Here is a 144,179-nt window from a genome sequence, read left to right on the forward strand (position 1 = left end):
TTGATAATCTCTGAGGTGCAAGGTTCATGCTCTCCTTTATTTGCTCCTTACTATATCTTCCAGTAGGAAGAGCTCTGAGCCATAATCCCATGTGTCATCTCCAAGGGTGGACTCTTCTTAAAGGTCCCTCTGTATGAAACGAAGCTAATCCTCACTAATTGAGAAAAATCTTCATTTTTCCTCTAGGGGCCCACTTTACTAACTTTATCTCCAATTTCCAATGTAGTACTCAACATTTCTTCATGTATATGTATTGCAATTCAGACCAATAGTATAAAAATTACCATAAATTATAACCATAGACAACAGTAAGCTGTTTAGTCTCTTATCTTTTTATGCGAGTAAAAAAGTATTTAATATAGGTTGAATGAAAAAACTTCTGTAATTTTATCCTTTGTGCTTCTCTTCTTCTAGGAACTGTGCCGCAATCCGGCAGCAGCAAAATAACGGGGGTGGCGGGGGTGGCGGGGGTGGGGTGGGGGTGGTGACGAGCAACTTGTGTAGATTGATACAGCAGGAGTGGGAGCCGTTTATTATAGGACAACAGAGGTATTTATACGTTCCACACAGCTTATCTTAAATTAACATAAACTAGATACAGCAGTCAACCAATAAGAAATCTCCACACTTAATGGCTCGCTGGTGCCACCTCACAAACCACTCCCACTGGCAAAATGCCAGGCGCCATCCAGACGTGTTTATAGACTCTAACAGAATTGTCTACATTTAAAATTCCCTTGACCAAAAGGGGTTGGTGTAGAAGGTGTCAGGGGAGAAGAGGAGAGAGAGAGGCCGTCCATTAAGTTCTGAAACTAAACTTGATTTTGTGTCCTAGCCATGTCCCTTACAAGTTTTGTGTCCTATTAAAGCTTTTGTAACCTATAACCTTTCTAAGCCTATTGTTTTTGATTTACAAACTGAGAGTGGTCACCTCTTCATTCATGAAAAATGCTTAGCACAAGGCTGGATATAGCTACCAGCTGAATACATGGTAGCTATCACCATTGTCTAAAACTGCGTTGAATGTATTGTATTTATTAATAAAAAAGAAATAAAATGTTTTGAAGAAACAGAAATTGATAAGTAGTAGCACACCAATAAATTTAATTCGGTATTATTTTCTGTAAAGTGAATTTTAACGATTTTGAGCTCTAGTTTGTAATATTGCAGTTATGATTTTGGTAAGAGAATTGTTTTTTACATTTCGTCAATGTATAGGGGCTCTGGTAAGTGTATTAACATTTACTTTATAAAAAAATAAGTGTGGTAAAGAAACCTAAGTGTTTCTAATCTTAAATTTTGAGACTGAAAAAAAATTTTTTGAGTAAATTTTTTTTATGTTACCATAAAAATCACCAACGTGACTTATCAAATAAAAAAGAAAAACAAACAAATCTTACTGTCATTAACAGATTGTCTTTATTATTTTCTATAGTTTCTAAAAAGTAGAATATATTGTAATATTTTGTTAAAAATAAACCTTTACACAGTTTTTAGAAGGTTAGTGGCAAACACAATTTACAAGTAAAAGTAATAATTTTCAGACTTAAATCGGTTTTTTTGTCTTTGTAGAATTTATAGAAGCAAGTTATATTACAATGTCAATCTCTGAGCAGTTTCCATACTAAAGCATCTCAAGAAATGGAAAGCAAGAAGCCTTGGTAAAGCACCAGCTATCACCATGTTGTAAGTCAACACTGATTGCTCTCTGGTCCCCTTCTCATGATGGAGAGCAAGGGGAGAAAGGGAAGGAATATGTATAGAAAAAAATTGAACCCTGAAATTACATTTACTTAGGGGTCCCTCAAAGGCATCTTGGTAAGGTTATTAAATTTTTGAGGAGCAGAAATATAATTGTTAAGGCTCAAGATCATGCATTTATAATAAAAATACAATTACCAATATGTAAATAATAGGCAATGTCATACTACCTTTTTAAAGCTTGTTATTTAAGTCAACAGTATGCAGGTTTTTCTTTTGAATCCTTTAGGACTTTGTAGGCACATTGAAATTAGTTTTCATACAAATGGAGTAAGTACCAGATTCTTGAACTACATGGATATAAATAACTACTTTTTTATGAATAACTCCCAAAACAAATCTTTCTAACTTTAAGAATAATTTCAATGGTGAAAACTAACATTTCAAATTTTAAAGTTTCTGAAATATAAACAATTTATAGATTACTTTTGTAGATGATGAAATTAAAACGCTTAGAAAGAAATAAGTAAGTGAAACTTAATCTGCATATACTAATGCTATAAAAGGATGACTTCCATTCTCATCTCCCAATTCACAGCCCCCAGAGTTCGAATGCTCATTTCCTTTCTTTAAGCTATGAGGACCTGTGTAAAGTGAAAAGCACTTTGGAATGGCTAGTTTTCCAAGGAAGATCAAGACATTGTGAAAATCACTACACATACTGGTAGGTTTCAGCTCTTCTAATCGATATTATAACATGCATTTGCCAAGTCATACATACTTAATGTTACACTAAGGATAAATGGGAAAAAATTAGATTTATAATAAGATAGAGTTGGGGCCACTAATGTGTTATTTATGGTATCATTTTAGTAAATGTATACTCTAAAAAAAGTGAGAGGAAAATGTAGGCCATAATGGCAGTTTCATGGATGGATGTTTTTCTGTTTATGAATTCATCCTGCTGAAGAGCTGGAGCTTAGATAGAACTAGAGGAAAAGATAAGAAACCAGGAACCAAGAACAATAATTCCCATTAATCAATTCCCATTACCAGTGGGGTGGGGGGAAGAGGTGGGAAGAAATAAAGAAAAGAAAAAAAAAAAAGAACAAACAAAAAACAGAAGGTAGGGCTTCAACCAATCTTTCACAAAAATGGTTCTAATCAGCTTGAGAGTCTCTGGGATTGATCTCAAAGGCACTTCCTAATAAACAACTGCACCCCTTTGACCCAACTGGCATTGGTTTAAGCAAGTTGATGATACAATGCTCTGTAGGATTTCACTAGTTTTGTGTAAGGTTATTTTTTGTGATACCATAAAAATTGCCAATCTAACTTATCAAATAAAAAAGAAAGCTTATATTAAGAGAGCCCTTCTTTACCTGTAATTAAGTCATAGTAGTGGCAACTAGAAGCCTATTAAAGCAGATGTAAAATACATAAGGACACCTATTTGGCTGGTAATCTTTACCACCACCTGCGTCCGTCCTCTAGCGTGGGCACTACATCTAATGAGCCATGCAGGCAAAACACTGGATTGTCAAAAGGTCACTTACTTTAACTGCAGCAATATTTAAGGACTGTCTTTCTTGATAGATTGGTTAGACTGAACAGAGGTGAAAAGTGAGTTTGGCATGAAGGCTTGTGAACTGAAGCTTAACACATACCAGGTGTAAACAATTAATAGCTTCACTCTCTCTGATCATTGTTTTAATTTCTTAAGCTTTTAGCATTTGGGGGATATATGAAGAAAGTAAAGAGGTGATAAGTAGGGATTAGATCTGGCTTTGAATAGTTGATTTTTCCTTAGCTTTGTCAAAATAGACACCTTCTTTTGTAGCTTGAACATCTCTGTCACCATCTATTATATGAATATCTGAAGTATTTTTGTCATTTTGCCTCAAGCGGTAACTTTTATAAGCACGCTGAATAATGGTGGCTGAAACTGCCTCTTGTTTTCGTTTTAGAGTAGTTGTAATTGGTTCATATGTGATTTTAAAAGGGTTGGCTAATACAAACCCCGATTCTACCTCGGAGAGGAGTTCTTCCACCCTTGCATCTTTTCCCATAACTCTTTTAGTAAAAGCAAGTAAGATGTCAAGGCAGTGGATTCTGTCTCCAACAGCCATGGGAAGATCCATAGCAATGAGCTGGCCCTTGTTTGGTTTTGCCATGAAAAGAGGAGGATCAAGAGCAGCTGCAAAGTCTGAAAGTTGACTAGAGTCTATGTACTGTGTCCTATCAGGGTCAAAACTTTTCCATACCTGAAAGAATTTCCTAAAATCATCTTCACTCAAGGTCCTGGATTTTTTCTTAGAAACAATACTTAAAAACTCCATAACCACAACAATATACATATTAACAATGACCAACCATGATATGAGGATATAACTGACAAAATAGAAAATCCCCACAGAAGGGTTACCACAATCTCCTCTAACCTGAGTCCCAGGGTTAATTTTATCAGGATCACAGTCAGACCATTTACTGTTGAAAATTGCATTGAGCATACCATCCCAACCAGCAAATATTGTAACTTGAAAAAGACAGAGCATACTGCTGCCAAAGGTTTCAAAGTTGGACACATCATTAATTCCAGCTTCTTTTTTCACATAAGCAAAATTGTACATTCCAAAGATGGCATAGATGAACATGACCAGGAAGACGAAAAGACCAATGTTCAACAATGCTGGGAGGGACAGCATCAAAGGAAGCATCAGATTATGGAACACCCTTGGTCCTTTCCCAAGACGCAGGACATGGATGATCCGAGAGAGAAGGATCAGTTGTACAAGTGAAGGAGGCACAAGGTAGTATCCTATTGTCATAGGCAGAAACAGCCCTAGGTGCGGGAAAAGAAAGAGGAAATAAAACTGTTCAAATACAATTGTATTTAGAGAAACTTAAATTATTTTACTCTTACTTGCTTTTTCCTGTATTTGGTTAATCCTTTCTTAGTCCTTCACATTTAACAGTATATTAAAAGTTTGGATCAGTCAAATACTAATGGTGCTAATGATAAGGGTACCTAGGAAAATTTGGAAGAGAATTCTTGTGGACTATCATCTTAAGAATTTTATGGATCAAGTCTTTTTTAAAAAATTATTTATTTGTTTTAATTTGTTATATATGACAGCAGAATGCATTTCAGTTCACAGGACAAATATGAAACGCAATTTTTCATTTCTCTGGTTGTACACGAAGTAGAATCACACCATTTGTGTATTTATACGTGTACCCAGGGTATTGATGTCCATTTCATTCCACCATCTTTCCTACCGCTATGGCCCCTCCTCTTTGCCCTAATCAAAGTTTCTCCATTTCTCCCGTGCATCCCCCCACCAGATCCAGTCTTTCTAGAATCACAGATTATTTGGATTCATAATAAAGAACATCAGCTGTATTTTTTTTCTGATAATTTCTGTATCAAGAAAGTTTGTTCAATCCAATCTGCACTGAATGCTAATAAAGGCATCATGCAGATATGCAAAGATGAAGGACATGATTTCTATTCTCGAACACTCTATAATCTGTTACCAGTTGTAGACATTTAAAATTATTACAATGCAAGTTAGAAAGACCTGGTTGATAAATATAATTACAGAAATGCCTGGAATTCAGTGATGTACAGATTGTAATTTGTTTTCTCCATAAAGAGTGTTTGAGTCCCAGGAGTTTACATGTGAACTGAATATGGAAAGCTTTCCCTGGCACTTAGGGATGGTTTGCTTTGTGTCAAGAAGGTGGTGGAGGGGAGAATCCTGTACAGTTTGTAAATGAGATATTATGCTTGCTGACAGGAAGAATCCTGCCTCATACTGCTGTTAAACTTGCTCATGGACTCAGGAGACATTCTTCCACCCATTCCCTCCTCTCTCTGCAGTGCTTTAGAGAATCTTCCACTATACCCAAGCTCTCATTTCTCCTCAATCTCCCAAACTCATGTAGGAAGTATCCTCATTTAATTTTAAACAAATTGTCTTCACATCCTGACTACTAAATTTTAAAACTTTTTCTTTTCTAAAATCTGAATTCACCCTGTTGACATTATTTCCAGGCACTAATTTCAAGTGCATGAAGCTCATCACCCTCCATCCCCAACTCCATGTTTCTCAGGGAAGAAAGATGGAATAGCATTTTTTTTTCTATCTTCTCAGTGAGATTTCCAGACACTTCTCTTTCCCACTATGTTTTTAATTAAAAAAATAGAATAAAGTTCTGAAACTCTGTGGATCCTACCACCATTCAACTATACCATTTCTATCATTCTTTGGCTCTGCAGTCTACTCATTGCACCACATTTATATTCATTAAAGACTTCAGGAATTGGGTCTCTTCTGTTTCACCCCAGAATCTTCTACTCACAGCCCATTCAAAGGCCTATCTCTAGGTTTCCAACCTTTCAAACTTTTATAGTTTTTTTAATCATTTAATTTCAATAGTCCATATGTATATCCCCATTCTTGACCCAAGATACCTGACAACCTTGAAATCTCAAATTCAGTTTTCTTTTGGCTATACTATTATAGCCCTCCCCAACCCTAGTTTTCTGATTAATAATTTCCACTTCAATCTCACAGAGTGCTTTAGTTCTGTAATTCACCTGTTTTCTTCCTGTTACCTCCCTCCTGCCTTTATGTACTCTTCTATCAAGTTTTTTTTATCCTTTTCTCTGAATAACTGGTTGCATTAATTCACTTATTGACAGAATTTCTGAAAATACAATTGGGCAAATTATTTATCTACATTTTCCAATAAGAACTACATAGAGCAGTGCTTGACACAATGAACCCTTCAATATTGTCTCCACTCTCATGGAGTTACATTCGGGTGAGTGTGTCATGGAGCAGTAGACAAAGAAACTTCTTTCTGCCTGAAGCACATCCATAGGTTTCTATTTGAATTTTATATTTTTCTCTGACCTTTACTTACTGGTTAGGTGCTTCTCCCTGTTATGCTGCTATAGCACCCTGCACCTCCTTTACCAACTTCAATAGCACAGCATTTAAATGCACTATTCAATTATTTGTAACCTTTAATAGACTATAAACTGTGTGCATGCAGAAATTATGTCTATCTCATTGATCACTGTACTCTTGCATGTAGCACGATGTCTATTCACAAAATAATAATTTTAAAAATGTTAAATAATTGAGATCTCCAAAGTAATAGAAAACCAGCAAACAATTAATTTAAACCTAAAATTCTCATATGTAAAAGTTGTAAATAGTTTTTTTTTTTTTGTTTGTTTGTTTTTTTCACTATTAGAGGAAACAGAATAACAGTGAGTTTGACAAATCATGGCATTCTAACACATAAAGATCCTTACAGTGTTATCTAGAAAATGAATGCATGTTTTATCTGAATGTATAAACCAGCATTTATCTAGTGGTTTGTGATATGACATCTATGCCATTGGTTCAAGAATTGTATTTTCAAATATTATCTGTGAGGCATGTGAGTATGTATGAATGCAAAAATTGCAAAATTTTATGTTGTGAGTAAAAAAGTTCCTACCTCTTTTGCTTCTTAAAATACTAGAGAAGTTTTTTATGAGAGTTTTCTTGAATTGACGTTACTACAAATGAAATTGTGACAACGCAAATCTTACCTGTAATGGAGAAGATTACCACCACAAAATCGAAAATGTTCCATATGATTGTGAAATAGTAACAATGGAAAGAGATGAGCTTCAGTATACATTCTAGAGTATACAATATAACAAAAATTGCATTGATCCAGTAGACAGCAATATCCATTTGTTGACTCTGTTCATCACTTTGGATCATAATGGTTACTGCTTGAACATGGATAAGAACCATGATGATGATATTAAAAACTTGATTTGTTACCAAATCAAAGACAAAGCCTTGGAACTTATTCTGTGAATAAAGAAAAAAAAACCTTAATAGTTTTATTAGTAGGATAAATATTCATGCACATAGTTTTTAGATTATACAGCTTTCCTCCTAAAATAATTAGGAAAATAAGTGAGTCTAAATTTTTGCCAAACTGCAACGACAGTGTATAGTCAAAACAATGCACATACAAAAAAAAAATGGTCCTTAAAAGTTTTGTCAAGGAACATATTTTACATTATTGTCAAAATAATTTGTTAAGAATTTTGGAAGCACACTTTTATTAAAATAAAGTCAATCTCTTTAAAGCTTCAAAAAAAGATCTAGACTTCTTCTTACTCTTGGGCGAGGTAGTGGTCTAAGGGAGTCTTCATACATCAGCCTCTTCAGTTTACGGTACTGTTTCCTCTGTTTTACTGTTATAAAGATATTTGAGCCTCCTTGGTAAAGAAACGAAAGAAAAAGATGTTAAAATGCCATATAATCCAAATTCTCCCTTATAGAAAATTTGAGAATTATTGATCTAACTTTCGCAAAAAGCTTAAATGTAAGAAACTAAATCATGTTTGAACATTTTCAACTTTGCATAAAAAAACATACAAAACCTGTAATACTGGCAATAAGTGATATTGAAAACCCTTTTTTTTTTTTATTTCCTGTGTGTAGCTAACCCTATTTTTCTCCTTCCAGTCTTTTGCAGCCCTTTCTCTTTTTAGAAGGTTTACTAAGGATGGCTGAACTCAGAAGATAAAAGTAAAGCTTATTGTGCCCTTTAATATGCAGGGATGAAGAGAATTGGTCAAATATATATTTTCATATATTCTATGTTGCTTTGCTTTATAGATACTATCAGAAAATATTTTTATTATTATTCCAAAAGTACCTTGTGCTGACTTCATAGCACCACCTACGGCTGAATTGCTTTTGTGTTTCTACTGCATATAATTTTATGATAATATAGGAATTAGGAATTGTTAATGCCCTAAAATAGAACCTGGTCACTTAACACTGACAGGAATCAACAACAGGTAGTACAGAAGCAAAGCATGGGAAGTTACCCACAGCTGGAAGTGGTCAGGAAGCTGAAGCACCCAATCAGAACTGTGTTTGATCACTGAACTCTCTATTACCATCTGATTAGCAGAGACTCAAAATGTTATACCAGATTTTGCACGTGATTTAGTTTGATGACACAGCTGAAGATGAAATTCCAAATTAAACCATTTTTTTTCTTTTGATGTTTTTGAAAGGCTTTTTGACAGTAGGGCCCCTAGTAGGGCATCTATATGGACTCACGTGTCTTTTGAGGTCTTTACTTTTGTGGCAGCCCTGAAGGGAGTCTTTGTGCACACAAGTGGTTGTTCAATTCTGTCTGAATTCTCTATTCCTGGGTTTGATTACTCCTACTTAGGAGGCATTGAGTATATTGGTGTATACTTCATATATTTGAGCAGATACACAATATTAATATCCATTTTCCAGCACATCATTATTTATAAAATATACATATAAAAATACAGGGAATTTTTAACTTAAATTTTTTTTGTAGTTGTAGTTGGACAGAATGGCTTTATTTGTTTATTTTTATGTGATTCTGAGGTTCAAACTCAGTGCCTCACACATGCTAGGCAAGTGCTCTACCACTCTATAGCTCTAGCCCTAGTTTTTAACTTTTAATCTGGCTGTGTATATATTAAATACTGAAAGCAATATAAGAAAGAACATTACAGCAATGTGCAACAATGTGCAAGAACAACAATCATTATTTTATTGCATTTGTACCAAATAAAAATGACATTGAGGACTGGGGTTATAGCTCAGTGGCAGAGTACTTTCCTAGCATGTGGGAGGCACTGGGTTCAATCCTTAGAACCACATAAATATAAAGAAAATAAATAAAGGTATTGTGTCCATCTACAACTAAAAATTTTTAAAAATTTAAAAAATGACATTGAGCTATGTGAATTGGCATTTTTATAAATGTGTTTGTTTTTTCAGTCATTGATGAACAAAAAAGGACTATTATACTTATCTTTATTTTATGCTTGTTGAAATTAGTAATAATAACACTGATCAGCATACTCAGAGGAAGAAATAATCCAAGGATAATGAAGCTGATAAAGTAATAATAGATGTAGAGGTTGTACTCAAAATCAGGCTGCATGTTAACCTAAAATTGAATTTTTAAAAATTAGTAAATTATTGGTGATAATTTATGTAAACCTAAGATTCATAAAACAATTTAGGATAAGAAAGTCTAACAATGTTATTCAAGGTAATGTTTTCTGTTTACTCTCTGGTAAAAAGAATGCTATTGCTTTGCTTATTTAAACTCTAAAGTTTATGTTTTTAATGTTTTCTAAAGAGAAAACATTACCTTGAATAACAATAATTTACTTAATTATTGTTACAAAATATGGTAATCCCTCAAGTGGGCCTGTTGGGACTCAATCATTACATATATTTCTAGAAGGATTTCATTGCCCATGAAATATCTAACCTGAAAATATTTAATTTTTATAAATGATCACCTGTCTCTTGTGCTTGAGTCACAAAAATGACTTTGCTTGAATCTTAATAATGCCTTTAAGATTATATGGTACTTACACCAACAGAATCAATTGCTGAATTCATAATAGTGATCCATCCATTAAATGTTGCCTATAAAAATAATATATATTTAGTTCTTAGGGAAATCTATGTTTCATGGCAAATAAAAAGTACAACTCAATTTGCTATTAAAACTTTAAAGCATTTGATACTAAAACTTGCCATACTTCAACATACTGGATAACTGAGGTATTTAGCTTTTTAATTAATATATTATTTGTCAGTTATTTTACTTAGTCTATTTATAATTAATAATACAATATTTTAAAATAGTTTATATTAAAAAAAAGAAAAATAGGGAAATGGATGGTAAAGAAGTGCATGCTGGCAAATGCCAGAATTACTGATAGCTGTTACAGATGTGATTTTCTGTGAGATAAATAAGAAAGGAATGTTTGCCATTTAATGTCTGCTAGATACTGGGTTTCCTTAGTAGCCATTTGTGAAAGCACCAAATAGAATAATACTAACGGCAACTCAAGTAGGACCAAGGAATTGTGGTTATGTGACCACACAGACAGTGATGGTGGAAGCAGGTTTGGCCAATACCTGCTATTTCTGTTCTCTCCACTTCTTCCTTCCAATAGGGCAGGCAATTGTCACCTCTGTAACTCCAAATTATAATATGTCTTACAAAACTTCTGCCTTAAATAGTAATTGATAAAATATCTTATAACCAAATGTATTAATAATTCATATCTTGTCTTTGACATTCAAATTACAATGTGGATGAATGCTGAGAGCCATAGCCAAGTAGGAATGACGCATGGCGTTTTGGGTTGAAAGGTGACCCTGCTCAGGGATTAGGGTGGCTGGGGGGGGGGGGTTTAGGGTGGATCCTGCTGGGAATAGGGCAGCTCCAGGATTAGGGCGGATCCTGCTGGCATTAGGGCATATCCTGCTGCCTCAGGCGCCCGCTCCTTTGGAGTTCCCATGAAGTTCTTGCCAGGTTCTGAGAGAATTGGCGCGCAGAGCCTGGTAGAGGCAGTGTGTTCCCGGGAAGTGTGGGTAGAGTGTCGTCGGTGAGAGTTCGGGAATAAAGAGTTGCTGTTTGAATCTACAAGGCTTTTGTGGTGGCTCAGCTATTTTATGCCCAGCCAGACTGCGGCAGATGAACATATAATTGATTAAAAAAAAAAAAAGAAAGTCCAAAAGGGTACTTACTACTTGAAGCAAAGAGAGGAAACCATTTCCAACATTATCAAAATTCAGTTTTGCATTCTCCCATGGCATAGATTCATTCAACACAAGGTTTTCACACTGATTCCGATTCACGACTTCAGATACAGGAAACCTTTCCTCACTTGTTGGGTCAATGCATTCATAGAATGTGCCAGAAAATAAGTGTACTCCCATGATACTAAATATCAGCCAGATCATAAGGCAGACCAGAAACACGTTCAGAGTGGGTAAAATTGTTTTTATCAAACCTCTCACAACCACCTAGCATATAAAAAAATGAACATGCAAACTTTAGATCAGAAATGTAAAATTTTTTTAAAATTCTAATTACATATGTAATCTACTATAATTACATAATTCAGCTAATTTTCCACAATTTGGTTTAGAATCACAGGTAAATATCACCATATTGCAAAGTTCCATGATGTGGTTAATAAAATTTGTTTTATAGTTATCAACTACAATTACTATTTTAGATTTTTGTGTTATAGTTATATAATATTTAGAATTTTTCTGTATTTGCTACATAAACTGTTTCTTCCCCAACTCCAATAAATAAAATACATTTGAGAAATAGATAGATCAAACCTAAGTCCTGTTATAATGAGTCAACCAAAGAGTCACATGAATTATAAAAATAATATCATATTAGCTGCAAATCAAAACCACCCTAAGATACCATCTCACTCCAGTAAGATTGGCAGCCATTAGGAAGTCAAACAACAAGTGCTGGTGAGGATGTGGGGAAAAGGGTACAATTGTTCATTGTTGGTGGGACTGAAAATTGGTGCAACCAATTTGGAAAGCAGTATGGAGATTTCTTGGAAAGCTGGGAATGGAACCACCATTTGACCCAGCTATTCCCCTTCTTGGTCTATTCCCTAAAGACCTAAAAAGAGCATGCTACAGGGACACTGCTATATCGATGTTCATAGCAGCACAATTCACAATAGCAAGACTGTGGAACCAACCTAGATGCCCTTCAATAGATGAATGGATAAAAAAAAATGTGGCATTTATACACAATGGAGTATTACTCTGCATTAAAAAATGACAAAATCATAGAATTTGGAGGGAAATGGATGGCATTAGAGCAGATTATGCTAAGTGAAGCCAGCCAATCCCTAAAAAACAAATGCCAAATGTCTTCTTTGATATAAGGAGAGTAACTAAGAACAGAGTAGGGACTAAGAGCATGAGAAGAAGATTAACATTAAACAGGGATGAGAGGTGGGAGTGGAAAGCAAGAGAGAAGGGAAATTGCATGGAAATGGAAGGAGACCCTGAGGGTTATACAAAATTACATACAAAAGGAAGTGAGGGGAAAAGGAAAAATAATACAAGGGGGAGAAATGAATTACAGTAGAGGGGGTAGAGAGAGAAGATGGGAAGGGAGGGGAGGGGAGGGGGGATAGTAGAGGATAGGAAAGGCAGCAGAATACAACAGACACTAGTATGGCAATATGTAAATCAATGGAAGTGTAACTGATGTGATTCTGCAATCTGTATACGGGGTAAAAATGGGAGTTCATAACCCACTTGAATCAAAATGTGAAATATGATATGTCAAGAACTATGTAATGTTTTGAACAACCAACAATAAAAAAAAAATAAAAGAAAAAAAGAAAAAAATATCATATTAGCATATATATTAAACTATAATTAATGTGGACTATGGGTGTAACTTAGTGGTAGGGCACTTCATTGCATGTGATAGGCTCCGAATTCAATCTCCAGAACCACCCAAAAATATACACAATGTATAATAAATGTGCTTGTGATTTATATATGTGTATGTATGTATATCCTATAAAAAGGTGTTAGTATTAAATTTTATGATGTTTTAAAATATATATTTTAAATAACATATATTTCTATTTGAATTTCTCACTTCTATTTTGATGTAAAAATGCTTTTTGATCAAGCAGAAAGATTTTAAGTGTTATGGTTTCTTAATCAATGATACTTAATATGTTAAGATAAAGTATATATATTACAAAGATAATGCAGCTTAAACACAAATAGGTTTTTTAATTCAGTCGTATCATAGAATTGAAGATGTAATATTGGGTATTTTTAATTAAATACTGAGACTAATGTTAAATAATCTACATAAATAAAAATGTAAAATGCACATATACGTGCATATGTAATAAAAGGTAAAATTGGACTTTTTCCTTTCATTTCTGCCCACAATTGACCACTGTTTATCTGCATTCCTATGATTACTGTTCATGGTGACCATAGACTCCATTGTTTCTTTTAGTTTTAATCATATGGGAATTCTATTACAGGTGCAAAAGATAAAACCCTGGACATTTTATATGAATGAATCTATTTGTTCTCTCCATATGGGTTAGAAAAGTCTTTAACATGGTAGTAGGGGAGGATGTAAGCAAAAATTAATAATTTGTGATGTCTGATTTTTAAAAAGTTAATTACTTTAGAATTCAAACTTTCCTCTCATTTAGTAAATAACAACTTTGTGTGTAAAATATTTTCACAATTAAAAATTTAGTTATCAAAATTTCATTTTCTGACAGTTACATCTTTAAAAATTGAGACAACTTCACTAACATGTATTTATTTGAGTTAGAAAGGTATTGTTTTTGAAACTATATTTTCCCTGTCGATTATAATGGTCTTTTGCTCAGCTTTATTAGTTTTCATATCTTATGAGCAATAAGGACCTAAAATCTCAATATATACATTCCCCTCTATTTTCATGCTATAGGCTATAAGTTTTTGTTATATTGAAATTGATGAAAAGACAACAAATCTTGTTTATTCACAGAAATTTAGTAATCTCAAATAAAAACCCATATATCAGTCTAGAAACTTTATATTTACCTTCATTCTTTCAAATTGAGATAGAACTCTGAGTGCCCGAAGGAACTTAATGGAAGTAAGTGGTTTTAAATCTTCCCGAGTTTTGCCTAATAAGCTAAGACAAAACACCTGTAATATTTTTAAAAAAGAGTTAATATGACTGTCTTAATTGAAATAACATATAAAATAAACTTCATATTTATTATGATAGTAAAAGCTGTCAATAAAACTTTGAAATATTTTCAGATGTTTCAAAATATTATTATTTATTGACTTAGAACAATTTATAAGACCATAATTGTTAAAATCACTTAAAAATATAAATTTTTTTTCTGTAATAAAGAGTATAACAACATTAATATAATATGTACTTATATTCTTTATGATGAAGAATTATATTTATAAAGACATTTTAAAATTAAAATTAAAGAATCAATTTTATAATTATTTGCAACACAGTATTTATATATGATATATGCATTATAACAAGATTTGGAATATATTCATATATTCACCCATGTGAAATTATGATTAATAAAATATGCCCAATAAGATTTCAGAAACCAGGCCTCAAGAAAGGTATGAATATTATTGTCAAAAGTACAAATTACAAAAAGTATAACTATGTACTGAAGTGATTTTAAAAGTAAATATGTGTAGATAAAAATGATTAATGTTTGAGAAATATTAATCAAAATTGAGCAAGGTGATAGAGCTATGATTACAATTTATTATATCTTCATGTTTTCTAAATTTTCAAGTCAATGAACCTTTTTTTCCTTATACTAAAGGGAGGATGATCTTGAGTTAGGCTTTGAAGCATGGGAGTCATTTATATAAGCAAAGAGTGGTGTGGACATGTAAGAACAATGACTAGAAAGTGGGAAGGTGATTTTGTTAAAGTGCAGTTTGACCGGAGTAGAAGATAAATTTGTAAAAATTAATTTAAAAGACAGAGGTCAGTTATTGCAAGCCATTAGTTGTAGGTTGAGAAGTTCCTTATTGAGGAGATCTCTCTCTATTGCTACAGAATGCGGAGTCATTTGTTCATTAAACACAAGTTTCGAATTTATTTAGTGGTCCTAATGAGAAATTCTTGTTGCTTGCTATAATACTTACTCAATTGTAGATATTATTTATTTATTTAAAAGTCAAGTCAGTAGAATTTAAAGACCTTAGGAAGCTGGTATTTTCAAGATATTGTGCAACAAACCTATTCTGTTAGCAGTGGGTTCACAGGTATTTCAATAGTCCAGGAGCCTAGTCCTGAACTTTAAAAATTTTAGAATGACAAGATGAGGATAGATGTTAAACACTGCAGATAAATAAAGATGACATGTGAGCCACTAAAAATGTACAGAGAAGGGAAACAGGAGCTATAATGACGCAAAAGAATTAGATATGAAAGAGTAAAAATAGGAGTAAATCAAATAGCCTTTAAATATTTTTTCTGTAAAATACATACAATGACAACCATGAAGTCCAGCTTGTACCAGCCATTGGAAAAATAGGCTTTGAAACCATATGCCATCCACTTTAGAAGCATTTCAAGAATGAAGATGTAAGTGAAGATCATGTCAGCATACTCCAATAAGATTTTAATAGTCTTTCGTTGATCTATATATATATCTTCAAAAGCCTGTGGGTAAAAAAATTAAGGATTTGCCTAATATAATTTCAACAAACTCTTTCACATGTAAAGGAATGAAATTCTATCTCAAATACAATAAAATGCATAACTAAAGAAGAAGGGCACTTCATAATGATCAAGGGATCGGTCTCATAAGAATAAATTTGTGTGCACAAAATAATAGTTAAGAAAATATATTTAAAATTGAAACCAAAAGATCTAGAAAAAGATGAGTCATAGTGGGAAAAAAATTACATTCTTTTTATAGTTAAAAGTACAACAGAAACAAAGTATTAACTACATTAGTTAGAATATAGCAGATGGAGAGTCAATAAAAATTACAAATGACATAATTGTATCCAATACATCCTATCACATAACATTTTCTTCAAAAGTACTGACTGTATTGATTCTGGTGTTGCTCACCGAGGGCCCCTTTATTGGGAAAATCTACTCATTCCATAGTGACTCTGAGTATTACTTGATAACACACAATTGGAACTCTCTGGAGAATTGCATCTACCATACAAGAAGGAGGCAGATTTCTCACCCAGGAGCAGATTTCCACTCCCAAACGGGATACACCTCAGACAATGGCTGATTGACACAGGGATGCTAAAGTCAGCAATCTTTTCAATGAAGGTGGAGTACTATTGTACCCTCTAACTGCAGATCTTCTCTGTAAAATCAAACTGAATCTAATATTGTTTGAGGAGCATGAAGAAACCTTAATGACAGAAATGCCTTTAAAAACCACTTTTTTAAAAAAAAGATCTACCTTCTCTTCCTGTTCAAGCCACCAGCAGAATACAAAAAAGTCAAATCTCTTCATAAAGTAGCTAGAGAAGCACTAATATTGCTAAGGACGGACAGGGATTGTATTCTAGAGGACTTGGTTCATAGGTAGGATGCAGTAATATATGCTGAAAGGAAGTGAGAGAGTCTGCCTGGGATCCTGAGGAGCTGGGTATTACATTCCAATGCTGCACAAAAGAGTAGCACAAAATGAGGGTACAATACAAATCTATGTTATAACAATGACTGAAGTCAGATCTGTGTCATTGGGCTAAAATCAAAGTGTTAGGGAGGATGATTTCTTTTTTTTTAATGTACATTTTTAGTTGCAGATGGAAACAATACATTTATTTATTTATTTATTGGTGCTGTGGATCAAACCCATGTCTCACGGTTACTAGGCAAGTTGCTCTACCACTGAGCTACACCCTCAGCCCTTTATGAGATTTTATGAGATTTCTTTATGAGGCTCTGAAGAGATAATCTATCTCCATTCTTTTTCAGCTTCTGAGGACTGCCTACATTACCTGGCTTGCATCGTCTCCCTTCCTCTTCAGAGTATCTGACGCCAGGGTAGGCAATTTCATCCTCATATCATCTTTTCTTCTGACTCTGACTCCTCTTACATTTTTTTTTGTAAGGACCTCTGTGATTACATCAGGTCCATATGGATTGTTGAGAGCCACAGCCAAAGGGGCCCCAGCAAACTTCCAGCTGTCAGCAAACTTCTAGCTGCCGGCTGATGATTGGTTCACAGCGGCCCCAGCAACATCTAGCTGATTGGCTACTCTGAGGTGATGTACATTGGGCTGTTTCCCTGCCCTTTCAGACCACAGAGCTGCTCATTGGGAGACTTCTTTGGCTCCGCCCACGCAACCCAGCCAATTGGCCTCAAGAGCAGGAGGATTGTGGGAGGTGGTGAGGCTTGTGTGGGTGAGAGGCTTGTGGAAGGCGGTGGTGGCAGTTGGGCTCTGAGGGTTTTTTCCTGAGGAGCTGTTTTGTTTGGTGTTTGTAGTTCTAAAAATAAAGTCCGTTTCTTTTGACAAGTGGCTCCTGAATTGTGCCCAGCCAGACTGCGGCAATGGATAATCCAGCGTGATATCCCCAGTCCAAGATTCTAAATTAATTATATCTGAGAAGAACCTTTTGCCATATATTAATATTCGCAAGGTCTGAGGATTATGACATGAGCATATTTAGAAACCATTCTTTAGTCTACTACAACCTTTATCAGAGAGGATAGAATATAAAGCTAGATAAAAAGGCAAATATGTCGCTTATGCAGTCACTCTCCAGTGACAGCAATTAACATCATATTCTTCATTGTATGATAACATCATATGAATTTCATCTTAGGAACAAGATAGTAAACTCTCTAGGTCTTTTGGAGAGACATACATCTTCTACCACTAAGAAAGACTGACAATACAGTGGGTCTTTTCAGGTTTGAAATCAAAAGTTCACATGAAAACTGTTACTTTTCAGTAGGACCTAGTGCAAGAAAGTGTTATAAAATAGATTTGTGACATTCTAAGTAACTGTTCCACTTGAGCCATGTAAAGATACCATGATGCTTGAAAAAATCTGTGATGGAAAAATATGTAGGGAAGAGTATCTAGCAAGTCAGCTTGGGGTATTTGTGCTTTTCCATTACCTTAACACTAGGAAAAGTGGAATCAGAGGTTTTTGATCCTACAATAGGGGATTAGATGACAGTCTGTCTTCACTAAAACTCGAACTAAGATGTCATATGGTAAATTTTGTAGAAAGATGAAAAGAAAGAAGTTACCAGACTAAAGGAATAATTGACTCCAATGATCACAAGAAAGTGGGATGCTCCAAGATGCAAAGAGGAAGAAATAAACAAGCACAGAACTGTTTGCACCTATTATTATAAAGTTCAAACATGGATAAAAGTAATCTATGGCATTTGACATCCACAAAATGACTACCACTTGGAGAGGGGAAGTAACTGCAAGGGGTGAGAGTACAGTTCTAGAGTTTCAGTGATGTTCTGTTTATCAATCCAAGTGACAATTACACAGGTGCATTCACTCTATGTAGATCATTGATGCTGGACACCTAAGACGTGAAGTACAGTCTTCAGAATGTGTGTTAAATGTCAATATAAAGCTTACTTTGAAAAGACATTCATTGCAAAGTCTGGTTCCCAACCATGACTTCAATGTCTTTGCCCTGTATCACACAACTAACTAGTTCTTGTATATTCAGTTTTGACCTATTTTAACCAAATGCAACCAAATTCACTACACATTCTAGTCGTCTTCTTTTCCTACATAAAATGCAGCATGACTACATATTATACTAGACCTTTCTTATTTTGCTTTACCATATCAAGGAGTATTGCAGTATCAGTATGCATTTGGCATCATTTTAAAAAAATAATTGCACAGTAATCCATGAGGTCATTGTAACATACTAGAAATTCTCACCTATTATAAACTTTTTCCCCACCCAAACTTTACTATTATTAAAAAAAGTCTTTCTGTGAATAACCTCTTTTATGCAGTTAGTACATATTCAGATATTTGTAGGATAATACTCCAGAATTACAATCTTTGGGTCAAAGGGTAAATATATTCACAGTTCAAAGGCCCTTAAAAATCATGTAATACTTCCTTTCTGGTGTGGAATAGGAACCATAGTACTATGACAACATAACAATTTTGAGTACCTAAATTATTAATTAAAACTTTATTAAAATCAGGAGAATCAGGTATTTTTTTAATTTACTTTCCTGCTATAACTCATATATTTTGAAATGACATTATTGATTAAATATTTACAATTAAATTTAATATTCATATTAAATAATACATTGATGAACTTTCCAAGAAAGTGTAACATAGAGTTTCTAAAATTAAAATCACAGAATATGAAAGTTGGTGCTATACTAAGTAATAAGTATTCTGGGAAAATAAATCTGGCAAGGTGACTTTCTGAAAGCAAGAATTATGAAACATTTGTCCCCATTAAACATCACTCAAACTGTGGGCTCACTTACCAGGGCACCTGTGCTGAGCAGAGTCACGAGGCCAATGAAACACCTAAACCAACTGTTTTCTACTATCTTGCAGCAGGTTTTCCTTATGTTCTGCCAAATTTTTGCTTTCTTGGATACTCTACTGATTTGACCAGGTGAAGATCTTTGTTCAAAACCTGTCAAGAATGAAACCATCCAGAACAAGCATGTAGCAAATGCATGGAAAGAAACATCTCAAACCTTCTGTTCTATGCCTTCATAATTATTTATTTATAGGTTCTAATACAGCTGGTTTCATATTTGTGAACATTTGATTGTTACCTTTACTATAGTGTGCATAATCACTAAGGAGAAAAAGAAAAGCTTAACTTGTTGGCTCATTAGTAGTAGGAGAAAAGGAGTTGGAAAAGGCAGGGTAACTTAGAACATCCCCTCACTATGCGGGACAATCTGAGAATAGAACTAATTCCTTGCTTTTACAATTATCTTCTGAACATTGCATTTTGATATCATGTGACATTCCTGTTTAGAAACACAAATTCTTTTAAGACGTTAAAGAAATATAATAAAGTATATTGTTTCAATTTTAGTTCTTGGTTGGCATGGGCATGCGATATTGGATTGTGACCGTTTAAGGAGGTAACAAGGATTATGGAGTACTTTGTGGGATGTGTGTATGCATTTGAAACAGAACTTTGCCTTCCAGTCAAGAGAGTTGCAGAAAGAAAATGTGAGGCTTAAAAGGGGAGTGATTAACAGGTGAGAAAATGAAGAAATGGATGTGGGTGGAATTTAAAGTAAAAACATTTCATTTTACAATTTTGCTCAGAGTCAAATTATACATCTCTAGTCAAAAAATATAGGACATGTTTCTTCCTTTGTCTTAGATGATAAGCATCCTAGAATTTAAGCTGCTGAGAACAGATTATTATTTTGAAGATAGAAATTTGAATACTTAGCAGTTCCATTTCGATGACTTTTCAGTGATGTCAAATGTTCAAACCTGTAATCATTCATTAATATTGCTAAGAAACCAATTTGAATTATAAGTAATTGAAAGGTTACTGCTATATACCTAGGGGGTCAGATTACTGACTGAAACCAAATAGTAGATAATTCTTAATATTCATATGAAGCATAGAAGTATGTCATCATCATGATTTGTTTTTCTATGAAAGGTATAGGATATCTTCATGAATATTTTAAATATTGACCCCAATCCATGAGGTATAAAAATTCTTCAACATGTAAATATGTCCACTTCTATACAAACATACACACACACACACACACACACACACACACACACATATTCACTTCAGTGAATATACATACACATATGTATTTTTCCAGTGCTCATTTAACTATGCTGATTTTTTTTAGTCCTAAATCATGCTCTATTTTAATATATGTAGGTATACAATTAATAGTGTAAAATTAAATATGGACATGATGAGTTTTACCTAATATTATTTAGAGCATGATCAATGAAATCAACATCATAAATAATCACTGCTATACCACTACTCATGGTTCTTTTCTACATTAACTATAAGACAATTCAGTGAATGCTGCTGCTGCTGCTGATGGTGTTATTTTTTTTTTAAAGAGAGAGAGAGAGAGAGAGAGAGAGAGAGAGAGAGAGAGAAAGAGAGAGAGAGAGAGAGAGAGAGAGAGAGAGAGAGAGAATTTTAATATTTATTATTTTTTAGTTTTCGGCGGACACAACATCTTTGTTTGTATGTGGTGCTGAGGATTGAACCCGGGCCACACGCATGCCAGGCGAGCACGCTACCACTTGAGCCACATCCCCAGCCCTGATGGTGTTATTTTACTGAGTGCTACTTCTTCCTTGGGTCAGGTTCTCTTTCTCTTCTGAGATTATATGTACATACACATGCACACATACATACTTATTTAATATTTTTAATAGCCCCAGGGGGCTTATCATTTTGAAGTTTAAGAAACAGAGAGAAGATAAGTCAATAGTACACATTTGTCTGATTCCAGAGTCAACCTTTGCAACCACTACATTAGGCTCTCTGGGAAATAGGCTCTATCCCTCTTTCTCCAATGTTGACTTTTTTCTTGAAATTTTTATAAGTGTCTACAAGGATTTGGGACAGCGTTCATGCATGTTAATATTTGTATCCCTTTGCAAAATAAATGAATAAATAAACTCTTTACATTAAAAGTCAATTCAATGGTATTATTTAGATTAAGGGACATTTAGACTAATTTCCATAACATTACCAAAGAAACATTTGTCTCACCATTTTTAAGATACTTTGTCTTTTCACATTCATATACCATTTCCTCTTCTTCAGAGATAGCAATATCAACGGTACTGCATTCAGATGAGCTAGATTGCTTTATTTTCTAAAATAAATAAAGACCCACCAAAAGAGTTGTGAGTTTAATTTGAGGTTCATTTCATTCATTTTCAAAAGTGAGAAAAAATATGTACAGAAAGAACATTTTTAGGTTTAAAAGACTTTAGGCCAATTTCATGATACTGAAATGTGCATTTATTGGTGTGAGTTGATGTTTTTAAACAAATAATGTGTGCTACAATAACTTTAGATTAAAATGAACATTAAGGTAATAACATTTTGTTCAAAAATGCATAAGCTATCACCCAATTTATGAAAGAATTTGGGATCCAAAGTTTTATTAAGGCTATTAACAAGGGTGGCTTATATGCTCTTTCATGTAGATGAGTAGCATCAAAGTAAATCATTCCTTGATGCTATGTAAATAGATAACCATGCATATAGCTTTTATTGTAAAATTAAGTCCAGACAGTCTTGTGTTTCTCATCAGTGGATGGGACGGATATGAGGCTACTGTTGAAATAAAATGAGGGAAAGACACAAGGAGTAGCACCTAGGACAGACATAGGAGAGTGGCACCAGTCCTATGGAAAGAGCCTTGTTGCAGAGATGAACCTCATTTCCCTCTCTACTCTTGACTAAAGTTCAAGTCTGGCTAAACCCAGGTGATCACTGCTTTGTACATATGATAATAATGCAAATGACATGCTTTATCTTTAATTAAGATTATTTTCACATAGTCTTTCATTTTTCCTTATTTAAGAATAAATATACAACATATCATCCAACAAATCACCATGATCCTAAAGTTAATGGCATATAAATTATATTCTCTAACATTTCCAAGAAAGCCAGTGTGACGTGGATAGAACTCAAACAAAAGAGGAAATTATAAATATTATAAATATTTTATCATGCCTTTTGGTTTTCAATAAGCATGAATAACAGAAAGTTTTGCTTTAATCCTTACAATGCCAGTTGTCAGCAAATGATTATGGTGCTCAACTAAACAAAATTAAGCATCTAGAGAAATGTTACCCAACAAAACTGAGTTTTAAAAAGTTATTTCAAGTCTCAATTCACTTTATGTCTTCTTTGTTGATTTCTAATGGGAAAAAAAAACTGTAGAAATGTATTTATCTAAGAATAGGAAATTAGTAAAGAACTATAAATTTTGGCATTCAATTGTTATAGTCATACACCTTATAATTATATTTTTGAGTTTTTAAAACCCTTGTTCACATACTTCTTGAAGTAAATTTTTCATAAAACACTGTTTTCTAAGTTTTAAAAATAAATCAATTAAGATCAAAATTGCAAATAATTTATTTTAGTAGATTATTTAATGGCATAAAAGTGACCATGATATACTGCTAGGTTATAGAAAAAGTTAAAAAATCAGATGTAAAGTGTATTATTTTTACAATAAATACATATTTTAATTAAAATACTGCAAGCACAAATATAAAAATAGTACTGTATGAATTATCAGATCACATGTGGTTTTTATGTTTTATTCTCTGATTTTCTTAGATCAACATATTAAATATTTACTGGATGCAGAATCTGAAATCTGATTAATGAAATCATATGCATAACTAAACATATAAGTAAATGAATACATCTCCTGTGAGTAGTTAACCAAGAAATAGGACTAAATAATCATGTAGCATACATGACAACTTCTGAAATTTGAACACTTACATTTATTTTTACATTAAGTCTTTCTTACGTATTTTCATACTCCAGACTTTCTAAAGATGCTGCAAGAAGTTTCCAGAAATCTGCCAATATGAATTTATCTAGAGATGAATGGTAGTCAAAGTCTTCAGAGATGGTAGAGTAGGGTTTTTGGCAGAAATTTCTCCTGTCTTTTTTTAATGGCATTAATTAAATGTAAATATACCTGAGACTATTGAGTAGGTTAAGGGGAGAAAATGTTTCTCTAACTAAAACAAAGTTGTCTTTGAAAGGTGCTAGAAAGATCCTTTTTAAGTGAAATTAAATTTTTCTAAAATACCAATTTGAGAAGTAATTATGGAGAGGATCTGTCAAGCCAGGAGAGTTCTGGGGGAGAAAATGGTGTACGGGGGACCCCTGCAAAAGCCATTCTCTGTTCCTTCTTGAGGATTTTGAGCAAACTGAAATGTTCCTCACATAGGTCCAAAGCAAAAAGCCCATAGTATATTATGTGATCCTGTAGGTTTTGCTTTCTATTAGATCATACTCTAGTTAAGTCATTATGCCGCTTGCAAATGGAGATTTATAAGACTCTTCCAGTAAGGGAGCAAATAGTAAGCCAACAACACCTGCTCTTTTTTTAAAAATGTAACCCCTTTCTTTTTTTTGAAGCCAGTGGTTTACAAAGCTACCCCCAAATCATAATTCAAACTCTCAGTTTTTCTTCTAATTCTTTTAGTCTAATTTAATTATTTATTTTATATGTTGCAGAAATAAAATGAGTAGAATCTTAGAATTTGAGAAAGCAAGAAAGAATATTTGCTCTCTTCTAATCCATTCTCATATCTTGAAGATGATAAAGCCCAGGGAAGTTGAATGACTTCTCCAATCACACCCATTGATTTTTACAAACTTCGTTTTTTAGTATTCTTTTCATCACTGCTTATTAATTTATAGAATTTCACAATTACGTTAATGTTTTCTAAGTGATTATGATATATAAGGTATGTTTGGTTGTGCTATTAGACTGTTTTTCTTGGTTCTATCTTGAGTCTTGTACTTCCTTAAGAAGTACAACTTTATCCTCATTTACAGATGAGGAAATTAAAGTTTAGAAGTGTAAGCAATTTAAGTAATATGATCACGAGCATAACAACAGGAGCTAGGAGTGGAGGAGATAGGGTTGAAAGGGTAATCTAACTCCAGAACTTCAGCATAAACTGACTTCCTTATCAACACCACCATACATAGTCAGCAATCAGGAAAATAAAACTTCTTACGTCTCTGCTGTCTCCATTGCCTGACTTGCTCTGAATCTCCTTGTTATCCAGATTTTCTACGTCAGATTCTCCCGAAGCAATTGGTACAGTTTCTGAGACACTGGGGCTGGGGATAAGTGACTGGCTTTCATTGTCAGTCATTGTGTTTTTCTCTGTGCCACTGCTCTTTTCTTTATCTTTGAGGAAAACTTGGGTGTTGCTGAATTCAGAAAGCGTATGGTCAGAAATGTTCTCTTTAACATATGTATCATTTACATGGTCCGTTGTTTCCTGTGGAACATTCTGCTTTTTGCACAATATTTTATGAAGCACATAGTTTACTCCTTTCTTAATCCTTGCCATTGCAAGCTGGATATTTTTTACTTCATTGTTCTCTTCACTTGTTGAGTCTTTGTATGAACTAAATGAACTCACCAGTGCCAGAAAGAGGTAAAGTACCTAAAAGGAAAAGTAAAGGACAGTGGAATGAATCAGACATTATTACCCTATGTGCATTTATGACTACCTGACCAATGTGATTCTACATTATGTACAACCAGAAAAAATGGGAAGTTATACTCCATTTATGTATGATGTGACAAAGTGCATTCTACTGTCATGTATAACCAATTAGAATAAATAAAAGAAAGAACAGTAAAGGAGCATAAGTGTAGCTCATGTTGTGTTTCTTTTAAAACAATAATAAGCAATCCTCTAAAAAGGCTGACCTAAGACTTGAGGACTGAGCATATGGTCTACAGGCTGTTCGGTTCTTATTCACTGTGGCAGATGTTGTGCTGAGTCTGTGTAACCAGGACTCTAGTTGTAAACTCACAACATTCTGAGCAACATGATTTGTTTCTCCTTTAGAGATGAAAAAAGGCAATGCTTACAGATATTATCAAAGGTCACATGGATTAGCCTCAAGACTGTCTTATTCCAAAGCTTATTTTATCAGTCAGATTGTCTTTCTCAAGGCAAAAAAAAAATGAGTTGCTGTTCTAGGTGGCTGTCTTCACTTTGAGATATAGACACATTGAGTGAGAATTAAGTGCCCATATCAAAATCAAATAATATGAAAAATAAATAGAATTAAAAATTTGGTGAAGTAACTATCTGTATGATTAAGAATCTAGAAATAAACATGCATCAAGGCTTCTAACATATATTGAATATATTTTTATTTTAATATTCTACTAATAGTTTAACAAAACATTTAATTTGGGAATATACACATATATATGGAATAGTGCATGATTAGAATTACACTGCACTCTATTTTGTATTGTTTTTAATTTATTTACATATTTCTATTATTTACAGTTTGGTTTATGCAACCACAATCTGTATATTTCACCTGGTGGCAACTATCTAAATCACAGGTAAAACACCTAGGAAAAAAAAAAACGGTCTATTAGGAATTTAAACTTCTAAATAATGTTAAATGATTAACAAAACCTATAGATCTGAAGTTGAAATTTTATAGAGAAATAAAACAAATATTCATAAACTGTTTATAGGATGCTAAATGATTTTATTTGTTTTATTTATGTTATGATAACATCATAAGCATTCGGGCTGGGGATGTGGCTCAAGCGGTAGCGCGCTCGCCTGGCATGCGTGCGGCCCGGGTTCGATCCTCAGCACCACATACCAACAAGGATGTTGTGTCCGCCAAGAATTAAAAAATAAAATAAATATTAAAAATTCTCTCTCTCTCTCTCACTCTCTCTTAAAAAAAAAAACATCATAAGCATTCATTATTTTTGTGTTCATTCTCCCATTAAATATAGTCAGGTTTAAAAAGGCTTTATAATATGCATAATAAGCACTAGTTAGTAAGTGACAGAACTAGAATTTAAACCTATGTTTGTTTGGGTTTGCATTCTACTTTTCTACAATTTAACATTTTTTGAAAACCACATTGAACTCTTGCCTTTGCATATGATGTTTAAAAGGTTTCTATGTAGCTCTGAATCAGTGTTGGAATTTTATTAGGAGAAAAAGACAAAACTAAATTGAAAACTGCAGGATAGTTTCAGTTTACACCATCTACATTGTAAGTGTGGAGGGTAAAAAAATCAACCAATTCTCCCCTTTCATTTGTTTTTCCTCTTGTATTTACTCTAGTGCTGTTATCATGGTGTCCCAGAGATGGATGACTGCTGAAAGAAATAAAGCTTAAAGGACTTATAGAAAGAAGAAATATGATGGTCAACAATTGGAAATGGAAGTTCATGACTTGAAGTTTCTGGTCAGTAGAAACAAGAAAAGAAGAGAGTGGAGTTCATATATTTGCATTTGCTTCAGCATTTCTGCTTCTTTGAGTTTGGACTACATGTTCGTGTGTGTGTGTGTGTGTGTGTGTGTGTGTGTGTGTGTTATTGTTGTTGTGGTTGTGGTTACTTTTCTCAACAGTCATGGCCCTTCCTTTCAGAGACAGAAATCTACATTTCACTTGGGATATTGCCCTTTTCTAATTAGTCCTTGGTTCGGACTGATGCTATCTCTACCTCCAAGGGAGGGAGGGCTCTGAGTAGTTTACTGTAATAAATGTATTCTACACCCTGGGTTATAGAGATTAGTTCAGAAAAGAGAATGTAACTCAGAGTTAGTAAAATAATAAAAGTTTACTATGGCTTTTAAGAAAGGAATTCTCTTCTCTATTGACTAGATATGTATCATGGTTTGGATGTAAGGTGTCCCCCAAAAGCTCACGTGTGAGACAATGCAAGAAGGTTCAGAGGAGAAATGATCAAGTTGTAAGAGTCTTAACTCAATCAGTGACTTAATCCCCTGATAGGAGTTAACTGAGTGGTAAGTGAAGTGGTAGAGTATGGTTGGAGGAGATGGGAATTAGTATGTGGCTTTGGTGTGTATATTTGTATCTGGAAAGTGGAGTCTCTGTTTCCAGATCACCATGATGGGAGCTGTTCACTGTCCCATGATGTTCAGCCTCACCTGGAACTCCAAAGAATGGAGCCGGCCTTCTGTGGATGAAGACCTCTATGAGCCCTCAAATAAACTTTTCCTCCTCTACAGTTGTTCTGTTCAGATCCTTTAGTTCCAACAGCAAAAAACAGTCTAAAACAATATGATATGAATATGTGAAGCTTTAGATTGCAGCAGCTGTCTTGGTAAGACACAGATCACCAAGGTTCAAGGAGGACAGGAATGGCAGAACACAGAGGTGCAGAGCATGCCTATAATGTCTCCATCTGAACCTCTGTGCCATACTACCATGGAAAAAAGATCTAGCAATGGTATTTTGAATTATATGTACTGATCTATCAATTTGGTTTTGTTTCATCCATTTAGAATAGTGTTCTATGACCCTGGGAGTTGGAAGTGTATTCATAGCAACAGAGGACAAAGGACAGAGAAAATTATTTTTTATGTTGGGCACTGTTCCAGGTTTTGTGACATAGAGAAGTGCCATGGCCCCTTCTTTCATGGAGTTAACAGTTCAATAAGGAAACAGACAATCTCATCAAGAAATACAATGCCAATGTGATAAATAAATAACAATGAGATAAACAAGATGAAGCTGAAACAATAAGGGAGGGCACAGATAAAATTCAATCTAACCTGTGATTTATTTTATTTTTCCTAGTCTTTTGGAAAATGTATTTGATCTTTATGACATATGGATAAAAAGCAACTGTTGAGTCTTTTTTCCTGTAAGAATCATTTTTATAAGATACACTTTTCTCTTAGAGGCAGAGAAAGCCACTTATTCAATTCACCCATTAAATTACTAGAATATTTTAAAGTGAAACCTTCTTCTTTTAGTTAATGCATAACGTTTTTATAGATTACCGCTTTACAGTCTTTGCTGCACTATTTAGTCAAATGAGATTTTTTTAGAAAATTTTGATGACCAAGCCACATTCACATATGAATAGCATCAGAATCTCTGGGAGTGGATCCAAGGCATCAGCCTATTATTATTAATACCCCAGGTAACTCCAATGTGCAGGCGAGTTTGAAAGACATTGTTATATTTATGTGCTTCTTATAATTTAATGTGCACACAAATCACCTGGGGTTAGTATCATAATATAGATTATCATTCCAGAGGTCTAGGATGGGGTTTGAGTTTTGCATTTCTAAGCATCTCCCACATGATACTGATGATCCTTTTAGTAGCAAGGTTATAAAGTATTTCTATCCAAAAGAAATATGATGCAAGTCCCATATGTAATTTTGAACAAAAAATATATAAGTGCAAAGAGAAACAGGTGAAATTAATTTTACTAATGTATTTTATTTAATTAAAAGTGTTTCAATAGAATCATCATTTTAAAATCCATTCAGTAAAAAATATTGCTAACATAATTTATATTATTTTTTGGGAAAACTTCAAATCCAGTGTGTCTTTTAAATTTCTTGCACATCTCACATGAAACTAGTCATATTTCAACTCTTAATAGCCACATGTGGCTAGTGGTCTCTATTTTGAACAATGCAGTTATGGACCACTGGGTCATTGAAAACACTAGGCTATATTACACCAATTTCTACAAGGAAAATGTAAAAGCATGGAATTCTTACCAGTAAGTTTCCAATTAAAATGACCATCATGTAAAAAGAGATGCACCAGGGTTGGCCTGCTACCTCCATGCAGTCCCACAAGGTTTCTATCCACTCTCCACAGAGAATTCGGAACACATTAAGGCAGGAATGAAAGAAGTCATGCATGTGCCAGCGTGGGAGTTGACAGTTTTCATCTATGCGGCAGACACATGCTTTGTAACTCCAACCAAACAACTTCATGCCAAACACAGCAGAAAAGAAGATGAACGTGAACAACAGCAGAATCAAGTCTTTCAGGGCCGACAGTGAGTTTCCAAGAGTCAGCATCAATATTTCAAATGTTGGCCAGTATTTCCCCAACTTGAAAATACGCAACTAATAGAGCAACGTAAACAACAACAATAAGAAGAAACAAACAAGAAAACCTGGTCGTTATTCATTGTGATGTACATTTAAAATTTTTATATGCATATACACATACACATTTATCACCTTTAAGGTAATATTTAGTATTAACTAGTATTAATATACATCATCAATATTCTGAATATTTTACATACAGTTCTTAATGCATCTTAACATATTCTGTAATTTTGTACACTGTTTATATATTTTTCTATTGATCTATTTGTCAACTCCAATTTTGTATTGTGCTCTTATAATCACTATAGATTTATGTTTTAATATCTGGTAGGACAAGTATCCATTCTTTTTTTTTTTTTTGCTTTTCACAGGCATTGGAAAATTTTCCACATTATACATACAGGTGACACTGGAAAGTTTCATCAGGATCCACTCAACTTTGACATTGAAGATCTTATTGTATATTTTTATTTTAAAAATCACATATCCAAGACCAAATGCAGCACTCCAGGTTTAGTCTAAATATCCTTCTATTTTATTAGATTTTTAAATTTGTTTTTATGCAGTATAAAATTAGCTTAATATTTTTGGGTACTACAACTAGAGTTAGCATAGTGTACTTAGAGTCATCTAAAACCTACATATAACATGAACTATATCTTCCGATCTTTTCTAGTATATAGTTAGTTTTCTGGACTCAAGAGTAAGGCTTTATATTAACCAATATAAAATTTAACCATGTTAGATTCAGTTCATTAGTAACTCTTAAAATATTTTGATACTATCTTTTATAACATCTTCTGCATTTGCCAGTCTTGTTTCACCCATAAATTTGATGACTACATCTTGTATATATTTTTATTATTACGCTAACATTGATGGTTGAGGATTTAAGGCAGGATTCTGAGGAAGCTACCCTCTAGGAAGTAATGATCTGGAGAAGCTCAACCTGCTTCATTGTTCCGATCCCTCCTATATGTTTTAACCTCTCTCCAGAGTAGGACAAAACTATTTATTGGGGGATTAACATTTCCATAAATGCTATTCTAATACAATTTATTTCTTTGACAAATTTTCTGATGCTCACCATCTCCCTACCTGTAGACCTAATAATCCACATACTAACAATCTACCATTTTAAAACAAGTTTAAGATAAATTCTGCTATCCTACGTTTAGAAACATTTGTCTGATTCTAGCTTCTTAGTCCCATGTGGAAATTTCACTTCCGGGACTTGTCATTGTTTTACCCAGACACCCTAGCACTGGTTCCTATCACTGTGTGTCAAAGCTCTGTGGCCTTAAATATTTTAATTCTATAATAATAGTGTTGGGAATTGCCTTTTTTTTCTCCATGAGGTCCTTTATACATTAATTCATTCATCTATTTAATTCGAACATCTTATATTTGAATCAACTCATGTAATGTCTGAGGAAGCTGAGATAAACGTTGATGAAACAAAAATCAGGCACCGGATTCTACTTACCATCCTGAATGATTGACAAAGGGCCAATCCTTCAATATTTGCTAGATAAAGTTCTGCTAAACCTTGTAACACAATTAAACTATCAAAAATGTTCCAGCCTACTTGGAAATACCAATATGGATTCATGGCAATTATTTTAAAAATCATTTCTGTTGTAAAAATTCCAAGGAAAACCTAAATAAAAACAAAACATGTGGGTGAGAATGATTCCAATACCTGCATCAGAAACTTCAGGCACAGAAGCTTTAAGATACAACATCTATGTTCACCCCATTTTTTACAGCTCCTCTCTCAAGAGCTGGTTAGTTTTAGAGTCTATAATAAGAGACACGTGCATTTTATTTAACAACTTAATGTAAGGTACCTATATATGGAATCTCTGATTATTTTAATAAAAACTCGTGTTGAAGAAATCAAAAGAATATTTGAGAATGGAACTTTCCATTCTTGAATAGTTTCTTTAAAAATCTGGAGTACATCTTAAGAAATTTAATTTTTCCATCTGTGAGAGAATTTTTTTTTAAAGTACATGTATGATCTAGGAAAAAACTATAAAGTAAACCTATGGCAACAGTATTTTAAACTGTACTTGCAAGGTGGCTTGGGAGACTGAGACAGGAGGATCATGAGTTCAAAACCAGCCTTGTCACTTTAAGCAAGACACTAAGAACTTAGTGAGAACCTGTCTCAAAATAAAAAAAAAGGGCTGGGGATGTGGCTCAGTGGTTAAGGGCCCCTGGGTTCAATCCCCAGGCTAAATAAATAAACAAAAATTGTACTGGCAGAAATAACCAAATTAAGGTTTTAATATTGAGTAAATGTATAATTTGAAACTGATAGTAGTAGTCTTGTCTGAACTGGAACCAAGTAGCTAGATGTTGACAATGAAAGCAAAGAAATTTAAACAGTATACATTTGTTTAAATGTTACCTGTTTTTAAACTCACAGAAACCCATTCTGTATTTTGCATTGTATGTGGGAAAAGGACAGGTGAATCTCAAAAATACCTTGCCAAAATTACGGGCTCCAATTTGAGACAAAGACAGGTAGTTAAGGAACAGGTGAGCCAGGAACTTTTAGAATCAGGATTCAGAATCCAGAATTCAGGTGTCAGTGCCTGTTACCCCACCTGTACCTACTCTGACCTATGGAACAGAGGTACCAAGTGAATGAATGTATATTTGGGAAGGCAGCGGCAATAGAAATTTCCAATTATGTTTACCATGAGCATCTGGGTAGGCATCTCTCTCTCTCTCTCTCTCTCTCTCTCTCTCTCTCTCTCTCTCTCTCCTTTTAAACCCAGGGGCACTTAACTATTGAGCCACATCCCCAGCCCTTCTTATTTATTTATTTTTTTTATTTTGAGGACACAGTCTCTCCCTAAGTTATCTAGTGCCTTTCTAAATTGCTGAGGCTGGTTTTGAACTTTTGATCCTCCTGTCTTAGCCTCCCAAGTTGCTAGGATCATAGGTGTTTGCTACTATGCCTGGCTATAGGAATCATTAATTTAAATGATGGGATTTCAAACTCCAGATGTAAATTTTTTCAATGATAAGAACATTCACAAGATGGGAAAATGGGGGTGTAGGGCAGAGCATGAATACAATACATCATCTAATAATAATGTAATGATGCATGCTACAAATACTTGAGATATAAAATAATGAGGATAATGAAGAATGAAGAAAAATAGAATTTGCAAATGAAAATAATGTACAATGAAGATCTTACCAAGTTGCCAATGCTTAGCAGATAGCTGTGGTCATCACTCATTGGATAGTGTTCCCAGGCCAAAAAATATATGTTTAATATTATGCATATAAGAAGAAAAAGATCAGTAAATGGGTCTGTTATGAGCCTATGGACAAATTCTTTCAATTTTAACCAACAGGGAGAACAATTCCAGATCAAGAAAATTTTGGAAAACCTATACCAACACAATGGGCACTTCTTCCTGGATTTTTTAAGTTCTGAAATGAAAGAATAGAAAGGTTAAACATTAGAAAATAGTTTAAATACTAATAGAAAATGATTGAATTTTGTCTGCAAAGAGAGGTTTAGAGCTAAACTTCTGATTTGGAGTTATTAATTAGAAATATTATATATGAAAATAAAACAGAGAAAAATAAATTTCCCCTATTTTATTTATGCCTGATGAGTTTAGCTGTGATAATGCTTTACTGGAGAAAGAAACTGAAATAAAAATGAGGCAAACTACATATGAGTAGAAAAACATGGAAGTATCTCCCAAGAAAACAAATATAAAATAACATAATTGAGAACATTATGATTTAAAATTTCTATACTTATACAATTTACAAATAATGTTGTTCTGTATTGCCCAAGATAAAGAATTGCCAGTTAAATGTAAAAACTAGAGATGAGTCTAGAAAGGACCCTGAGATATTAATGTTATACAGTTGAGCTTTGAACAATGTGGGGATTACGTACAAAGACACCTGTGCATTAAAAAATCCTGATGTGGGGAAAATTATATTCCATGCTGGTAAGATTATGTCAAAATAAACCCAAATATTATTATAACTGTAATGCACTGATAAAAAACTTTAAAAGCCCAGATTAAGTTGACTGGCTCCAAACCTAAGTACCAATAGCCTCATGTTGACCAGAAGCTTTACAGATAACATAAACATTCAGTGAAAAGTTTATATGTATATGTATTATATATGCTAGAACTATGAGAGATCACTTTTTTCCTGAAATTTTTATTGGTGCATTATACTTGTAATATAATGGTGGGATATTTTGTTACATATATGAACATGCGAAACATAAGAGTATAATTTGACCAATATCAAGAGTCACTTTTAGCTGTGATATACGCTTTACTGGAGAGAGGAACTGCTCATGTGGAGATGATTAACATCATATGACATTCTCAGCAGGTGTTACCAACTGAGCTCATGCAATAGCAACAGGACATGGTTACAGGATTATTACCATGGAACAATAGATACTACAGTTAATTTTATGCAGTTATAATTTAATATTGTATTTTTACATTGGTTTACATTTTCTCAACAGCAAATAGCATGTAAGATCATGTAAGATCTGTACGTGCATGTTTTGACAATTTTAACTTTCTATAATAGATTTGTGGATATTTTATGGTATTAAGCAATAAATAGACCATTATGTACACATTTCAGGCTTTCATCAAATACCTAACTTTTTCTTAATTTTTTCAATATTTTTAGCCTGAGTCACCTGTAAGGTTTTTAAAATTGTCACAAATCTTCCAATAATTCTACATGTAAGTGGACCCACAGTTCAAATATTTTATCAAGGGCAAGCTGCGTACGTACTCCAATTTCTAATTTTAGTCACATTTTAATAGTTCAACATATTAAGATTTAGAGAAAATTCCACATTATTCTTTGATGGTAAGTTCCAATGTTCAAGACACTTTGCTTTTGAAGTTTGTATGTATCATTCATTCTCATATTCTCACAGTTTTCTTAAATTTTGTTTATTGCCACCCAAGGTTTGGAAGCTATTGCTTCAGAAATTCTGGTAGCAGGATTTATTTACAAGAGACTCTTAGGAGTAGTACCTTCCACAGTGAGTATCTGACAATTTGATCACATTACCTTCTTTATGTCTGAGGGTATCTTCTTCCAATACATCCAAAGATGTGTTCATGGAAGCTGGTGATCTTTTCTTCATTTCTATTTGTGTGGTTTTACTCTGAAAAGAAAATTAGTTTAATACTGGCTTCTACCTTTTACAGGTCCAAGACTCTAACTATGAGAAGGTATCTCACCAATCTAATGATGATTCTTAACCTCCAGGAGACTTTCTGGGTTTTATTATTTGTAGTTCTTCATATTATTGGCAATATTAAAATGATTTAGGATTATTTGGGAAACAAATATTACAACTTGCATCCAATAAAATTTTGTACTATGAGCTAAACTATAAAAAGAGTAAATGTTAGTAGATTTTAGTGGTATTATTCATAACTGAGAAACAATTCAATAAGATTATAATAAAATATCTAGTTAGTAAATATGCTACTGATTAATAAGAATATTTTCATAATATGTTAATTTTTTGTTTAAAGACATGTTAACTTTATACCTTTGTAAATTATCTTGATAACATAATATGATTTGGCTTTTTAATGATGAAATAAGTCTCCAAGAATATCAGATAACTGAATGAATTTTAAAGAGTTGCCTGGGATAGGTATCATTTCTTTCTGTTTCTCATGTGTCTTGAGTAATGTTTTTTGTTTTGTTTTAAGTGATGCTCTGCTTTGCTCATCTTTTTAACAGGTTGAAATAATTCTTGCATGGGAAAGGTGCTCACAAGTCCTAGGATTTGATGCAGATATTACAATCTCTACACATTCCTATTAATCACAAGAATGGCCAAAGATATTTCTAGTGATGTACAAAATTGAACTCATCTGACAATGAGTAGATATTTCATGGTAGTGATTTCCAAGTGTTTTCACAATGGGAGCACAAAGAATGACAATATTTCTGTATTTGTTAATGTACTGTAGATAGATGAGACTGCCCTTTAATGGAGTCATGGGGGCTGCTGCTGCCCCAGCACTGAGGAAATTGGTTGAGGCTCACTGATAATGCATAGCCATCATATTCTTGTTGGCAAATTCTGCTGTGGCATATCTGAAGTGGCTAGTAGCTAGCAATGGAGTCATGATATTCAGTTCATTCAGTATCAGCCAAATATCCTTTAATTTCTTAAGTAGTAGAGTTAGAGGAGTTAAAAACCACTTATACTGCATACTGAGCTTCACCAGGAAAATGGCAGACATGGTGGGACTACAGAGCTTCATTTCCTCACTGAAAAAATAAATTGAATGGTAAGCTAAAAACTCAGGTTGTGAGATTAGTTTATTTACTAAAATTGTGTTTTCTTCAGAAAGTATATTTTAGCTGAATTACAAGGTTATACAAAATAGAAGTTATAATGTATAGAATTCTAATTTTCCATGAGATAAAAACCAACAAAAGGAAAAATTTGATCAGGGTTTTATATATTTTACTTTATGTTATTTTTATCATACATATGATATTTTGCAATATAGTGCAGAATATCCCAATTAATTCCTAAATTCACAGAAATTACTTCTTATGGAGCTATTGTTTAGAGAGCAACAATAATTGTTGGGATCACACTAATGAAAAATAAATTATCCAGCAAAGGTAACTAGTATGTGTGAAAGGGGTTGAAAGTGAGATCATCAAGAATGTTACTGCGAAGGGACACTCCACTAAGGTAACCAGCGGCCACCATCTTGGACAGCTGAAGTAACCACCGCCACTCGCCGACAGATTGCAACAACAAACAGGTGTGTGTCACCCAGCTCAGCCCCCATACATAGGGGGATTTCGCTTAAAATCTCTCCTAGACTTTCAGGGGGAGGGACTATCAGAGTGAGCCTGCATAAAGACTAAAGGAGAGCTAGAGGCACCTGACCCTCAACCCCCCCCCCTCCCATCAGCGGCCAAAACAAAACCTGTCTAGCCAGCGCTGGGGAGGGGCAAGCAGAAAAAATCAAAACCATAGAGTGCTGGGGATCCCAAAAGCCAACGGTGTGACCCCGGAGATCCAGGCTGTCTGATTCGCGCGGCCTGCCCCGAGGCTACAGAAGGCGTGGCGCCCCAGAGAAGGGGTTAACTAGTCAGCAGGGAATTAAGTGGCTGCGACATGGTGGTATCCCACCAGCCAAGCCCAAGCCCGCACGGAAGCGGTACAGCCCCACCCCCCACAAGGGACACTCCACTAAGGTAACCAGCGGCCACCATCTTCGACAGCTGAAGTATCCACCGCCACTGTCCGACAGATTGCAACAACAAAACAGGCACAGAGTACAGTTTGAACTGCCGAGAATCATCACTGAGGGGAAATCTGGTCTAGCAGGAGAAACCAAGGCTAGCAGGAGAAACCAGGAGCCTAGAGGCAAGGCCCTCGCGACTGGGCAGCTGTAAACTGCAGGCCCACCGGCGACAGTTCACCCACTGCCCGCGTAACTGGGCGGTAGGAGAACGCCCTCCCGTTGGTGACGGATCACCTGCCCGCGGCCTGTGATACTGGGCGGCTGGAGTCTACCCGCCTGCCACGACCGGGAGCTGAAACCACACAGAGACAGTCCAGTCACACCCCCCCATTAGGGCACCCCGGCAAGGAGACTGGGGCCCGTCATAGCAGAGTAGTGTCGTCACTGGAGCTCGAACGTCGGAATTCCTTCCCAGCGGAATCCACGTTAGCAGTCATACTTCAACAACACAAAGGAGAGACATCAGAGTAATACAGAAACAAAACAAATCTATAGAGGAGAGCAGAAACACGACAATCAAAAAGAGCTGGAAAGTAACGTGGACAACATGAGAAAACAAGGGAAAAAAGGATTACAAACAATGCAAGACTACTCAATTCTACAGGAGGACATAGAAACTTCAGAAACAGGTATAGGGAAAGAACTCAAGGCATACCTAACTCGAATGGAAAGGAATATTAGAGAAGACATGAGACAGCAAGTCCAAGAAATAAAAATATATTTTGAAAATGAATTAAACAAACAAATTCAAATGGCAAAGAACGAGCTCTACCAGGAGATAGAGATATTAAAAAAAATCAAACAATAATCCTAGAATTACAGGAAACTATAAACCAAATTAAAAACTCAAACGAGAATATTACAAATAGACTTGATCAAGTAGAAGTCAGAACATCAGATAATGAAGACAAGGTTTATCAACTTGAAAAGAATATAGTCAACACAGAAAAGATGCTTAATTCCCACGAGCAATCTATTCAAGAGATATGGGATGTCATAAAAAAACCAAATCTGAGAGTCATAGGGATAGAAGAAGGCACAGAGATTCAAACCAAAGGAATGGACAGCATATTAAATGAAATAATTCTAGAAAACTTCCCAGAGATGAAAGATGGAATGGATTGCCAAATCCTGGAAGCCTACAGGACCCCAAACATTCAAAACCATAATAGACCAACCCCAAGACATATAATTATGAAGATAGCCAACGTACAGAACAAGGAGAGAATATTAAAAGCTACGAGAGAAAAGAGGCAGATTACTTTCAGGGGTAAACCAATTAGGTTAACGACAGATTTCTTATCACAAACTTTGAAAGCGAGAAGATCCTGGAATAACGTATTTCAAACGCTGAAAAATAATGGATTCCAACCAAGAATACTATATCCAGCAAAATTGAGCTTCAAATTTGACAATGAAATTAAAATCTTTCACGATAAACAAAAGCTAAAAGAATTTGCAGCAAGAAAACCAGCTCTGCAAAGCATTTTGAACAAAACACTACAAGAAGAGGATGTGAAAAATAGTGCCCAAAACTAACAGCAGGAAGTATCTCAGTAAAGGGGGAGGAAAATAACCAAAAAGCAAAACTAACCAAACTAAAATAAATAAATAAAGAAGCATGACTGGAAATACAAATCATATCTCAATTGTAACCTTAAATGTTAATGGCCTAAACTCACCAATCAAGAGACATAGGCTAGTAAACTGGATCAAAAAAACTAATCCAACAATATGCTGCCTTCAGGAGACTCATATGATAGGAAAAGACATACACAGGCTGAAGGTAAAAGGTTGGGAAAAATCATTCCACTCACATGGCCCTCGGAAGCAAGCAGGAGTGGCCATACTCATATCGAATAAAATCAACTTCAAACCTAAGTTAATCAAGAAGGACAAAGAAGGTCACTATATACTGTTAAAAGGAACCATCCACCAACAAGACATAACAATCATCAATTTGTATGCACCCAACAATGGAGCTGCAACGTTCATAAAACAAACTCTCCTCAAGTTCAAGAGTCAAATAGACCACAACACAATAATTATGGGTGACTTCAACACACCGCTCTCGCCATTAGACAGATCCTCTAGACAAAAACTGAATAAAGAAACTATAAAACTCAACAGCACAATCAATAATCTAGACTTAACCGACATATATAGAATATATCAACCATCATCAAGTGGATACACGTTCTTCTCAGCAGCACATGGATCCTACTCAAAGATAGACCATATATTATGCCATAAGACAACTCTTAGTAAATATAAAGGCGTGGAGATAATACCATGCACCATATCTGACCATAATGGAATAAAATTGGAAATCAATGATAAAAGAAGGAAGGAAAAATCCTACATCACATGGAAAATGAACAATATGTTATTGAATGATCAGTGGGTTATAGAAGACATAAAGGAGGAGATGAAAAAATTCTTAGAGTCAAATGATAACACAGACACAACATACCGGAATTTATGGGACACAATGAAAGCAGTTTTAAGAGGGAAATTCATTTCTTGGAGTTCTTACCTCAAAAAAAGAAAAAACCAACAAATAAATGAACTCACACAACACCTCAAAAATCTAGAAAAGGAAGAGCAAAACAACAGCAAATGTAGTAGAAGACAAGAAATAATTAAAATTAGAGCAGAAATCAATGAAATTGAAACAAAAGAAACCATTGAAAAAATAGATAAAACTAAAAGTTGGTTCTTTGAAAAAATAAATAAGATAGACAAGCCCTTAGCCACGCTAACGAAAAGAAGAAGAGAGAGAACTCAAATTACTAACATACGGGATGAAAAAGGCAATATCACAACAGACACTACAGAAATACAGAAGATAATTAGAAAGTATTTTGAAACCCTATATTCCAATAAAATAGAAGATAACGAAGATATCGATAAATTTCTTAAGGCATATGAATTGCCCAGATTGAGACAGGAAGACACACACAATTTAAACAGACCAATAACAAAAGAAGAAATAGAAGAAGCCATCAAAAGACTACCAACTAAGAAAAGCCCTGGACCAGATGGGTATACAGCGGAGTTCTACAAAACCTTCAAAGAAGAATTAATACCAATACTTTTCAAGCTATTTCAAGAAATAGAAAAAGAAGGAGCTCTTCCAAATTCATTCTATGAGGCCAACATCACTTTGATCCCAAAACCAGACAAAGATACTTCAAAGAAAGAAAACTACAGACCAATATCTCTAATGAACTTGGATGCAAAAATTCTCAATAAAATTCTGGCGAATCGAATACAAAAACATATCAGAAAACTTGTGCACCATGATCAAGTAGGATTCATTCCTGGGATGCAAGGATGGTTCAATATACGGAAATCAATAAATGCTCTCCACCACATCAATAGACTTAAAGACAAGAACCACATGATCATCTCAATGGATGCAGAAAAAGCATTTGACAAAGTACAGCATCCCTTTATGTTCAAAACACTAGAAAAACTAGGGATAACAGGAACTTACCTCAACATTGTAAAAGCTATCTATGCTAAGCCTCAGGCTAGCATCATTCTGAATGGAGAAAAATTGAAGGCATTCCCTCTAAAATCTGGAACAAGACAGGGATGCCCTCTATCACCACTTCTATTCAATTTAGTTCTCGAAGTACTAGCCAGAGCAATTAGACAGACAAAAGAAATTAAAGGCATAAAAATAGGAAAAGAAGAAATTAAACTATCGCTATTTGCGGATGACATGATAATATACTTAACAGACCCAAAAGAGTCTACAAAGAAGCTGCTAGAGTTAATAAATGAATTCAGCAAAGTGGCAGGTTATAAAATCAACACGCATAAATCAAAGGCATTCCTATATATCAGCAACAAAACTTCTGAAATGGAAATAAAGAAAACCACTCCATTCACAATATCCTCAAAGAAAATAAGATACTTGGGTATCAACCTAACAAAAGAGGTGAAAGATTTATACAATGAAAACTACAGAACCCTAAAGAGAGAGATAGAAGAAGATCTCAGAAGATGGAAAAATGTACCCTGTTCATGGATAGGCAGAACTAACATCATCAAAATGGCGATATTACCCAAAGTTCTCTATAGGTTTAATGCGATGCCAATCAAAATACCAACGGCATTTCTTGTAGAAATAGACAAAGCAATCATGAAATTCATATGGAAAAACAAAAGACCCAGAATAGCAAAAGCAATTCTAAGCAGGAAGTGTGAATCTGGAGGTATAGCGATACCAGAGGTCAAACTGTACTACAAAGCAATAGTAACAAAAACAGCATGGTACTGGTACCAAAACAGGCGGGTGGACCAATGGTACAGAATAGAAGACACAGAGACTAATCCACAAAGTTACAACTATCTTATATTTGATAAAGGGGCTAAAAGCATGCAATGGAGGAAGGATAGCATCTTCAACAAATGGTGCTGGGAAAATTGGAAATCCATATGCAACAAAATGAAATTGAATCCCTTTCTCTCGCCATCCACAAAAATTAACTCAAAATGGATCAGGGAGCTAGATATCAAATCAGAGACACTGCGTCTGATAGAAGAAAAAGTTGGCTACGATCTACAAATTGTGGGGTCGGGCTCCAAATTCCTTAATAGGACACCCATAGCCCAAGAGTTAACAACCAGAATAAACAAATGGGACTTACTTAAACTAAAAAGTTTTTTCTCAGCAAGAGAAACAATAAAAGAGGTAAATAGAGAGCCTACATCCTGGGAACAAATCTTTACCCCCCACACCTCCGATAGAGCCCTAATATCCAGAATGTACAAAGAACTCAAAAAATTAAACAATAAGATAACAAATAACCCAATTAACAAATGGGCCAAGGACCTCAACAGACACTTCTCAGAGGAGGACATACAATCAATCAACAAGTTCATGAAAAAATGCTCACCATCTCTAGCAATCAGAGAAATGCAAATCAAAACCATCCTAAGATACCATCTCACTCCAGTAAGATTGGCAGCCATTATGAAGTCAAACAACAACAAGTGTTGGCGGGGATGTGGGGAAAAAGGTACACTTGTACACTGCTGGTGGGGCTGCAAAATGGTGAGGCCAATTTGGAAAGCAGTATGGAGATTCCTGGGAAAGCTGGGAATGGAACCACCATTTGACCCAGCTATTGCACTTCTCGGACTATTCCCTGAGGACCTTAAAAGAGCGCACTATAGGGATACGGCTGCATCAATGATTATAGCGGCACAATTCACAATAGCTAGACTGTGGAACCAACCTAGATGCCCTTCAATAGATGAATGGATAAAGAAAATGTGGCATCCATACACAATGGAATATTATGCAGCACTAAGAAATGACAAAATCATAGAATTTGCAGGGAAATGGATGGCATTAGAGCAGATTATGCTAAGTGAAGCTAGCCAAGCCCTAAAAAACAAATGCCAAATGTCTGCTTTGATATAAAGAGAACAACTAAGAACAGAACAGGAAGGAAGAGCATGTGGAAAAGACTGCAGTAAACAAAGACGAATGGGGGGAGAGAAACGGAGAGAGAAGGGAAAGCATATGGAAATGGTAGGAGACCTTCAAGGATACATAAAATTATAAGAGGCTATGAGGGGCAAGGGGGAGGGAAAAAAAAGGGAGAGAATTGAACAACAGCAGGGGAGATAGAGAGGGAAGATGGGAGGGGAGGGGAGGGGAGGGGGGATAGTAGGGGTTAGGAAAGGTAGCAGAATACAACAGACACTAATATGGCATTATGTAAAAATGTGAATATGTAACAGATGTGATTCTGCAATCTATATTTGGGGTGAAAATTGGAGTTCAAAACACAATTTGAGTCTAATGTATGAAAGATGATATATCATGAGCTATGTAATGCTTTAAATAATCAATAAAAAATTTAAAAAAAAATTAAAAAAAAAAAGAATTGAGCTAAAGCTTAAAAAAAAAAAGAATGTTACTGCTATATAGTCGAGGCTCAATTTTTTATTAATTTAGCCTGAACTATGAAGATATTTTAGAATATAAAAAGAATTAACCACATACAAGGTTAGTAATATGTTTACCTTGACTGAGCTTCTTACAAACATTGAATGAATGCCCACAATTTGGCTAACTAGTAAGGATATAGTTATTTACAATGCACTAGCTATTTTTTTTTTTAAATTTAAGAGTTGATTTCCTTATTACACAAAATCGAAGTTATCATTTGCCTGAACTTTAAACAGTCCTACATCATGATTAGACTGGGAAAAGGGGCAAGGATTCTTCTTTTCATAACTGGTTTAAATTTTCTTTGCTGGAGAATTATGAATAAGGAGGAACACTGGCCTACTTCCTGCACTTATCTCTGAATATCCGGCCTGCTCATCATGGACTTGCTCTCCTCATGAAGCCACAAAGGCCCTTCTAATCCTCTGATTCATCCTGCTCCCTCCTTCCCCTTACTGTGGATGCTCCCTTCCACCTCTCTGCTCAAGTGCCAGTTTCTTATAAAAACCTTTGCTGACTCAGACATCATTTATTAAAGGCTCTCAAAGCACCATGTCCCTCTGCTTTATTGGACTTGTCCCATTTGAATTAATATTTTTTAAAAACAGGGGATAATACAATGAATAGCAATGTATCCAGTATCCACCCCAACAATTTATTTCATTTATTTTCACTTTAGTTTTTTTTTCTGAAATATTTAAAATAAAATTCAGACATCACATAATTTTCAGAAAAACCTTTTAAAAAGACATATATCACAGTACCATTAAGAGGATCAGCAAATTGGTAATTCTCTAATATCTAACACCTAGATCATACTCAGTTTTCTTTCATTGCTCAAAAACATTCCACTGTAGTTGAATTGTTCAAATCAAATACAAGCAAGGTCAATATACTATATTTCTTTGGGAGATTTATTAACTATCTTTGATTTTTATGAACTATCTTGTGATTTTTATTTATTTTCTCTAATATGACTTATTTTTTAAAGATACGGGGTCACTTCTAGTATATAGAGTTATCCAATTCTTTATTAGACATACTGTATCCTTTCAGTACAATTTAATAGGTGCTTCTTTCTCCTGTCTTTCATTAATAAAGGCAAAAGAATATACCAAAAGGCTGACTAGATTTAACTAGGATCTCAGCAAGAGTATAATGTACATTGGGCATTGTGTTTCCTACTCGTCCTCATTTTGTGTTCCAGAGATACAATTTTATGTTTGTGTCAATTTTATAGTTTATTTTCCCACGAAGCACTAGCTTTATGAAGATAAACACTGTATTTGTATTTATTAAAAGTTTTTCATCTCCATTTCTTAGTTGAGTTGGAATAATGCTTTAAATTAATTACTTACTTGAGCTACATGATGTTGGCTTAGATGTGAAAATATTTTTTAAAATATTTAAAATACTATAGTTTTTTATTTTTTTATTTTTTGGGGGTACTAGGGATTGAACTCAGGGGCACTTGACCCCACTGAGCCCCATCTCCAACCCTATTTTGTGTTTTATTTAGAGACAGGGTCTCCCTGAGTTGTTTATCACCTTGATTTTGCTGAGGCTGGCTTTAAACTCTCCATCCTCCTTCCTCAAACTCTCTAGCTGCTGGGATTGCAGGCATATACCACTGCACCCGGTTTACTGCAGTTTTAAGTGTCTGACTTTCTTCCTGAGGTTTTGCCAGTAGCAAACAGTAGGAAAGTTTTACCTGCAGACTGTGTAACTGGAGGAATGACAGTGTCTGCATTGGCCCTCCAGAAAAGGCAGAGAAGTGGAGAATGATGGGTTCTCCTCAATTTAGAGAAACCTGATACCAGTGAGTATAGATCACACTAATAGTGGGAACAATAAGGATTAAACTTGAGAATTCCGGAGGACAGGTAATATATCTGTCACACAGGCTAATGATTAACTTTATTGGCTGTTAATATTATCACTGCTCATGTTGTTTTAATTATGCAAACATACAGTCAAAGACTTAAGAATTTTGTATTAATGAACATTTCTTCACTGGGACAATGGTGGCCATTGGCTCTTTATAATCTTTATTCCATATGAGTTAAAGTTGATAGTGTACAACTATAAGAATTTAAATATTGGGTTTATATTGTGGCTTGTTCTACATTTTCTTCTTTGGAGACTAAAACTCAATTTTCTCATATAAGATTTTATGATAATTTCTATGACTCAAAAGGTTGCCATGTGGGTAATGTTATCACGTATACAAATCATCTTCATAGAATTTGACACACAGTAAATGAACAATACCTGTCACATGATATGAATATTATATTGTTATAAAAATCTACATCTGAAATGTGAGGTTTACTCAAAGACAGATTTTTTTCTATAATGATCAAGTGTTTTAAGTGGATTGTTGTGTGTGATAGTATGGTTAAAAGCTATCTTTGATACTGACATGTTATTATAATTTTATTAATATTTCCTTATAAAATTTTTATGTTGCCTAATATCATCTAAACATGACAAATTTGGAATTCCCAACTACTAATAAGACAGATACTGTAATCATATATATTTGATATATAAAAAAAATTTAGCAAGGATAGTGGACTTCACAAATATCATACATCTATTAAGTGGCTGAAATGAATTGAAACCTATTATATAAATACATAAATCTACATATTTATCTGATAGCAATATGACCTGCATCTTTCCTATAATATGGTAATATGAAGAATCTAATCCATCTCCCTATAATTCCAGCATTGGAATTGGAATCTAACTGTTCTTTAATCACATTAGTCACCTAAAGAATCCTTGGTATATTACATTTTAGATTCTTCTCTCCCTGTGTTTTCTTTTATATAAAATAAAATAAGTCTTAAGAAAATGTTTTTTTGTTTTTTTTTTACTCTTACTTCCCAGAAAACCCTGCATGACCAAAAGTTCTAAGCATCTTCCAGGAAAAGAAGATCTTTAAAATTGAAAGATTTTAATTAAAACCAGGAAGGCTTTATATAATCCCAAGTAGCAAAGTGAGAGGAGATATTGGGAAATATTCAGTTCTTTCATAATCAGAGCTAATAGAGCATTTCATCTTGGGATAAGAGGACTATTGTTCTACTCTTGGATACATTTGTGGGTACCCACAAGTCCTTGAGATCCTGAAATGCCACTTCAGAACAAATTACATATTCAGCATACCATTCAGACACTAATCATTCAATCCGAAGGACCTGGGACTCATTTTTGGACAAAAACAGCTTCTGTAATTTGTTTTTCTGTGACTTACTCATGAGTGTTAATAGCCTGCTTTTTATACATGTTTTCTTCACAGAGTTCATAATTGCTTCATGTTCAAGGGTACATGCGTTACAGACACAACTATCTATCAAGCCATTGGATATGACCCCACATCCTGTCATTTAGGCTCCACCTTTGGGTATGGTGATTTTCTGGAGCTTCTACCACTAATGGTGGCTTAACAAAACATTTATATCTTTGGGAGAGATAACACTGCCCCCTTTTGGATTTAGAAGGGAACTTTGTTATTAATGAACCACACTACCAGCCCTACACATCCAGTTTGGTGTCAGAGTATATGTTGGCTCTTTCCTTTTCCCTGTGTCTTATCAGCTTAATATGGAAGAGTTTCCAGGTATGGCTCCTCTCTATGCTTCGTCCTCTGCTTTAGTCAAGACCCTTTTCTCATCTCCTAGAAAAGGGAAGAGCTGTGAGAGTTCCTGAAAAATAACAAAAAGTATTTCTGGTGGCTTTCTTCAGTTCTCTTTCTTTCTTTCTTTCTTTCTTTCTTTCTTTCTTTCTTTCTTTCTTTCTTTCTTTTCTTTTCTTTTCTTTTCTTTTCTTTTTTCTTTTCTTTTTATTTTTTTTTTAGTTATTGGTAGACCTTTTTTTATTTATTTATTTATATGTGGTGCTGAGAATCAAACCCAGTGCCTCACACATGCCACTGAGCCCCAGCCCGAGCCCCCTCAGTCCTTTTCTTTTTAGAACACTTTTAGCACTATTAAGATTTTAAAAATTGATTTCCCACAGCTTCATTAATGTTACTCCATCGGGACTTTCAAATTCACAGACTGAAATTTTTTGCTATGAGGCTAGTAACCTGGAAAAATATTCAAATGCAACATTAATTAAAAATTAGGGCAAAATATTTTTAGTTTTTACTACTGAACTATTTAATTATTCCATGGGTAAATTAATTCCCTATAATTATGAGGCACAGTTTATTTCCTCTTTGAAGGAGGTAGAAAGTCAAAAATTTTCTCTTTCTGTGATTTTGGTACTGTGTTCTTATCCATTCTTTTAGTGCTTCATACTTTCTAAGTTATGATAGACTATCACTTTTAAGTTGGACATAGGCATTTTCCAAAGTTAATTCTGATGTTCTCTGTGAACCAAGTTTAAATCAGTAAAGTGTAGCTGTATTGGGAGAATTACAGTTCTAAAGACATATAATCTCCATAGTTTATCATCAGCAGCAATGCAAATTTTGAAACAGAAAGTATACAAATTAAATATTAAAACATGTTGGTCATTCTGATTATAATGTATCAAGAAAGGAAATTCATATTTCAATTCCTGTTATGAAACCCATTTTGATTTTTTGATCATATTCACACAGAGATAAGGGCATCTATCAGAAAGCAATATATTCCAAGACCTTGAGAAAATACCTCCAGAACTGTGATTCTCAGAAGCATAAAAAAGTTATACCTCAGCTTCTTCGCTTCCTTCTTGAAGTTTGCTTATAGGCTGTTGAAATGTTGGTTCCTCCTTAGATTTTTCATCAGTTGCATGCTTTCCTTCTTCATAGGCCATGGCAAGTATGCCCAAGAACAAACTTGCCAAATAAAAGGCAAACCAAAAGCTGACCACAACAAAAAATATCATGTAGATCTTCCCAGAAGCATAAAGAATCTAAGAAGAAGTAGAATGCAGGAAAAAATGAGGACATGTTACTCATCTTTCTGTATTCTCCTATTTTAAAATGAGCAATGAAATTGTAATATGAAAATAATTTAGTAATAAGTACAGTATAATCACAAGACAGCTTAAGTACTGGCTCTACCTGAAGAAAGAAAAATTTTCATATATATATATATATATATATATATATATATATATATATGATATAAAATATATACTTCAAAACAAAAGGATGAATTAAATAATTTAATTAATTTAGGGAGAACAGAAAAGAACAAAATAGGGGCCACTATTATGGAATAGAGTTCTGTTTAACAGTATAGCTATCATTTATTGTGTACCTATCATCTGAGTTTGTAGCAAGAGACTGAAGGCAGATTATAGGAGACTAAAATTTAGGCACAGGGCACATCATTTATGGAAACAAGGAATTATGAGAAATATAATTAGGAGAAATAATTATATAAAAAGTATATATGTACATATATATACTCAAACAGAGTAGACAGTACATACTGATATATTGCCAAAAGATAAATCTGGACGAGTATGTAGAAACTAGATCTGAAGGGGCACTATGTGTCATGCACAGGGACTTCGAACTTCATTCCATGGACATTTAGAAACCACTAAAGGAATTTTAGAAGGAGGATAACATGCCAATTTTATTTTAGAAATAAAAAGTTCCTGGTATTATGGAAAAAGCATCAATACTTGTCAAAAATGTTAGGAGATAACAATAAAAATATTAAATTAGCAAAATTTGAAAAACAGTTTTTTTAAAGAAAAAGATATCATTTGTAATATTTTCCTGTATTTCTTTTTTTTTTTTTTTTAAAGAGAGAGTGGGGGGGGGAGAGAGAGAGAGAGAGAGAGAGAGAATTTTTTTAATATTTATTTTTTAGTTCTCGGCGGACACAACATCTTTGTTGGTATGTGGTGCTGAGGATCGAACCCGGGCCGCACGCATGCCAGGCAAGCGTGCTACCGCTTGAGCCACATCCCCAGCCCCTGTATTTCTTTTTTCACAAATGCAATTATATTACATGCATGTGTAGTCTATTTGATTTCCATTTGATAATATATTTTGAACCTTTATGCCTAAAATACATTATTATATTATTATTAATGACACATATATACGTACAATACTTCCCATAATTTATCTTGTCAATCAAACTAAGCATAGGATGTGTGTAAGTTTTGTTGTTGTTTGCAGTACTAGGGATTGAACCCAGGTGTGTTTTCCCAATAAGCTACATCCCCGGCCCTATTTATTTATTTATTTATTTATTTTTATATTCTTATTTTTTGATACTGGTAATCAAACCCAGGGATGTTCTACCACTGAAGTAAATCACCTGTCTTTTTTGTTGTTGTTATCAGGGATTGAACCCAGAGGTGCTTAGTCACTGAGTCATATCCCTAGCCCTTTTTTATTCTTTCTAAGTTGCTTAGAGCCTTGCTGAGTTGCTGAGGTTGGTTTTGAACTTGAGATCTTCCTGCCTCAGTTTCCTGAGCCTGTGGGATTATAAGCATGTGCCACCACACCAGGCTCCTTTGTTCTTCTTTACTTACTTATTTGGGAGATAAGATCTCACTATGATGCTGAGACTGGCCTTGAATTTGTGATCCTCCTGCCTTAGCCTTCTGAGATGCTGGGATTCCAAGCACCTGCCACCATGTGTTGCAGTCCTTATTTTTAATTTTGAGACAGGGTCTTTTTTATTTTGAGGCAGGCCTTAAATTTGTCATACTCCTGCCTTAGTCTCCAGAGTAGCTGGGATTGAAGATGTGCACTACCACACCTGGCATATGTGGATGTTTGAAAAAATAAAGGTCTCTATGACCAATAAATACCTTCAGAATTTAGAGTAATTTGTACTAGTTTACTATATTTGCTATTAACTATGTTGATTTGAAATTAATTTTCATTTTCTAATGTGATGGTACTTATCATTAAAGAAAAACCGATCCTCCATTTTAATGAATATTGTACATTTCTGAGAATCTGTGTCACATATATAATTAGGTCTGAAGATGAATTCTTAGAATTTGGAGTTTAAATCTCATAGGAGCAAGCCTTCTGTTATTGTAACTGGAGCAAGAATTAGTATCAAAGTGGAATGAGATGAAATAGAAGAATATTCTGCAATCTGCATTTGGGGTAAAAATTGGGAGTTCATAACCCACTTGAATCTAATGTATGAAATATGATATGTTAAGAGCTTTGTAATGTTGTGAACAACCAATAAAAAATAAATAAAATAAAATTTAAAAAAAAGAAATAGAAGAATAAAAAGAAACAGTACACTGTTTGCATTCAAAATATTTGTTTAATACATGGTAATTTCATAGGCTTAAAATATTTTGACTAGAGAATTATCTAGAAATGCTCTTAATTAATATCAAAGGGGTAAATATCACAGGCTTTGGAGCAGGAGAGCGAGCTCTAGCAGGGACATCTGATGTGGGAAGATTGCCTAGTCTATCTGAATCTCAGTGTCTCATAAAAAGCAGAGGTGCTACTCAACTTAAGATGAGATCACTTCGCAATTAACTCATCACACTTTGAAAGCATCACAAGTCCTAAATGTGACACTTAGTACACCCAACCTACTGAACTGCATAGCCTAACACCACAGTACAACCATACAGTATTGGTTGTATCCCCCTTGATGGCATGGCCCTCTGGGGAGCTGTATCTAGCTACCGCTGCCCAGCATGAAGTATTCAAACCACATATCACAAGCTGGGGAAAAGATCAAAATTCAAAATTTGAAGTGTGGTTTCTACTTAATTTGTATCATGTCAACACCATTGAAAGAATTTTAAATGAAGCCATCGTAGTTGGGAACAGATTGTTTTAAAGATTAAATAAGATATCACATACAAAAGCAGACCTGGCATGACAGCCAGTTTAGAATTTGACATTCACTAATTCTGGTTTTCTTTTCTTCTGTCTTTAAATTATTCTCTACATCAAAATATAATAAGGTTTTTTTTTTTTTTTTTACATTTGATCATTATTTTAGAAGAGAGGTCTTGGCCCAATTTTAAGGGTAATGAACATGTTCTCTGTTCTTACCTGGTGATAAAGTGCTTCAGGGTAATCCTGAGTCATTAATCGAAATAGGGCAAGTAAAGCCCACCCAAAGTTGTCAAAATTTGTGTAGCCAAGATCAGGATTTATGCCAGCTTTTACACACACATATCCTTCAGGACACTGACTAAAGGAGATGAAGAAAAGAAAAACTGCTTACTCTTAGTGACATTCAGACTATGGCCAAATCATAAATATAGAACATTTGTTCATGAATGGTAATGGGCTCCCCTTTCCACAAGAATTAGTCTTCTCTCCAAAAATGTATAGCCAAAACAATGCATATGATTTTAAGTTGATACACATGAACACTGTTAATCAAGCTAAAATAAAAAGGGGTTCAAAAAATGGATTTTTCAGACTGTATTTTTTGCATCAATTTATTTATTATAAACAGCAAATAAAAATTGTAATCATTTACAGGTACAACATGTTTAGAAATCTGTATACATTGTGAAATGGCTAAATCAAGCCAATTAACATATGTATTACCCACATACTTATTATTTTTTATGGTGAGAATACTTAAAAATCAAATGCCTTGGCAATTTTCAAGAATATAACAATATAGTGTTAACTCTATCTTTGCTATCCAAAATTAAGTGGGAAATATCCAAAAGTCAAAATGAAAGTACAGCTGTTAGAAAATGATACTGATAAAATAAATATGCCAAGATGGAGAGTTTAATTTTCAAATGCTCTCTCCTCAAACTCTTAGATCCTGCTATTTAAGGGTGAGAAAACATTTATCACATCAATAATTGATAAGCAGAACTTGCACTTGGGGAGAATAATCAGATTAAATATTAATTTTCTTTCCTTTTAGGGACTCCTCAAACTTTTATGTTGTGGTAGATTATTACAGTAGTGACCCAATAAGTCTTACTTTTCTCTAGCCAAGCTCTTGAATAGTTCCCTCCCACAATATTTTGAATTTAGTCGTGTCATATGTTTTAATATTCATTAATGGAACAAAGCAGTGTTGTTTAAAAAGCACTTGTGCTTTTTTTAAAAAGTCTTTTTAGTTATAGATGAACACAATATCTTTATTTATTTTTTTGTTTATTTTTATGTGGCGCTGAGGATCGAATCCAGTGCCTCACATGTGTGAGGCAAGCACTCTGCAAATGGGCCACAACTTTGAGGCTTTCTAAATTGCAGACCTGCAGAATATGAGCAAATCAGCTTTTTATTGCTATATTTAGTCACTAACTCATGAGGTAGTTTATCCACGCAGTCAAGTAAGATCAGTATAAGTGAAACATCCCATAACATTGTCTTCTTGTCTTGAAATATATCACTGTGTTCTATATATTAATCCCCAGGTACCTTCAAAATGCATTTCAGGTATTTGAGTTAGGGATGTACATAAGAAGAGCTAGTTGAAGTAGGATATACAGATACAAGATGGTTTCTTGGGCTCAATTTGAGAATAATATGGAAGCCCAGCAGTACTGGATGCAATGATTTGTGCTGAGTAGGTGACAAAATGTCTAAATCACCCGAACTTAACTAAGCTATAACACTTATGCTACTTCCCAGAAATTATGCCTTTTGTGGATATGGGCCCCAGATCCTAAGAAAGAGTTGAGCCTGTGGATAGAAGTCAAGTCATTCCAACTATGCAAAGTAACACAGGGAGATCACACAAGTTCAACAATGCTGAGAAGTGCCCTGTTTCTACTTTTTTATTTGCTCCATCTGAAATTATAGGAATATAAGACATGAAAACTTTGTTATCTCACTAATCAATTATTTATAAATAGTGTTTCAATAATAACAATTTTATTAAGGTAAGTTCTTTTTTTAATATTTATTTTTTAGCTATAGTTGGACACAGCACCTTTATTTCATTTATTTATTTTTATGTGGTGCTGAGGATTGAACCCAGGGTCTTGCATATGTGAGGCAAGTGCTCTACGGCTGAGCCACAGCCCCAACCCAATATTAAGGTAAATTCTAACCCTAAAAGTCATATAAGACATAAAAAGTGAAATGACAGTACATCTTTAATATGTCTGTTCTTTAAAAACTTCCAGCCAAAGAACAGATTTAGATTGTCTTTCTTGGTATTTTTTTTTTTTTTATCTCATTAAGGTAAGAGCACACTGGAAACAGAAGATCAGACCCTAGTTGAAGTTCTAGCTCTTCAATCTGTTAGCTTTTTGACCTTGAATGCAGCCTTTCTGTAAAACTGAATTATTACCACCATATGTATACTTTTGATATGATCAAAATCTGTATGCTAAAATTCTAACCCCCCAAGTGGTTGCATTAAGGGGTAAAGTTTATAGTAAATGTTCAGGTCAGCACAAAGCCTCATAAAAATGATTAATGTCTTATAGCAAAAAGACATATCTATAAGCCAATAAGTGGCCCCTTGCCAGATAACAAATTTGCTGGTGCTTTGATCAGAACTTTTCAGCCTCCTGGACTGTAAGAAGTAAATTTCCGTTGATTTTAAGCTGCATAGTCTGCAGTATTTCGTTATATACCTCCCAAAGGGAGTAAGAGAACTTCTTAGTTTGACTTTGATAATAAAATGAGATAATGTAATTAACTGGGAAGCAGTGATAAAAGAAATGATCACTCAATAAGTACTATTGATGGATATTCCTGACTTGATAGAAGAAAACATTAGCACCACTCACCCAGCATCTGTTGTGTTGCCACAAAGGAGAGCATATCGTTCCCCTTCCAAGTAGTAAAAGTTTTCTGTTTCTGTAAGATAAGAAAGACATCATGTTCTATATCTGATCTTGAGTTAGTAGCTACTTAGACCTCCATAGAAGATGAGCACCACTTTACAGCTGAAAAGGAAGCAGCAAGTATCCTGATGTTTTTTACCTACCATCTGATGCACATGTCAAAAGGCCTTTGAGGATGTGAAGTTTCACTGCCCTAGTAGTGATAAGCTCGGTACAAAAAGGGGAAAATGCCTTTCAAAATTAGAGTTCAGGAAAAATCAATAAAATTGCCAGGTCTAACCAGAGTTCTGAAGGAAGAAAAATTTCCAAGATTATTTTGTTTGAAAACTGAAGACCTTTTCCCCTAAGGTTTATTCCAGATGAGCTATGTGAGCAAGAAGTCCAGATTCCACTGTCCCTGGGTTTAATTTATGAGTTCTTCCTACCTTGAAGTTGATTCTACTACATTGGTCATACAGTGCCATCTACTAGTCATAATATCTCATAATTTCAACCACAATCCTTGCTAATATAAATTATGGTCCACAAAATACATCCAGATGTCTTAACATCTTCTGTTAATCAAATGTATCAAATGTAAATTGTGTATTTGTAGATAGTAGATACCATGTTGCATGGTGTGAACATGCTTTGGCTTTTAGTTTCTAGATTGAAATTACATGGACCAAGCCCATGGGATGAATGGATGGAAGGGTGGACAGACGTGTGTGTGTGTGTGTGTGTGTGTGTGTGTGTGTGTAAATTACCCTAATACAACTAATATGACTTTAATTTGTCACCTAAAATAATTTTAGAATAATTTTGAAGTTATGAATACCTAAGTAACATTGATTAGGTTTTTTGGCTGGCAGTCAAAAAAGCAAATGAAATTTGACATTAGTAGCACTGAATTGTATAAAGTATTCTACATGCAAGAACTATGATACGGCAATTGGGTTGAAAAGGTTTTATGAACATAATATTTTCTGCAATTCTTAACATGTCATTTGAGGAAATGAAATAAATACAGTTGGATAGATTTTAAAGTGATAATCCTTAAAATTATATTTAAAAATTATAATTTTTTAAAATATGTATTTTTAGCTGTAGGTGTTCATACTTTAAGACCTTTATTTTATTTTTATGTGGTGCTGAGGATTGAACCCAGTGGCTTATGAGTGTTAGGGGAGAGCTCTACCACTGAGACACAACTGCAACCCCATAATAGTGTTTTTTAACAAAGATAAAAAGAATCCGGGATCTGTTTTCTTAGCAGTGACCAGACAAGTAGCAAAATTGTTTATTGTCAGGTAATTAGCATATTTTTATTACAACATCAAAGAATGCAATGGGAATTTCAATTAGAATCTAAGATTTAAGCTTCATCTCTCCTTGTCTTCAATACTAGAATTAGGATGATGACATAGATACAAATATTCATACATTTCACAAACTCATATTCTAATAATTTTGTGTTACTTGCATCATAATCATATGAAAGTTGTTATGATTTGCTTTAGAACTTACTAAATTCAAAATATAAGTAAATTAATATAGCACAGGTACATGACATTTATTAATATATTATTCATAATGGTTGAAAACTAGGTTTTTATTATCATAAACAATGTCAGGAAGAACTTGATAATTTTAATATGAGAGAAAAATGCAGTAAAGAAGCATGACCTGGTGAAAATGGAACAGATTTTAAAGGCAGCTTGAGCTTGGACACAATCCTAGTTTTACTACCTTGTAGTTACAGTGCCCTAGAACACAGGCTTAATTTCTCTGCATTCTTATTTCATTTTTTTTTTGCAACAGGCAGTGGATATTGTATTATCTCAAAAATTATGATGAATATATGAGACTGGACATATGAATTACTTATGCATTAGAGCTAATCAATATTGTCCTGCATTACTATTTTATGACTAAAATATTTCCATTACTTAACAAAGTAGAACCAAAAGTATTTAATTTAAATGTGCAATAGTAATTGAAATCCAACATAGTAAGAATTCACAATATAAGAAAACTTTTTAATTTTAAGTCATCTCAAAATTTTTAATGATAAAATTTATATTTTAAAAAATTATTGAAAAATGTAAATACTATGAGGCTCATACCTTAATCTGTTTCTGATAAAATTGAAAATTAGACATATTATTTTAAATAATAATATTTGAAAATTTAGATTAACTCACTGAAGATTGAAACTTTGCTATCTTGATAAAATCAAAAACAAAAGCAAAGCAGACTCAAATTAATCTTTCACATAGCTACAGCATTTAAACAATTTGCCCTGAAGGTGAGAGTTCAAACTATTCTGTTTTCATTTATGATGTAGATGGCAGGTGATTCTTACCTCGAATGTAATATGGGTTTCCAGTTCGGTTGTGCAGGGTTTCATTTTCATTTTCTTGGGGCCATCGCAAGCATTTATGCTTTAAGTTGCCCATGAAGAGTCCCATTCCAATTAGAGAAAATACGCTCAGAAAAAACAGAGTTAAGATAATGGCACCAAAAAGTTTCTTCAAGCACTGGATCAGGGTCTCTACAAGGGACTTCAGTCCTGGATATAGAAAGGTGTGTTTGGGTAAAAACAGAAATCTCTTTTTTTATATATATTTTTTATTGATTAAAAAATAAATGACAGCGGAATGCATCACAATTCTTATTACACATATACAGCACAATTTTTCATATCTCTGGTTGTATATAAAGTATGTTGACTCCATTTCATGTCTTCATAGATAATGATGTGACAAATTTCTCCCACATCAATTGAAATCTAATTAACTAATCTAGCAAAGTGAGTAAACATCAAACTTTGAAGTTTCTGTATTATTGCTAGTTTATAACACCTGATGAGATAATTCAGACACGATGTGTAAAACTGGATTTTTTTGTTTGTTTCTCTTGACTAGACAACAAAACAGCTTTCTCTCCTTTACTGCTTGTCGTGCCAACTGTGATGATGAGTGTAAAAGCAAAGATGTAAAGTTATAAATCAAAATGCACTGAAGATATTAAAGCAAGAAATAGTTTAAAATAGCATCATTCTGCACTATTTTTTTTAGTTTTATAAGAATTCAATTTTGGAGCTAATAAAATAAAACTCATGACAATAATTTTCATGATTATGAATGAGAATTAGTAATGAGGTTAACTTTGTATAAGTTTCCTAAGTAAGAAGTCAAACTGAAAGCTGGATTTATTTAAGGACATATATTTATTTTTTGAATTATTAAGTAACTTACACTATATTCTGAAAACATAGGAAACTAGAAGAGAAAAGCAAAAATAATGTAATTAGTCCTCTTAGAGGAAACTGCTATTAACATTTTGGTGTGTAACTTCATTCCTCCCTTCCTCCTCTTTGCCTTTCTTTCTTTCTTCTTTCCTCAGCTGCTTTACCACCTGCTGCCACTGTTCTCTTCTTGTCTGTCTGTATGAGAACACTTACAGATGCTCAGCTCAACAATGCATGAGAGAATATAGTTCTCTGTGATAATTAGCAAGTTATCAAAATTTCTACGCCACAAATTTATTATCTTTAAAATGAGAACACTATTTCATTTATTGTGAGAACTGAAAATCTTTTTCTTTTTTCTTTTTCTTTCTTTCTTTCTTCCTTTCTTTCTTCCTTCCTTCCTTCCTCCCTCCCTCCTTCCCCGCCCCCTCTCTTTCTTTTTTTTGACAATCTCTTGCTATGTTGCCCAGGCTGGTCTTGAACTCCTGCACCTTAGTGATTCCCCTGCTTCAGCCTTCCAAGTAGCTGGGACTAGAGGCGTGTGCCACTACACTTGACAACTATTTGGTTTTTATATATCTGTATTTCCCTTTTGATTTACTGTGATTCCTGTTTTGAATAAGGGCTAATTTATTTCTCTAGTATTTTAGATAAGATATATCTGTTTTAGAACTTCTGTCAAATTTCAGTTGTAGTTTGGGCCAACATGTGAATCTCTACATAGAAAAAAATAATTCAGAGCTGGGAGGATTGTAATACAGTGGTGAAGTGCTTGCCCGGGAAGCCTCAGGTTCTGGGTTCTACCCTTAGCACTGGGGGGGGGGGGGGGGGATAGTATCTGCTCAATACATAAGAAAAGAAAATGACCGATTTTCCCCATTTCTCTATTCCCATCTCTTGAGTTTTTTAAAAATATAATTAGACCTAATTATTACATTATTATATATTTTCTTTATACATAGCTTTATATTTAATCTGTCATGATGTATTGGACAGGCAACATTCAAATCTTTATAAGAGTTTAAAAGGAAAGTTAAATTCATGCAAATAGGGTATTGAGAAGGCATGGCAGGAACTTAAAGGAGAAGCAGCTTAAAGGGGAAGCAGCTCTTTAACTACAACAGGGTGTTTCCCATTCACAAATGTGGGTGGATCCATGCTGAATATTCATCTGAGTTAATTTCGATTTCAATGAAAATTGTCAAGTTTTTTTAAATGCTGGTATTTATTTGAAAGTTTTCTAAAACACAAATTGTCATTAACACTGTGATTAAATTTAGAATATCTTATTCATTTTCATATATTTCCAGCAGTTATTCAGAATGCTTGTAAAAATTCAGAACACTTGCATGAATGAGAATATTTTTCTATTGACTTCACATGTAATAACAGACAGGTAGAGAATCCGGGTGTCACCACCTTCTGGCCACAGTCCTGCTCACTCTGAAACTGTAATCTGTTTCTCTACTTAATTGTTTGTAGGAGTCTTACAATACTATTATTCTTCAATGCTTTATTAAATTTCATAGTATAAGTGTATCCTCTATTTTTATTTGTCTAGTATCAGATGAACTCTTTCTATTTGTAATGTTTTCCTCCAGTTAAAAAATGAAAAATCTATTGTTCTCATATGTTTTTATTTATTTTTTTATTTTTTTTTATTATTTTATTGTTGGTTGTTCAAAACATTACATAGTTCTTAATATACCATATTTCACAGATTGATTCAAGTGGGTTATGAACTCCCATTTTTACCCCGTATACAGATTGCTGTGTCACATCAGTTACATTTCCATTGATTTACAAATTGCCTTTCTAGTGACTGATGTATTCTGCTGTCTATCCCACCCTGAACGCACCCAATCTCGTCTGATCTCATATGTTTTTAAACAATTTTGTTTTTATATTTATCCCTGGCCTCTTTTCAAGGATCAACAATTATCCATAAATAAAACTTAGTTTTCTCTCCTTCATTAATCTACCTCATTTTCAGATAATACACAACTTCTCTAGTGTTTCTTCACCTGGTGGTTTTGTTGATGCACTGGCAATGCTACATTTTACTATTCCTCTTATCACTGAGTATCCACCAAGAACATTACATTTTTATCATTTTTTGTTTTTATCTTCAAGCTATTTGTATTTGTCTGTTTTACTATCTTATTTTTATCTTCTGCCTGTAAAAGTCCAGGTTTTCTTCTATTATGAATACAAAATGGATAATTTCTTTTGTTCCTACCCTCATGAACATCAAAATACTTCTTTCTATATATTGCAAAATATTTTTATGCAGTCCATATTGCAGGTATATGCCTTGTGTATTCTTCTTTAAAAAAATACAGCAAGAGCTCCCTACCAGCCTGTGTGCCCAACTCAGGGGTTTGTGTTCTTGTTTTACCTTAAATTCAACTGATTTTTTTTTATAATCCTTACCTCTGACATATAGATGATGACAAAAGTGATGTGATTTTATGTTCTGGTCATTTCTAGGGAACAGACGAGAGCCTGAGCTGTGGGTATTCCCACATGGGTGACTCATTCACAGACCATTTTTGCTAAGCAACTATATTGAGTAAGGCAGAAAACCTAGAATTCATCTGTTTCATGTGTACAATTCAGTGTTTTAGAATATTCAAAGGTTACAAATATGCTATGATCTCCATACTGTCTTTTTGTTTTTGCTCATCCTGGACTCCAAAGTATTTATTCATTCAGAACAACAAATAAGAAGATGTTGGTGCACTCTTGCCAGGATATGGTCAGAATGGAAGCCATAAATTAGTCCTCTGTAGCTCCCAACAATATGATCATTTTACAAGGAGTTCCAACCTCCCTGCACTTTGTAGCACATGAATTGTATCCTGTCCAAGCACTTATAGCAAAGAGGAATTTATCTAATTTAATTTTGTTAATTCAACTGGTATCTTGATACAATAAAGAAAAGGAGGCATACTAAACATCTGTCTAGACTACCCCTCTCAGAATTCTAAGGATAATTTTATAAGTTCACATTTAATATGTAAAAATAAGTAATTAAAACAAAATAGAGCTGATTAATTTATATTCTGTTATCCTAAGTATTGATTTTATGTCACATGAATAACAGTCAAATGTATATTTTTTCCTTGCCTTTCCTGGAGTGACAAATGAATTAAAAGATAGATGAATCACTGGTTTCTAAGTGGAACATGACTCAATTTAACATTTTCTCTGAGCAGCAGTTAGAAAATTCAAACAAATACATGGACGTGTATAAAATACAATGAGTAAGAACAACCCAATTCCACTTCTTACCTTGGTTTAAAGGAATAATTTTCAAAATTCTCAAAGTTCTTACAGTTTTAAGACTTAGAACAAAGTTTAGAGGTGAATATCTTGTTACAATCCTGTGGAAGTAAACTAGAGTTATTTAGGAGTCATATTGAATCTATACGACTTATCATTGGCTTTTTGTGCTCTTTGAAAACTACTTAAAAATTATACACCCAAGTACTACCCTCACTTAGATTATTCCATTTTGCAAACTGTTTTATTATTACTTGGAAGACAAAAATTACTATAAAGAAATGTAGCCAGGTAATATTAATTTACAAACTTAAATTACTGGAGTTCAGTCCCCAAAAGTCAGAGGTTATATGTTTTCTTGGATCTGTGGAAGCTAATCCAAAATAAGCAGGTGGGGTGGGAATTAAAAAAAAAAATAGAAGACCAATGGAGTAGACAAAGGGTTAGATTAAGGAGGAGAGAAGAGGAACAGACTAAAAAAAAAAAAAAAAACTTAAATAAATAGATCAGTAGAAGGAAAGGAATAGTAAGAGAAAGGAAGGGAGAGAATGAGAAGTCCCAGGGACTGAATTAGAGTAAATTATATTCCATTGTTTTATAATTATGCCAAGATGAATCCTAATGTTGTATATAACTAAAAAGAACCAATAAAAATAGCATAATAAAAAATTACTGGAGTTTATAACAGTTTCACACTGAATAATTTAATGTCGAATATTCTATCTTATGTTCATAAAATTTTGTTATCTATTACTGAAAAGAGTTAAAATAAAAACAACAGCTGTTTTTTGAACAAATGAGGTCCATCTTCAATATTTAAACTTCTGACAAGTGAGGTGACGGCAGGAATGAGGATGAGGATACTGGGGACAGAGGAAGGCTGATGCGGGTTGTGACAGTAGTGAAGGATGGTGGTTGGAGAAGGCAGAATATATGTTGGTTAAGAGCCACAGCTTCTGGAGCCAGACTGTGTGTGGCAATGTAGGATCTACCATTTATTAGCTATGTGGCAGGCTAATACTTAATACTGCTGCAGTTTCCTTAATGGTAAAGTAGGGATATGATTTCTTGATGCGGAATCTTTTTGTGGGGAAAAAGATGGGATAATATATGGAAAGTACACAGATCAGCACTTTGCACATGTAAGAGCTCTCTTGTTAGCCAAGTTAGCTTAGTATTAGCTGGCAGCAACAGGAACAACAAAAATAATGGTAGTGGCAATAGAAGTAGTAAAGATAATAATTACAAATGATATTAACTATTTTTTAACTGCTTACAATATGGCAAGAACTGCTTATATTCTTTTATTTTTTGGGGGGGAGGGGAGGGTGTACTGGGAATTAAACCCAGAGCTTAATCACTAAGCCACATAACCCAGCACTTTTTATGTTTTCTGTTGAGATAGTTTCTCACTAAGTTGCAGAGGCTGGCCTTGAACCTACAATCCCACTGCCTCAGTCTCTTGAGTTGCTAGGATTACAGGCATGCACCACCACACCTGGTCTTTGGTTTATACTCTTTATAAAAGTTTTTTTTAATCTATTATTTTTGCTTGCTTACAATATGGCAGGCACTGCTTTAACTCTTTATAAAGGTAATTTTTTAATTGACCAAAAACTAAAATTAGAATATCATTTTAAATTATTTTAAAAGAAACTTGAAGGCAATAATATCATTTCTATATCTACTGAAAAAATACTAAATAGATGCATTGAAAAAAATAACAAGAAACAATTAGAATTATATATAACACTACAGAAAAATATGTGTGTGTGTTTAAAATATCTTATTCTGATATTTAGGATATTTACTGGTCCAAGCAATGTAGCCGAATGAAATGTTGACTAAGGAGTGAGAATCAAATATGCTAGGATCGCCTAAGTCTTCAGGGAATTCTCTACTCAGTGAAAAAAATCAGTTAAAATGTACAAATTCAATCTTTATCATTTTTGCTCAAGATAGAAAACATCTCATTTCTTTCATTCTCTTTGCATGTTCTGAGGACTCACTCAGAAAGAGTGCCCAAGACACTCACTACAAATATGACTTATGAAATATTCTTTATTTGCTGAAGTTTTGGAAGCAGAAGTTTTTGTAGAACTCAATTTTTAAGTGAAAAGCACTTGTTTAGCAAAAGACTCAGGTATTTGCAACTTGAAGAAATACTCACTCAAATAAGGTTACACCGAAATCAAGCCAGTTCCATGGATCCGCAAGGAAAGAAAAAGATCCTGCCCAGAAGCCTCTTGCAATGATTTTGACAAGTATTTCAAATGTGTAAATTCCAAGTAAAGTATTCCTGTAGAGAATTTTTCACATAAATTTTAAAAGTGAGAATAACATACTGTCGGTTCTGAAATACTGTATCTGTAAGTGACTATCTGGTATTTGAAAATAAGTCATCAGAAAGGTAAAAACATGTCTGGTAGGCAGGCCAAAACAACCTATCAGACAACAAACAAAACAGCAAGTGCCCTTGAACTTGAGTATCATTTTAGATAGATCTCCTAGGATGGCTACCTCTTGTGGCATTAGCCATGAGTTTGGCTACCGACTTCTTTTAGCTATTTCTATCTCAGAGATGATAGGCTTTTCATCTATGTAAATAATAAAAATATCAAATTTACTCAACTTTAGGATTGCACAATAGTTAATAATAATTAAGGAAATATGTAAGATTTACCTTTATTTTATACATATATAAACACAAAGATATCTTTGGTGAACCAGTATTAGAGTTACCTTCCAAAGTCAACCAGCTCTAGGAACTGATAAAGCTCAGGGGCATAACTTCAAGAAAGTCTCTACCTAGAAATTTCAAAGGGTCTTTCCATCATTGTGGTCTAATGCAAGTCATGTGGCAGAGGAAAGGGGAACAGAACAATAACAATTGCTTTCTTTTTTCTTATTTTTTAATGCTGGATATTGAACCCTGATATGCTAGGAAAGTGCTCTACTACTGAGCTACATCCCCAGCCCTAACAATTTCTTAATAAATGAAAAGGAGAAAAAAAAGTTATTTGAGTTAGAAACAAATCAGGTGTTGGGTTACAAGAGTAAAGACCCAAGGCACTAAAATATATTAATCTTTAATATTAAGTTTGAAATTATATCCTCCATAAGGATTATAACAAAAACATTAAACTAAAGTCTCAAACATTTAGATATCTATATCTATATCTATATCTATTGAGATATAGAGGTGTTTAAAATCTAACTAAGAATAATGAAAGGGTAGAAAAATACTAAAATTAATGAGTTGATAAATATGATAATTTTTATTTGGAGAATTCACTCATTCTGTTGCAGGTATAAATACATTATATACCTTAAATATTTTATTATAAAGTATAAGTACTATATCATGTAATGTTATAGTATATAATATATTGTGTAACTTAATGTTATGACATCAAAATTACAAAATGTTAAAAATGAAAATATAGTCATATGTGACATTATGTATAATAAAATTATAAACTTACTCAATTGCTGTTATCCATATTGACCAATTAGTCATAGTCATAAATATGCAATCAATGAGGACACTAATTAAAATTAACAGTCGGAAAAAGGTGAGCTACAGTCAAGGAATAGTGGATAATAAATGATATTAGAAAAATATTTCTATAATCAAAATTTATAAAAACACATAATAAAATATTTTTTAAATGTTGAAAACATTATTGAAAATCAATGGACATTAATATTTGTTAATTTCTACTATTATGGGTATTTAGAAAATATATTTCATATGTATTTTCAAACATGGAATAACTAGTGGAGCATTATTCACATTTCATTATCACCTAATGTGAGATATCAATTTGAAAGAGAAAAGTTTGGCAGCAACAGTTAAATACAGAATAGTTGAATTTAGTATTAGCACAATTTAAAACACAGTCCACAAGCCAGTAGCAAAGGATATGGATGCACCAAAACCTTGATAGTTGTTCCTCTGATGGGACTGAAAGGAGACAATGTGCACAAGATGGAAGCAGCATTGAACCTAAAGATTGTTCTCTTTTTATTTAACACCATGAAAGTCTATAAGAAGAAAAAACAAATGAAGTGAAATAAGAATGTAGAACTGGAATTTCATTAATTATGTAACATTGCCAACTATCATTACCATCTAGGATTTTAACAGCTATATATCTTTTTGATATCCTTTTACAGACTAAGTCAAATGAAAAGATTTTTACAGCTTTCATTCATATTTACTTTTATGTGCTCATCCACCGATTTCATTTCGTTTTGTCCTGCCACTGGTATAGTCAAGAACGTTGCCTTAGACCACACCACCAGGTCTCCACAGCACCAGCATAACAGGAAGACTACTGTATCCTGATGACTCATGAAGACACTTAAAAGTACCAGAAGTGTCACATCTCAGAATGTAAGGAAAGTATAAAAGTTAATTTTATTAAAGAACAAATCAAATGTTGGTTTCAATAGTAAAGATGATTTAGTGTATTAAAATATTAAACATTAACAATTATCTGTGAAATAAAATCTGATTTCTTTGATATCACTATATAAACATATCTAATCCAAAATTTTGTATTATGGAAACTTGGTTATGTTGGGATATGTTGGGATATTAAAGCATTAAAATCCTAACAAATGTGATGAATGATCAGAAGTGTCCTAAAATTGAAACTGAATTTCATATCTCTATGAGTGTGTGTTCTTGTATGTATTTATATATGTGTATATATACATGTATATGTATGTATGGGAGCATATGTATGTTTTTTTTGTATATATTCATTGAAATTATGAAGAAACATATATATATATTTTATATGTATAATATATATGTATATCCATTCAGAATAGTGTTCATTATGTGTTGTGCATAAATGCATTCAAATAGTAAATATTTTATATTAAATATAATCTATTCTATATTCAACTAGTCTACTATAAATTATATATGAATATATAGCGGTAACTACTTATTAGTCTTGTATTTGTGGACATGTAGAAAAATAAATCACTTAATACCAACATATACTCATTGGTGTTTTATGAATATGTAGTCCCAATAAAAATCAAGCTGTGATATAATTCTTAGTTAAATGCATTTTCAAGGTAAAATCCATGAATGTTTGTCTGTTATTGTATTTTTCCCCTTTTGATTTTTCAATGTAAAGAGAAAAAATCTAAAAAGAAATAAAGCAAATAAATCTGATTACTTAAAGTGTTCTTTCTATGCTGTTTTCCAGAACAATTTCAAACTTCACACAAGATGTAATATATGTGTAACCAGTTAATTTGTGTCATTGTAAAGGGATGAATACTTACAGATAAAATGGTTTCTCAATTTTTAAGGGCTCAAATTTGTATTAATTTTATAATCATTTGTTTCTGTGTTATCTTTAACAGAATAAACTGAATACAACTCAAGTGTTTAAATAATCACTGATAAATCACAGCACTTTTTACATGAAACTATTCTTGTGATTTTGCCCCACGTTTTTCATGGCAACTAGACCATGAATAATTCTGGGCTTTACTCTAATTTTCAATAGCCTTGTCTTTGTCTTCAATATCAAGTCTGCCTTTGCCTACCATATCATAAACACAACAAAATACTCTTTTCTCTGCCACATCACAACTATTAATACTCTGCCATAGCAATCTTATCACTTAGGCATACCAACAACTGAATGCTGAAAAAATGGAGATGAAGACTTGCACTGTAAAGAACACTCAAGATTATGCAGCTGACACATTTTTATTTTCTAATCATGAAAGGTATTCCAGAGTTGTATTAATATAGAAAAAGAAACAAACAACAACAACAACAACAACAACAACAACAAAACCACTTTGTCTCCCCTCCAGAGACTTTGATTCAAATTTATTTCACTCATTTTATAATATGTTTGAATACACTACAAGAATAGCAAATCACATTTGTCCACCATGGAGCTCATCTTCATTCCCCCAAACTTAATCTACTTTATATTTACTTCATTTTGTCAATGGCTCCAACCATTCTTCCAAGCTGAGAATCCTGACATTCTTTATCAGTCAGATCCCATTTCTTGTCAGGTTTATTCTCTCCCTCTTCTCTAAGACCCTACTATAATCTGGACCTCAAATCCAGCAGTTTGGATTATTCTCCCTTTTATTTGATTTTTTTTTTACTTTATGCAATAGTGATTTAGAAGTCTGCCAGACTGACTTTACTTAATCACTTTATTCATACCTGTCCTTTGATTACCACATTAAATCCCTGTTGACATCTTCATGATCTCATCTTATTTCCCACAACTAGCAACATAACCATGCTCCCAGTCACATGATCAGGCTTTCTTTTCCACATTCGAGAACAATCTCTTCTCTTGCCTGTTTCTAAAAGGCTCTCCTTTTGTGTTATTAAAATCAGAAGTGTTCTGCAAGCTTTAATTCAAATTTTACTTCCTCAGTGAGGACTTTCAGCTTCATCATTCCACACAGATCTATCTTTTCTAAGCACAATTATTTTCATGTTTAGCATTTTGTGCTTGTTCTAGGATATATTAATAGGTGCCACAAGTCTTTCTGGAGATCAGGTATGAAAATATGAATGAATAAATGAGAAAAAGTGATTAAAAAACTCCTACAGATTTGATTCACTTTCCTGACTCCTGAGTAAGCTCACCAAGTTGGCCATTTTAAATAGCTGTGTTAATTCTAAATATCTCACAGTTATTTTAAAATTGATAACCATAAATAGCTAATCAACTTTGCTGTCATAAAACAAATTGTTCCCATGAAGGCACATAATATATATATTAAGAAGTAAACAATACAAACTAACCAACCAATATATAGCAGTTCTGATAAAATCTCAAATCTCTGCATTCCCCAAATAAAATATCTTAGGTAGTTCTATATAATATAAAATTATCTCTTTTTCTGTTCTTCATTCACTCTCTCTTTTTTGTCCTATCTCAATTATATATTTTGCTTTGTCTGGAAATAAAATAATAAAAATTTAATCACAATAATTTCAATTAATTCTCACATTTTTTGTCACGTAGTAGTATGAGTCCACATCTTCCAAGGGCTCTGACACCATTCCTCGAGAAAGTTCTCCATAAATAAATGGAAGCTTTTTGCCAACTTCCAAGGCAGGGTCTGGCTTTAAATCATCTTCTTCATGTTCCTCATTGTGTTTTTTAGCAATATGCTGTTTTATAAGTTTAAGAGATTCTTCAGTGAAAGGGACAAGGCCCTTTGGTTCCGGAGAATCCAACATTTCCAATTTTGTACCTGTAAGAAATTACTTTCCTTCAGTTCCATATAAAAATTGGGTTTATTAAGAAAATCTAATTTACAAAAACTAGAATATTTTTAGAATAGAGACAAGCAAATGAAATACATACATTTTGGAGCACATTGCTTAATTCTATAGAAATGTGAATGGTTATAACTGAGTATTATTGGACTTAATATTAGACTTAATTTATAATTTCACAAGTGACTCAGTTGGCTTTATTTACTCATTACTTGAACATTCTTTTTTTTTTTTTTGCATATGGTAAGTGCATTTGCTTTGAGATTCTGATAATTCCAGAGTAATGCAGTAATGGTGTTTGTTATACAAGAATTTGTGTCTCCCTCTCTATCTACCCATCTATCATGAATCTATCACGTTGGCCAGTCGACAGCATTAATTATTACAATCTTCCCACTATGTCTTTGGTATCCAGTGGAGAACTACTGGCTCCCATCTGTAGCATTATCAGGAGGTTGTCAACTGCTCCTGCTTGATTTATATGGTGAGTCCCAAATGAACATTGGCCCTAGGAGTGGGTGGTACATAATATTGACCTGGCTAATAATTGATTGAAATCTCTTTGAATCGTTGGTCAAAACCAGAGTGAAGACAAAAGACTAATGCATGAACATTCTTTATATTATTGAAATCTGGCTTTCAACTTCTGCATAATAATAAAAGTGTTATAAGGTTGCTAGAGATGATTTTTTCCCCTGGCCAAATTCAATTATTTCACATCAACTGAACATAATAATTGAATTATTTTTCTTCCCTAAACTTAATCTTCTTTGTTTCTGGGCCTTATTCTTTTGCATTTCTTTTTATTTTTTCTTATCATTTCCCTTTTATGTCTTATTATTTCCCTTAATTTTTGTATGGGTCAAATGTTAACAAAATTTTAACTCTGATATCTTTAAAGTTGTGCCTTTCTCCTCTATTATATCCATTTTTTAAATGAAAACACAAAGAGGGTTAATTACTCTTTTGATATGGATATTTATCAAGTACATTTTTCCAAACACTTTCTTTCCGCAGATGGCTATGTGGTAATTTCACCAAAGGCACCAATTAAACAGGTAAATGAAAAATCATTGTGTTTCCCCATGACTACAATAACTCTTTCGCCTCTGAGGCATTGTAAAACACACACACACACACACACACACACACACACACACACATATTCAATGCTTTGAAAATTAACATTTTTTACTTCTGTAATCGACCTTGCTAAACAAAATAATTTTCTTACAATAATTTCCATTGTGTATCTTGAATAAAATTGATTTATAAATCCACCTGTATATAGTCTTTTTGTAACACTATCTGTGAAGCTTCTAGTAATCTGCACATGTCAACTCTTTGCATTCTTTGTCTACTTCAACTCAGGCCACTTGACAGCATGTTCATTAAATAGAATTTCATGCACTATTTCATCATTTATGAACCTTGTTTTTCACATATATAGATATACTATTTTGCTGTCTTGTTCTATTCTAATTCTTGTCAAAATTTGCTCTTCAATTGATCTTACTTAATGCCAACTGACTGGTTTTTCTTTATTTATTTGCCTATTTTTTTCTGTAATTTTATTATTGCAATAAAGAATAAAGAATTTTATACTTGATATTGTGTCATTTTATATCCGTATGCCATGTCTCTCACAGTTCTGGCACTAGCTGAATTTCTTTTATGAGATTTTCTACAACAGAAATTACATTCATGCTGGGGCTGTAGCTTAATGTCAGAGTGCTTGCCTAGCTAGCATGCATGAGGCTCTGGGTTCCATCCTCAGCACCATACAAAAATAAAACAAATAAAATAAAGGCATTCTATCCATCACAACTTAAAAAAGAAATTACATTCACACAAGCACATGTGTCCTCTTCAGAATTTTTCACTGTTGTGAAAAATTGAATTAATACTTTAATATTTTGCTTGTCTTGTTAATCAGAAGAAAATGGTGAGTTAATATTAATGGAATAACATTTATTATAAAAATTAGACATCCACTACCAACATAGGTAAATGATGGATATAAACTATTTTAAATAAAAAAGGCAATCTCATATATACCCAAGGGGAGAACACATTAGTATATTTCTATGTCATAAATGTATGATGGAAAATCTATTGGGTTGACTACGTATGTCTTTCATGGGATCATAAATTTTCTGGGTTTTGCATTGCTTTTCATGTTGCTTCATTCTACTGGAACAAGCCTTCCTTCATTTACTTCTAAGAATGTACCAACCAAAAACATTATCACAGTCATAACTTTGATTGTTCAGTTTAAGTTTGCACTATGTACTTATAACCTATGTGTCAAAAATAAATAAGTAAAAGGTTATTCAAATGAGCCTACCCAAGCCTATGGATCCATTTCCTATTAAAATAATCACCTGTGACCAGAAAGAGGGACAACTTCACATCAGAAATGGTTGCTTATTCCCAAGTCCTCAAGATATGTTCTAGGTATTGGACGTGGAACAAGCTTAAATAAGGGATTATGGACTAGAAAGATCAGCATACATCTACTTGGAGCTCCTTTCCAAGACTAATGATATAAAAACTCACTCTTGCTCACCTTAAAATTTGCTTATTTTCCAAATGTCTTTGTCAATATCATGCACAAAACTGACACTCATTGAAAGTTTGCTAAGACACTCATACATAATATGCAGATACATTTGAATATGCTCAATATAACACTGTTGAGACATTTTACTACTGCTTCAACCTCATTGTTCAGTACTCATCTATTTGGGTCTTTTATATTCTCTTGGTTCACTTTTAATAGTTTATATGTGTCCAGAAATTTGTCCATTTTCTCTAGATTTTCCACTTTATTGTTATATAATTTTTCAAAATAATTCCTAATGATTCTATGAATGTCAATGGTATATGTTGTAATGTTCCCTTTTTCATCTCCTATTATATATAGGTTTTTCTCTCTTCTTTGGTAAGTTTAGTTTTAGTTTTTTAGTTTAGGCTTGTTTTTTTTTTTTTGAGAGAGAGAGAGAGAAAAGAGAGAGAGAATTTTTTAATATTTATTTTTCAGTTTTCGGCAGACACAACATTTTTATTTTATTTTTATGTGGTGCTGAGGATCGAACCCAGTGCCTCACACATTCAAGACAAAAGCTCTACCACTGAACCACAACCCCAACCCCTATTTGATTTATTTTTAAAATATTTTATTTCATTTATTTCTGTCCTGATCTTTAGTATTTCTTTTCTTCTGCTGATTTTGAGTTTAGACCTTAAAATGCATCATCAGTTTATTTATTTGAGATTTCTCTATTTTATTAATGTAGGCACTCATAGCTATAAACTTCCCTTAAGTACGGCTTTTGCTATTTTATGGATTCAGGTATGTTGTGTTTCCATTTTGATTAATCCCAGGAATTTAAAAGATTTCCCCTGAATTTTCCAATTACTCCCTCCCTGATCATTGAAAAGTGTGTAATCATTATCCAAGTATTTTCATTAGTTCTGTAGTTTCTCTTGCAATAACATTTTTAGTTTCATTCCATAATGATCTGACAAGATGCAGGAAATTTTTTAAAAAATTGAATTTGTTAATACTTGTTTTATATTTTAAAAAGTGACCTATTTGGAAAAGAAGTTCTGTATGATTAGGAAAAGAATGTACGTTCTGTAGCTGTTGAGTGGAATATTCTGTAGATGTACGTCAGGTACATTTGATAGGTAGTGTAATTTAAAAGTGAAACCTCTTTGTTTATTTTCTTGTCTAGATGATCAATCTATTGGTGAGAGTGGGTATTGGAGTCAACTACTATTATTATATGGAGTCTACCTCTCGCTTTTTGTCCAGTAGTGTTTGTTTTATAAAATTGGGTTCTCCAACATTTAGTGGTATAATTGTCACATTTCCTTGATGAATTCCTTTCTTTATTAATATGGCTGTGATGGTTTTTGTTTCTTCTGATTTTGGTTTAAAGCCTGTTGAGTCAGGTATGATTATAGTACTCCTTTTTGCTTTTGGATTCCATTTCTTGGAATACCACTTTCCCCTCTTCTCACCTCTGTGTATGTGTTTGCTGGTGAGGTGAGTTTCTTGCACGCGGCATATTCTTAGGTCATGTTTTATTTTTACTTTTTTTTAATTGGTTGTTCACAACATTACAAAGCTCTTGACATATCATATTTCATAAATTAGATTGAAGTGGGTATGAACTCCCAATTTTACCCCAAATGCAGATTGCAGAATCACGTCGGTTACACATCCACAATTTGCATAATGCCCTATTAGTAATTGTTGTATTCTGCTACCTTTCCTATCCCCTACTATCCCCCCTCCCCTTCCCTCACATCTTCTCTCTCTACCCCATCTACTGTAATTCATTTCTCTCCTTGTTTATTTTCCCATTCCCCTCACAACCTCTTATATGTAATTTTGTATAGCAATGAGGGTCTCCTTCCATTTCCATGCAATTTCCCTTTTCTCTCTCTTTCCCTCCCATCTCATGTCTCTGTTTAAAGTTAATCTTTTCTTCCTGCTCTTCCTCCCTGCTCTGTTCATAGTTGCTCTCATTATATCAAAGAAGACATTTGGTATTTATTTTTTAGGGATTGGTTAGCTTCACTAAGCATAATCTGCTCTAGTGCCATCCATTTCCCTGCAAATTCCATGATTTTGTCATTTTTTAGTGCTGCGTAATATTCCATGGTGTATAAATGCCACATTTTTTTTTATCCATTCATCTATTGAAGGGCATCTGGGTTGGTTCCACAGTCTAGCTATTGTGAATTGTGCTGCTATGAACATCGATGTGGCAGTATCCCTGTAGCATGCTCTTTTAAGGTCTTCAGGGAATAGTCCGAGAAGGGCAATAGCAGGGTCAAATGGTGGTTCCATTCCCAGCCTTCCCAGGAATCTCCATACTGCTTTCCAAATTGGCTGCACCAATTTGCAGTCCCACCAGCAATGTACAAGTGTACCCTTTTCTCCACATCCTTGCCAGCACTTGTTGTTGTTTGACTTCATTGTGGCTGCCAATCTTACTGGAGTGAGATGGTATCTTAGGGTGGTTTTCATTTGCATTTCTCTGACTGCTAGAGATGGAGAGCATTTTTTCATGTACTTGTTGATTGATTGTATATCCTCCCTGAGAAGTGTCTGTTCAGGTCCTTGGCCCATTTGTTGATTGGGTTATTTGTTATCTTATTGTCTAATTTTTTGAATTCTTTGTATACTCTGGATATTAGGGCTCTATCTGAAGTGTGAGGAGTAAAAATTTGTTCCCAGGATGTAGGCTCCCTATTTACCTCTCTTATTGTTTCTCTTGCTGAGAAAAAACTTTTTAGTTTAAGTAAGTCCCATTTATTGATTCTTGTTATTAACTCTAAGAGTTAATAACTTAGGTCATGTTTTAAAATCCATCCCCCAGTCTGCATTTTTTAATTAGATTAAAAACCAGGGGCTGAGGATTGTGGTTCAGCGGTAGAGTGCTCACCTAGCACGTGCGAGGATGGGTTGGATCCTCAGCACCACATAAAAATAAATAAATAAAATAAAGATATTGTGTCCAACTACAATTAAAAAATATTTAAGAAACAACAATTAAAATATTTTAAAAAGTAGATTAATTAGATTAAGACCATTTGGATTCAGTGTTATTGTTGAAAAGTGTATACTTGTTTCTGTCATTTAGTTATTTTATTTTCTGGTAGTTTTGAATATTCTGGGTTTTTTCCTCTCTTATTCATCTTGGAAGTTTGATGGCTTTTTGTATTAATAACGTTTGCTACTTCTCTAATTCTTACTTGCTTATCTACCATTCTAGATAAGATTTGTTCTTTCCCATGTTCTCATGATGGTATTTATCCTTCCTACTATTCTGGATGTAGGATTCTTTTAAGTATCTACTAATAATGCTTATTTAGTGGTAATGAATTTCCCTAGTTTTTGATTTTTAAGGAAGGTCTTCATTCACCTTCAATTCTGAAGCATGAACTTTGCTGGGTCTAGCAATCTAGGTTGGCATTTAATCTCTTTCAGTACTTGAAACAAATCATTCAAACACTGGGCTTTAGAGATTCTGCTGAGAAGTCTGCTGTTATAATGATAGGTTTGTCTTTTGTCCCCATTTATTTATTTATTTATTTAGCAGTAAAAATAGAGTGCCCAGGGGTGCCCACCAATGACCTATATCCCCAACCCTTTATATATTTTTATTTTTAGACAGGGTCTCCTGTAAGTTGCTCAGGCTGGACTTGAACTTCTGGTCCTCCTGCTCAGTCCTCACATAGTTGGGATTACAGGTGTGTGCCAATATGGGCAGTGATTTGCCTTTCTGTGTGACTCAGCACTTCACATTTATAGATTTTTTTTTTCTCTTTGAATCCTAGATCTAACCCATGTTAAACAAGTGCTCTATCACTGAGCTATTCACCCTCAGCCAATTTCTCTCTGGCATTTTTCAATATTCTTTCTTTGTTCTGTACTTCTGGCAGTTTAACTATAAAATATTGTTGTGGAGAAGTTCTCTTATGGTCATGTTTATGTGGGGTCCTAAATGCCTCCTGTACCTGGATGTCTGTCTTTTTCAAGATCTGGGAAATTTTCTAATATGGTTTCACTGAATGAGTTTTCTGTGTCTTCAACCTGTGTCTCTTCTCTCTTGTCTATTCTAATCATGTGTGTGTCTGGTATTTTAATGGTGTCCCAGAAATTTTATATGTTCTGTTCATTCTTTCTTATTTTTATTTATTAATGCATGGATATGGTACTTCCTCAACCTTGTCCTCAAGTTCTGATATTTTTTCTTCCACTGATCCAGTCTGTTGGTGAGGCCTTCAATGAAGTTTTTAATTTGACTTGTTGAGCTTTTCATGTCTAAGATTGCTGTTTTGTTCTTTTTCAAAATATCTATCTCTTTATTGAATCCCTCTTCACATTCCAAATTGTCTTCCTTAATTCAGTCAGCTATTCAATGTATTCTCTTGGAAGTTTTTAAAAATTGTTCATTTGAATTCTTTGTCATTTCATTGACTTTGGTGTCTTTGGAATCAGTTACTAGAGAATCTTGAACTTTACAGGTGCCATGTTGCCTTGTGTTTTCATACTTCTTGTGTTTCTGTGTTGAGATTTGCTGATTTATTGGGATGGATGTCTCTTACATTTTTATATAAGAGCTTTCTTTGCAAGCAGCCCTCTTTTGCCCTGGAATATCAATTTGCTGTGTAGTGCTGACTTAATTCCAATTGGACTTCATAGCATAGTTTCCTTGTTGCTTCTTTGGCTTTTAGTAGTGAATTCTGATGCAGTGCATAACTGCATTGGAGCCTGAGGGACTTGCTTTCTCTGTAGGTCTTGCATAAGTGGAGTCCTTCTGGTAGTTCAGGCAGATGTGGTATGCTCAGAAAAATGTGTGGGTACACCTGTGTGGTTACTCCTTCAGTCTTGTCAGCAATGTGGGCAGTCTGACAGGTTGTGGGGGCAACCTATGCTGAGGGCCCTCCTTGATGTGGTATCCACAACCATTGTGTTCTTTTTCTCTGCTGCGACTGAAGTCAGTGAATGTCTAGGAGTAGGATTTCATGACCCAGCCATGCCTCAGGGACAGACTATTGCTTGCTAGCATATGGAATAATTTCTCTAAGCTGGGCCAGGTATGTAGCTCAGCAGTAGAGCACCCACTTAATGAGCTCAAGATGCTGGGTTGGATACCCAAGACTGCATAGAAGAAGAAAACAAACAATAATAAAAACAACAAAAACCAGAGAAAGGAATAAAGTAAAATCCCCATAAAAACAACCACAACACAACAACAATAAAAAAGAGAAGGGAAATAATATAGAATAAACTAAAAAGTTAAAAAATAAAAAGTAAAATTAATTTAAAAAGAGAGAAACCAAGGAAAAAGAAAAAATTAAGGAGACTAAGGAGTAGAAAAACTACATATATATGTAAGTATGTGTAAATATCTAATTCATATACATATGTATATAAAAGATATACATATTATATAAAATGCAAATTTTTATCATATAAGTGTATGTGTCTATATAAAGTAAAATTAATTTAGAAACAGAGTAAAAAGGAAAAATTAAATATAAAGAGAATAAAAGAAAAATATGTATGTATATATTTGTATATATATATATATATATACACACACACACACACACATTTATATATACACATATAAACACACACACACACACACACACACACACACACACCAAAAAAAAAACAACAACAAAAACAAAAATAGGATTAATGTAGAGTAAAAATGTCCTCTCCATCATGCTGGATTATGGAGACAAGACTGGTTGTTTGAGACCTGTGCTTTTCAGAGGTTCTTTCCATATCTTCTTAGGCTGTCCACCCCTTCAAGACAGCAAAGTTTGAGGATTACTCATGCTTCTTGGCTTTGTGGTGCTTGTCAGTCAAATAGCTGAAGTGGTCTGTTGCTGAAGTCAGTTGGAATAACCGAGTTGCCTTGCATGCCAGAATGAACTAGGGTGGAACTCAGAGCTCTGGAGGAGAGGATTTAGTCTTATTTATTTAGACCGTGCACTCCAAGAGTGCTGCAGACATGATATTGCAGCATGCTGCTAACCTAGTGTGGAGTATGGAACTCATCTGGCATAAGTGCCCTCTGCACCGTGCACTTACAAGGCAGGGCTGTTTTGGGGCTTTGAAATGTGTCAAGAACTCTGACACCTTTTGTGCTGCACCCACTGAGGGCAGGTAGAGGTTAGAGAGTCACAACTATCTGTGCTAGGGGTTGGCAGCTGGCCCCATGCAATCGACTGCCCATGATTCTGCTGTTCTGAGACTTAGCTCCCATGCAAAATCATATATTGACTATTCCTTCCCCTAGACTCCTGCAGCTGGCTTCCTGGACTGCCAGTTTTAAAGTGGAAGCATCTTAAGTTCCCTTACATGTCACAGTCCAGTTGGCCAGGGCACATAGTTCTCATCAGCTTTGCATCAGAGGCTCTCCCCAAGTCCAAACTGACTCTGGAGGCAGCTGCCTCCATTAAGTCAGTGTAGTATTACCTTCATGAAGAACTAGAGGCTGGAAAATGCAGGACTCTTTGACTCTCAGAACAGCAAGTCAGGGCTGGGGATGTGGCTCAAGCGGTAGCGCGCTCGCCTGGTGTGCGTGCGGCCCGGGTTCGAGCCTCAGCACCACATACAAACAAAGATGTTGTGTCCGCCGAGAACTAAAAAATAAATATTAAAAATTCTCTCTCTCCCCTCTCTCTCTCTCTCTCTCTCTCTCTCTCTCTCTCTCTCTCTCTCTCCTCTCTCACTCTCTCTTTAAAAAAAAAAAAAAAAAAAAAAAAAAAAAGAACAGCAAGTCAGACAGGACTTTCTCAAGAAAGTTCCATGAGAATACACTGCTAAGTGTAGTAAACTTGTCTAGAGCAGACCGGTATGACGATGATCCCAGGTCGACTGCCTGTTTAAACTGTATTTCTGCAAATAGTTGATTGATTCCCGTTCTAGTGGTGCTCATTGGAACTGTCCCTCTTCTACATCAGTCCCCACCCTCTGCCACACTGCCTTCTGATTCTGGGAAACTACACCACCCTCTGTTCCATTATCCAAAGGCTTTGGGTTTCTCCAAGTCTCTGTCCACTATTGAACTTCAGTGTTCTCCCACAGTCATGACTTTTATGAGCAGCTGCTCTCCAGGTGCTTTGATCTTATCCCCCAGAAAGTGGGTGAGTGCTGGGTGCCTCTAAACACCATCTTCAAAGATTCCTGTGGATGGACTTTTTTCTTTGTACAAAAACCAATTCTATTTGTGCTTTATGTACTCAACATGGGCCTTGATTATTTAATAAGGAAAACAAAACTAAATGTTTAATAGATTAATTCTAAAAATGTCTCAATATGAAAATCTGTGCTGGATAAATACTAGAAGATAGGCTTACCAGGCACTTTATCCAAAACCCCTTTGACCAACAAATATGACATATCAAAGCCTTTGGTTTCCTACATGACTTATCAGAAAGATCAATAATTTAGGTTGTGGTGGAGAAATAAATCAGTGGAATAAAAAAAACCCCATAACATCATGCACTTTGAAACTGAAATTGGGTAGATCTACATTCAAATCCAAAACTATTACTAAAATTCTGAAAGACCTCAGTTAAATGTACTTACCTAATGTGTTTGAACCTGTTGTTTCAGTCATAAAATTGAGTTAAATAATGATAATTGTTTAATGGGTTTAATTGATACCCAGTAATTGTCACAGAATAGAGGGGGGGAATAAATGTGAATTTTAATTGTGATAAAATTTGATACTTTAGAATGATAGACCAAATCTAATGGAATAATATATGAAAGAAATACATATAACTCTTGGAAATTTGACCTAAATAAATCAATCTTCAAAATTACAGTAGAGAAAAGATGCGATCTTGTGGCAGAAAAAAAAAACCTGTCAAGGAAATTTACTTGATAGTAATGAGACTTACAAATCAATAACAATTTTTGTCTGGCAAGAAAACTAATACAACCTTGTCTGTATTGATAAAACAGGGGAAGTCCCTTTGCTCTCCTCTCAATTCACAGGTGTGTTTTTTCTTTTTCCTTTTTTAAAAAATTCTTTTTTTTATTCGTTCTTCTTAGATACACATGACAGTAGAGTGTATTTTGACATATTATACATATGTGGAGTATAACTTCCCATTGTTCCACAACAATGATATGGAGTTAATTGGTTGTGTATTCATAGATGAATATGAAAGTTATGTTCGGGGGCTGGGGATGTGGCTCAAGCGGTAGCGCGCTCGCCTGGTATGTGTGCGGCCTGGGTTCGATCCTCAGCACCACATACCAACAAAGATGTTGTGTCTGCCAAGAACTAAAAAATAAATATTAAAAATAAAAAAAAGAAAGTTATGTTCGATTCATTCTACTGTCTTCTTACTTGGAGTGTTTTTAAGTCTGGACAGGATGTTGGTTGAATTAAAAAGATTCCATATAGTAACCAACAGAAAGAAGGAAGGACGTATAACAGTTGAGGCAGAAAAGATGTAAATGAATCCTTACTATTTTCAGGTATGAAAGATACGGAAGGAAAATTAGACATCCATATTATTAAGAAAGAATGAACTGGGGTCAGTGAGTTGAACCCAGAACAGATTTGGTTCAAGACAATGAAGACTTTCCTCAATAGCTGTTAAAAATGGAATGACTTGATTTGGGCAACAGACCTTTTGCTTAACTGGCACTGGGAAGCATGGACTTGACAGTGGGTGGGATGATTGCAATGGGTCCAAATATTTACTGGAAATATCAATAAATTGTAATTTTGGAAGCTCCCAATGTTAAGATTTTGGGATTGAATGTGTTCCACAGTATCAGGTGACCTAAAATTTGGGACTACCCTATTAACTAAACTAAACCTATACAGCATTAAATTTAGAAAATCAAAAGCATTTTTACATCTATTTGCACTACAGTGAATTCTTACTGATTTACTTACTGAATTACTTACAGTGAATTCTCACTGATGTTTTTAGGGACCTAGTCTGATGACTAACAAACATTATTACATCTATTTATATAAAGAATATCTTGTTTAAAAGTAGGCAAAAAGGGAGGTTTCAAACTTATTGCAAAGATGCTTTCATTAATGGAAAAAGAATCTGCATATTTTTCATTCTTTCATTGAAACCTCAAGATTCAATTTGCTAGCCTGCCTTCTTATTTCATTGTCCAGTATAATTTCTCTCTCTCTTTTTTTCTGTTATTACTCCATGGTAAAATAGTCTGACTCCTCATTTTGCTACCTACTAGCTATGAGACCTCAATAACATCTCTCAAGTCTTACTTTCCTCCTATGTAAAATTTGGAAGCCCTCATGCATCTCTCAGTGCTGTAAAGATTAAATCAGACAACACAGAAATCGTGGAACCATGTTACTGGCTTCATCAATATGAATTCTCCCAACCCACTCATCCTAGAAGACGCTTTCGGTGATAATTCTGATGTTGAATGGAACTAGTGGGATTGTTGACTAGAAGAATGGGAAGGGAGGGGAGGGGGGATAGTAGAGGATAGGAAAGGTAGCAGAATACAACAGTCACTAATATGGCAGTATGTAAAAATGTGATGTGTAACCTATGTGATTCTGCAATCTGTATTTGGGGTAAAAATGGGAGTTCATAACCCACTTGATTCTAATGTATGAAATATGATATGTCAAGAGCTTTGTAATGTTGTGAACAACCAATAAAAAAAAAAAGAAGATTCAAAAAAAAAAAAAAGAATGAATGGCTAGAAGGCCTTGTCTTCTACAGCATTGCAAAGCAAGGCTGCATTTGTCAAATGGAACTGGCATGAGTCGGACTTCTAGATGGTTGAAAGCAGACTGTAAATTATTAATCATTAAATAATAATTCAGTAAAAGCATTTCTGTGGGGTATTTATATAATATGGTTCAGGCACCATGCTTTTCAGTGAGCTACCTTAATACAGCACTAAAGACTGAAAAACACAGAAAGATTAATAGTTAATCTGTCCATTAGAAGGCCTTCCTAAAAAATTGAATAGCTAAAGTAAGTTTTTGGCAATAAATGCATCACATTCAACTCAGGCTAGGACTCTAACAAATTATAGTTGTACTAATAATTTAAATTGCTGATTGAATTGGAAATGATTTATTTTGGGTACAAATTAAAAGTTGAACCTGCAAAATATGGGGTGAATTATCAAAGAAAAACTATTTTCCCTAAATTTCAAATTCAAATATGAACCAACATTCATTATAATGTATTGACAATTGAATTATGACCACTCTTACTGAATGACTACCAGTTTTGAGGCACCAGACTACATGTTTCTCATTATATCATCCTGATGATTGCCATTTTACAGATGTGGAGACAGAACTTGATCAATGTCATAACTTCTCCATCATTGTGTAGCTGCTTAGGTGGTGGAGATGAATGCTAATCAGGTTGCATTTAAATCTAAATTTGTATACATTTAAACTATACCACAAAAAAATCCATGCAAACTTAAAATTTTTAAGGCAAGACTAAACAATTGATACTTCAGTGTGGATCCTTTAGAAATGTCCACTTGGCCACCAACTTTTATTGCTAAGTAGTTGTCAGGTTAATGTCAGGTGGAAATGGCTAGAAACTTTAAGTAAATGTTACCAAAGTCAAATATTTCACATTTTGTAAAACTGAAGATCAGGAAGCATAGGCAACATTAATTTGGAAAGGACAATATACTGCCTAACCTGGTAACTCTTTATTATTATTATTATTATTATAATTATTATTTCAATGACGAGGATCAAACTCAGGACCTTACATATGCTAGTCAATCACTCTAACATTGAGCTATGTCCCCATCCTCTAACCCACTGAATAAATTTAGGGAATTTGTTATTTCATGGGTCATTGTAGGAGAGCTCCTGCAATGGAAGTGAAAAAGTGAGCCAAATAATACAGAAAATAATTAATCTCTCATGAATTTAAGATATGATCACATTTCTTCAGCTAAACCAATCAAATGCATACACTGAAGATTTTAAATTTGGACCTGGAGATATAATGTAAGAGGGGCAGTAGACAATCCATTTTTGCAAAATAAACAGAAGCTCCAGTAGCAACTTTTGGCAACTTCAGTGACAATTGTAGCAATGGAGTCAGTGGCAGTGCCCAAGTGCTGCATATTTGGCAGTTTGAGGCTGAGTTATTATTAATGTCTCAGCCGTTTGAAAATCTCTGTGGTCTTGGCTAGTCGTCTTAAACTTAATTCTCTCTTGAATTTAAGACTATTCAAAGTTGGCTTTTAATCTACCATATGGTTTTATTTTCCAATGTTGGTTTTGTTATTGTCATTAAGCATAACTTAAATTATCAGTATATATAATATAGAATCTACAAAAACATTAAGTGTTTTGTCTAAATTATAGTGGAAAATAGAGGTATTTAATAACTGATGCAAGAAAGTTTGGGGGAAATGCTCCCCCCTTAACCCCAAGTATTTTACAGTTAGGGTGGGCATTCCCTTTCTGTCAATTATTTTAAAACAATTTTAGTCACTACCAGTGGCATTCTCTTTCTTCCTTACTTCAATTTCCATGAAGGGTTTGGATCATGATGTAAAGTACAAATGGATTTGGTTTTGCTTTTATTTTATTGCTTTTTGAAATTTGAGCATCCTCTGCCTTCTGGTTATGCTGACATAACATAAGGGTTTTGTGCAGCTTTATTTGCTTTACTTTTTGTACTCCATTTTTTTGGGAGCATATATAGAAGGGTTCATAATTGGGTAATCCCTATTAACCCTGGCTCCATATACTTTTCTTATCCAGGTAAATGCTAGATGACTCTATTACCCAAATGAAAATGAAATTTAAATAAAAAATAAACAATAAAACTTATAAAAACAAAGCATAAGGGCTGGGGATGTGGCTCAAGCGGTAGCGCGCTTGCCTGGCATGCATGGGGCGCTGGGTTCGATCCTCAGCACCACATACAAATAAAATAAAGATGTTGTGTCCACCAAAAACTAAAAAATAAATATTAAAAATTCTCTCTCTTAAAAAAAGCATAAGTAAACTTATGAATAATAATTCAAGATGAAAGTACTAGTTGAATAACAGAAAGTGCTGGTGAGGCCATATTCTAGAGATATTCTAGTTAGCATTTCTGGCAAATTGGTATAACAGTTCCAGAAGAAAATCTGGCACTAACTCTTTACATAGAAATGTGTAGACTTTTCCCTAGTAAGTTGAGTAAAAGGTACTTACCACTTAGGTAAACATGTCAAACAATTTATATGGACAAGATGTTTCATGGTAGTGTAATTTTAATAAGAGAAGAAGTCAACATGTATATCTGGTGTAATCATTAAAAAATTTATGGTATATCCTTATTAATGACTACTATTAATTTTTTATGCATCTGTAACCACATCAATTTTTAAGGTGTATGCATATATAAGTATTTAAAAATAGGAATAGGTCTTAACTAGAAAATGATGTGCTTCCTAATATTAAAAAAAAAAAACCCTAATAGTTAATTCCTAATTCTGTCTATCTATTTATCTATGTCATGAGTAATGATAGTCCATCACATATGGCTTATATGACTGACTGTAATTCATATAGAGAATTTAATTATTGGAGAAATACTCATTCAGTGATTTATAACTATCTTATTATTAAAATATTAAAATATCCTAGTTGTTATCCTATAGTTTTGTTACCATTGGTGGAAAACAGGTAAAGGAACAAGGGATCTCTCCTTATTATATATTATAATTGCATGAATATTTAAAACTGCTTCATTAAATGTCAATAATTATAAAAATGTATGATTAGAGGGATGCACAGATGGAGAGAGATATGATAAATTATCTAAAAATGGTAGTTGAAGATACTAATTATTGATTGCAGAGTCCTATCAAAAAAATTTTATATTTTTATATGTTTGAAGTATCTTATGATAAATATTTGGAAAAAAGTGTTTAGTTCTGGAGCTAGATTTTCTAGATTTAAATGTGATACTTTCTTTGACTTTAATCCTTAAACTCAATTTTCTCAACTATAGAATGGAATAGTAAGAATAACTACCTCTTAGAGTAATATAATTATGAATGAGTTAAGAAATATATAGCAGCCATATGGTGGCCTATACTTGTAATCCCAGAAGCTCAGTAGGCTGAGACAGGAGGATCTCAAGCTCAAAGCCAGCCTCAGCAATTTAGTGAGGCCCTAAGCAACTTAGAAGATCCTGTCTCACAATACAAAATAACAAAGGGCTAGAGAGGTGACTCAGTGGCTAAGTACCCCTCGGTTCATTCCCCAGTATAAAAAACTAAATAAATAAAAAAGCACCTAGAAAAATGTCTAAATATAACTTCAGTAAATATGAGTTATCATTGTTCTTAATACTTTAAAGAACTAAAGCTTAACCATCTTTTAAATTGAAATAATTGTATAATTTATTGGAATTTACACAAGGAATGTGCAGAATACAATTTATTTTTTTTTACTCATAGCTCAAAGTAATACAAGAATCAGTAATAATGATTATATATAATACTGTGGCTTTCTGAAATAGGTTTTAAAATTCCAAGTTCTTTATGTATTTTTTTTCATTTTCTTCTGCTTTATTTGTATCTCTCTTCATCAGACTTTTAGATTTCATCTTTATTACTTTCAAGTTGTTTGCTTGTATTTCCTCTTCTAACAATTGTCTACAACTATGTTTAAGCACCTTAATAATAGGCTTTGAGTGGCAACCCAACATGTCCAACGGAAAAAATCCACCATGCTACAAAAGTCTTAAATATCTAGAAGCCTCCTCTCTCCTATCCTCTGCCCTACTCAATGTGTCATTCATTTTTCTCTTGTCCTGAGACCCAGCTTGAACAGTTGATATTGGTGGATGATGACTCCTGGGATTTGAAAGTGTAGCATACTTCTCTGTAGATTCCCAGAGTCTAGTCAGGTTTATAAGGATCTGGTGTTTTTTTTGTTGTTGTTGTTGTTTGTTTGTTTTGTTTTGTTTTGTTTTGTTTTTTGTTTGTTTGTTTTCAGATTATAAGAATAATACAAGACATATCACAATTTTACTTAATGACTTCCACTCCCAAGGGAAAGAGCTACTTCTATGTGGGAAGACCAAAAGGCAGCCAGCTGAACAGACCTAACATCTGGTAGGAAATGGTCATGTAATTCTGTGCAAACACAAGCTCCAATCTCAAAACTTGCCTCCTCTGTTGCCTAACTGGTTGATACTCTTGGGATTATTCTTGTATTTTCATCTCTTTAGCATGCTATCACTTCATTACAACTTTTTATTACCCCAAGACCATTTTATTTTCCATTTTAAATGACTTTTCATTTATGTATCTTTGGAGTCTCTTAGTGCAAATTTTGGCCAAGATTCCTAAATATACCTGCCTGGGGTAAGATAAACCTACTCTGGATCCCTGTTCTGTGATTTTGCTAGCTCCAGCTTTCCAGATTGCTTAACTCTATCTTCGTTACTTCCCTCATTCTAATTCCTCTCAGATTCCTTGTAAACTGCTGGAATATGCTTGCTCTCTTTTGAAAAATGTTGTATAAACAAGTAAGTCTCTCTATAATATAATCATATTCACTATTTTTTAATTTTAATTTTTATTTCAGATATATTAAAGTGAACTCCAATTTTTCTTTAAATGACTGCTCCTGCAGTTTGAGATGTCCCTATCTGGCAATAAGTTTATCCATGGTGTAATCATTTTTTATGTATTTTTAAATTATTGATAGACACATACTATTTATACATATATATGATGTATAATGTGAAATTTTGATTCAGTCTGTACTGGGTGTTATTTTTTTGACATTCATTTGTGGAACATATAGTTATTAAGTGCTAAGCATGATATTAGACAATAGTGCTGTAAGTATTAATGAAATAAAATGACTAAATTTAAGAACAATCTGAAACAGATTTGTGAATAAATTAGAATAAAGTTTCGACCTTATTCATTTCTGAAAATGATTAAATCTTCATGAGGAGCAGAGACTGAAATTAAAATTATCCAAACACTGGTGGATTCTTCAGACTGTCATTGTCCTATAGCTCAAGAACAATCAATATCTATCTTCTTCTGGACAGGAGCAAAGATGTTAAGCTTTAGGATGACACAGTCAGTGGACATAATAGGATTAAAAGAACACAAACTGTGCCAGATAACCAAACCAAATCCTCCTACCTGCATCTGATTCCAATTTACAAGTGCAATGAGTGTAAAAAGAGCTTAGGGGCAGCTAAAATGCCAGGAAGGGGTGCAGATTAGTGGTGAAAAGATCCTCTCAAGGGCCTCCTGCCCCAGTAAGAAATGCCACCAGAAAGGGGGTTTACCAAGAATACAAAGCAAAGCTTGTTCAGCCTTAAATGTTCCCACTTGAATTTTCCAAGTCAACAAAGGTCTTTGGTTCCTTACTAGTCACCCAGAGAAAGTGATCCAACCCAATATTCTAAAACACTCAGTTTCCCCAATTTTCCCAGATGTTCTCAATATATCCACTGCTTTGTGAACTCATCCTCTAGGATTTCTGAATTAGCCCTTGTTACTCCATTAATACGAGCAAGTTGTGAAGGAGCCAGTATTATCCTAGAATTATATGTGTAGTGGACCCACTCTATTGCATCCTTGACCAAAAATTCCTGGCTAGTGGCCATATTAGGGATCAACAAGTGAAAGAAAAGTGCCTTCTGTAACTTCCCAGAGGAATACAAAGGAGGCTTTCTCATGGGATTAGAATCTAAAATTTGCTCTTGATCTTGAAGTACTTAGTATAACTAGTCATCCTGAGATAGAAGACCTGAATTCTATTTCTATTTTTAAATTTCAGAGCTTTTACGATCTCTGAAACTCTGGGGAAACTGTCAGAACCAGCTGACCTCCCTTAATGTCCACTTCATCTGTGAGTACACTGCTAGATTTCCTTGAACCTCTATTATTCCTTAGCTTCTCAGCAATGGAGTTAAGCTCATAGATCCATAAATTGTATCCTAAATCTGTGACCAACAGAAGAGTTTTGAAACAGTTGTCACGTAAGTCCAAACAAAAATCGCTAATACCTAGTTTGGGTCTGTGTTAGCTTAGATGGACATAAAACTTCACCAAGGTACTAGACTTGGGAAGAAGACTAGATGTGTTTGTGTCAAATCTGTAGCTCATGAATTCTGAAGCCCTTGAGAAGACAAAAAGGCTAAATGATGATGTATTCTTATCAACCCCTATCTACACCTTTGTACTGAGAGCTGTAGAGAGAGAAAATTCTCTCACCATATAGATGGTATAGATCAAACTAGCACTTGTCTGAACATTAGAAATCTCCTGGGGCTTATATTGAAAACCTAGGAGCCCATGGTCCAATCCAGATAACTTCAGAATATCTAAGGTTGCAGTTCCTTGAGATGACTCTGATGAAGGCTGGCAGGCTGAAGAACCTTAACGGAGAGCCAGGCACATATTTATAATCCCTGCAGCTCAAGAGGCAAATTTAAAGCCAGCCCCAGTAATTTAGCTGGGCTCTAAATAACATAGGGAGACTCTGTCTCAAAATAAAAGAGTAAAAAGGGCTGGAAATGTGACTCATTGGTTAAGTGCCCCTGGGTTCAATTTCTGGTGCCATAAAAAGAACCCCCAACCCTACTGGCTGATAATTACACTTCATCCAACTACCTTTACGAAGCAATAAGACATCTTTGTGCATTTTTTTCTTCTCATTTGATATCCTGAGTATGAGGATAAATGAAACAACAGCAAAAAAAAAAAAAAAAAAAAAAAGGATAGTGGATCTATATAGGATAACATGCCAAATAGAAAGCATAAATCAGAGTTGCTGAGGCAAACACCTGCCTAACAATATTCCATAACAGAAGACCCCTATTCTCTTCATCTCTTTGGGTACCTAAGCTCTTTCCCCTCAGCTCGCCTGTAAAGGGGATGCCAGAAGTTATCTTTCCTGCTCCCACTTCCAGTGGCTTCCCCTGTTCCTTTAATGTGATTCCTGCCTGTAATTCAGCCACACTGTGGAGACAGATTCTCCCCATGTAGGATGTGGGCACCCAGTACTCACAGCTTCTTTGTGCCCATTTTTTCCTATCTACGGGAATAGAAACTGTAGCATCTGAAGAATCAATGTACATGCTTTCTGGGAACTGGAAAGAGAAGAGAAAACAAATGCTAGATGAGCTCTGCCAGAGAGAATTGGGAAATTGTGATATATCCTCTGAGTGTACCTCTCTCTCTCTCTCTCTCTCACACACACACACACACACACACATCTGTCTGATGAATTCAAGAAAAATCAGGCTAGCAGACAAGAATGTAAATCATAGAGCAAGGTAAGTTAAGAATAAAGAAAACTGAAACAAAAAATTAGGACAGTTAATCCCTAGACTAAGGATAATATCCTAAAATCCAATTTCAAGAAGACATAGAATAGCAAATAAGGAGAAAACAACTTCTCACATAGTTTTCAAGGTATTTTGAAACAATTGTACACTGCATCAGACATGAACAGTGTACCAAGCCTACTGCACTAATGACATTCAAATAACTGCTTTTTAAAAAAAAGATAATAGTAAGACCGATGAAATAAGTTAACTTGGGACTAAATGTAGCATTTATGTAAGTGAAAGATATAAAGGAAATACAATCATTAAATAGAATCTATATTGTTGATAATGTAGGAATCACACCTTATGACCAATTTGGTCATTTAGTAACCAATTTAAATCAACTATTTTGGGATGGAGCTCACTGCATTTAGTATTATGGCTTGGAATTCACTTTTCCAACATTGCACAATGACTCACAGCTAAATTCTCTGAGGTAAAACCTTTTGCCCTTAAAGCACTCTTGACTAGAATTCCTTTTCCCCACAGGGATTAGATCTCAAATTATATTAAATGCAATGCTCTACTTTTTTTCTTTTACGGGAGGCTTAAAAAATATACTCATTGACTTCTAGGAAGCAGAAGCCTGTGAGGAAATATGACTGAAGATAATGAAATTCTGAAGGGTAAGGATAAAATTAGCATACTCAATAATTTTAATACTAAAACTCTATAAAGGGATAATACAGATTAACCTCAATGGATATGACCTTCTGCAGATTGGTCCATGGAGGTAACAGGCACCCTCATACAGTTCATGTAAGAGTGCAATTTGGTGGGTTTCTTCTTCGTAAGGGAAATTTGTCAATACTTTCTTAGCTTTATGTACCCTGACCCAAAAATTAAACTGCCTTATGAAAATTTTTTCAGAACTTGGAGAAGTCATATCTGTAAGTATGTTTATTACAACACACTTTTAGCTCAACAGAGAGAAACAAAGTGCACAATATAAAGGAATAATGCAATTAACACTCAGATGTTGCTATCATAGACTGACTACTAGTCAGTAATAAAGAGAAGACATAGATACATCTGTGCTCATATGGAAAGATTTGCAAACCAATTATTAAGTGAAAAATGTAAAGTTGAGAACAAACTGTGTCACTTGTTTCTGGGTAAATTTTAGAAACTATTTTATTTTATTTTTTGGTACCTAGGGGTGCTTTACCACTGAGCTACATTTACAGCTCTTTTTATTTATTTATTTATTTTTTGAGACAGGGGCTCAGTAAGTTGCTGAGGACCTTGCTAAATTGCTGGACTTGAACTTGTGGTGTTCCTGTCTCAACCTCCCAAGTTGCTGGGATTACAGGCATGCACCACCATTTCGGGCAAAACTATTTATTTTTAAATTGACAATATTGTATGCTTTTATTGTGTACAACATGATGTTTTAAAATATATATACACTGCAGAACTAGTAACAAATGCATTAACTCAAATAGCTATTTTTGTGGTGATAGCATGTAATATCCACACTCATTTACTTTTTTCAAGAAGTCAAGTCATTAACTATAGTCAGCTTATTGTCCAGTAGACGTCTTGAAATTTATTCCTGTCTAACTGTAGTACTTTGTGCCTAATATTTTCTGCTCTTGAAGTAAATAAACTATTATATTTTTGGAAAGAGACTAAACAGTTGTAGGGAATTCTGCTGCTTCCCAGTTAACATTTCCATACTGCTTGGACACAACTCAAAATGCAAATGTATTTTCAAAGTCTAGAAATGAAAAGTTTGCACCCTGAAGTTTGAGGAAAAAAGACAGTTTGACTTAAATGGCACTGATTCACTTGGGATTTTGTATCCATATGAACAAGTGTTCTTTAAATTTCCCCTCATCCTCTATCAGCTTGGCTTTCTGCTTTTGGAAAGCATTATTTTTCCACTTGGATTGGTTACTTCCATTCTGGCTTTGACTACCTAATACCGAGTGTTTTACTTGTCCTTGGTAGACAGATTATCTGGCCTACATTAGATGACTTTTGCCACTTTCTCCCTGGATCTAGAATCTGCCTGCAGCTATGTCTGGGTCTCTGGTCAAGACATTTTGGCTGTAGGTCTTATTCTTCAATTAATGATTAGAATCCACTCATTTTGAACTCAACTCCTTCACTCTGAAAATTTCAGCCAACTCATTCCTAGAATATGTTATTTTGAGGAATAAAATTGGAAATAATCAACCTTCTCAAAAACAAGTATAAATTATCAGCTTTAAAATTTGTATTTGCCCTTTAGTTGATAAATAGTAATTGTTTATATTTATGAGGTACAGTGTTACATTTGATATATGCATACTTTATAAAATAACTGAATCAAACTGATTAATTATATTATTTCTTTGTGTGAAAATACTTAAAACATATTGTTTTAGCTATTCTGAAACATACACTACATTATTGTTAACTACAGTTCTCATGCTGTCCAAATCAGTAAAATGTTCCTCCTGCCTAACTGAAACTGTACATTTTGATTACATCATTTCCTCTTTCTCCATCCATTCCCCCACCCCATCTTCTGGGCACCACCATTCTATTCCCTAACTATGAGTTTAACTATTTTAGATTATACTTATAAATGAGATCATGTAGCACAGTAGGCCCTCTGTTGCCATGGGTTTGCAACTGTAGATTCAACTAACAATGGATCAAAACCATTTAGATCATAGACATAAATGCTAATAAGACTTAGCAAATATTGACAGAGGTAAGTGAAATATGTTGGATGAGGATCATATCCCAGATCTCAGCAATTGAGGTCTCAGTGCCCTAGAAAACAACATCAGCTTTGTAGATTTTTACTTTGTAGATTTTTACTTTGAACTGTGTGCCATCCTGGCAGTAGAACAGCTGTTTACCAATGTCCTTGATTTGTATTGATTAAATAAAGAAACTATTTCACAGTCATTAAAAAAAAATTTTTTTTTTGGAGAAAACCTGCATCTGTATTGAGCATGAGCAGACAATTTCTTATCATTATTTCCTAAACAATACAACATGTCAGCTATTTACACATATTTATATTATATTAAGTATTATAAGTAATTTTAGAGATGATTTAAAGTATATGGGAGGATATACATAAATCATATGCAAATAGTACATCATTTTTATATAAGACCTGAGAATCTGCAGATTTTGGCATCCACAGGGGATCCAAGAACCCACTGCCTAAATACCAAGGAGTAGCTACATTTTTTCTATGCCTGACAAATTTCATTTAGCATAAAGTCATCTATGTTGTTCATTTATGTTGTCAAAAATAGTGTATGTTCAAAAGAATGAATATCCATATGTTTAGGATATATCTGTACTACCATGTTTATTATAGCATTATTTATAATAGCCAACATATGGAAGGAACACAAATGTCCATCAAGGACGATTGCATAAAGAAAATGTGATATAAGTATACAATGGCATAATACCCAGTCTTAAAAAAGAACAAAAGTCTGTCATGTGCATTGTCATTTTGTTTTTAACAATATTAATCCAGAATTTCTTCTGAATTGAAAAAAAAAAAAAAACAAGGGAAATAGTTCAATAAACAAATGAGTACCAGTAAAAATTCAAAGGTGCAAGTCCCATCTTTTTCCAAATACAAAAATTGCCTTTTGAAGACTGAATCCCCCTGCCCCAAAGCTTCATAAATTTAGATTCTAATGAAGCTTTATTAAAATAACCAGGAGCTGAGGTCTTTGCTGCTGTCTCTTTTCCAGGGAGGAGTACTGCAGTCACACACATTCCAATTCCAATGGGCACTGTCAACGTTCACTAGAAGACTAGATATAAGACAAACTCCTGAGAACAGTACCTGATCTCAAATTCAATTACGAAATAGCGTCCAAGGAAAGCTCAGTGGAAGTTTGAATGAGACATAGCATAGGTAGAATCTCTGTGGAGGATGAGTCTCCCCGGGGTGAACTTTGATGACTAGCCAGACAAAGCAGGCAGGGAAGAGCTCCAGGAACAAGAAGGAAAGCTGCTCTGGCTTAAAACATGTTCATTTAAACTTCCCTATGAAAGCAGCATGGTTCCATAGAAGGGTCTTCTGCTTCTACAGATGTGAGGAAAATGTCTCTTTGTGCTTGTCCAGTCTACCAAAACAAGCCAGAATCTTTTCAGAACCATTCCTATGGCCCTACTCAGTCAGACCCTTGACCAGAAGAATCTGGCCAGAGGCCATTTAAGAGCTCAAAAGGGAGGAATGTACTCTTGTCTTTGCTAGAGTAATACAAAGGAGATCCTGTTATGAATGCAACTTGTTTACTCACTAGGAACCCTGAGACCTTTTGGTCTACAGTTTTAGATGCCACTGGATCTACGAAATTCTTTTTTGTTTGTTTGTTCCTTTGAATTCCAGAATTGGCACATTTACTAGAACCCTAGAGGCCTGTTGGAACTATATACCTCTGCTCCTGATAACTATGAAATTGTCTGCTTTTCTCATCCCCCCTGCCCACAAAAGCCACTCTAGATTTTCAAATGTGGAAGCAAACATAATATAGATCCATGTCCTTTTCAAATAGGAGAGCAATTAGAGAGGAGTTTTGAAATGTACTGAGGTAAGCATGAGTTAGTTTTTATTTCATTATAAGTTCGACAGGGCTGGGGATGTGACTCAGGCGGTAGCGCGCTCGCCTGGCATGCGTGCGGCCCGGGTTCGATCCTCAGCACCACATACCAACAAAGATGTTGTGTCTGCCGAGAACTAAGAAATAAATATTAAAAATTCTCTCTCTCTCTCTCTCTCTCTCTCTCTCTCTCTCTCCTCTCTCTAAAAAAAATAAAAAAATAAGTTCGACTATATATATATATATATATATATATATATATATATATATCCTTCCCTAGGGCTCAAGGGCCTAGGGGAGAAAGTAAATTTGGATGAGAGCCAAAGTTCTAGCTTGTAATCAGGTGCTTAGACCATGAAGGCTCTGGAAGAACTTAGAGAGTAAGAGACTGGTGGACTAGAAGGCTCACCCTAACATTTAAAGCAGAAGGTATGGAATATTTCACTGAGCACAGTATATTCAACCAGGGACTATGGCCCCTAGACCCCTATCATCTGAGGTTCTAGTTTAAAGTCTGATATCCTATCTTAATCCTAATCTCAGACATTCAATTTACAATTTTCTTTCTGGGACCCTCCCTTCAGCTTTTCTACCAAGGTCTTTGAGCTGTCCACAGAGTTAGCTATTCTCAGCCAGCTTCAGGTTGAGTCAGTTAAGTTAGAAATACTTTGAAGACAATAGGGTTATCTATTTTCTAGGATATTAGGTTGGAGTACAGCAAAATGGAGACTGGTTTATAAAAGAAAGCATTTTAAAAAAATGTATGGAAACCAGGATCTTAAAAGAGTCAAGAGATGTGTCCCAAATAAAAAATATCTCCACAAATGCACAGATGAAAACATTCCCTCAAAGGTTCACTCTTTCTATGTCGCAGAGATGAGACCTCAAAGCCCAAGCTAACACAAAAGAAGAGAACTACGTCAGGGAAAAATGAGGTCTGTTTCTACAATTGAGTCACATATGATGACAGGTAACAGTGCACTCCTGGTAGCCAGTGGCAGTAGGTAGGGTTTACAAATGTCCTTCTCAACTGACCAATACTGAGAGTGGCTAGTGGAAATAATTAGAATCAGATTCTAATTATTCTATTTCAAAAATTATTCTATTTCAAAAAATAGAATCAGATTCGCAGAAATTAAGAAAGTCTATATTACACTAATCCTTGCATCATAAGCTTTCAAGAGTCTCAGGTGGTAGGTAGAGAGTTGCAGATCTGTCTCTGAGTACCCTGGTTGCAATACACATGCCATGTATGAGGATGCTTCTTCCCTAAATAGGAGATTGAACAAAATACCATTGTTTTAATTTCTAGTATGCTTAGATTTGCAATCATCCTATTTAGGTAAAATCGTAAGCATGTGTATCAACTATCCTACCAAATTCTTTACACTACAAAACATTTTGGGAACAGAATGACCAGTTTCTAACAATTTCATTCTTCTAGGTCTACAATGGAGACTAATATGTAGCAATAGGTTTAGGGGTCTGAACTTGTCCTTGCCCCTTTACCAGAGCCTGTGTCCAATTTCAGATCTTTCTACTATCACTTAAACATATCCACAGAGGAAAAGGGGGCTCATAATACCTCTCACTTGAGTGCAAAATTTTAATGAGTTCTACAGTCAAGAGTATTTATGCCTAAACACTGATTTATTAATTTATGGACCAAATAAAGATAGCAATATCCAATATATACTTGATGATTTCATTCCTAGGAAGCAACATCACATACTTAAAATATAATTTTAAATTAAAAAGAGAATGAGAGTAAAGCATATTTATAAAATATTTAAAAGTATGTAAGGATAAGAGCCTAACCAAAGCACACTCTTTTGCAAGAAAAAAAGGCTTACAGTTTGGAACATGCTTATAACTGTACAAGTGGCAAGTGACAGTTCTGAGTTTCACTTCCTCTAGTCATTCAAGAAAGGGCAATTGAAAAACCTTTTCTTTTCATATTGTACTAGACTTTGAGAACTGGAATGATAAAGTTGATAAAAAACATAAAATAGTTCCTTATATAAGCAACAGTTCTATAAAATTTTACTTTCATAAAACTCTTCATGTAATTGCTGTCAATTAGTTCTTAGCAGAACTTTTTGATGTGTCATTTATAAATCAGGAAAATAAATCTTAATCAAGTTCAGTAATTTGCTTCTTTTGTACAAAAATGGAGATCAAGTTTTATAATTCTAAATCCCAAAGATTTTCTCATTGAATTTACAGTTCTATTGTTAATTAAACAACTTCATCAAATTACTCCTTGTAGGTAATATCTTTCTTACCTGTAAAGGCAGCAACTGTATTATTGTATTTTAATCGGGGCTAGTCTTAGCAGGTACAGGGCCTGTAGCTCTATTTATTAGAGGGCCCAGTTTCCTTCTAAATTTACCACAAACCATTCTCTTGAATGATTTCTTGGGTGAGAGGAAATCCTTTTGTGTTCCACAAAAAGGAACACGCAAATTTCCTCCTATTTCAAAATATTTTCCTGGCCAATATCCAAACTTCAGTCCAATATTTCCAGGAATGAAAGTGGTCCATCAGTGGATAATTCCACATGGATTCGGCATCTATTCTGCTTTGTCCAGTATCCCAAGTGCTGAAGGTAACCCATAATCAGAGTCACTTCTGGTTACAGTGTACATCAACTCTCTTCCCATAAAAAGCAAAACCTCCAGAAGATATGCATCTTCCTGATGTAAGCAGTGCAAAAGCGAAGAAACAAACACAACACAAACCAAAAACATGCTGTTGAACACAACAAAACCAAAATGCCCAGTTGTTCAAGCATTTTCAATCACATTTATGCTTCTCCTTTTATACTGATGATTTTTTTCTGTGGAAAATACTAATCTTGAACTTACTAAGATACATAGAATAAGGAGACTGGATTCCTTAGAAGTATTTCATTCCATTTCTACTATCAGGGTGTCATGTAATATAAAAGCCATTGCCATAGAAGGTGTCTAGAAATTGTACACTAACAGTGCCTTGGTTTCAGAAGCTTACCTGTTGGGAAGAGATAACTAACCACACATACAGTGCAGAGCAAACACCCACAGACCTCTAGTGCTCTTGGAGTCCCTGGCTCTCTTAATTCATGGCCAAAATCTTGATCTCAGTTCTGTTGGAGACCCCATGCATTGTATGGAGTGGGCAGCCAGGGTGGGTGGGAAAAAGCTGGCAGCAGATACAGCTATCACCATCTTCAGACTGGACACCATAGCAAGAAAAATCACTTACTTGCGACCCAGGGACAGGTCTCCACCAGCACCCGTGGGAACCCTGTGAAGCAAGGTTCCCTGGAGGCCTTTCCTTCTCTTGGGTTTGTGTCTTCACCAATCTCTGGTCTCCTCAGCTCTGGTTGCTTAGGAGGTGTTGCTAGCCTGGCGTCTGTCCTCACTAGCTGCTGCCCCTTCGGGCCAGGATGGCTCAGCAGTGAACCGGCCCCATTGAATTGCTAGCTAGAAACCAAATCAACCTGGGCGGCTCCCCAGCCACTAATCCAGAGACCCCTCCTGCCCAGATGCCCAGTGGAGCCGCGCCTGCCGGCAGCTGCTTGGAAGCTGTTTTTGTCTCCTTCCCACGCCTCCTCCCCTCTCTCGGCCACGCCACTCTCTCCCCCGCCCTCATCCCCAGGCCAGTGCGCGACTTCAGAATCCAGATCGGGCGTGGGCGGGGTGATATTGACAGAGATTGGCTGCAGAGGCAATAGCAGCAGCAGCTGTGGCGTTTGCACCAGCTGCTGGGGAGGGAGGTAGCAGAGGAGAGAGGACTGGGGATAAGAGAGGGAGGGGGGCGACAATCTGCAGGGCATGATGGAATGGAGTGGCTGGAGAAAGAGAGAGGAGAGGAAGAGCAGGACAGAGCTCAATTTTGTGTTTGGTGGGGAAAGGGGGAGGGAGAGGAATAGGAGAGGAAGAGAGAAACTCAGGTTCATTTCTTCTAGTTGCTCTCCCCTCGCCTTGTCTAGCTGTACAGATAGAGCCTGCAAGGGTAATGGTCTCTCAGCTTCCCAATCTGCATATCCGGAGTCTATGATGTTGCTGTTGTGTGTATGATGTGTGTAGCTGTTTGGGAAAGAGTTGCTGAAAACTACTATAATTTTCTTGCTGTATATGTCTTTCCACATCTGGTGATCTGGAATACGAGGTACAGATGAAAAATAACTCTTAGTGGAGAACACTGAGTTGCTACAGTGAAGTTTGGAGGTAAAGGACAGAAGTGTGTGTTGGACTTTATTTCCCAAAGGGAGTTTGGAAAATTTTGCCACACCATAGAACAATCATTTTATAACCCTATCTTGTCCAGACATCACATCATTTTCTACAAAAACATATCAGTGTACATCTCTGAATGATAAGCACATTTAACCCCAATTTAACCCCATACCATGATCATGTCTTAAGTGTGGCAGTAATTATTTTATAGTGTCAAAAAATCACTGATTTCTTTTACATAGATAATGTATGCATTGCCAGCATATCTTTACTTTACTGAAGTGAAAATGCAAGTACATTTTCCAGTGCATGAAACTTTCTCTTAAAGCAACCTGACTTTCATTTACCCAGTAAAATTCTATGCATCTTTTAGTGAATTCAAACACAGCATAAACTTAACAATAGTTGGCTATCTTAAAACTTAAAATGTTTGAAATCAATAAAAAGTATTGCTTTATACAATGTGCAGTGATCAGGCAACCGATTGCAAGATTTGTAAACCAGTATTATGAAAATAAGGCAAATAAAGGAAATCCGGTGGTATTGAAATATATGTTCTAAGCTATACAAACTTTTTGTTGTTCTGGAATGAATATTTTGTCAACACTGTCAGATAATAGTACTGGACCTGAAGTAGTTTTACAATGATGAAGCTCTTAATAGTGAGCTGCACATTGAAATATGTGCTCCAGTTTTATCAACTTTTTCTTTTGATAACAATCATCTGACTTTATGGACATTCTTATTTATGGATTTTATGGTTGACAGTCTTGCCCTCCACTTGAACTCTTGCTATCCTTCTTAAGAATCTTATGATTCATTCATTTAGATGCAGTAGTGCTTGGGATGAACATCTAACAGTCAAATTTCTGATTTTGTCTGCCATAGATTGTCCTTTTCTTCACACCACCTCCACTCTTAATTCCCACACCCAGGCTGAACCTCATCATAGAAAAAATTCTTTGCTTTTCTCCATAGAATTTATCTGATTTAAATTATCTGAAAACTTAAAATATTTGAAATAAATAAAAAGTATTGTTTTGTACAATGTGCATGCTGCATGAAAGCTGGGAGGTGTTTATTTCCTACTGTATCAAAGTATTTTAAATAGAGGTTGTAATTGAGTAGGTACCTAGTTAATTTTCTAAAGGAATGATCCAAGCATCACTTAATCCACTACATTTTTTTTTTCTGGAAGAAAGCGGTGATTCGCCACACGGCACATGTAACATGAAAGGCATGAGAATTGTTTGCTGTTCTGATTTCATGCTGCTTAATATGATGTACAAACATACGTTGATGCTGCTATATTGTATATGTATGACAATTTCTAACATGCTCCAGAAACTTCATACAAAGCACACACTTGCCTGAAAAGAAATGGTGAAAATAAGGAAGTCCAAGCTTGCATGTGAGGAATGCCAGGGGTCTCAGAATAAGCACTCAAGGTCAAAAAGCAGCTCTGTTTTTTTTTTTTTTTCCTCATAGACATTCTAACAGGTAAAAGGCAATAATATCCCATTGTGATATAAAAATGATAAATGATAAAAAGTGTTGACATGGATGTGGAGAAAAGGGCACACTGTTGATGGGAATGAGTATGTTTTGAAAAGAGTATGGAAATTTCTCAAAAAAAAAAACCCTAAAAATAGTATTAACATGTGATCTAACGTTCTCACTTTGGTACATAGCCAAAGCAACTGAAATTGGTATGTCAAAGGGATATCTACACTCTTGTGTTCATTTTGGCATTATTCATAGTAGTTAAGAAATTAGAACAACCTAAGTTTTCATTAATAGATTAATGGATAGAGAAAATGTGGTACACATAACCAGTGGAATACCATGCAGTCTTAACAAAGAAATTTTGTCATTCACAATAGTGTGGATGGAACTGGAGAAAATATGCTAAATGAAATTAGCTAGGTACAGATAGATAAATACTACATGGTCAATTTTAACTGTGGAAGCCAAAAAAAAAAAAAAAATCAATCTCATAAAAACAAAGTTGAAAGGTTAAAGCCAGGGAGGGGATGGAAAAGGAAGATGTGGATGAAACAGTAAAACATTTCAGTTAGATTGGAAGAAGAAGGTTTACTCACCTATTGCACTCCCTGGTGACCTAGTTATTAAAAATGTATTGCAGATTGCAAAATTGTTACAACAAAATTTTTAATGCTCTTACCACAAAAATATGTTGGTGAGTTAATGGATATGCTAATTAGCTGAGTTAAGTCTTTTTACAATGTGTGCATATCACAACGCACCCCAGAAATAGGCCCAGTTATTATTTGTCAATTAAAAAAAACAAAATACAAAAATTAGGAAGCTAGGTTTTCTATTTTGTATTTAGAAGGTGGATGCTCTAGAGCCACATGATCGTCCTTATCAAGAGAAAGCTGCTCTATCAAGCTATCCTTAATCAGCCATCTCCCCAGGAGCCTTATTCTCCTTTCTGCCTCCTTAAATGGGGCTGTTTATTCAGACCTCAAAGCTGCTGGTGTGAGAAGTATAGGGGATGATTTCTTAGTCTGCACTGTGGAATAATAAAAAAAAAATAGAAACTGGTTTTTGATTGTTGTCAAAATACAGGGCTATGTCTTTTGAAGGATGAATAAAATATAAACATATTTTAGAAACTGGTTGTCCTGAGCATTTGAATTTCATGATAATTTTAAAATACATTTTTATGGTGCTAAGGATCACATCTTGAGCCTTGCACATGTTAGGCAAGTGTTCTTCGCTAAGCTACATAACCTAGTTCAGGATTTTCTCATTCTTAAGACTTCATATTTTCTTTGCAAATACCCATTGATATTCCAAGTGTCATGCTAGCATTGCTGGAAAATATCTATGATCCCTTTTTCCCCCAGTTTTTACCCTCTTAAATACATATACAAGACAATGCTACAAAACCAGAATCAGTTCCCTATCACTATTTTTATGTGCATAAGAATACACATAAAAATTTACGTGTGGCTCTATTGTGATTTGAGTTCCTGGAATTTTGCCAAGAGAACCTTGTCACAGTCTTCAACTTTGTTCTAAGTCAGAATTATAAGAATTCGGGCCTGGCAGTGGAAAAAAAATTGTAAAGAGCTGTCTGAAAATCACAGAGGAACAAAATGAACAGCTTGTTTCTTAAGGATTCTCAGAAATGAAAGAACTGGTAATTGATGGTAAGAGCCACTTGAACTTCTCTATAAAAAAGAGTAGATAAGAACCCTTTTAGAACATTAATTATCAGCTGAAAAATTTCTAAACTGGTTCCAATTTCTCAGATCCTCTGAGATATACATGTAAACACATTGCCCCAGTTTGACATTACAAATATCTTCCAAGCATAGGCATAATCAATAAAACATGTTAGAAAAATATAAACTAAATATTGGAAATCAGAAGAAAAAAATATGTTGAACTTCTCCTGGAAAAACACACTAATATAATATGAGTTGGACATTTTTCTGCTTGTATTTATTTACTAATATTGCTTTGGCCCCAAGAATCTGACTACAAAAATCACAGACACATCAGGAGTTTATGTTCAAAATGTTCCTGACTATAATACATTGCATTTGTAATTTCATGTTCAACAATTATCTATCAAATAATTCCTAGCCAGGCTTGGCAGAGGCCCATAGCATTTTCATGTGGGAAAACTAAAAGAAAAACATAATTATAAAATTGCAATTTGTTGTCATTTATCTGGGAGTCCTGTTGCTCTTTTTATGAAAGTATGAGAAACATTCGACATGTGCACATCCTGTTCAAAAGGCAGATTTGACTGCTGCTATAGAAAAAGAAAAAGAAAAAAAAAGCAGTGATTTAAACACAACAGAAATTTATTTCTCTCTAACCTGGCAGTCCAGGTTTAAATAACCCAGAGCTATGAATGCCAAGGAGATTAGCTTGTTCAATCCTGTGAACTTGCCATCTGTAGTGAAGTACTATTTTTCACATGATTTAAGATGTTTACCAGGCAATGGGAAAAGGGAATAGCAAAAATCAGATTTACTTTCTATATTCTTGAATTCATATCTTATTGGTTAGAACATAATATCATACACACCACTGGTTGAGAGAAAGCCTGGGGGAATGGCCATCCCATTCTCATGCCTATTCAGTGAGCAAAAAATCAATGTTTCAACTAACGTAGGAAAAGGTAATGATACATTTTAGGGCATTACTAGCAAACTCTGTCATGTTGTGTCTGCATCTAAAGTTGCCCCTGCCAAAGACCAAATGAGAATAACGTTGTAACTTTTAATGCATTAACAGCTTCCAAAAGGGTAATCAAATTCATCAGAAGACATTCTTCCCCACTCAAGTTAGAATTATCAGGAAGGAACTGATACTGAAGAACACCTAATTGAACAGCATAGCAACAGATTCTAGTCATGCCCTTAAATTCATCATGTTCCCCTCTTCCTCAATTTAAAATAAATAATATATTCTCTAGAAAATTTGCAACATGGAGTCTTTGAAATCTAGAATATTAAACATAGAGGAAGATGAAGTAAAAAGTGGGGCTGAAAACAGGGACACACAAAAAGCTTACATCCTAAATAATGAGACTCCCACTCTTGTTCTAGGTTCTTTTCCATACTCAGCACCCAGAATGCTGGCTGTGACATTTTATAGCTCAGAAGAGAGATTATAAAAATTTTCTCTGATATACTGATCTACTCCACAGTGTAGACTCAGTGATACTGACATTCTGATGTTCTAAAAAAAATTATTACAAGATCATCTAGAATAAAGACTTCTAGTCCACAGGATTTGCATCTCTAACCCTTAAAAACATATGCAGAAATTCTCAGGGTCCAATTGGTTTCCTACTGATCACAAAAGAAAAAAAAAAATCCCTGGGCATTTAAGGAGTGTGCCTTCTGCACAGCAGAAAGGAAATTAAAACAACAACAACAACAACAACAACAACAAAACTATTGAAATAACTCAGTAGAGGTAGAAACAGTGGGGCACAGAAAGTAAATTTAAATAAAATCTAATGAAAGTAAGAAATAAGATATATAGAGACAAGTATTACATGATCTCACTTATATGTGGAATATATATATATATATATATATATATATATATATATATATATATATATATATATAATATGGTGGATACCAAGGGCTGGGGTATGGGGAAATGGGAGACTTTTGCTCAAAGAATATAAAATTTCAGTCATAAGGTGCTATTGTCCAGCTGTGTTTTGTCCCCCAAAAGTTCAGGTACTCAGGCTTGGTCTCCAGGTAGCAGTACTGAGAAATGGAAGATTTGGTAGATGAGGACTAGTGGTAGGTAATTGAGTAATAGGGGACACTATCCTCAGAAGGGATTATGTCTATCTTCCAGGAATGGGTTAAGTCTCACATGACTAGACTAGTTATCCTAAGAGTGGGTTGTTATAAAATTACGTTATTTGAAACAAAACAAAACAACAAAACTTGTTAAAATCACTAAAAAGATAGGCAGATATCATGTTCCTCCTATTAAGAAGTAAGAGGCTAACAATACCAATTATGTGGTATTTTGTTAAATATATACAACCTCAATCTATTCTATGAAATAAAAATAACCTCATGCATTCTGGCTTAAGAAGTCAATAGGAACCATGAAATATCCAAAGAGGAAGCAAAACAAAAGGTTCCTGGGAGCTGGGAGTGGTATAGCTCAATGGTCGATCACTTGCCTAGCATGGATGAGGCCCCGGTATTGCAAAAGTAAACAAATTAAAATGTTCCCGTTATCTTATAAATAGGGTTTCCACAAAGGAGAAGTGCAAAGGGGCATTCATTCACTAGTGATGGAAGAAGATGTGCCAGCTGTATAACAGTCTCTGAGATCATTCAAGTTCCAACTGCAGGTGAAGATACATGCATTTTACAGAAAAAAAAATGAAAATGTGAAAATATTTAACTAAATGTTATTAAAATTAAGAAATTCTAGAAGTTCTCCAAATATTAACTTTCTTAAGAGGGCTGGGGATGTGGCTCAAGCAGTAGCGCACTTGCCTGGCATGTGTGCGGCCCGGGTTCGATCCTCAGCACCACATACAAACAAAGATGTTGTGTCCGCCGAAAACTGAAAAATAAACATTAAAATTGTCTCTCTCTCTCTCTCTCTTTCTCTCTCTCTCTCTCTCTCTCTCAAAAAAAAACTTTCTTAAGAAAAGGAGAAATATGTATTTGTAAAGAAATATGATTATAGTACTCTCTGCCTTAGCAGAATCAAAATTATGTATATGATCGAAGTAGATTTAATTAATATCATATTGTCACATTGGAAGGATATTCACATGTAAAAGAGAGGCAAAATGTTATTTTCATAGTATAAACACTATAGATGATTATCTAAAATTGATGAATCATGAGAAATCAGCATTCATGCATTATTTGTAAATTTGGTACTATATTGTAGATGAAATAAAATAAAATAACTTAAGGGGTTGATTATTGGAAGGAGAACTCAGGAAGATAAGAAAGTATTTTTTGCTTTTGGTATTGGGGATTGAACCCAGGGGCACTTAACCACTGAGCCCCCTCTCCAGCCCTTTTAAACATATATATTTTATTTAGGGACAGGGTCTCACTGAGTTGCTTAGGCTCTTGCTAAATTGCTGAATCTGGCTTTGAATTCATGATCCTCCTGCCCCAGCCTCCTCAGCTGTTGGGATTACAGGAATGTACCACCATGACCAGCAGATAAGAAAGGTTTGATTATCTTATATGACCAACTTGTTAAACTATGCTTATGTTTTACTTAATAAAACATAAAATAAATTAAAAATTAAGCTAATGTATAATTTCCCAGGAAATTTTCATATCAATATGAAGATTTTAAAAAGTCCTAACTTTCAGACTCGTACTTGTGTTGCTTTATTTCTAATCTACCTGAAAAAAAAAATAAACATAGAGTTGTTTATTTCACAAAATGACAATTTAAGGATGACTCTCCAAAGAGATATCAAAAATCCCTAATCCTCTCACCATATCAGAAATGAGGGAAATTTCCAGAAAACCACCAGATATTTAATTGGCTTTTGTCTTAAGTGAAATTACATTTGTAGCCATAGCTGAAAAATTTCTCCCCATCCTCCTTCCAAATTCCACTCCATAACCAGCAACATCCTCCAGACAGACGGCAGACCCCATCTTGTCCCTTCCCCGTATTGACAACTCTTTTCCAGAGGTGATTGCATCCCTTGAAGAAATTAAATAATGCTCCTCCCTCATTACAAATGATGGAGGAAGAAATTCTGAGCAGATCAACCATCAACTTGAACTGACATACTCCAGGAGGAGCAATAGCATCTCAGTTTGCACAGCAAATATCAGCTGGGTGCAAAGTTAATCATCTAAATTCATCGTTCTGAAATGTTTATAAGCAGATAAGAAATCAGATTTTTCTTTTCAGCTTATTATAAAAAAGCTTAAGGAGTTAGCAGTCACTTAATCATGAGTCAGCTACTTCTCTGAAGATACTGCAAGCCATTTTGTCTCTTGTGTTAGTTTCCCTTCAACTATCCATTTTTCCTTTATAAAATCCTTGGGGAATCCTTTGCTATCTCCTATCATCCCAGTTGTGGGCTTTTATATTGCTTATTGTGGTCAAGTTATTAATTGTGTAAATATTTGTTTAATTTCTATCTTCTTTCCAAAATGTAACACCCAAAAGTTCAGAGAAAGTCACTTTTTCTTCCCATGTCTCAGTGTCTTAGACACCCTTATGCATGGTTGTTAGTTTTGACTAACGGACTATAGGAGTAAAGAGCTAAAATTATGAATTTTGGAGATCTAAGACAATTGCATATATTAAGTCATCCATATAACATAATAATGTAACTATGTCTAAAGTTATTGAGAAGATTTAAAGATGTAGCTAATATAAGGTTTTTTGATATGTTAATTACTTAAAATGTTATAGTTTATTATTATTGGAGTTTATTATAGGATAAACAGAGCAATAACAGAATAACAAAGTAATTTCCAAACATCTCATTTAGAGTAAAATCAATGTGGACAGGTTTAAGGAAATAGTACTGCATTATAATTAAACAGGCTTCCTAGGAATTGTGACTGCTTACTGCAAAGTACAAGGAGGACTTTGAAGATGCTGGAGAAAGATGAAAAATAAATTATGCATCAGGAATAGCAAATAAAAGTAAGATTACCAACTGTACTAAATATTTTAAATCATTAAAGCTATACTGCATTAAAGTCTGTCTTTGCTGGTTCTGGTCTTTGTACAAGTAAACACATGTAAGAATATGAAAACAGTAATAAGCACAATCAGCTTCTAAGTGCTTAATTAATAAATGTTGATAAATTAGTTTATAATCTATTTACAAATATATCCAGCAAAAAAGGTAATGATATTTCACAAACATAATTTTCTATGTAGAGATTATATTTAGCAAAAATGTTTGGAGAAAGCTTGATTGAAGCTCTGTGAACAATGTTGCAGGATTTCTTGAACTGATTATTTAGTGCTGTCTCTCTATCCATCTGCCTTCCCTCCCTGTGATGGAAATGATTATGTGCTAACTAACAAGACTGAGGCTTTTGTACTCTTTTCTAAGATTTTCTTCTCTCTCATCCTGATTCCTTTCCATACCTGTATCTGCTGGAATCTTGCTCAATTAGTTTTCATCTCTTTTTCTTTATTTTCAAGCCAGAATGATTTGTACTTATTGTCATAAGATTTGTGAATCAGGCTGAGGCTTCTCAATTAATCTAAAAGTAAATGGTGCAGCAAACAAAATTCGGGTCTTTCAGTGGGCTCTGATAATCTCTTTCTTTTGTATACCACCTTCTTAGAAGAATATCTTAGCCCAGTATGGTGACAGACACTTATAATCCCTGCTGTTGGGGAGATTGAGGAAGGAGTATGGCAAGGTTGAGTCCACCCTGGGCAACACAGTGAGATCCCATGAGTTCTGCAGGGAGAATAGCTTGTTTTTGAAGAGTCTCCCTTCACCCATTCACTCTTTCCTTCTATTTGGGAATTTGGGGTGTTAGGCTGTTTTTATTTTTCTACACCAAAATACTCTTTCTAGGTCATCAATAAGAGCATTTTATATGAATAAAATATCTTACAAAGTGTACACAGATAGTAGTTGATATCACCATAAAGAGCCATATTAGTTTATCTTTTTTTCAGTTTTTATTTTCACAAAGATTTTGCAAAATCCACACTATGAAAATTTCAACTGGAAATGATTCTGTGCTAACTAACTGATATTATGTACAGTCATAGCTTACAATTCAGCACCTCATTTTTCTTTTTCCTTTTTTTTTCTTTTTTTTTTGGTATTGGCGATTAAACTCAGGGGCATACAATCACTGAGTCACACCCCCAACCCTGTTTGTATGTTATTTAGAGACAGAGTTTCACTGAATTTCTTAGGCCTCCCTAAGTTGCTGAGGCTGGCTTTGAACTCCTGATCCTCCTGCCTCAGCCTCCTAAGCCACTGGGATTCAGCGCCTCATTTTTAAAAAATAACTTTTCCCTGCTGAAAAATCATGTCATCCTGTGAAGATATTGAGAAGAGGGAGCCACTGTGTATAGTTAGGGAAGAATTTTCTATAAATTCCAGAATACACTTCTGTTGTATTGTTTCCTTTTTGAAATTTTTTTGTTTGTTGACACCATACTTTCCTGGCTCAATTCTCTGGTGCATCTTCTGAAGAGATCTGTTTTTATTCTTGCTGTTTCTGTGGTTCAGTGCTAGCCAAAAGAATTTTCTGCAATAGTGGAAATATTCCATACCTACTAGTTTAATATAGTAGTCTCTAACCATATTGAACATTTACAGTGTAAGCTAGTGAAACTGAAATTTTTCCATGTTAAATGCCTATGGTCTGTGAACATTATTTCTTAGAGAATTTCTTCAACTTATTCTTCAAGAATCTGCACACATCGAGTGTTTGTAACCATGTCTGACTGAAATTTTCAAATGAAGTTTTTCCTTGTAGCAAGAATGTAGAGTCACGGCATTTTACATAAGAGAATACTTTACTGCCCTCTGGTGTTCAATTTCAGCCTTGTCTCTATCCAGTTAACCATCCATTCCTACACTCCCATGTTTTATTTTTTTCCTAATGGGAGATAAGGTGTTGTATACAATTTTGGTCAGAAATCTAATTTCATTATAGCTGTAAATTTGGTGAGATTAGTAATCATATTCAATATTTTTGAATTTATTCAATTACTATATCGGAACAAATTCCAATCTAAATTGTAGAGCATATGTCTACACTTTCTCCATTCCCATTCCTTGCTGCTTCCCCTCCCCATTATTAATTACTCATTGTATTAATATTGGTTATATGTGTATGTAATTGGTTTACATGATTATATAAGCTGAGACTCCCAAGATCTGCAGTCAGTGAAACTGAGACTCAGGGGAATAGATGATATCATTCCAGTTGGAATCCAAGTCAAAAGGCAGGAGAAGATCAATGTGTCAGGCAGAAGATATTCAGCTTTTTATTTTATTTTAGGAAAGAAGGAATTCCTTCTTAGCCTTCAGCAGACTGGAAGAATCCCACTTACTTTGGGGAGGGCAATCTGCTTCAGTATTCACTGACTCAAATGCTTAGCTCATTCAGAAACACACTCACAGACAACAAAATCACCAAATATCTGGGCATCCCAGGGTACAGTCAATTTAATATATAGAATTAATTGTTATGTTTAGTTTATGTATATATCCATGAAAATTCTCAAGAATTTATAAGAAGAAAATTTGTTTTTTGATTCTCCTTTCAAACATTAAAAGGCAGAACAGAAATCATGTTATTTAGACACTCAGAGCTAACCATAATCTCTAGACAAGGTAGTTAAACTCTCTCATTGTGCAACTGAAGATGTGTTTCATAAGGGACATTTAAGATAACAGAGGGCCAATAACAAGTCCATAACGTGTCCTTAGGCCTTTTCTTTTTAATTCCCCAATGGCAAGCAGCAAGGGAGTTATTGTTGTTAATTTATAGTAATGTTGGTTCCACACCTTCTATCTGCTTTAGTTTTTGCTTGGCACAAAGTAGACACCTTTCAAAGTTAAATAAGGGTAGGAAATGAATAAGTAGGACTTGTAATGCAATGTGATAAATGCATAAAAAGAACAAATAGGGCCAAGAATGGGGGTGCACACCTGTAATCCCAGATTATGTTTCAGGAAGCTGGGGTAGGATCTAAAGTTCAAGGCCAGCCTCAGCAATGTAGTAAGGCCCTGTCTCAAAATAAAAATTGAAAATGGATGGAGGTATATAGCTCAGTGCATGCCTAGCATGTGTCTTGAGTCTGTAGGTTCAATCCTCAGTAGTATGAAAGTAAACATCCACTGAAGTGCTAAGCTTTGATTAATGCAGCAGTTTCAACAATAAACCTCTAACAGTTGACTTGGTTAGGTCTGAGAACAAGGGGCTTATATTTCTATTTTTATTTAGAAATGGGGATCAATGTTAAAAAAACAACAACAACAAGAAAAAAAAATGCTAGGATTCATTCTCTTCCTGATTAAATATTTGAGCCTCTCCTAACCCAGTAATAGGAAAGGTAAGGAAAAGAGAGAAATGAGTTGGCAGAAAGGACATAAGATGGTTTAAAAATCACTTCTGTAAAAAAAATAATACCACTAAAGTGCTTCAGGGAAAGAAATGCATTTTGAAGTTCCAGGCAGACAATAGGGAATTTATATGAAATCAATGCTTAAACTTTATTTCAATAAGATAATTTGTTTTAAGAACTTGGAGTGTAAGAAAATCTTTGCTATACTTTGGGAAGGAGTAGTTGAAAGAAAAAGAGCTTTTATATTGGAATCTAGTAGAAAATGAACAACATATTAGAGACAGAATTAGGTGCTAGTTCCAGATTTTATTTTTTAAAAGAGCTTGCTTTAGAAAATTATATTTTGTGTTTTACTGATAATTGCGAATTTATCTTATGAGACATTTACAATTGCAGATTTTAAAATTTCCACAAATGCTATAATTGTGACAAAAAGAACTTTCTACATAAAATCAATGGCAATTGCTTTTTGGCTTCCATACACAGAGTCATTAAGAATAAATGTCAGTATTTGTAATGGTACAAAAATTTGTCTTGCTGTAATGGTAATGATTTTCAATAGTACAAGAGCAGGGAATAAAAAACTGAAAACACATTTAAAAGGTGAAAATAATATAAGAAATGTATTACTGCTCTAGCTATTTCTGAGTCTTGGGGACTTTGAGACCAAAAGAATGGTGATAGTCCAATTGAAAACTGAAAATTGTTGCTGGAGCACAATGGCATCATTTTATCCAAAGTCAGTTGTTTAAAATGTTATCTATAGTTTTAATTTTTTTGGTAACATTGTATACCATACATATTTCAGCTGAGATTCAAACTTATGGTAGGTGTTTGTTTCATGGAAGGTCAATTATTTATTGAAGTCAGAGACATAATGGAGTTTGTGTATAATGCAGTTTATTGTCAACTCAAAGAATGTGTTTGCTTGAACATAGCCAGATTCTCTTTTTGATGGTTTTCCTCAATCATAACCTAGTTCCTTCATTCTTTGTCCATCTAAGATCCAATTAGTCTTCACTTGATTTGGAACTTAAAGATCCTGAATTGCTTTGCACAGGTCCTAGTGATTTGGGAACAATTTGGCTTATAATTCTCTGACATTTAGTGTAAAACTCAACAAAGATGATTCTGATTAAGGAAGTCTAGGCTTTTCCATTTGTAGAGGAATAGACTAGACTGTAATAAGTAGGGCTCTCATCTCTGGGAAAATACTTATTTTGAAAAACTAGTACATCCCTAATTCTGCAGACTTGAAACCCAGTTAACATGATCAGTGAGATTATCACCCCAGCCTAAATTCCGAGTTTAGGTGGATTGTCACAGAGTCCTTCTCCTAACCTCTGTAGGGCAACCTGTTAAACTTTAGATTCCGAGCTAACCTCAAACTTCAGTTTTATATTAGAAAAGCAACTTACTTCACTTTATTGATTGTTTCCTTTGCTGGAAGAAGCTTTTTAGTTTGAATCCATCCCTTTTATTAATTCTTTTTTTTTTTTTTTTCTGTGGTGCCGGGATTGAACTCAGAGCCTTCTGCCTGGGAGGCAAGCACTCTAATGTTGTTGGGATTCTAATTGGAATTGCATTAAATCTGTTTAAGGCTTTTGGTATTATGGCCATTTTGACAACTGAGCTAAGTGCCCAGGCCCTATTTATTAATTCTTGATGTTATTTCTTGTCCTTTAGGAGTCTGGTTAAGCAAGTCCCATTCCCAGTCTATATCCAAAGGACTTAAAAGATTTGGGTCTACTTTTTTTCTATTAGGCACAGAGTCTCTGGTCAAATTCTTAGGTCCCTGACCCACTTTGAGTTGAGCTTTGTGTATGGTAAGATATATGGTTTAATTTCATTTTGCTGCATACGGGTTTCCAGTTTTCCTAGCATCATTTATTGAAGAGGCTATCTTTTTTCCAATGGATGTTTTTGGTTCCTTTGTCTAGTATGAGATGACTGTATTTATTTGGGTTTGTCTCTGTGTCTTCTATTATGTACCATTGGTCTACATCTCTATTTTGCTGCCAATACCATGTTGTTTTTTGTTACTATAGCTCTGTAGTACAGTTTAATGTCTGGTATTGTGATGCTTCCTGCTTTACTCTTCTTGCTAAGGATTTCTTTGTCTATTCTGGGTCTCTTATTTTTCCATATGAATTTTATGATTGCTTTTTCAAGTTCTCTGAGGAATGTTGTTGGGATTCTAATTGGAATTGCATTAAATCTGTTTAAGGCTTTTGGTATTATGGCCATTTTGACAATATTAATTCTTCCTATCCAAGGACATGGGAGATCTTTCCAATTTCTAAGGTCCTCTTTAATGTCTTTCTTTAGTGTTCTGTAGTTTTCATTGTATAGGTCTTTCACCTCTTTTGTTAGATTAATTCCCAAGTATTTACTTATTTATTTATTTTGAGGCTATTGAGAATGGGATAGTTTTCCTAAGCTTCTTCTCAGCAAAGGGGTCAATCAATAACATGAAGAACTTTCCCACAGAGTGGGAGAACATCTTTACTACATGCACATCAGATAGAGCACTAATCTCCAGGATATATAAAGAACTAAAAAAAAAACAACTTAACACCAAAAATATAAATAAATAACCCAATAAATAAATGAGCTAAGGATCTGAACAGATACTTCTCAGAAGAAGATATACAATCAGTCAACAAATATATGAAAAAATGTTCAACTTCTCTAGTAATTAGAGAAATGCAAATCAAAACTACATTAAGATTTCATCTTAACTCCAGTCAGAATGGCAATTATCAAGAATATAAGCAATAATAAGTGTTGGTGAGGATGTGGAGAAAAAGGTACATTCATACATTGCTGGTGGGACTGCAAATTGGTGCAACCACTGGGGAAAGCAGTGTGGAGATTCCTTAGACAACTTGGAATAGAACCATAATTTGACCAAGCTATCCCACTCCTCAGTCTATATCCAAGTGATTTAAAATCAGCACAGTATGGTGACACAGCCACATCAATGTTCATAACAGTTCAATTCATAATAGCTAAACTGTGGAACCAACCTAGATGTCTTTCAACAGATAAAAGGATAAAGAAACTGTGGTATATATACACAATGGAAAATTATTCAGCATTAAAAGAGAATAAATTGTGACATTTGCAGGTAAATGAGTGGAACTGGAAAATATCATGCTAAACAAAGTAATCCAATCCCCCAAAAAACAAAAGCCAAGGGTTCTCTCTGATAAGTAGATGTTGACCCATAAGTGGGGTTGGGTGAAGGGAGGCATGGGGAGAATGGAGGAACTTTGATTGGGCAAAGGGGAGACAGGGAAAAGGAAAAGACAGTGGGTAGGAAAGATGGCAGAATGAGATGAATATCATTACCTAGGTAGATGTATGACTGCACATGTAGTGTGGCTCTACATCATGTACAACTGGAGAAATGAAAAGCTGTGCTCCATTTGTGTACAATGAATCGAAATGCATTCTGCTATCACATATAACTAATTAGAATAAATTAATTTTTAAAAAGCAACTTACTGAAAGAAAGAACTTACTGAAAACCTTGTAGATATGGAGTGGGATCCCAGGCATTTAAATTTTAAGGACAGCTTCAATCAGAAAAAAGTTTAAGCTCAGAAAAGAATAGTAACATACTTCTTTAGCATCAGCATAATTAAAGAGTACTTAGGTACTTGTGCACCTGAACTAGCAGGTGAAGGAGACAGCTTCTTCACTCAGCACCCCGTTCCCTCACCACCTGACTTCTGCATCATTGTCCAGCACCAGCCAAAGCAAGCACCCTCCCAAGGACTTCTCTGTTTACTCAAAAAGAATGGCCATGGCCTTTTCCAGATCCTCACTTTTCCTAATGTAATAAGGGCTTTGGCCAAGCACTGACGGCTTAGAATATTCTGCCAAGAGTCGGAAGAACATAATCCTCCTCACAGGCCCACTGGGACTGCTGAGTGGAGAGTGTTGAAAAGCAGCTCCTTCCAAGTTTTACTAAGAGCTTTGAGTGGCAAGTTAAATTTGAATCCATTTCCTAAACACGATTACATGAAGATGCTAAATGGAAACAGCCAACTCTTACGGCAATATGAGTCCCGGCGTTGTTGTAACTTAGATATAAAAGTGTTAACAAACTTGTAAAACTAATTAGCGCATTGCTCACGGCTATTCCTTATTTCTAACCATCCACTCTCAACTTTCAGATTTCTAAAAGTTTATCTTCGATGAATATGTTTTGTAACCATTTCAAAAGAATCACAGCAGGTTTCATAATGTCTGAAAAGTGCATAGTATTCTAAAAATATCAATGAGTATATATAAGTGCTATAAAATATGAAAAAAAACTGGGTTTGGGTAAAACTGATGGCTTTGATAAAGCTTGGCATTAACACTGTTCTTACTAATGTATTCAGGATTTCAATTTATGTTATGTTTTCTGGAAGACTAATTACTGGGGATATTAAGCTGCTAGGTTAGCTTTGTTAGGATGGGGAGTGTTTTGCCCCAGATATCTAAAGTGTAGTGGTATAAAATTTGAAAAAAAAAAAAGTCAGGGAGTCAATATAACAGTGTTCTGAAGTACCACATTCAAAGCCAGGAAATAATTTTATTCATTAATAAGGCAACACTGTAGAAACATAGGATGTATTTCTAGTGTCTAACAGGCAAATCAGGCTATTATGAGTATATCTGGCACCTCTTCTTCCTACCTCATATTTCTCTACCTAATCTGACTTTCCAAGACCAGTTTTTTTTTTTTTTTTTTGGTCCCAGTTGCTGTCAATCTGCCTCAACTGTTGCAGCGTCACCTACTGCCACCTTTTGTGACCTTTCCTTCTCCTGCCACTACATATCCAGAGAAAGTTCCACGCAGCAGTCAGAAGCATTTGGCTTCATTGACTGGAGCTGAAACAGATGAGCCATCTTGAAGTGAAGGAAAGTCAGTCTTACAAGAGAAAAACTTTGACCAATGAGGCATAGGAGTTCTGAGGTAATCAGAATAAATGCCCTCTCAGCATCTTCCTGGCCTAAACGATTTGAGATTCAGTAGTTCCATTCTGTTTCTATGGACCTATCCAGTGAGACAAAGCAAGAGGCGTCCTTGCACTCCTGTATGTGTTCTTCTGCCTTTACAGAAATCAGAACCTGAAGCCAGAGCCTCTTTGCTTGTGCTGCAGTGATGATTGCAGTCCTTCGAACTTATTCCCATTGGGCTGCAATCGCCAGTACAAATCAGATGCATTAAGCTTTTACTTCAAGATGTATCTACATATTTTTACCTGAGACAATGTGACTGGCTATAAATGATTTAATATTTAATGACATAATTTCAGTTTTAATGTAATCTTCAGTGGATGTAGGAGTTTGCTCAACTCCCACCAGGGGAAGCCTGGAAAGCTATACAGAAATTTACTTCACAAAGAATCCTGAATTAGAGAGTTCAGAAATCGATCCAATCGGAAAATTGTGTGCCTAACACTGCTTACTGAAAGCTGCCTGAGCATTTTTCTTAAGTGTTTTTAATTAGTGCTTTAGAATTATATGTCATAGTGGGATTCATTGATAAATATTCACCCATATACACAATATAACAGTATAATTCGGTCAATTTTTTTCCCAGTATTGTTAAAGGAAAATTTGGAATTATGGTTAGTAGACACCTTCATCTGACACTAGCAAGGCTTTCTGAAAGTCAAAGGAAAGAAAAATCTCAATAATATGTAAAACAAAATTGGAACAATCAAGAAATAAAAGAGGCAAATGATTCAGCTGAAAGAAGGGCCTGACCAGGAAAAGGAAGTCTAGCATAAACCACTTTATTAGTGTCACACTACCTTTGCATTCTTGCAAATATAACAATGTTTGCATTCTTGCAAATTTGCATTCTTGCAAATATAACATGGTATGTCCTCCTTTTCATGTTTGATATACTAACATTTTTCTCAGAGTATTTGCACCTATGATTATAAAAGACATCAGCATATAATTTGTGTTTTTAAAAATATCCTTGTCAGATATTTAAGTCATGAGTATGCTGACATCATAAATGAATTCAAATAGTTTTACCTATTTCCTGAAAAAGTTTATACACACACACACACACACACACACACACACACACTCATACATACTATTTATAGTTTGGATATATATGTCTAGAAAATTTCAGATGTGAAAACATCTGAATTTGGTGTTTTATTTGAAAATATTGTTTTCATATTTTATTTAATTTCCTGAATAGGTATAGAACTACTCATTTTTCCTATTACCATGAAAAAATAGAAAATTACATTTTAAAGAGATGTGTACATTTTATCTAAATAGTTAACTTATTGAAATAGTCTATTTTACTTTCCCCTTAACATCTTATTTTTATAGAATATGTAGCAATCCCCCATTATTAAATTCTTAATTTGGTAGTTTTTTTTTCCTTTTTTCTTGATCAGTCCTATTAGTTTTCTTTCTTTCTTTCTTTCTTTCTTTCTTTCTTTCTTTCTTTCTTTCTTTCTTTCTTTCTTCTTTCTCTTAATTTGCTTTAAAAGCTAAATTTGGTTTTACTGAGAACTTTGCCTATCACATTTTCTATTTCATGTTTGCAAACATCTTTATTATGTATTTTCTCTTATTTGCTGATATTTCCTTAGCTTCTTGAGATGAATTCTTCAATTATTAGTATTTAAGCTTTCTTCTATATCACAATATTATTTAAATCTATAAATTTCACTTACCACTCTTTAGTTTCATTCCATAAGTTCTGCTTTATTTCCATTTTTGTATAGCTCAAATTATTATCTTACTCCTTTGTCAATTTGCTTATCCAATGGGCTTATTAGAAATATGTTATTTAATTGCTAAACAGTTGAGAATTTCTTTGTTGTTGTTGTTATTTACTTGTACCTTAATTCCCTCTTGGTCAGAGAAATATTCTGAATGATTTTCAAACTTTTGGCTTTGCGGTCCAAGAAGATTTGATTTGTTCAATATTCCATGTACTCTTGGGGAAAATACATATTCTATTTTCCTGGGTAGTTAGAATGTTATTTATGTAGGTTGCATTATTTTTAATAATGGTATTGTTCAAATATTTTACATCCTTTCTGATTCTGTCCCTTTTATGAGTGACTTATCAAAAAAAAGTGTGGTGAAACATCCTAATATGACTGGGGGCTTGTAAATTTTTCTTTCATTTTTGTGAATATTTGCTTTCTGCATCTTGAAGCTGTATTTCTGGTGTACAAATCTATAATCTTGCTGTGTCCTCTCATTCTGTTCAGCTTTAGCATTATATGTTATTCTTGTTTCCAGTGGTGCTTCTAGCTTTAGCTTTTTAAATATAATTTTAGTATAGCTGCACAGTCTTTCTTTGGTTAATGAAGCAGGGCATATCTTCTGTATTCTTTTACTTTAATGTTTTCTTGTATTTAGGTGGATTTTTTTTTGTAATAATAAAGTCAATTTATTTTCACCCTGACTGAATTGTCTAACCTTTTAGTATCATCACTGATCTATTTGGATCTAGATTATCTTGCTCTTTTTTCCAAATTTCCCTTTTGTTCTTATTTCCTCTTTTGTCTAATCACTTTTTTGGTTTATGAGTTAATCAAAGGTATTTTATATTTTTTCTGTTTCTCCTGGATGGTTAGCTGTAGATTGTGATTGCATGGAGCAGGGTGATGATTTTCCTGGAGATCATCACAAAATTAATCTTTGATTTATTGAGTATCTCTTAAATTACTACCTTTCTCCTTCTGAATGGACCAAATTCTCATGACACTTTAGCTCTACTAACTGCATTTTCAACTTTTGAGCTAACTTTATCACATGTTTTAGCTGTACACATTGTCATTACTATTTTAATTAATTAATATTTGCTTATATTTACTAACATATTTATAAAATGTAGATATACCAACATAGTTGCACATTCCAAAAAATCAGCACTCAATAAATATATGAGAAAAATGTTCAGAAGAAAATTATACCTTCAATATATTTTGGTGGTTAAGAAAAATCAATTCAACAAACTAATAGGAGATCAAAATAACTCCATTACTAAGCGATTAATATTAGTAAAAGTATAAGCTAATAAAAAAGTTTAAAATAATAAAAAGGCACTGTAGGCTTGATTATTAAAACTCAAGGAAAATCAATAACATAAATAAACTACCTGCAAGGCTAACAAATGGAAAGCCACAATAAAAGGTATATATATATATATATATATATATATATATATATATATATATATATTTGTATAGGTATTAAAAAGTCTAAAGTAAACAGTGTTGAAACTAGAATAACAAATTAGAATTATTTTTTAAAAATGATAAAATTGGAAAAAAATATTAGAGAAGTTATTGAAAATTTATGAAAATTTCCCACTAATAATGAAAACGGCACATTTTAAGAGAAAGTTCAATATACTTATACAGAATAAGTAATTCCTATATAGAATGAAAAGAGAACAAAGAAGATACATAGTAAATTTATTCTATAAAAAACACATTAAACCAATAATTGTGTCTAGATTGTGTTTACACCAAAAAAGCAGCATGAGGTAACATTAGGAAATATGTGAATGCAGCCCAATGTTATAATTCTGGGAAAAATAAAGTGATTATTCACTTGCCTCTTAATAAAATACATTTTCACTTCTATTAAAAACTGAAGAATGTTGTGAGGTAGCTACTTCATTTTATATACTAAATTAATATCCTAACCATCATATGCTGGAAATATATTTTTCAATTAAACACAAGTAAATGATATATCAGTGCTCCTATTTAATGTTTAAATTTTCTAGCCAATTATAACTAAATAGAGAAGGAAATGATTAAATTTGAAAGGGAAGAGGTGACATTAATATTATTTTAGCAGAATTTTATATTATGAATACCAAATAAATTAAAGCATTTATAATATAAATGGGATTGTATCAAACTAAAATCTTCTTCACAGCAAAGGAAACAATCAAAAACTATGGAGATGGAGAGCCTACAGAAGAGGAGAAACATCGTTGCCACCTGCATCTCAGATAGAGCATTAATCTCATGATATATAAAGAACTCAAAAAACTTAACATCAACATTACAAATAACCCAGTCAATAAAAGGGCAAAGGAACTGAACAGATACTTCACAGAAGAGAAGAAAAATGGATGAGCAACAAATATGTGAAAAATGTTCAACATCACTAGCAATTAGAGAAATGAAAATTAAAACTACACTGAGATTTCATTTCACTCCAGTAAGAATGGCAATTATCAAGAATATAAGTAACAATAAATGTTGGTGAGGATGTGGAGAAAAAGATACAGTTATAGGTCGATGGTGGAAGTGCAAATTGGGTACAACTACTCTGGAAAGCAGTATGTAGATTCCTCAGAAAACTTGGAATGGAACCATCATTTGACTCAGTTATCCCACTCCTTAGCATATACCCAAAGAACTTAAAATCAGCAAACTATAGTGAGACAGTCACATCAATGTTCGTAGCAGCTCAACTCACAATAGTAAACTATGGAAGCAACCTAGGTGCCCTTCAATAGATGAATGGATAAAGAAATGTGGTATGTATAAAAAATAGAATATTACTCAGCCATAAAGAATGAATTTACCAGCAGGAGAATAACATGCTAAGTGAAATAAGCCAATCTTTTTTTTTAAATTTTTTTTTCATTGGTTGTTCACAACATTACAAAGCTCTTGACATATCATATTTCATACATTAGCTTGAAGTGGGTTATGAACTCCCAATTTTACCCCAAATGCAGATTGCAGAATCACGTCGGTTACACATCCACGATTTTACATAATGCCCTATTAGTAATTGTTGTATTCTGCTACCTTTCCTATCCCCTACTATCCTCCCTCCCCTTCCCTCACATCTTCTCTCTCTCTCTCTTTTTTTTTATTGTTGGTCGTTCAAAACATTACATAGTTCTTAATATATCATATTTCACAGTTTGATTCAAGTGGGTTATGAACTCCCATTTTTACCCCGTATACAGATTGCTGTATCACATCAGTTACACTCCCATTGATTTACATATTGCCATTCTAGTGTCTGATGTATTCTGCTGTCTATCCTATTCTCTACTATCCCCCCTCCCCTCCCCTCCCCTCCCCTCCCCTCTTCTCTCTCTACCCCCTCTACTGTAAATCATTTCTTCCACTTGTATTATTCTTCTCTTACCCCTCATTTCCTCTTATATGTAATTTTGTATAACCCTGAGGATCACCTTCCATTTCCATGCGATTTCCCTTCTCACTCCCTTTCCCTCCCACCTCTCATCCCTGTTTAATGTTAATCTTCTTCTCAAGCTCTTCGTCCCTACCCTGTCCTTGGTTACTCCCCTTATATCAAAGAAGTCATTTGGCATTTGTTTTTTTAAGGATTGGCTAGCTTCCCTTAGCATAATCTGCTCTAATGCCATCCATTTCCCTCCAAATTCTATGATTTTGTCATTTTTTAATGCAGAGTAATACTCCATTGTGTATAAATGCCACATTTTTTTTTATCCATTCGTCTATTGAAGGGCATCTAGGTTGGTTCCACAATCTTGCTATCGTGAATTGTGCTGCTATGAACATCGATGTAGCAGTGTCCCTGTAGCATGCTCTTATTAGGTCTTTAGGGAATAGACCGAGAAGGGGAATAGCTGGGTCAAATGGTGGTTCCATTCCCAGCTTTCCAAGAAATCTCCATACTGCTTTCCAAATTGGCCGCACCAATTTGCAGTCCCACCAACAATGAACAAGTGTACCCTTTTCCCCGCATCCTCTCCAGCACTTGTCGTTGTTGGACTTCATAATGGCTGCCAATCTTACTGGAGTGAGATGGTATCTTAGGGTGGTTTTGATTTGCATTTCTCTGACTGCTAGAGATGGTGAGCATTTTTTCATGTACTTATTGATTGATTGTATGTCCTCCTCTGAGAAGTGTTTGTTCAGGTCCTTGGCCCATTTGTTGATTGGGTTATTTGTTATCTTATTGTCTAATTTTTTGAGTTCTTTGTATACTCTGGATATTAGGGCTCTATCTGAAGTGTGTGGAGTAAAGATTTGTTCCCAGGATGTAGGCTCCCTGTTTACCTCTCTTATTGTTTCTTTTGCTGAGAAAAAACTTTTTAGTTTGAGTAAGTCCCAATTGTTGATTCTAGTTGTTAACTCTTGTGCTATGGGTGTCCTATTGAGGAATTTGGAGCCCGACCCCACAGTATGTAGATCATAGCCCACTTTTTCTTCTATCAGATGCCGTGTCTCTGATTTAATATCCAGCTCCTTGATCCATTTTGAGTTAACTTTTGTGCCTGGTGAGAGAAAGGGATTCAGTTTCATTTTGATGCAAATGGATTTCCAGTTTTCCCAGCACCATTTGTTGAAGATGCTATCCTTCCTCCATTGCATGCTTTTAGCCCCTTTATCAAATATAAGATAGTTGTAGTTTTGTGGATTGGTTACTGTGTCCTCTATTCTGTACCATTGGTCCACCCGCCTGTTTTGGTACCAGTACCATGCTGTTTTTGTTACTATTGCTCTGTAGTATAGTTTGAAGTCTGGTATCGCTATACCGCCTGATTCACACTTCCTGCTTAGCACTGTTTTTGCTATTCTGGGTCTTTTATTATTCCATATAAATTTCATGATTGTTTTATCTATTTCTACAAGAAATGCCATTGGGATTTTGATTGGCATTGCATTGAACTTATAGAGAACTTTTGGTAATATCGCCATTTTGATGATGTTAGTTCTGCCTATCCATGAACAGGGTATATTTTTCCATCTTCTAAGGTCTTCTTCTATATCTCTCTTTAGGGTTCTGTAGTTTTCATTGTATAAATCTTTCACCTCTTTTGTTAGGTTGATTCCCAAGTATTTTATTTTTTGGGGGGATATTGTGAATGGAGTAGTTGTCCTCATTTCCGTTTCAGAGGATTTGTTGCTAATATACAGGAATGCCTTTGATTTATGCGTGTTGATTTTATATCCTGCCACTTTGCTGAATTCATTTATTAGCTCTAATAGTTTCTTTGTAGACTCTTTTGGGTCTGCTAGGTATAAAATCACGTCATCTGCAAATAGTGATAATTTAAGTTCTTCTTTTCCAATTTTTATGCCTTTAATTTCTTTCGTCTGTCTAATTGCTCTGGCCAGTGTTTCGAGGACTATGTTGAACAGAAGTGGTGAGAGAGGGCATCCCTGTCTTGTTCCAGATTTTAGAGGGAATGCCTTCAATTTTTCTCCATTCAGAATGATGCTGGCCTGTGGCTTATCATAGATTGCTTTTACAATGTTGAGGTATGATCCTGTTATCCCTAATTTTTCTAGAGTTTTGAACATAAAGGGATGCTGTACTTTGTCGAATGCTTTTTCTGCATCTATCGAGATGATCATATGGTTCTTATTTTTAAGTCTATTGATGTGGGGAATAACATTTATTGATTTCCGTATATTGAACCAGCCTTGCATCCCAGGGATGAATCCTACTTGATCATGGTGTATAATTTTTTTGATATGTTTTTGAATCCGATTCACCAGAATTTTATTGAGGATTTTTGCAACTAGGTTCATTAGAGATATTGGTCTGTAGTTTTCTTTCTTTGAAGTGTCTTTGTCTGGTTTAGGTATCAGGGTGATGTTGGCCTCGTAGAATGTATTTGGAAGTTCTCCCTCTTTTTCTATTTCCTGAAATAGCTTGAAAAGTATTGGTGTTAGTTCCTCTTTAAAGGTTTTGTAAAACTCTGCTGTATACCCATCCGGTCCTGGGCTTTTCTTAGTTGGTAGTCTTTTGATGGTTTCTTCTATTTCCTCTATTGTTATTGGTCTGTTTATGTTGTCTATATCCTCCTGACTCAATCTGGGCAGATCATATGACTTAAGAAATTTATCTATGCCTTCACTATCTTCTATTTTATTGGAGTATAAGGATTCAAAATAATTTCTGATTATCTTCTGTATTTCTGAAGTGTCTGTTGTGATATTGCCTTTTTCATCCCGTATGCTAGTAATTTGAGTTCTCTCTCTTCTTCTCTTTGTTAGCATGGCTAAGGGTCTGTCGATTTTATTTATTTTTTCAAAGAACCAACTTTTAGTTCTGTCAATTTTTTCAATTGTTTCTTTTGTTTCGATTTCATTAATTTCAGCTCTGATTTTAATTATTTCTTGCCTTCTACTTCTTTTGCTGTTGTTTTGCTCTTCTTTTTCTAGGATTTTGAGATGAAGTATGAGATCATTTATTTGTTGTTTTTTTCTTTTTTTAAGGAATGAACTCCAAGCAATAAATTTTCCTCTTAGAACTTCTTTCAAAGTGTCCCATAGATTCCGATATGTGGTGTCTGTGTTTTCATTTAACTCTAAGAAGTTTTTAATTTCCTCCTTGATGTCTTCTAAAACCCATTGATCATTCAGTAACCTATTGTTCATTCTCCAAGTGATGCATGATTTTTCCTTCCTTCTTTTATCGTTGATTTTCAGTTTCATTCCATTATGATCAGATAAGATGCATGGTATTATCTCTACTCCTTTATATTGTCTAAGAGTTGCCCTGTGACATAATATATGATCTATTTTTGAGAAGGATCCATGTGCTGCTGAGAAAAAAGTGTAACTACTTGATGTTGGGTGGTATATTCTATATATGTCAATTAAGTCTAGGTTATTAATTGTGTTATTGAGTTCTATAGTTTCCTTATTTAACTTTTGTTTGGAAGATCTGTCCAGTGGTGAGAGAGGTGTGTGGAAGTCTCCCATGATTATTGTATGGTGGTCTATTAGACTCTTGAACTTGAGAAGAGTTTGCTTGATGAACATAGCTGCACCATTGTTTGGGGCATATATATTTATGATTGTTATGTCTTGTTGGTATATGGTTCCCTTGAGCAGTATGCAGTGTCCCTCTTTATCCCTTTTGATTAACTTTGGCTTGAAATCTAGTTTATTAGATATGAGTATGGACACTCCTGCTTGTTTCCGCAGTCCATATGAGTGGTATGATTTTTCCCAACCTTTCACCTTCAGTCTATGTATATCTTTTCCTATCAAATGCATCTCCTGTAGGCAGCATATTGTTGGGTCTTGATTTGTGATCCATTCAACTAGCCTGTGTCTCTTAATTGGTGAGTTTAAGCCATTAACATTTAGGGTTATTATTGAGATATGGGTTGTTCTTCCAGCCATATTTGTTTATTAATGTTACTAAACCTGATTTGTTTTCCCCTTTGATTACTTTCCCCCCTTTACTGTCCTACCTCCCACTGTTGGTTTTCATTGTTATTTTCCATTTCCTCTTCCTGTAATGTTTTGCCAAGGATTTTTTGAAGAGATGGTTTTCTAGCTGCGAATTCTTTTAAGTTTTGTTTATCGTGGAAGGTTTTAATTTCATCTTCCATCCTGAAGCTTAATTTCGCCGGATACACGATTCTTGCTTGGAACCCATTTTCTTTCAGTGTTTGAAATATGTTATTCCAGGATCTTCTAGCTTTCAGAGTCTGTGTTGAGGGATCAGCTGTTATCCTGATTGGTTTACCCCTAAATGTAATCTGCTTCCTTTCTCTTGTAGTTTTTAAAATTCTCTCCTTATTCTGTATGTTGGGCATCTTCATTATAATGTGTCTAGGTGTGGATCTCTTATGATTTTGCACATTCGGCATCTCATAGGCTTCTAGGATTTGGGATTCTGTCTCATTCTTCAAGTCTGGGAAGTTTTCTCGTATTATTTCATTAAATAGATTGTTTATTCCTTTGGTTTGGAGCTCTGTGCCTTCCTGTATCCCAATGACTCTTAAGTTTGGTCTTTTAATGTTATCCCATATTTCTTGGATGTTCTGCTCATGGTTTCTTAGCAGTCTTGCTGAGCTGTCTATGTTCTTTTCAAGTTGAAATACTTTGTCTTCATTGTCTGATGTTCTATCTTCTAAGTGATCTACTCTGCTGATAGTATTCTCAATTGAGTTTTTAAGTTGGTTTTTTGCTTCCTGCATTTCTAGGATTTCTATTTGTTTGTCTTTTATTACCTCTATCTCCCTGTGTTATTGATCTTTTGCTTCCTGGATTTGTTTATGTAGTTCCTTGTCAAAGTGATCTTTCATTGTCTGATTTTGCTGTCTCATGTCTTCCTTGAGACTCCAGATCATCTGAAGCATGTATATCCTGAACTCTTTATCTGACATTCCATCTGTTGCAGCTATTACCTCTTCTAAAGTTGAGTTGACCTGCATTGCTTGTGGTCCTTTCTTTCCTTGTCTTTTCATACTGCTCGCGTTTCTTTCTGCTTGGTGAAACTGTTGTGTTTTTGAAATTTTCCCCCTATTTTTTTTTTTTTAAGAGAGAGTGAGACAGGAGAGAGAGAGAGAGAGAGAGAATTTTTTTTTAATATTTATTTTTTAGTTCTCGGCGGACACAACATCTTTGTATGTGGTGCTGAGGATCGAACCCAGGCCGCACGCATGCCAGGCGAGCGCGCTACCGCTTGAGCCACATCCCCAGCCCCTTCCCCCTATTTATTTATATTGCTCTTGTATAGTTGGAAAATCTCCCTTGCAGGGCGGGTAGTGGCTGTGCTCCTCCTCTAATTAGGGTGATCTGTCTACCACGCTGGTTGGTCACAGGTCTGCCCACCCTGCAGGCGTGGGTGGCGGCTCTGCTCTGCCCCCACTCCAATTGTGGTGACATAACTACCATGTCCTCGGGTCGTTGGTCCTGAACCGGATTTTGGCGGAGGCTCTGCTCGGCCCCTACTCCAATTGGTGTGACGTGTCTACCACGCTGGCAGGCCTCTAGGCCTGTTCCGCCGGTGGGTCGCAGGTCTGTCTACCTTGCGGGCTCGGGCGGCAGTTCTGCTCAGCCCCTACTCCAAATGGAGCTACCTGACTGCCTCTCCAACGGGTCGCTGGGCCTTTTCCGGACACGGGCGGCGGCTCTGCTCCACCCCCACTCCAACCAGTGTGACGTGACTGCCTCGGTGCTATGTGTTCACCACGCTGGCAGGCTACCGGGCCTGTCCTGCCAGTGGGTCGCAGGTCTGCCTACCTTGCAGGCTGAGACGGCGGTTCTACACAGCCCCTACTCCAAATGGGGTGACTTGGCTACCGCGCCTTCGGGTCGCTGGTCCTGTTCCAGGTGTAGGCGGCTACTCTCTTCAGCCCCAGGTGCAGTTGGGGTGTCGTGATACCACGCCGGCGGGTCACTTGGCCTGTTCTGGGCGCAGGCGGCAGCTCCCCTCTGCCCCTCTGGCCCCCACTGCACCCAGCAGGACCCGGACCGAGAAGCCGTTACAGCAGGGTCCCCGTCCCTGGGCCAAAGCCGCTCCAGGAGCCAGAACCCCGCCTCTCCGAGCCCGGTGCACGTTCCGCTAGGCGCAGGCTCCAAGGAGTGATCTCCGAGGGTTCCCCAGCCCTAGGCCAAAGCAGCTCCGGGAGCCAGAGCCCGGCCGCTCCAAGCTCTCCGAGCTCGGTGCACGCTCTTCTGGTAGCAGGCTCAAAGACGCAGTCCCCGTGTGTTCCCCAGCCCTGGGCCAAAACTGTTCCGGGGGTCAGAACCCAGCCGCTTCGAGCTCGATGTGCGCTCCACTAGGAGCTGGCTTCAATACGCAGTCTCTGCGGGTTCCCCAGCCCTGGGCCAAAGCAGCTGCAGGAACCAGAACCCAGCTGCTCAGAGCTTGGTGCACGCTTTGCTAGGAGCGAGCCCCAAGGAGTATTCCCCACAGGTTCTCTAGCCCTGAGCCTGAGCGATCTGTCTGCGAGACGCAGGCAAATGCCAGCCTGAAATCACCTGTTCCGTAGCTGAATGAGCTGAGATCAGTAGAAAACAGGGATGATTCCATCAGCTCTCCAAGATGGCGGCTGCTGTCCTCCTCCATGGTCCGACCGGTGTCGAGAACCCAACTGGACCGCTTCTCTCGTCCGTCTCAAAGCCAGAACTCAGCACTAAGCACGGCCATTGCGCCACTGGCAGGAGCCCCCAGAATCCGCATCGCTGCACCCCCGCTCCGGCACCTCGCCGCTTCCCAGCGCGCGCCGCAGACTCCAGCCGCGGGGCGATCCGCCGATCAGGCAATGCGACCGCGTCCGAGCCCCCGCAGCCGAACCTCGGGCAATGGAAATCCCTCTACTAGATTCTGGAGCACCTCAATTTCGCTGGAATTTCCCAACAAGACAGCCTTCAGCTGTTTCACCTCGTCTTTCTCCCACACAGTGACGCGGCGCACGGGGGTGATGCACTCCCTTCGCCGCCATCTTCAATCCCCCCTAACGCATTCCACATCTTCTCTCTCTACCCCATCTACTGTAATTCATTTCTCTCCTTGTTTATTTTCCCATTCCTCTCACAACCTCTTACATGTAATTTTGTATAGCAATGAGGGTCTCTCTTCATTTCCATGCAATTTCCCTTTTCTCTCTCTTTCCCTCCCATCTCATGTCTCTGTTTAAAGTTAATCTTTTCTTCTTGCTCTTCCTCCCTACTCTGTTCATAGTTGCTCTCATTATATGAAAGAAGACATTTGGTATTTGTTTTTTAGGGATTGGCTAGCTTCACTAAGCATAATCTGCTCTAGTGCCATCCATTTCCCTGCAAATTCCATGATTTTGTCATTTTTTAGTGCTGCATAATACTCCATGGTGTATAAATGCCACATTTTTTTATCCATTCATCTATTGAAGGGCATCTGGGTTGGTTCCACAGTCTAGCTATTGTGAATTGTGCTGCTATGAACATCGATGTGGCAGTATCCCTGTAGCATGCTCTTTTAAGGTCTTCAGGGAACAGTCCGAGAAGGGCAATAGCAGGGTCAAATGTTGGTTCCATTCCCAGCTTTCCCAGGAATCTCCAAACTGCTTTCCAAATTGGCCACACCAGTTTGCAGTCCCATCAGCAATGTACAAGTGTACCCTTTTCTCCACATCCTCGCCAGCACTTGTTGATACTTGGGAATCAACCTAACAAAAGAGGTGAAAGATTTATACAATGAAAACTACAGAACCCTAAAGAGAGAAGTAGAAGAAGATCTTAGAAGATGGAAAAATATACCCTGTTCATGGATAGACAGAACTAACATTATCAAAATGGCGATATTACCAAAAGTTCTCTACAGGTTTAATGCAATCCCAATCAAAATCCCAACGGCATTTCTTGTAGAAATAGATAAAGCAATCATGAAATTCATATGGAAAAATAAAAGACCCAGAATAGCAAAAGCAATTCTAAGCAGGAAGTGTGAATCAGGCGGTATAGCGATACCAGATTTCAAACTAAATTACAGAGCAATAGTGACAAAAACAGCATGGTACTGGTACCAAAACAGGTGGGTGGACCAATGGTATAGAATAGAGGACACAGAGACTAATCCACAAAGTTACAACTATCTTATATTTGATAAAGGGGCTAAAAGCATGCAATGGAGGAAGGATAGCATCTTCAACAAATGGTGTTGGGAAAACTGGAAATCCATATGCAACAAAATGAAACGGAATCCCCTCCTCTCGCCATGCACAAAAGTTAACTCAAAATGGATCAAGGAACTTGATATCAAATCAGAGACTCTGCATCTGATAGAAGAAAAAGTTGGCTCCAATCTACATATTGTGGGGTCAGGCTCCAAATTCCTTAATAGGACACCCATAGCACAAGAGGTAATAACAAGAATCAACAAATGGGACTTACTTAAACTAAAAAGTTTTTTCTCAGCAAGAGAAACAATAAGAGAGGTAAACAGGGAGCCTACATCCTGGGAACAAATTTTTACTCCTCACACTTTAGATAGAGCCCTAATATCCAGAGTATACAAAGAACTCAAAAAATTAGACAATAAGATAACAAATAACCCAATCAACAAATGGGCCAAGGACCTGAACAGACACTTCTCAGAGGAGGACATACAATCAATCAATAAGTACATGAAAAAATGCTCACCATCTCTAGCAGTCAGAGAAATGCAAATCAAAACCACCCTAAGATACCATCTCACTCCAGTAAGATTGGCAGCCATTAGGAAATAAGCCAATCTTAAACAAAAAAACAAAAAACATAAAAACAGAGGCTGAATGTTCTCTCTGATATGCAGAATCTGACTCACAATACATGGTGGGTGGTGATGAGAGAGAGTGGAGATTCATCAGATTGGAGGAGGAAATGGAGGGGATATGGAAATGGGAAAGACAGGAGAATGAATCGAACATAACTTTTTAATATTCATATATGAATACACAACCAGTGAAACCCCACATCATTTACAACCACAAGAATGGAAAGTTATACTCCATGAATGTATGATATGTCAAAATACATTCTATGGTCATGCATAACTAAAAAGAACAAATAAAAAAACTACTTATTATAAAACATAAGATGATATGGTGAGAAGTTGCATTGAATGTTAACTTATAAAAATTAGTAGCTTTCCTATATGCAAGAAATAGAAAAATGAAAACAATGATACATTGTAACAACAACAAAAAATCTCTAAGAAAATTTCAAAAATGTGCAAGATTAAATAATAACAGTAATTATAAAAATAATATTATAATAGTACACATAGTATATTAGTAGATGTTACTAATGTTTGCATATAAAGACTCAGTATGGTAAAAACATTATAAATATACATTTTCAAAATCAATACGTAAATATAATACTATTTCAGTATTTTCATTTTTATTTTTAAGTTAGCGTGTTTATCCTAAGACTGCATAGTAAAATAAACACGAAAAAGGCTAAGAAATTATTACTAAAGGAGAACAATGAAACAGTTTATGGAAAAAGTTATAATAATTATGTTTTCAAGTGTCCAAATTTGGTTCCATTAGTTTTCTCTATTGTATTTCATTCTTAATTCAATTTTTATTTTCTACATCTATTTATGCTAATTTTCAAGTTTACTGTGTCTCTGCTCTAATTTTTGTTATTTCCTTCCTTCTGCTAGTTCTGAATTTAGTTTGTTAATTTTTTAGTTCCCTAAGTTGAGTTGTTAGGTTATTGGTTTGACATTTTTCTGTGTTTTTTTTTAATGAAGTGTAAAGTTCTTGTATTTTAAATACTTCAATTTTATCCAAACTCTGTTATTCATGCAGTGAAATTTTAATCAAAGTATCCACAGGTCATTTTTTAAATTGACAAAACACTTTTGAACTTGTGAGGCAATGTTGATAGCCAACAACAAGGAAAATAATATTGACAAAAAAAAAAAAACATATGGTTGAAGAATTTGTGACATCAAACATGAAGATTTACTGTAAAGTTACTAATAGGCATAAGAATAAATGAATAAAGCAATGTATCAGAATAGAAATGAAGTCAGGGCAAAAGATACATAGATAAAGTATGGTCTATTCAACAAATGGTGTGGGCTTAATCTGTTATCTATCTGGGGAATATATGAATCTTAACTTCATACTATGTACATGCAGAAAAATTACATAATTGTAGTAGCCCTAAATGTGGAATTCATACCATGAAATACCTAAAAGATGTTCTAAGAACATTTTTTCTTTATGATTTTGTAAGAAAGGTTCTTAAAGAAGAAAGAATAGCATTAATCATAAATGTAAAGATATGCAAATTGAACTTCATTAAAATTTAATAAAAACACACCACTAATGCAGTAAAACTGCAAGCCTACAGAAAAGGAGGAGATATTTTCAATACATATATCCAACAAATAATTCATATGCAGAATATATTAGAGCAAATATATAATTTACTAACAGAAAGACCACCAAAAATTTTTAGAAATGGGCAAACATCTTCTATAAAAATTTCACAAAAGGTAGGCCAGTTGCCAGTGAGGAATATTACTTAGTCTCATTTGCCACTATGGAAATTAAAATTCAATCTACAACCAGAAGCCAGTAAAACTGTACAAGAATGGCAAAAATGTAAAGGTCTGAAAATGCTAGGTGATGATAATGCAAAAAATACTTTAAATACTGCTGGTGTGGATGAAATTTTTAAAACCACCTTAGCAAATTGCTAGACAGTGTCTACTAAAGGGTAACAAACCCGTGACTCAGAAGTTCAACTCCTGGGTATATATCTAACCAATCTATACATACCCCAAAGATAGATAGATAGATAGATAGATAGATAGATAGATAGATAGATAGATAGACACACAAGACAGATAGGTCTATCAGGTAGAAAGATAGATCTGATAAATATTTATCTATCTTTGAGGATACATATGTGTGTGTGCATGTGTATATATATTCATATATATGAATGTCATAGAAGTAAATATGTAATAGTAAAAAAATAAAGAAATTATCCACATATACACCAAGGAAGGAATGATTACATAAATTATGTTATATGCGAATTACTAATACATACAATTTAGGTGATTCTTCAATGTTGAGCTGAAGAAGATAAATTCAAAGGAAAACAAACTATGGGATTCTATTTCTATAAAGCAGAGCAATAGCCTGAACTAATCTCTGATGACAAAAGTTAGAATAGTGGTCACTTTGGGGAATAGTGCTAGTGAGGGGCTTCTTAAGTGGTAGTTAGTTTTATATTTTGATCTGCATGTTAACAGCTGGTTGTACCATATCCATGTTGTGAAATTCATGGAGGTATAAACTTGCATATGTGTTTTTCTATAGATAAGTTACTACCTGTGTTCTACTAATACACGTGACACTGGTTTTAATAGTACCATGTCTGGGATGACTTCTTTAAGTCTTTCACATAGAGTGAATCAATCTCTTGTGTTCACAACACACTGAGCACATTTCTTTTTGAGCATTCATGAAGGGATAATGAGAAGTGCCAATTTAGTCAGCAGATTTATAATTGCATTGTTCTTTTTCAAGGAGGGTTATGCAAAGTAGGGTAGCAAAGTGATCACAGTAATCCACTCCACAATTGACCTTCATACTGGGGGGAAACCTCAGCTATGTTCTCTCCAGCTCTGCCACAGACTTCACCGTGATGTTCTTAGAGGTGGGGACTGGAAAGAGCCCACAGGGATTTGGGCTGACTGGCATGACATTTGGTTTCTGAAACCTGGCTGCTGCTTATTTCTTGGTGCTAGAATCCTGCCAAAATTTTTCTGCCTCTTTATTCATTCCTAACTTTACCAAGTGACCGAGGTTTGTGTTCAGTGTGAGATCAAGACAGATGACTTTTTGAAGAAAGGTTACTCCATGTCTTATTGCAGCTTGTACTGATCTGTGAAAACATTAGCCCCTTGACTTATATTTCAGTAGAGGTTTCTTCTCTTTAAGCTCCCAGGCAGACCGCTTCTAACCTTCTTGTCTAAAGAGTTGTTATAAATTGTGTATGTGATTCCGAGTTCCTATCTGCAGTGTAAGGAGAGTGTCTTCTGCTGAAACAGTGTCTCCTGGTGCCAATCCTACGGACCTTCCCAAGCTGGCAGAATTTGTGTGCTTCTTTGATCCTTTCCATTCCTCTTCTATAGCAAGAGTCTGTTGCTCTCCTAACCCAAGTGCCTTTGCTCCTCTTTATTTTTCACAGAGTGACCTACACATGTCTCCAGTCTCTGATGGAAAACATCCCTTGCTATATTCAAATTTCAAACAGTAGCCTTCTCCAGGGATCCAAGCGCAGACAACAAGCCAGCATGGTGGCTTTAAATTCATGGAGGCACCTCTACTCTTGACCTTCTTCCAACCAAGAAAAAGTACTGCTTGAAAAATTGTGTTTCCATGAAGATTGGGTTGAGAATATTGTTTAGTCGCTGTTTTACAGAGAAGTTTTCTTGACTTTCTCTATGTAATGAAAATAAATACATGAAAAGAAGAAGAGAAAACATTGCCCAGAACTTTTAAATTTTCATCTATCTCGATAAACAACATTTCCTCCTAAATTACAGACTAAGTCTGGTCAACCTGTATGCCTCTCAAGTGTAAATTTCAATTACCCACATTCATAGGTAATCAGTACTCTTGGCCCATCTCTAGGTGAGAATTAACTATTCTAAGTAAACTCTGCTTTCATTCTGAAGACAAATTGGCTAACAATAAATCCCAAACCAGTTTCCAGTCCCCTCCAGGATTCCCAGGAATATGACCATTATCTATACAAAAAGGAACTCAAACCAGAAATCTAGGAGCCACCCGTGGCACTCCATTCTTCACATCTGTTGCATCATTTCTAATGGAATAGATTGATTCCACTCTTATGTAGCTTTCAAATCCTCATGCCCATTCACATACACAGCGTCACCAGTCTATCTTGTTACTATCTGCTCTCACTTGCACTAACACACAGCTTTCTCCTGGTCCATTCACATGTCCTCTTCTCCTAAAAGCAGTCTCTGAGGAAAACTTCTTCCATAATATAGAACTTAGGATATTAACCCATTATTCCTGCAGATAAAGAACAAAATTCCCTGACACTTACATAGTGTGTGTGGTCTGACATCTATGGACCCTTCTGGCATCCTTTCACACCTCCTCACTGAGTGCATCCCAGCCACATCCTCCAGTTCACAGAAGCAGCTATGAAAACTTGCATGATCATCCTTTAGAACCCAGGGAAAGTGTTGTTGACCATACAAAGTAGATCAGACCCTTGTGCTTTTACAAGGAGATAGTTTACCCAATAATTGTTTGATATGTATATATTACATTGGCCATTCAATTTTGTGGCCCTCCCTGAACAGAGAATAAATGCAGAAAGGGACCTAATTGTCATTTTCTTCACACAATCTCACATACTTAGAATATGATATGATTCATAGTTTTACCTCTTCAATAATTTGGTGATTGAATGAATGAAAATATCAATTATCAGGCAACTTCAAATAAATAAAAGCAATTATAATATGGACTAGAAGATTCTCTTAGACATTTTAAAGGCACAATATCTTAATAAGGCATGTTCTTAAAAATTACATTCCTATTTTCTCTCTTTCAATATCTATCACACCTCTCATCATCTCCACTTTCCTCTGACTTTCCTTCATTCTTAACTGTTTCTAGCTAAAGCATATCTACTAACCTCTCTTTTCCAGCTTTCCCTTCCACTTATTGTTAGGAGAAGTGTGAGGTTTTTTGTTTAGGAGATAACTCTTCTAAACTTAACGGAGGGCTGAATGAATGGAAAAAGAAAATGTGATATATATATATATATATATATATATATATATATAGAGAGAGAGAGAGAGAGAGAGAGAGAGAGAGAGAGAGAGACATAGATAGATATATAGACATAAACACACACACAACACTAGGTGAGAGTTAACTATTCTAAGTTAACTATTCTAATAGTTAACTACTAGTTAACTATTCTGTGTGTATATACACACACACACACACACACACACACACAATGGAACATTACTCAGCCACAAAGAAAAATGAAATTATGGCATTTGCCAGTAAATGGATGGAACTGGAAAGTATCATGCTAAGTGAAATTAAGCCAATCCCAAAGAATCAAAGGCAGAACGTTTTCTTTGATATGAGGATGATAATTCACAATGGTGGGAGAGGACTAGGGTAGAACAGAAGCTCAGTGGATTAGACAAAGGGGAATGAAGGGAAGGAAGAGGGCATCGAAACAGGAAAGATGGTAGAATGAATCCAACATAACTCTCTTAAGTTCATATATGAATACACGACCAGTGAAACTCTACATCATGTACAACCACCAGAATGGAATCCTAGTTAGAATAAGTTATACTGCATGTATGTATAACATGTCAAAATATACTCTATTGCCATGTATATCTAAAAAGAAGAAATAAAAAAAATAAATAATAGAGGGCTGGGAAATTAGAATGTTTATCATCTACTCAGCAACTGATTTAAGCACTTTATATCAATTGGATTATTTAAACTATAAAACAAGTCTTTAGGTAAAGGCCAAAACAATTACTGAGGAAAAACATAAGGCCCAAAGGGGTGAGTAATTTGTCAATATCTCAAAGATGATTAATGGTTAAGCACCTGGCTGAACCCAGAAAATCTGAGTTTACTGTCAGTGATCTCCATCACTAAGCAGTATCATCTCCTTAAAACAGCAAAATAATTGTCAGAAGGAATGAGCATGGAAAAAACTGTAGAATTGAATGCTTTTATAGTCTCTGTATTACTGTTCATTTAGAAGATTTCTAGGACAAAAATATATTGGAAAAATTCATTGATGGAAGAAAATATAGCTTAGCTAATGAATCAGTCAAGGAGTGTAACTTCAGGGGTCACATCAACAAAGTGATCTGATAAGTGGCATGGTTTAGGAAGAATAATATGGAGGACAGATATGTAGATGCAGCCTTGAAAAAGCACTAGTAAATAGAAATACAATAATTTACATATAGAGTTGAGGGGCTTTGGACTTGAAAATACTTATGAAATTAACTGGAGAGGTACCGTTTATAAAATTTATTAATTGGGAAGTTCCTTACTGTTTGTCTCTGTCTTGCATTTTTCCTGTCTGTAGAAGGATACATAAGGTTGATCATGGCAAGGAGAAGACAATTTACATCTATAAATTGTTTATTTCATGATTCAAATTAAGACATTAATGTCTAGAAAAAGACAGACTTCTTCCTTAACAGCATTATTTCTCATTTAACATCTCACAAGAATTGCAGTAAACTCTTTCACTGTAGTTTCAACAATAAGAAATTTAAATGGGGGCTGGGGATGTGGCTCAAGCGGTAGCGCGCTCGCCTGGCATGCGTGCGGCCTGGGTACGATCCTCAGCACCACATACAAAGATGTTGTGTCTGCCGAAAATTAAAAAATAAATATTAAAGTTCTCTCTCTCTCTCTCTCTCTCTCTCTCTCTCTCTCTCTCTCTCAAAAAAATAAGAAAAAAAAAAGAAATTTAAATGGTTTTCAAAAGGAGCTTTCTCTTCTCTCATCCATCTTTCTTTCTATCCTTGAGACCATGTTGGATTTAGACTCAAGCTTCTAAATGATACTATGGTTAAAAAAAAAAAAAAAAAAAGAATAATGTTCCTTCTCCCCGAATATCTACTTCCCAATCCTCTGAGCTGTCAATATGTAACTTTGCCTGGCAAAACGAACTTGGAAGATGTGATTAAATGAAGGATCATGAGATGAGAAAATTATCCTGCAGTATCTTGGTAGGCCCAACATAATTTGAAGGGGCCTTTGACAGTAGAGTCAGAGACAGAGTTTTGAGATGCGAACAACTGGTTTTGAAGATGTAAGGAGCTATGAACAACAACAACAACAAAGCAGAGGTTCCTAGAAGCTGGATAAATCAAGTAAATAGAGTTTCCCCTAGAGATCCAGAAAGGCTGCAGCTGTGAGAACACACTGACTTTATGACTTCTGACCTCCAAAGCTGCAAGATTATAAATTTGTTTTGTTTTTAAGTCACTGTATGGATGCTAATTTTTTACAAAAGCAAAAGGTGTCTAATACCTCTATGCGATTAATTAATTTTTTTTCATCTTGAGGTTGGCAAAGGAGCAAAGAAGTAGTATTGATTAATGTCAAAAAGTCAATTATTTTGCAGTTGTTGAGGTAGGAGATATTTAAAGCAGCTCTTGGAATATAATAAGGTCAAAGAATCCCAAGATGATGATGATGATGATGATGATGATTTTGTTTTGTTTTTTAGAGATGCTTTAAGAAGCATATACTTTATGTTTTGAAACTGGATTTGACCAAGGGGTTAAGAGATTAATAATGGGAGTAGAAGGGGCAGGCAAATGTAAATGTAAATACATGTGGATGTATCGGCTAACATGTTTGCTTAATTTGTGAATTAAGCACTTTATTTATCAATTTATCTATAAATTGCCCATTTTTTTACTCTCTTATGTAAGAGTGTCACAGAAGGAAAGACAAGACCTCCAGAGAGTTAAGAATTCACACAAGCTTATATAAGTCTGAGATGCAAACCTTACTGTATAAAAGACATTTTGGAATCGTATCATTCAAACAAAGTGTCTCTAATAAATTAGAAGCAATGTTTACATTCATATCTATGTCACTTCCTTTTATGCATATTCTGAACTCAGATTTGTACTTCAAATTGTTTATTTCCAACATGTACTTACAGTCTAATACTTAATTTTTTCTTTGTATACAATTGATAAGTTTGTTGCTCATGTCATCTACCTGTCTATTGGTCAGATCCTTTCCAAGGCCAAGAGAATATATATTTAAATACTAGTGATATAACCATGGTACAATCTTACGTACAAAAATAACAGAGCAAAAAACTTTATTACTTATATATTGTTACCAAGGCCATGTAGACAAATGGAATAATTACTGAGTATTCCCAGACTACGCTTGTTAAATAATGTTTGCTTAGCAAGTTTTATTCTTCAAAGTAATTTAAGAAAGCACCTTCTACTTGCCAGACATCCCTCTCGCCTCTGTCACACTTATGCAGGGAGAATTTTCACAGCCCAACGTTTTGCTTTCCCAGCAGCTCAGAGTGCAAACTGACAGGCTGTGATCTCACTAGATGATTCCAAGAGAATCCTTTTTCCTGCCTGATTGTAGGAAGGCATGGTTTTTATGAGTGTTTTGACACATTGATTTAGGCAAGAACTTTAGAATCCAGAAACTGAAAGAAGGAGAAGGTATTCACTAAAAATGTCCCAGAGAAATGAAAGTTTTGCACTCATCTCAGTTACTTACTGGCCTGCCACCATTCTGTGGGCCTGAGTTAAATACTTCTTACATAGGGATGAACACTTCCACTGGACGAAGGCAGAACTGGTCACCATCCTTCCTTTTGTGTGATTGCTCTGGCATTGCTCATCTGTTCGCATGGCTCATCAATTCGTAGTGGAACTTCATTATGTGAAACCAGTCATTTAAAGTACTGACTACAAATGACCCTGATAATACATTCCACAGTCCTCTGCAATTTCACAGAGTCTCATTAGGTTCAACTCTAGCCTATTTCGTGGTTAGACTGTAATTTGTTAGTCTTCTATTAACTTCATTTTAGGCAATCATTTAAGAAGCCTCTTAGAGTTGTTAAATAGGGGTGTGGGTTGGGGAGATATTCAACATACTTGATAGCTATTCTGCCTTTGGATATAGTCTAGGCAGTTGATAAAATTTCAGAAACAATCTGCTCTCAAGTAGCCTCAGGCGCTTCTTATAATTTCTGTTTCTTATAATCAGGAGGTTTGAGTGAGTTTAATCAATCATTCTTTGCAACTTTGTGAACTTAACTAATTGAGATCAGACAAAGACTATTAAAATAGTCTCAGAATTCTTACTAGGAAAGCTGGATTGAAAATTATGGCAGCATATGGCTACTTTTATTTTGAGCCTACAATTTAACACCCTCATATCTGACCTGTCCAGGTGAATACACTGGGTGGGAGAGACCATACTTTTTCACCTTAATCCAGAGAATTGACAAGAGCAAGCATTTGCTGCTCCAAAGGACAAGACAGAGTTGGCCCATGCTTCCTAGATATAATGCTTGGATCCTACACTCATGTTTAAGTGATGCAGGGAGAGAGAACTCAATGCTGGCCAAGAAGCAAGAAAGGTAGCACGAACTGTTTCCTCCTGGAAAATGGAGTGAGAATACCTTCTTAGGAAAAGGGACAGGAGAAACAGTCCCCTGCACCCAGGAAAAATATCCTCATATGCCAGGCGTATGCCAACCTGGACCAAGTATTTCTTTTTGAATATGGATGCCTCATTATTATTTTTTTCTTAAATGAATATCTTCTTTGTTTTGAATTAAACTTGCTTATGGATTCACAGACAGATAGTTTATTAAAATTAGTATTAACTGTAACCTAGAGTTCACAAACATGGCATATAAGCCACATCCATGCCCCCATTCTCTCTCTTTTTAAACTTGTAAGCAAATTTATACTGGAGCAAACTCACACTTACCCATTTCTATGTTGTCTGTGGCTGCTTGTGAGCAATGTGCCAAAGTACATTAAGCAGACAGACACTACATGGCTCACAAACTTGAAAATATTTATTTTTGGGGGCTAGGATGCTCGCCTAGTACGGGCAGGACCCGGGTTCGATCCTCAGCACCACATAAAAATAAAGGCATTGTGTTGTGTCCATCTACACCTAAAAAATAAATATTTTTTAAAAATTTACTTTTGTATTCTTACATAGAAGTTTTTAACTCCTCCTAATTTCTGTGAAGGTATGTGAGACATCACAAGAGCCTAACTTGGGTGGTAAGGAACACTTACAAAACTTCAAAGATGGAGTATCAATACACTTTGTAAGATGTAAAAATAAAAATATTAAATTGCCTGAGATTTAGGTTTCTGTTGCAGTCAGACTTTGGAAATTTTTCTGGGATGACTTTGAACCATCCAACCAGACACAGAATTTGTTTTATACTTTTTTTTTCTTAAAAAAAGCCCTTAAACAAATAGATTTTCTTTTTCATCTTTACTAATTCTCTTTTCTCATTGCTTTGTGTTTGTTATTCTTTTTCTAAGTAGTGTAAGGTAAATATTAACCCCCTTATTTTTATTCTTTCTTCATTAATAACGGAGCCATTTAACAGTGTACTTTTCCCCCTCAATCCTGCTTTTCCTGTATCACATAGGTTTTGTTTTAAATTATTCTCCTTTTCAAGGTTTCAGCTAAGTGCATGATCAATTTTTCTACATGTTACATAGAAACAATAAAGTTTATTCTTTACTTGATAAATTTAAGATTCTCTCAATATATCACTGTAGTTATGTAATCAGATATAATAATCATGTTACTCATAGCCTCTATGTCCTTCCTTGGTTATTGTCTACTATCTCAGTTCAGTTCCAAAATGGGTGTACTGAGGTCTTCCTTGTGAGCTTAATAAAAGTACAGTATGACCTCATTCATGCATATGTGAGATGACCCTTTTATGTGTGTGGCCCTTTATTTTCAGTTGTTTTTGCCATCTTTGCAGTAAACCAGCATCATAACATTCTTATTTCCACCAAAGCAGAAGATGGAAATCTTTTTTCTTTATTATTTGTACTTTCTTTTTATTTATTTATTTTTAATTTTTTTACATGACAATAGTGGAATGCATTACAATCATAATTATACATTAACAGCACAATTTTTCGTAACTCTGTATATAAAGTATGTTCACACCAAATTATGCCATTATACATGAGCTCTCTTAGGGAAATCTTTTCAAGCCTTCCTATTTTTGAAGGCTAATATATGAATGACTACTTCTATTGACCAGACTTCAGATTCCTTATTCTAAGAACGGTTTCTCTTGCATGAATGTTTTTCCAGGCAGTAACTAAAAGACATTTTTTTTTTTTTTTTTTATCCTGCTGCTTTGAGTCAGCACCCAGCCTTATGCTAGCTGTCGAATTTAGATCTAGATTAGGATGGATTAGTTTTTATCTCCAAGACGTGATCCCAATACAGAACACTAGGTGGAGCTAAAATCTCACTAATGCTTCTCATAAGGCGCACTGATCTGGGTTTTTTCCTAAATCAACCTTGAACTCTGATTTCAATAGTTTTTCTCTGTGCCATTTCCTTGATCCTCATATACAGACCACACTCCATATTGATTTTTAAATCTAACGTTCATGTCACAAAACCCCATGTATGCCTGAGGAATACAAAGCAATTAAAGAGGGGTGAAATATCAAGCTTATTTACTCACCTGCCTAGGTGTAACTGAGGCCAACAGGAATCTGAGGTCCACTGAGGATAAATGAACTTAAGATGGCATTTGAAATTTGCTAATTAGTCTTCAAATCTTCACGGCTGGTATAGTTTTGAAATTTGCTAAAATGAAGTATGATTATGCTCTGGGTAAGACTTCATTTGATTCATTTCAGAGTGAGTTATCCAAATTTCAGAATAGGAAAGAAAGAAATCAGGCAGTTAGCGCTTGTTCATTACCGATTAGCTATGTAGCACAATGCAAAATTTCAGCATTACCCACAGTTTAGGGGAGGGAATCTGATTTAAGAGTATTTTTTGAAGTTTAAATTGTTCATAAATATTCAAATATATCTTTATTTAACCTGTAATTCTTTTTTGTTTTGTTTCGTATTGTCCAGTGAAGAAAAAAAGACCTTGCTGGGGAATGGCAGGAAGAGAGAATATATTAAACCATCTACCCTGTCTTGCAGGAAGATAGAAACAATATTTTTTTTTAATTAAAATTGAAGTGAAAGGAAGAAACCAGAAAAAAAAAAAAACTTGAATAGAATGAATAGATTTAACAACATCAAAGGAAATTGGGTCAGGTCCAGGGGGGAAAGCAAAGAAATTAATGAAAAAACAAAAGTTATTATAAATTAAAAAAAAAAAAAAAGAACAAAGTAGCTTTGCATTGGTCAGCTTGGATTGTCACAACAAAACACCAGAGACTGGGTGGTTTAAACAACAGGAATTAGTTTCTCACAATTATGGAGACTAGCAAGTTCAAGATCAAGGTACCTGTAGGTTTGGTTTCCTGGTGAGGGCTCACTGTTTGGCCAGCAGGGAGCAGTCTTCCTGCTGTGTGTCTTCTGGAGGTTGGGACAAAGGAAGTAAGCTCTGGTATCTTATTAAGGCATTAATTCCATCATGAGGGTCCTGTCCTCTTGATCTTATCTGACTTTTACCTCCAAAGGCCTCATATCCAAATAGTATTTCCCTGCTGGTTAGAGATTCAATATGTGAATTCAGGCAGGGAATGGGGGTGGGGAGATTTAGTCTACAGCAATGTTGTAAATTGTAACACAAAGTAACTGAAGTTTTTCTTAGTAGTTGCTTTTTTTTTTTTTTTTTTTTGCTTGTTTTGTTTGTTGTGATCTTGAGGATTTAAACTAGGATTTTCACATGCTGGGCAAGTGCTCCTCAGCTCTTTTAATTTTTTTATTTTTTATTTTTTTATTTTTGAGAAAGGTCTTACTAAATTGGCCAGGCTGGCCTTGAACTCAACATTATCCTGTCTTGTCTCCCTAGTAGCTGGGATTATAGGCAAGTGATACAGTTTTTAAAAGTTCTAAATGAATTCCACTCACTACTCAAGAGACAGGAACTCTATCTAACCCTTTATATGTATGTATGTATGTATGTATGTATACATACATACACATACATAATATATAGTATGCATATTATATATTTAAATATACATGTTCAATATTTATATAATATATTCCTATATGTAAATATAAAATATGACTATATATGTATATAATATCTATATATGATGTATTATATAAGGTATCTTAAATAATACATATTACTTACATAATATATACTCTGTATATAAGTGATTAGAAATATTATATATAACCTATTTTAAACCAATAATGGTGACTAGATCAAATAAAAACCATCCAATTCTGCAAAATAGGAAACATCTAAGAAAGAATGCAGCATTTGTTAAGAAAATTATTATAATAAGTTGATTAAAATATTTCAATAAGTAAAAAGGTATATCAAATTTGTTTAAGTGACATAGCATAGTAAATACGTATTATAAACTGTTCTTCAGTAAGCTCACAAATTTAATATAATTCCCTAAAATTATCTTGAGTGTGTGTTCTAACTGAACCAAGTTGTCATCTAAAAAATGGACAAAAGAAACACAATAGAAATGATGAAAATAGGTACACCTTTTTTGGAAACTTGATATAGAAGATGGCACTGCAAATCAGTGGTTAAAAGTTCTCTAAAAGGGAAAAATAAATCTGGGCCTTTCTCATATCCAATATAAAAGCAGATTCTCAGTATGTTAAAAGGAAACACATGGGAAATTTGGACTATGAGCAAAGAGAAGAAAATCAGAACAGGTTTGCCGACTATGGGTCGGAAGAGACTTCTTAGGAAAGACCAAAGCCCAAACTGCAGTACCATGAAACCAGCTGTTTTTAGGTCATCAGTAGTTAGACTTTATGTTCAGTGAAGGATACCATTGATAAATGGATAAGCTGTTGGCTGTATTTAAAACTAGTGGAGGATTGTTATCTAGAGTATAGAAATACTTCTGTTAATCAAGGAAAAGACATAAACTCCAGCAGGGACAAGAAGACCAATGAAAGAGATAAACGACCATAGTTCCAACTACAACAGCTTAACAGTGTACAAAGAAACTCTCATACTCATAATCATAGAAATGCAGATTAAAACAGTGAAACATTGTTCTTTTCAGAAAGACTATAATTAAAAATGACAAAAATATCAAGTTCTAGGGGCTGTGGCTGTGGCTCAGTAGTAGAGCACTTGCCCGGCACATGTGAGGCACTGGGTTCGATCCTCAGCACCACATAAAAATAAAAGGTATTGTGTCCCCTACAACTAAAAAAAAAAAGCGTATTTAAACAAATATGTAAAAAAAATCAAGTTCTAGGTAATGTGTATGGAGTACTGACTTTCATTTGTAGTGAAAAGCATTTTCTCAAAATTAGTACTAATATGCCTAATGAACCCATGATTATATATATATACACACACATACCTCTGAGAAATTCTAACAAAAATCCATACATCAACGAGGATAACATTTTTCTTTTTCTTTTTGGATGCTAAGGATCAAATCCAGGATGCTGTGCATCCAAGAAGATAATAATAATCAGAGTGGTACTGTGTTTGTCAGGGAGAGATGAGAGGGATATTTAATTTATTTATTCATTTATTCATTCATTTATTCTTTTATTTTTACTGGTGTGTTAAGATTACACACAATAGTGGGATTCATTATGATATATTCATACACGCACATAATTTGACCAATTTCATTCGCCAGCATCTTTACTTTTACCCCTACTTCCTTTCCCACATCCCCTTCTTTTACCACACTGTTCTACCTTTTAATTTCATGAGATCCCTTTATCTTTTATTTTTTTCTCTCCAGTTTTCCCATATGAGAAAAAAAAAAACATAACTTTGAGTTTCCTGAGTCTGGCTTATTTTGCTCAACATGATGCTCTTTATCTCCATCCATTTTCCTGCAGATTACATAATTTCATTCTTTTTTATGGCTGATAAAATTCCACTGTGTATATATGCAATGCTTTATTTGTCCATTTATTTGTAGCTCAGTTGCATGACTTGGCTACTGTGAATTATGCTGCTATAAACATGAGTGTGCAGGTATTGCTATAATATGCTGACTTTCATTCTTTTGAAAAATACCAAGAAGTGGTATAACTGAATTTTATGGTGGTTCCTTTCCTGGTCTGAGGAACCTCCATACTAATTTCCATAAATGCTGTACTAATCAGAATACATTTGTTGGCCATGTGTGTTTTTTCTTTATAGAAGCATCTGTTTAACTATTTGCCTATTTATTGATTGGGTTATTTGGTTTCTGTTGTTGTTGAGTTCTTTATATATTCTGGATATTAATCTTCTGTTGGAAGAGTAGCTGGTAAAGATTTCCTCCCATTCTATTGGCTTTCTCTTCACATTTTTGTTTTCTTTGTTGTGCAGAAGCTTCTTAATTTAATAGCTTCCCACTTGGCTTCTTTCTTGAGCTTTAGGAGTTTTACTAAAGAAGTAGGTGTCTGCACATTATCTTGCAGTGTTATGTTTTTTTCCTAGCAGTTGCAGTATTTCTGATTACCAGAACTTTGATCTACTTTATGTTGATTTTTGTAAAAGGTGAGAAATAGGAATCTAGTTTCATTCTTCTACATATGGTTATCCAGTTTCCTCAGCATCATTTGTTAAAAGGGCTATCTTTTCTCCACCATATGTTTATGGCAACTTTGTTAAAAATCAGATGAGTGTGAGAGTTTGTCTTTGTGTCTTCAATTCCACTGGTCTTCGTGTGTGTACTTATGCTAGTACCATGTTGGTTTTGTTATTACAACTCTTTAGTATAAGTTTGAAATCAGATGTTGTGATGCCTCCAGCATTACTCATCTTGCTCAGAATTTCTTTGCCTATTCTGGGTCTTTTATTCTTCTGCATTAATTTTAAGACTATTTTTTTTCCAGTTATGTAAAGAAAGACCTTGGTACTTTCATGGGAATTTCACTGAATATGAGGTCACGTTTGGTAATATGGTCATATTAAGAATATTAATTCTGCCTATCCATGAATATAGGAGGTGTTTCCATCTTTTAGAGTCATATTCTATTTCTTTTTTTTTTTTTGGTGTTCTTAATTTTCATTGTAGAGGGTTTTACCTATTTGGTTAGACTTGTTCCTAGTTTTTCTTTTTCTTTTTTTTTTTAAGGCCATCACGAATAGAATGTTTTACTGATTTAATTTTCAGCAAATTTGTTATTGGTGTATAGATAAGGTATATTGATATTTGTATATTGATTTTTATACTGTTACTTTACTGAATTTATTTATCAACTATAGAAGTATTCTGGTGGAGTGTTGTTTTGATTTGATTTTTTTCCTTTTTTATTTGTATCCCTTTTATTTTCTTCTCAAGTACTATATTGAACAGGAGTCATGAGAGTGTATATCCTTGTCTTGTTCCTGATTTTAGAGAAAATGCTTTCAGGTTTTCTCCATTCAGTATAACATTGATGTTTTCCCCCTTTCAGTATGAGATTGGTTTGGGGTTTGTTGTTTATAACATTTATAATGTTGATTTAAGTTCCTTCTATCTTTCATTTCTTCAGTGTTTTTAACATGAATAGGTAGAAATTTTTATCAAAGTTGTTTTTCTGTATCCGTTGAGATAATGATATTATTTTTGTACTTGATTTTATTTATCTTTTAGTGTTTTTATTACTGAATTATACCTATACAGAATAGTGGGGTTAATCCTGACATAACCACATATATGTGGAATATAATTTGCTCCATTTTAGTCCCCAGTACTTCCTCTTTTACTCCTCTTCTCTTTCCCCCATTCCCCTTCCTCAATTCTACTGGTTTTCTTCTATTTATTTATTGTTTTTCAAATTAATGTCTTATATTCATACATAAAGATAAAATTCATTATGGTATATTAATATATGCAAATAGCATAATTTGGCCATTTTTGTTTCTCAGCTCATCCCTTTTCCTGCCTTTCCTCTCTTCTCCTCAATCCTCTTATTCTCAACTGACTTCCCTTCTATTTTTTAAGGGCACCACTTTTCCCCTTATTTTGCTGTACCATCTGCATGTGAAAGAAATCATTTAACCTTTGACTTTTTGAGTCTGGCTTGTTTCACTTAGCATCATGTTCTCCATTTCTATCCATTTACCAGCAAATGCCATAACATTCCTCTTTGTGGCTGAGTAAAATTCTGCTGTGTATATATGTCACATTTTTCTTTACACATTCATTTATTGATGGGCAGCTAGACTGGTACCATAATTTGGGTATTGTGGATTGTGCTGCTATAAACATTGATGTGGCTACATCACTGGAGTATGCTGATTTGAGTTCCTTTGCATAAATACTGCTATGGTTATAGATATGAGATGTTCCCCAA

The 144,179-nt window shown here is 34.7% G+C and overlaps 1 protein-coding gene across 3 annotated transcripts; it reads right to left on the minus strand.

Moving 5' to 3' along the window:
* Positions 1 to 1,416: 1,416 nt before the first annotated feature.
* On the minus strand, positions 1,417 to 95,638 carry SCN7A (sodium voltage-gated channel alpha subunit 7). Of its 3 annotated transcripts, none has more exons than XM_081261258.1 (25): positions 95,344 to 95,638; positions 67,343 to 67,590; positions 64,250 to 64,368; positions 63,807 to 63,896; positions 62,492 to 62,620; positions 60,331 to 60,422; positions 56,149 to 56,355; positions 53,748 to 53,817; positions 51,082 to 51,223; positions 47,781 to 47,984; positions 34,878 to 34,974; positions 32,998 to 33,236; positions 31,267 to 31,440; positions 29,436 to 29,792; positions 24,903 to 25,340; positions 21,883 to 21,988; positions 19,631 to 19,785; positions 15,646 to 15,819; positions 14,202 to 14,309; positions 11,334 to 11,612; positions 10,167 to 10,220; positions 9,592 to 9,729; positions 7,899 to 8,003; positions 7,313 to 7,583; positions 1,417 to 4,543 (listed from the first exon to the last, which is right to left on the minus strand). In XM_081261258.1, exons 2-25 carry the CDS (start codon positions 67,574 to 67,576, stop codon positions 3,477 to 3,479), a joined length of 5,049 nt encoding a protein of 1,682 aa, XP_081117384.1. In that variant the 5' UTR covers positions 67,577 to 67,590; positions 95,344 to 95,638; the 3' UTR covers positions 1,417 to 3,476. The 3 variants fall into 3 exon arrangements, with proteins under 3 accessions (XP_081117384.1, XP_081117385.1, XP_081117383.1); XM_081261259.1 differs by having other exon boundaries at positions 7,899 to 7,996; positions 9,588 to 9,729; XM_081261257.1 differs by having other exon boundaries at positions 7,899 to 7,999; positions 9,588 to 9,729.
* Between the last annotated feature and the right edge of the window lie 48,541 nt (positions 95,639 to 144,179).

This window comes from Spermophilus citellus (genome assembly GCF_964194105.1).
Source record: "Spermophilus citellus genome assembly, chromosome: 11".
NCBI classification, from domain to species: Eukaryota; Metazoa; Chordata; class Mammalia; order Rodentia; family Sciuridae; genus Spermophilus; species Spermophilus citellus.

Bases quoted from the DNA above. Each gene is read 5' to 3' on its own strand.
- SCN7A (XM_081261258.1), bottom strand. From the start codon at position 67,576: ATGTTGGATTCTCCGGAACCAAAGGGCCTTGTCCCTTTCACTGAAGAA. The intron at 62,621-63,806 runs GTAAGTTTATAA...AATTCTCTACAG, and splicing joins ATATGGATAACAGCAATTGA to GAATACTTTACTTGGAATTT. The intron at 10,221-11,333 runs GTAAGTACCCTT...TTATTTTTATAG, and splicing joins TCCTCTCTTTGCTTCAAGTA to GCAACATTTAATGGATGGAT.